Genomic DNA, 144,179 nt, shown 5'->3' on the forward strand with positions numbered 1-144,179 from the left:
CCAGTTTTAAAGGCCTCGGGGATTGTAAGGAGTATTACGACCGCTACGGGCATCCAGACTCACAATTCTTTCGTGTGTCTTTACCAGGTAAATACGACGCCCCAGCTACGGGGTTCGTGCGGTTGACCACGTGGAAGTTAGCAAAGGGCTTACATCCAATAATTTACGCGTGGTATGGGAAACATCTGCAGGAGAAAGAATGGATTCCCATACCCCTGCTGAAGTTTCTCGAAGAGCGCGAGCTTCTCACGTACGCAGCGCATGAAGCCATACTTTGTCACTCCGCATTTACGCAATGGTTACCGGAGCATAACCCCACCGCCAGAATCGTCATAGGAAAGTTCACCCAAGGCGCAAAAGAAGGAGAAAAGCACATGCAGCGGCGTTTGATAACCGATGACGGAGAGTTGAGCTTCCTCGTAAAACGCGCACATGAGCAAGGAACCATGGTGTCCGTAGAGAAGTGGAATTATTTCATAGAAGGCCAAGGGGAACGGCAATGGAATGCGTTGTGTTATTACCAAGATCATCGCCCGCAATATTACCATTTACGCGCCAGCATGCTCGCATATGCGCATATTAATCTATTGTCAATGCTGTTGCGGTTTGACAAAGAGGACGTTCCACGCGTGGCCACGGATTCTTTGTATGTGAAGCCTGAAGTGTTAGAAAAAATGCAAGAGTTTTACACGGAGGACGAACTCGCGGAAAGTGGTCAATGGCGTATAAAAGATGAAGAGATAAAAGCCTGGAGAGAACGTGTGGAATACCACGGGGAACACGTAAAAGGTGCCACCGTCCCCACCGTGAAGCCATTGCCATCCGTTGACGACCCCATTTCTTACCAACGCTTTTCGTACCTGTACGGGCCGGGAGGCAGCGGTAAGACCACCAGGGTTTTGGAATTATTTCCTCGCGTGAAGGTGTTAACGCCGACACACCGCCTTGAAAGAGAATTGACGGAGATGGGTTACGACGCGCAAACGTACCACAGCTTCTTTCGCTGGAACGGTCAAAAGTGGGTGCCGGAAGCAATACGCGACATACCCCCGGTGATATTATGGGATGAGATTTGCACCGTGCCATTAGAAATCCTGCAGGAATTTGTAGACTTCCTCCGCGGAAAGTGTCAAGTTATATTTGCCGGAGATCCATGCCAACCTCCTCCCATTTGCGGAGAAATGCCCCATAAATGGTTAAAAGGAATGGTAGACCATGCAGAGGAAATCAACGCCGACTACCGCAGCAAGGATCAAGTAAGAAACTTAAAGGCGGAACTTCGGGGCCTCAGTGATGCCGAGCAAAACAAGACGCTGCGTAAACGCATCCGAGCGAAGTCTTACGAGGACTTCCTTTGCGCGTGGCATCCAGAGGATTTGGTGTTGAGCAGTAAGCGCGCAGCACAATCGCGAATACAGAAAGATTTGTTAAGCGTACACCGCGAAAGATTCCCTGGCCATTTGGTGCCCGTTTGCTACAAGCCCCACGATACCCGCATGCAGAAGAGAGACGTGTGGGTGCCGGGCACCGACGTCCAACTGCGAAACGCGGTAACTCATGATAAAGTCTGGGTGCCTATGGGAAAGGTTGAAAAAATAACCTCCCATCCAGATTGGCGTTTGGGATATTGTATGACAGTCCACAGCGCGCAAGGGCTTACCATAAAAGAAACCTTATGGATCATAGACCAGCGGTTATGTTGGAGTAATTTGATATATACCGCTGTGAGCCGTGTGGAGCATGCCAAACAGTTGCGGAGGGCTTGGGGTCCGCAATTGCGTTACGATAAAACGCCAGAAGATATAGCAAAGGGGAATATTGCCAAGAAACTCCTTCGCTACAAAAGACACGACGAAGAAAAAAATATGACGTTCGACCTATGCGTGGACGACGTCTATAAGAAAGGGGCACGGTGTGCCAAGTGTAACATACCCCTACTATGGAGGTTTGACCCAAATGACGATCAGCAGTTCTCCGTGGATCGCATAAATAATAAACGCGGGCATTGCAGAGGCAACGTAAGACTGACATGCCTAGAGTGTAATCGGGCGCGTGGAGCAGCACTACTCTGAGTCTTTGGGGACTATGAGCAGCTCTTCCTTGACAAATCCGCGACTTGGGCCATCTAGGTAATACAACACAGGTTGCCCTTCCTTGGTGACGGACTTTGAAATCTCATACGTTTCCAGGGACCAGTTAGGATCCGTGGCTCTCTTACTGCCACCTTCGAGTTCCCCCGGCTGATAGAGGTATCTGACCACTATGTTGCGGGGTAGCTTTTTTTCCTTCAGTCCGACCGCCCTCGAACTTCTGACGTAGGACTTGTGTTCCACGTGTTTCGTTTTTATGGCATCCTTGGGTTTCATTCCCGTAGCCCTGGCCGCCTCGTTGTTCAAAGCCGCGACGACCTGGGGGAGCCGCTGTGTCCATTCCCTGTTGCGTTTGGAGGGATCTTCCAGCTCTTTCCAATACTGGTACCCAAAGAGACGCTCAGCCAGGGTCTTATTGAATCTTTCGACGATGCTCTGACCCCTGTGGTACTCTGCTTCGGCTCTCCTAATCTTAGTGTCGTGGTCTTTCATGATTTTGGTAACCACGCCCATGAACTCTGTCCCCGCATCCACTTGCAGCAGCTTAGGCCATTTCAAGACGCGCTTATAAATCCTACCTAGGGCTTCTGCGACTTCCCCAGAATCCTTGCTGGTTATGGGTTCGGCGTCCTTGTATCTGCTTGCGATATCAACTACGGTCAAAGCGTATCTATAGGTCTTTTTTCTCACCTTGTCGTGCGGTAAGAAAAGCAAATCCGCCTGATGAACTTCATTAGGGGTATTTACGGTAAAGCTGGGCCTGGGAATGTACTTCGGCACGGGAAGATAAACCTGCCAGAGGGTTTGTTTTCTTAACCAATTCTTAGCCGTTTCTTCTGATACCCTGGCCGCGGTCGCGAGTTTCTTGATGGCCGACGCTCCTTTCCAATAGCCTTCGGGTCCATAGTAAATCCTTTTGAGTTTGTCCTCTACGCGGCCCATTATATGAATTCCAAAACAAGATTGATCTTGCGTCCGTTGAAATCCACCGTCTTTCCGTCCACCTTAATGGTGATGTTTATGCTTTCTACCAAATTAGACAAATCATAGCTCAAAGAAATGGGAGTGTATTCTACCAGGTCAAATGGATTACCTTTGGGTAGGAATTTGGACATAAGAGCAGACTTTTCTCCATTGTTGTAACTATTGACCAAGTCGCAATAAACTTCGTAAGAGGATGCGACTTTCCATTTTACATCATATGTACTGCCGCTATTTATCGTGGTACTAGTAAGGCCCAGGAGTTCAACCAATGAATTGTCCTTTAAATTAGCGCTTCCACTATTTTTCTTGAATTTCATTTCATGGGGTAATCCTGTGGTAAGAGTATATCCATGCTTTGCTAGCTCCTTAGCCAGCGTTATGGGGGTGTAATGGGAATCTGGTAACTTTGGCTTGGTGCCGGAAGTTCCGACGACAAAGCCATTAATTAAATTATACCAAGAATTGTACAAAGAGCAACTAACCAACCGAACCCTTTCCGCGCGGATGGGGGGATTCAGATAAGTAGTAAAGTTATTCTTGTCGCTTTCCAAAAAGACGATCATTATATTAGGGGCATTTTACAATGCCCACGCCAAGGCCACGCCTCCCGCCAGCCCTGCGATGCCAACAAATACCAGCTCATTGTCTTTTTGTTTCTTAGAAGGCTGGTAGTAATTCTTGAACTGAGGCTTTCTCATTCTAAGGGGCACCGACCCCGTCGATGCCGCGGGGTGTGCTTGCGCATAAAGTTTAAAGGCGTAGTCCGTGTTTTCGAAGTTCTTATCCGCCTGCATCTTGTCTTGGTAGTTCTTATCCAACCAATCCCTGTAAGCTTGTCTTTTTTCATTCCAAGCTGCCACGTCCCGCTGATATTTCTCCAGCGCTAAGTCGTGCCTCTTCCTTTCGGCGGCTAAATCTCCGCTTTTGTCGCCTCTGACTAATCTATCCAAATACTGACCACCATAATTAGCTCCAGTGAATGCTAAAGCTGCAATAACTCCACCTGCGACTAAGCTAACCATTATATGTTAGGCAGGTACTTTTCCTTCTGTAGGTAATTTCTTAGCATGATAGCCCCGCATACGGCAGCGGTCATCTTAGCAAAGTTACTCAGATTTTTACTTGGGTCCTCAGTAAGGTCCTCCTTTAGGACTTTCTTACCTACCCAACCAATACCGGCGATGATGGAGGTTGTGATAGCAGCTTCTTGGACGGCGTCAATTAATTTGGTTGACATTATATTACAAAGCGAGAAGGTTACTCCATTTCAGGGATCTTACTTTTTCTAACCTCCACGGGCGCGTGATATGTTGCGGCCTCCCACTTTACTTTTGGCTTCGTAGCCCGCCATTGTAAGTAGAGGCTGCCTGCTGCTATAGCAACTCCTAACGCGCCAATGACGTAGCCGGGATTCCAAAAGGATTCCTCTTCTTTCTCTTCCACCTTTTCCTCTTTCTTTGCTTTGTTCTTCCTGTTCATCTCCGCGAGCTTCTTTCCGGCAGCGACTCTGCCTGGAGATTTAGCCTTGGTAATCTTTTGCTCGGGCTGCTCTGCCTTCGACTCTGGTTCACTCATTTATATCTAAGGACTTGAAGGACTTGATAAGTACTTGACGACGACTTGACAATGACTTGACTAAGTACTTGACAATGACTTAAGGACGACTTGACTAAGTACTTGACAATGACTTAAGGACGACTTGACTAAGTACTTGACAATGACTTAAGGACGACTTGACTAAGTACTTGACAATGACTTAAGGACGACTTGACAATGACTTGACTAAGTACTTGAGGTGACTTGACTAAGTACTTACGAATGACTTGACTAAGTACTTGAGGCGACTTGATCAGGTACCTCAGTAAGTGCTGCCTGGAAGGCTTCTCTGTCCTTCTTGAAGTCCTTCCAAGATGTTCCGAAGGAACCTAGTACCTCCTTCAAGTCGACATGCTGAGCCACGTGCAAAGCCACAGAGGCGACTGCCATTAACTTACCGCACTTCAAAGACAACCAGCCGCAGGTTATCTTAAGTTCTTGGGCGATGACATAGTCCTCGCTAATGTCCTTCTGTAGTTGCTCCACGTCGTCTATGGGCAGCGCAAGTCCAAGCAATTTGGTGGCAAGTCGGATAGCGGAGTCTGCTACGGCTTCCGTGGTCTTACTTGCAAGGGCGGCCTCGTACCTCTTATGGAACTTCTTAACCTCCTCTTCTGACAACTTATTAACCTGCTCATGGGTAAGTTCCTTGCCTATCATTTCTTTGCACTTTCCCGAAGACACAAGGACGTTAAGTTGTTCCTTAAGGTTACTTTCATCTAGCTGCGTGGGGACTTCATCTAAGAGCTGCTCAATGTCCATATACATTAGGAATCATAGATTCCAACCGTGTAGGGAAACCTCAAAGAGAAGATCATCTTGGAATGTTGGTGCGTCTTTAAATGCCGCATGTATTCGTGTAACTGTTCCTTGGATATCTCACCCCCATAGTCGCTTAAGATGGTTTCCAGGTCACTCCGGCTCGGAGTATAAAATACGACAAGTGAACCTATGTTTTCCCTAAAAGGCTTAGAGACGCTGGTAAGCTGCTGCGAGAGCAACCAAACGCTGATATTGTCGTGTCTGCCGCTAAAGGCGAGCTTCACCAACTCCGAAGTGCGTCTTTTTACGTCATCCCCGCAGGCAATGTCGTCCAATATGAGTAATGTCTGCGTGTCCTTGGGGAATTGCTTATGCCAGAACTTCAAATGGCTGGATAACTCATTAGGGTCTAAGATATCTACGAAGAAGTCGTCATCTTTCACTCCTATGCCTTCCCAGGTGCGGTTATTCACGTAGGTGGGGCAGAGCAGCACAATATAGTCGAAACGGTATCTAAAGGGTCTTAATAGCTGCTCTACCACGAATTGGGTCTTTCCGCAGCCGGTGGGTCCTACGATCAGAGCGTTACAAGGAATATGGTTCGGATCCATTATATATACGATGGAGCCAGTGGAAGCAGTGCAAAGAATTGTCGCCGACGCAAAAGATAAAAGAGACACCATAGAAATGCAAAGGGAGGAGATAGACCGGTTAAAAGAGCGCGTGCAGGAGTTGTACGATGAAATGTGCGGCCTGAAGCGCGCGGAGAGGTTTGGTGCGCTTTTGACGATGGCCGGTTGGGCAAAAGAAAGCGTGCAGGACTTTATTAAGTATCCCTTATAAGGCTTAATAAATTCTTATTATATAATGAAGTGTAAGGATTGCGATAGGGAGTTCAGTAGCAAACAGGCTTTGCAATATCACCAAAAAAAGAAGGTATGTTTTAAAGAGGTGGATAACGTCACCACCTGTGGCACTTGCAGCCGGCAGTTTAGCAGTAAACAGGCGCTGCGATATCACGTGGAAGGAAGGGTGTGTTTGAAGTCTAAAGAAAGACGCTGTGCTGATTGCAATCGGCTCTTTAGCACGCCCCAAATGTTGCAATACCACCAAGAAAATAGGGTGTGTTTAAAGGATGTGTGTGCGCGCTGCGATGAAGGTCTCACGGACGCATGGCATCAACATAGATGTCGTGGTAATTATGATTTGGATGTCGTATGCGAGGAGCATGGTGATATCGCTGCGAGATGTTGCCCAGTGGAAACCATAAGGAAGTTAACTCTTCGTAAGAAAGAAATAGACCAACGCTTTACGGAGTTCGACCGCGCCGAAGGTACGCGCTGGGAGAACGCAGAGTATTGGAGTGCGCCCTGTGACGCGTGTGGCGGCTTAAGGAAAGGAGATGATCATATCTGGCAGTGCTTGTGCCCGCAACATCATCCCCGCGGTTTTAAGGAGTACTTGGATCGCTTTGATGATTGGCATGCCCAAAACATGGAGGTAAGGAAAGCCCGTAAGTAAAGTAGGTTTGCGCAAAGAGTCTCAAAATGCACTCTTATATTTATTAATATTCTTTGATTGTTTATTAAGAATAAAAGAAGAAACATTAATAAATATAAGGACCCCTTTTGTAGAAGGTATGCAGAACTCAATAAGAAAAGAAGAAACATTAATAAATATAAGGACCCCTTTTAAAGGTATATGCTAGCCTACGCAGCCGCCTTCTTAGGAGGATTCCTGATCGCCCTTTCAATATATGGACTGTATTACTTGCGAACCACCTGCCGACTGCATTACGCCCCCAAAACCGCGTAAAAAATACGCCTGCCTTCATTGCGACAGGGTATTCTCCGAAGGATCCTTTGTGGGGCATTGGTGCTCCGCGGATCCTAAAGCGCAGCGGACTTTAGCAGACGCGCTTAACTACAAAGAGGAGATGGAGTGACTCTTCTTTCAATGTCAAACTTCCATCGGCCATTTACCTTACCATAGCTGCGTAAGTGGGTGAATTCCTCGCCCTGAATTACGTACCGCACGCAATCCGGCGCCCAAAGGGAATATTCCTTACCTTCTAAGTCTTTGAGGACTAACCGTAAACGGTCGATGTCTTCGAAGACGACGTAATTTTTTATTTCGTATGCTTTACCGTGGACAAGATCACGCCAGTGAGTCAAGCTGAGCTTCATTATACCTATGGAATATCTTTAGGTGCGTTTTCAAAGTGGCGTAGGACTTAAACCGCTTTACACAGCCCTTACAGGGAATACGAATACCATCCGCGTAATCCATCAGGGCACGGCAGATAATGTCGTAATCGTTGCTAACCATCGTTAGGTAACCATTTACGTCAAGCTGTGAGATTTTCTTAGATTGCTTCGCGGATAAGACGCCGTTTCCTTTTGGGGTTTTCAACTCAATACACAACCCGCGGTATTTCTTATGCGCATTTAGGATCAAAAGGTCGGGTTGACCGGCTTGGTAGCCTTTTCGCCAGCAGGTTATTCGCTTGCTGTCTGAATCTTGAAGCTCGCCAAGACCCGGCGCTATGATGAAATCGGGGTAAAACCTACGTATGTAGTCGACTACCTTCGCGTGTAGGTCGGCTTCATTTTCGATCTTAAATACTAACTTGTTTGGGCCGCCAAACCGCCTTTCTATTGCATATTTACCCGTCTTACGCAGCGCGGGTAGGACTTCCTCAAAGACCCAATCACGAAACTCCACAGCTTTGGGTAGTTTGGAGCTAAATGTCAGTTCGTACAGGCCAGGTTCGGATATAAACACGGCATTTGGTTGCGTAGTAAAGGAGCGGGGATTCGCAGCCCCTTGTAGATCAGCCCATTTTTTCTGGTATTTCTCAGATACGTGTGCTCTAATTGCATCTCTAGGGCGCTCATAGCCCAACGCCAAAGCCACCTCCTTTGCTTTGAAGTACAAAGTTTCGCCTTGCACTATGCATTGCAGTTTGGTTTCGTTGTTTTCAAATACGCGAAGCATATTATACGTAAGGAATATTTTATTTTTAGAATGGCTGAGGTAACGAAGTCATTAATAGGCAACGCTCTTTAGTTGATTCGTTTCTACGCTCAGTTGTGCGTCAGACACAACGAAGACGTAGCAGTTTATTTTATCACCGTCGCCCGCGGAGGCATTCTTGGTGCGTTTGATCTCCAATGTTATACCATCCTGCGTATTTACTAGACGTAAACCCTGACCATGTAGGTCTTCGTCGTTAATGGTGCGCATGTCAATCCACAGCGCATACTTATCCTTAAAGAATTCCTTGGGGCTAATTTGGTTGCCAAACTTGCGCATGGCCTCTCTGTACACGTCTGCGGGCTTTATCCCCTGGGAGTAGACCTTGTTTGGAACGCCGTTGATATTCACGCCGACGTTAGTAATGTTGGGGTTGTGAAAGGCCTCGGAGTCGCGCTTACCAGCCTCATAGGGTTTGGCAAACACCAGCATCAACCCCGTGAGACTTCTTCGGGGGAGGTTAATGCTTTGGTTGATAACCTCATCCGTCTTATCCAGGAAGCTGAACGTCTTATACATCACTACGTGGTCGTAAAGGAATGCTTTTCCGGAGCTGTATTCCATGCCAGCGCTACGGGCCAGCTCTTCGCTGTACACCGTTTCGTACTGTAGTTCTAAGTTGGTGATAGAATAGGGATCCACGGCTCCGCTAATTGCGCTGTCCATTCCTCCTATGACGTTCGTAGTGTCCGCCAAGGTTACTTCAAACTGTAACTCGGATAACTGCCTGGGGTAGTACACACCATGACTCGTAATTACTTCGAAATCCAAAGGGATAACGTACTTGCTACCGTACGCAGTTACTACCCTTGTTGCGTCTGCTACTGCGGTTGCTCCACTGGAGTCCGTAGGCGCGGGGTTAGTATCGCTGCGAAGCTTACGAAGGATAACGCTTCCAATTCCCTGCTCTATCTTTTGTGCACGGTCAAAGGCCGTCAACCATAAATCTTTGTACGTGGTGTACAGATCGTACCTATTTAAGTCTAAGAGAGATTCCCCGGCAAACTTGATTCTCATCTTAGAGACGAGGTTCCTACCCACATTATTGACGGTATAGCGCTTGTCCTTGGTGCTTGGTTGTATTGCTAGGTCAAACCTTAACGCCAGGGTGCCAGGAACCAATACTAGGTTATCCGTTAGGCGGGGCACGCCTACGTACAGCGTCTCCCCTGGCTTTGCGCTAGAAGGTGTGAATGTGACCCGGTGAAAGGTGCGTTCCGCTTTCAGCCCGCCAACCTGCTTAGGTAATACGTTGGGATTTAACTTTGAGCTTATCATATATAATGGAAGTAGAAGGAACAGACCCCGACTTCGATCCCACCACTGAGGAAGGTCAGGCTGACATTAACGACGGTGATGAAGAACCGCTGCTTCCCACCCAACAAGTCGACGATTCCCTAAGGGATAGGATTGCAAAGGCCCTAAGACATCCCAAAGCACGCGAGTACATGTTTCCGCGTGAGCACATAGAGCTTCAAAACATGGGCGAGCCGGAAGCAGCCGCACGGGAAACCATAGAGTGGGCAAAGCAGGAGCTAACGCAGCGCTATTCCCACTTTGACGTTGACGACGTAAGGCTCACAGAACGCGAAAACAAAGTCCTCATAAGCGTTCAAGACCTAAGATTTCCTGACAAAGACCGCTGGACGAAACCACAACCCCTCTTTGATGAGAATGGCGACGTTAGGGGTGACGTGGCGAGATTAAAAGGCTTCCAGCGTGCCACTAGAAGCATGTTAGAAAGGTTGGAAACCCTGAATGAAAAGGTTGCGCTAGAAAAGCGCGTCGAGGAACTACAAGAAACGTTGGAAGAAAGGGAAGCAGATTATATGCGACAAAACCGACTACTCCTCGATGCTCAAAAGAGAGAACTTAACGATAAAAACCAAAGAATAATAGAACTTAGAGAACAAACAGACAAAGCCCTACGCGATAGGGACCAAGCCCAAAAGGCCTTCGAACTTGCCCTGCAAGACCTAGACATAAGTAAGGAAGAAGCTAAGAACTTACGTACCACCATAGCTGGCTCTTTGGTGGAACGGCGGCAGTTGGTTGCCGAAATTAATACCATGGCGGAACAAATCCGGCAAAGAGATCAGGCCATCGAAGACCTAGAGGGGCAAATAGAGCGGCAGCAGAAAATAATCAATGACCAAACTCGTCCCGAAGAGGAAAGGGAAGCAGCTCAAAGGGAAGTGGAGGCCCTTCAGGAAAGAGTCGCGGAATTACAAGCGCAAAAGGAAAACCTGGAAAGGGAGTTGGGGCTTACCACCAAGGAAAAGGTAAAAAGAGCCCTTTTGAAGTATGGTATTCCGCTGGCATTTGCGGTTGCTATTTCGAGCGTAGTAGGAGTCATCCTATCCACGCTTAAGGCTACGGGCGCGGGCGTAAAGAAATTAGGCAGTGGGCTGACGGACTTGGGAAAAAAGATGGCAGCCGGCCTTCCTGGGCTGCTGGGTTCGGTTGTTTCCTTAGCACTTAGGGCCGGCGGAGAACTGCTAAAGTTTGTGGGCAACAACATTTGGATATTAGTCGTAGCTATTGGGGTGGTACTCCTGAAGAAGCTAGGTCGATGAAGGGACCTTGGATTTCCTGTCCTTAGAATTGCTGCGCTCTTTCCGCGTCCTTGATTGAGGATGATGAAAGATAGTATTTGCGCCGCCCTGATAATTTGGGGCTAGCGGCAGCACGCTCATAGTGGAAATGGGTTTATGACTCCAAACCGCATCGATAATATTGCTACCCACGCCAATGCTGTTTATCCTTGCGCTGCCCGGCGTCGACCCATCGTTGCTCCCGTCATCAGGAAATATTTGTAACTTAGCATATTTACAATTAATTACCATATGAAACGTGACCGGCGTCAGATCTTCTCCGCTAAATTTGTTTGGCTCCATCGAAAAGTGGGCCGCTCTTCTGCTGTTCGGGGAAGTTCGATAGGGGGGCAAAGGCTCGTCATTCTCATCGACAAGCCTAAACCCCACATTCGCGCTCACTCCCGTGTTAATGCTAATGGTGCAAATGACTAACGCAGGACCTCCAACTTCAACCCACATTCCCATATCAAACCACTCATGCCTTGCGTACTCCTTTACGTCTAAGTAGTGAACGTAATGCGTTTCACTTAAATGCGGATTCATATAATTTAAGAATCACAGATTCTCACAGGCTTAACACTGTAAGAGTGCTGATGGTCGCGTGATTATAAGGTCGATCTCTTTGATCTTCTATGCTATTTATGCACGCCGACGCCGTGTCATCTACGCGTATTTGCAACTTTACCTTCCCATGGCAATCAGCAACCATGTGAAAAGTCCAAACCGAGAGATTTTCGGTGCTGGTGTCGGGCGGCTCTACCGAGAAATGTGTAGGCTCTCTGTTGTTTGTCTTCGCGCGCATGGGCTGTAATACTCCATTGTCGTCACAGAAACGAAATCCTACGTTTGCATCACTCGCCGTACCAATGCAAATACTGCATATTATCAACTTCTTTCCTGAGTAGTTCAAATTCACGGACATGCCCGTGACATCAACCCAAGATGCCTGGTTGTATTTTTTCTCGCCTGTGTAAGTCGTATAAACACAATCTACTCCAGCTACGTAGGGGTTGTTCATCGCCATATATAATAGCTCAGACCAATGCTTGCAGCTGCTAAGCCGGCTTTTAGTAAGTCATGGTCATATTCCTCGGTAACCTTCTTTACTGGTTTCTTTGGTTCGGGTTTTCCTACATGCGCCTTCTTCGATGGTTTTTCTACCTCTTTTTTTGGTTTCTCTACGAAGTGAGTAATGCCCTTGGTCATGTCAGAGTTCACGTCATTCACCCCAAACTTCATATCCTTAGTAGCTCGCTGCAGCTTGTTGTTATAACCCACAACGGAATTGGTGTTAATAACCAAATTACTTGGCATTAACCAACAACCAGGCGACAAAGCGTAATCCAGTCGCACTTTAGACTGCTGCACCGCTAATTGATATCTCTGCACCGACTTGGATATGTCATTTTCTGTTATTGCAGACTCAAATAAAGTTAGGAATTCTTCTTGTGTTTCCCGCGAAGCACCTTGGAATCCAACGATGGGGCTGCGGGTATTTACCTGCGCTCCTAAGATGCAGTACACGAATGCTTCAATGCTGCGGTTAATCCTGGCTAGGTTTCTTAGACCTTTTCCTTTCATCAACACGAATGGATCCCAAGTGCCGAGGTAGTTCGATTGGATTCTGGTAATTAATGAATTATTACTCTTATCACCACCCATATCACCGAACTCTAACTCATTACTTGGGTATTCCTGATGTCCGTAGTCAGCCGGCTTCTCACCATTGGCACCCCAAACGTAAACTATACCCAGCCCATGCGTCTTACCCTCCTTATAACGAAAGTCTCTTTGCTGTGGTTTGAACTCATTAATTAGCCTTTCTAGGGCTGCGGCGTCATATCGATTATTCATTGGATTAAATGCCTTATCTCCCGGTAAAGGTACGTTAAGCTCCTTCAACAACCTCCTTACCGTAAAGGCAACGTGAAACCGCATAAATGAAATGTGAAACATGTTCGTGGCAACACCACAACCTTTAGTGGCGGCCCAGACAGCAAAGTTTAACTGCTGCGGCCAATATCGCATATTGGGTCCTGCTAACCATTCCCTGGCCTCTTTACCCGACGTATGCTTTAACATCGTATCCCCATAGATATTCCTTACTACTATGTCAAATGATTGCTTACCCACTGAAATCTTCAGGAACGTTACCATCGTTTCAAAGTCGTTTACACCACCTTCAGCGTCGTAAAATGGATAATCTTCCTTGGTCATTAATAGATTCCTTGGAAAATTAGGTGGAGCTTCCTGATGCACCGGTGTAGGCTTGGGTTTTGGTGGCCTTTCTTCATGAACGGGGCGTACAATCGTCAATCGCTGCACCTGATTACCTACTTGCTCCAGCTTCGAATGTTCCAAGTCTGCATTGCTGTACATTCTGGAGCCGTTAAAGTAAATCCCATCGGATCTTCTTTCGAACATACTAGGGTCTGCATGCGGAAATATCTTCCTAAATGCTCTCCAGTTGGCATAATCCCGGTTGTCGTGATGTGGCTGCTCCTCTATGTTATTCCCAAAAGCGTCGTACATTAGTATATAATGGATGTTATACCATCAGCACCTCCACTTTATCCTGATTTACCTAAGGAGGAACCTAACGAATTAAACGCCGAGAACTTTCGTCTGAATAAAGCGAACTTAATCCTGGCTTACTTGGAAGGGCAAGCGAAACACTACGAAGAGGTTAGGAAAAAGTACGCCAGAGCCCGAAGCATACTACATAAAATCGCGATAACTTCCGGCTCCATGTCCGTGGCGTTAACAGGCACTGGCGTTGCTACTTCGCTTACCGGGCCTGGAATAGTCGTTGGCGTTCCTTTAGCCAGCGTTGGAGCCGTCTGCGGCATCGTTTCCGCTGTTACGACAGGCATTATGAAGCAATTGTCCGGTAAGATATCCAAGCACGACACACACATAGCCCTAGCAAGAGCAAAGGCTAACACCATCGCCGACTTAGTCTCCCAAGCTCTGCGGGACCGTAAAATCGACAACGTGGAGTTTTCTTTGATCCTCGCGGAGGAAAAGAAATACGGCGAATTAAAGTCGGGCAATAAAAAAACCATCGTGAAAGATCTGTCCGAGGAATCTCGCAAACAGATCTACCAGAAGGCAAAGGAAGATCTACAAAGAAAACTCGCTCAGTAGACATTTGCTTTGAAAAAAGCGTAGGTGGATTTCGGCTGCACATTTCATCTTCTCGGAATCCATTCTAACAGCGGGTGGTTGGGGTCCATTTGCTGGAATATTTCATAGATTACATCAGGGTAATAGGGAATATCCTTATCCAGCCGACAGAATAACCACTCAGCCCTTTGCATATCTGGGACATGAGGAATACGCCTACCGGTAATTTCAGACAAAAGATAGGGAATAGCTTTGTAATATTTCCCTAGCTTTAATATTTTCAATGTCTTTCGTAGACTTTGTGGGGTTGGCTCTTCTAAGTGGTCTATGATTTTCTGCGTGTCTAAATATACCGGATGTAAACCTTGGATATGACTCATCCAGTCTCGGAAGTATTTTAATCTCTTATATGGCGTTTTCTTACGACCTCCATTGGCGTAATACTGCTCTTTGGTAGCATTTGGTACGGCATTACGAATATTTTTACCACACTCGTAACACTGTGCTGACGTGTCGTCTTCTATCTGCATTTTTTTACCACAACACCAAAAGGGTTCTGGCTTAGGTACGATAACTTTAGGTCTTAGACAAATCACACAGAAGTCATTGGTGAACTTCTTACATTCATGCATCGTATATCCGACAAATATTTTAACCTCCGTTTGCAGTACCCAACAGAGCAGCAGTTAGGGACATTTCGCGCTGCCGGCGGATCGCGCAAGACCCCCTGTTCCGCGGGTTACCGACCTCCAAAACCCCACCCCCCCTGGTGTTTTTCGACTTGTGATTTTTAGTAATGCCGGCAATTCGCGAGTCCACCTAACTGCTGCTAAGTGCTTTGCAAAAATGATAATTTAGATAATACGCGTACTCTTTTATATTCCATGTTTTGACGATATTTTTATTTTTTTGGTCAAAAGTTTTAAATGTTTTACATGAAGGAAGATTTGTCAGGAACATTGGCAGTCATGGCAACCCATTACGTGATAATCATTGAGGAACAAATTAGCCCTAGTCAAATATTAATGCCTTCTAAATACTTTGAAAATTACCCACTCAAAAAGACATGAATACTTTAAAACTAGATTTGCATATAAAGTAGTGTATTTGAAAATGCGTTTGTACCATAAAAAGTTCTACAAAGAGAAAAAGGTAATTTAGTTTAGAGGTGATATTACAGTGTTTGTGTACTGGTCGGCGGGCAGCCAATAGCAAGACAGTACTCGTCTTTAATTTCAAGCATGTGTGAACAGAATTGGACCGGTTGCTAGTGGTATGATCAATTTACGGGGATTTAGCAAAACACAATATGATTTAGACCTCTCTTTCTCGATAAAAACATTAGGATGCCGATCAAAAAAGGTCTTGTTGCGCCCCAGAATACCTTCATACAGACCATTATCAAGAAATACGACGGATCTCGTAAGTACAGATGACTCAAAGACAAAGATGCCATGTGTGAAGTTAACGCGAAAATCCTGTTTTATTCTATTATTTAGCGGATAGGAACTTTGTCCTTGGAAATGCTCAAGCTTCAAACTTACCGATTATATACTGTAATGAGGGCTTCTGTGAATTGACAGGGTATAGTCGAGCAGAGCTCGTTCAAAGGCATTGTAGCTGTGACTTCTTGTGCGGGCAAGGCACTAGTGAAACGGCAAGAAGAGAAGTTCAAAATGCCCTCAAAGGCACTGAAGAAAAACATATTGAAATCCTCTACTACAGGAAAGACGGTATGTTAATTATACGGTGGTTTTTATTATTGATGTTCAAGTTCAGCTTTTTTGTTATTATTTTGACAATGTGTTTGCATTCATGTGCTCATTGATGTATTGTTGTACCCAACTTCAACCACACATTATAACCATACAATGTTATCCTTTACATTTTCAACGTGTTCGCCCTCATTTATACCGATACTTGTTCATCTGATAATCCTTGTGCAGATTTTAAGCAGTTACAGTATAAAGGATTTAGTGTATCATGGAGTATTATCACGCAACTGAAGTGATCCTATACGGCCTCACCGCATCACACACGGCATGTACATGCAGACACCAACATATAACAACAATAACTACATGTTCTACCTCAAGAGTTTTAAATTAGCCGTGACTAAACTATCTTTCCTTGCTGATTCCTAAATAAAAAACCTCCTCGAAGCGAAAATTTATGTTCTCGGCTCTAGCCTGCCATCGTTTGACATTAAGATATTGACTTTTTTGTGTTGTTTGTGATCGATCGTTCATTTAGTAATCTCATAAATAACCACTTAGTCATGAGACAAGCCTTTTACGCGGCGTGCTGTTTTCCTTTTACCCGGCTATACAACTGCAAATGGTGTTCGCATTTGGCATTCTTACCACACCAGTATGTCCTAATACACTTTACTATTTATATTTCTTGCTTTTAACTCTGTTTGAGGACATAATGACTGTTGACCGCACGAATCTAGTAATGTTTGCATGTGATTTGTCAGCCAAAGGTCGAAAAATTCGAACCCTTACTTATTCTCGATTGGTAGTTCGATTTGGAAGTAGTTCTAACAAGAAATGCTTTTTCTTTATTGTTTCATAAGTTTCTTAAATGTACTCCTTAATACTCCTTATCTTTTCCTTTCTATTTGTATTTCCTGCCTGTTGAGACCAGAGCGTCGTTTGCAATTTATATGCAAAAGTGTTTGTATACGTTTGGCTAATTTTAATACAGCGCGCTTGTCATCGATCATCGTCCAGCTTGTATTTCAGCAATTAACTTTGTGGTATCATTTCTCTTCTATAAAATTTCCAATGAAAGATCTGTTTACTTTTAACACATCTCTTATTTTTCACGTCAAAACCTAGTCAATGAAAATATGATGTTACCAATATATACAAGATGGTCTCACGATTTTCACTTTCAAAAAAAAGAGGTGAAAAATTTTTTTTTTCGTAATCGTTAGTAATAAACAATCTTGTCACCTAAAAGACACCGAAATGTCATAAAAAACAAACAAACAAACAAAAAAAAAACAAAAACAAAAACAAATATTATATATATTAATTTTTATTTTATTTCCAAGGAGATTCTTTTTAAGACAAAAGAAAGTTTTTTCATTTTAAAATTAAAAAATAAATAGATAAGAATTGTGAAATCTCGATGTAATGAAATCTAATTGGAATTTGGGGTGGTGTTGATCTTGAGAACGTGGCTTTATATGGATCATTCAGACTTTTGAAAATAAGAATCTAGCCCTAACTACACTTATTTTTATGTGCATGGAAGTAGAATTTCTTAAAACGTTGATTTTTGCTAATAGGTAAGTAAAAGACACCAAGGGTGAAAATCAGCTGTTTATAAAGCGTTATTACCAATACACCAACTCCTATATATATATATATATATATTACCACCAGCTATGCTTCTAGCTAGCTAGCAATCTAACATTTCATACTTAGGGCAAACACTGGTGTCATAATGGTGGTCCCAGACTGTGAGTAGAGTTTTTAGTTGGTTCTCTCCTGTGCTTCAACGGTTTTTATCAGGGTTCTCTGGTGTAACAAGGGTTACAGATTCGTTAGTAACTGGCTATTAAGTGCTATTCTTATAAAACAAGGACAATTTTGTTTACTTAGATGAACAGCGCTAAAGCTCTCCAACGTACATGTAAATATATATATTCATTTTAGCTTGATGGTCAATATTGGATCCAGTATGATTTCTAGGGGGTGGCTTAAAAATGGAAATAACAAAAGAATTGGACAACTAAAAAGGAACAATGAGCTTGGAAGCAAAAATAATATGTCGACAATGAGATGACTTTCATTGTATATACCTGTCATTATCAAATTTTCATCTTCATTTTTGCTCTTTCTACTTCTAACTCACTAATACTGATATATATATATTAGACTGATTTAATAAGTTGAATTTTTTTGCAGAAACTGGAACCAACTTATCGAATCAGTCAGAACCAAAATATGAGCTTTGCTCAAATTTTTACGTTTTGTAAAGTAGTAGTAAAATGTTTGTCAAAACAAGCTTTTTTAAAAAAATGAAAATATAGTTTAAATTTTTCTAATAATGAAAATATGAAAGAAAGTTATGGTAATACACTGTATAGAAACAGTTTTGTAATAAAGGTTCACAACAACCTTAAATGATTTGTTTGCATAGAATAAATTAATTTGAAAATTTAATTTAAATTGAGTTAAGTAAACAAAGGAATATATGTTGAACATGGAATATATCAAGGAATGTATTTTGTATTTTGTTGATTAAATTTGTATCAAAACCATCGTAAAGTTTTTGAATTGACAACTAGATAAATATGATAAGAAAATATGAGTGTCCTTTGTTGCAAAGTCAAGGAAGTTCCATCTTTTTATAAACAAGCTTAGCTTATATTATTAACAGCTGATATGTTTTGGAAGATTATTTTTATTAATTCTATATACAGTCGATCCCAAAAACGTTGTCCAAGTGAAAAGAGGTTTATAGGACAATAAATGTCACGTGTCTCATTAAATATTCAGTTTTACGCGCGTGTGGAAATAGGAATCTGAACGTGCTGCATCACATGCGTGGCAGAAAATGTCAACGGCGGGTAATTCAAAACAAGTTCTTTCGACTTTAGAAGTTCGGGTTTTGGACTCCAAGAAGAAGTCTAGCTACGTTGTAAGAAGTTTACCCAATTTTCCAGTGTTAGAGACCGTTTCAGAGCTAAGTTCTGAGCTAGTGAAAGCCTTACCAGACTTAGAGGACGTTCTGCAAGACTGAGTAATGAGTAATGAGCAAACCAATCTGCACGTACCATACCTTCTTACCATACGTCCGTTTGACCGTTTCAGGACTTACAAACAGATTAGCGGCTATCTCCTGGTATGTTTTTGCATAAAACAAATGTTGGTATACCATTCTCCACCTTAAATCATCCGAGAAAGCCCGCGGCATCTTTCAGATTCAGTTTTCAATACTGTAATTTACTTTTGCATCAGTATGCTAATTTAAAAAATCCACGCGCGTAAAACTGAATATTTAATGAGACACGTGACATCTATTGTCCTATAAACCTCTTTTCACTTGGACAACGTTTTTGGGATCGACTGTATTACACCAATATTACCCTTGGCAATACAGTAATTTTTTCAGTATAAAAAGGACTGTCCCTTTGATCAAAAATTGTTTTTTTCTTGTTTCTCATATGCATTAGTTTTCAGGGACATATCATACAGTATATTAAAAAGTATATTACTGTTATGACAATTCATTACAACAAAAAGTTAAAAATAGTATTTAATATGAAAGTTATGAATTTTAATGAAACTTATGAGACAGCTTAAATTGAAGAATGTGTTTTATCTTCTGACATAGAAGTTCTGTATTGTATATTGACTTTATTTAAGAAATAATTATAGTGTGTTTATAGGTCCAGCTATGATGAAAAACATTTTATGCTTAACCACAATGGGAAAGAAATTTAATAGTGAGCCACTCTTTAATCTGCTGAATATTTTAAATATTTGAATATGAATGTTATTTTGGGCTGTAAGAAAGGTTCTTAAAGATACCTCTAACTTAAGTGAAGAACTCTGTTAATAATTCATAGTGAAAGACATTAAATACAAGGACATAAAACTCTAAGATCAAAACATTTCTTTATATAAGCTAAATGTTTCTTTGACTGTTAAGCCAGCTTATTCCCAAGCTTTCAGGGTATTAGCACCAATCTTCAGGGATTACTATGGTATTCTTTGTCATAACAGATTTTATGTTTGAAATCATGCTGCACTTGTGGTAAACTCCTACCACTGTCTCTATTCGTAAAAGGACATTGATTGCATTTCTTTTGTGACATTTTTGGCATTCTAACATTTTTGATCAAACTAGGGTAGTATGACATGTTTATGTATATGAATCATTAATGGCTATGCCTAGTTATTTTTATACTTTTCTATCAATTTTAATAACAATGTTCTAGTATATATATATATCATTGTATCTATATGTAGTGTGACATCTTTACTTGTGTGTGGGTCAACAGCTGTCTAATTTCCACTAGTTGTCAGATGAAAAAGCACCAATAGTATCATTTATCTATCTATTTGTGCATTTCTTGATAATGACAATATAGTAAGGAATCCTTAATCTTGATTATCAACAGCTTAGTAATAGGAGTCCAAGCTTCTTAGGTTTAATTGAAAAGATGTTGAGGAGTCACACTGAAATATATTATACATGAATATATATGATTATAAATATAATAATTATAATAATATTTAATATTTTTTTTATTGTTGTAATTATACAGCTTCTCATTAATCCCATATAGGTAACTGTCCAATTATTTTCTTAATTGGACAGGTCTTGTTGATATGGGATTAATTAAGCAGATATAATTAATAGGTTATGGGATTTCGTGCTCCCCAATCAAGAAATAATTAGACTCGAAAAATTCCTCTGACTGCCAAATTGGACTCGGCCTACGGCCTCATCCAATTTTGTCAGTGCTTGGAATTATCCTAGTCCAATTATTTCTTAATTGGACAGCATGAAGTCCTATTACATATACTTATTAGCATTACTGTTACTATTATTAGGCTGTGTTCATAATGTATGGCAGAGGGGGGAGGGCAGGTGAAATTTAGGTGGGATTGAGAAAAATGTTTACCAGTAAAATGGAGGGGGGGGGGTTTGAATATTTTTTAAAGAGAATTGGGGGGGATGCAAAATTTTTAGGAGAAGCTACGAGAGGTTGCCCAGGGGGGATAGTTATTTTTGGGGGGGACTTCAAGGGGGGATGTCATTTAAAGATTTCATCTGTCCCCCCCTCTGCCAACATTATGAACACAGCCTTACTATTATATACCTTTAAGTGCTACATGCCTAGTAATTGTTTTACAGGGCCCGGTTGTACAAAGCCAAGATAGCACTATCCAACTGATAAATCTTATCCAGTGGATAAATTTATTGGATAACAGCATCAAATTATCCACTGGATAAGGATTTATCTGCCAGATAGTGCTATCCACGCTTTGTACAACCAGACCCAGATGTATGGCCTGTACTCTGTCTTGGTATATCATTTCAGTTTATTTCTGGCCTAAGAGATGTATTTGACGGTAAAAGTTGAACTACTACGGCGAACTGAGGCAACACGTCAAAAATGTGTCTCGCTACCACACCCTAATTTGTCTACTGACACGCCTACCTTTGATACAGCAGTGCGTGTATTACAGCGATATTACCTTACTGGCAATGTGCTAGATCCGAGACAGTGACAATAGTAGGCGTGTCAGTAGACAACTTTGGGAGTGGAAGCGAGACAAATTTTTGACGTGTCGCCACAGCTCGGTGAAATCCGTAGTAGCCCCTTTTGGCTGCCTACTTTTGAACTTTCGATTTGAGCCCACGATGTGCGCGCACTCAAAAAACGCTGAAAAATCTACAAGATTTTATTGAAGAACCATACGCGTTTTGAGCTTCAACAGGGCAAAACCCTCAAATTTTGCATGGGACTCTATTTTATTATTAGCCCATTTGAAAAAAACTCCTAAAAATCTAGGTTATGTCAACATTTTAGAAAAAGTTTATATCAGGTACATATGAAAAATATATTTTTGTAGGGATTTTTGTTCGAGATTTTTTAAGAGCACCAAAAATACAAAATATGACAAAACAATGTATCTCTTTGTCTTTTTGTCGAAAATATCCATGTATTATTGTAGAATGATTGACTAGCCTTCATTCGTGCAATCATAGAGTCTGCAAATAACTATTATCTTATGAATCATTATTTAGCTTGTCTGATTTTTTGAAGCACTGGCGCTGTATTGGGCTTGCATTTTTGTTACTTGTGAACCAGATTTTCTTGAGAATAGTGAGGTAGAATCAGGGTTGGATCCAGCCTCAATTATAACGGGGGCTTGACCGGGGGCGAATGACACTACAGTGACACTCCCTGACACACCCTGGCGGTTCTTTTCCAGCTTGCTTAAAACTTTAATGATAAAGGTTCTTTTTTATTGGCTGATTGAAAGGTTTGTCAAGATGCATCAATATTTCACTACTTGAACAAAAGACAAAATTCTTTTAACATTTGTAAACATCTTCGACAATGTTGGAAAGTAGGTGCTTTAGATTTATCAAAACACTTGGAAGACGAAATTCAAGTTTCACCCAAGAAGTGCTGCTTGCTAGCAATGTTTTTAAATCTGAAATGATTTTCGTAATTAAAGAAAAGTAATGGGCAAAAAAGGGAAAAAAAGAAAACGAGGAAAGAAATTTTCGTATAATTCAAAGATGTATTTCCATTTAGTTAGAAAATTCAATAAATAGAATATGATATGAATATAAGAAAAGAAGATGAATAAGATTGTCATAATTATGGGTCAAATACATTGTGTTTATATGAGGCTTAAGGCGCGATTACACGAAGCAATTTTCTTTGTTCTTGTCTTGCAACGCGACACAAGCTGCAAGAGTGTCTACACGGTGCAACGGAGACGCAATTGTTGCCAAAAGTAGAAACGAATTCTACTTTTCGAAACGATTGCTGCTATTTGTCTTGCAATATTTTAAAAATTGCGCTGTAGGTTACCCGCTGCAATGCTCAATGCAACTGACTTGTGTCACAACGCCGTTGCGAGATATGTTGCCGGCAGAGAACATTACTCCGTGTAATCGCGCCTTAAGAGTCTTTCGGCCCTGGTACGTGACGGTTTGAACTTGATTGATTGGTATTGCTGAAGTTTGTTATATTTCTGCATATAGTTTTGAAGTACATTTATATTGCATCCATGTTCAATTTGCATTCAGAGGGCTTATCTATTCTGTAGATCATTTCACTGTTCTTTTATCATCATTACTTAATACTATAGACTGGTTTCTGCAATTCTCAGAGCCGTACAACTCAGAGGACAAAACAATAAATTTCAGTTCTCATGAGAGTAAGATTCTATTGTTTTGTCCTCTGAAGTTGGCTGTATTGGGAATATCCTGCAAGGTTTCTATTGAGAAGATTTTGTATTCTCCCAGGGAGCATGTTACGTCATAGATGCATCTTGGTTGACGATAACAAAGTATTCCTCATAAACTTGTCTTGTTAGATCAACCAACATGGCGGCTGTTTAATTATTTATTTTTAAACGGATTTTCACTGTGATCATGAAGAAGGATACCTATAATATGACGTGACGCGTGACACGATTTAGGATAGACGAACAGAAAGCCAGAAATCCCGTGATCGCGTTTTTTTAAGCCGAGTACTTTCGTTCTTCGCACTGTCTTAATGTAGTACAAAATGTGCTCTAACTTGCTAAGATCTTATATATCATCATCATTATCACTATCACTGGCTTTATTATCATTGAATTTTTAAATTTTAGATTTCGCTTTACCCTACTCCCGTGCGTCATCAACTTGCGCACGCGCGCTCTTTCCGTTTATTGTTTTGAACACTAAAAACCAATATCGTACCCAGAGCCTGCGTTTCTTCTGGCCCGCGGCGAAGAACAAGGGCTCTGGCATAATCCATTTTTTAGACCAGGATTTCTTGGACGTCCGGTATAAGAGCGCATGCGTTCAAAGACTTGCCAAAAATATGTTCCGAATTTCTAATTTTTATTTTGATCGTAAGTAAACACAGAACTCTTCTTGAAAGCATGATTTTCATTGATTATATTTCACTTAGGAAAAAATTTCGCATGCGTCAAAAAATGGATTATGCCAGAGTCCTCGTTCTTCAGGCCAGAAGAACACAGGCTCTGGGTATGAGATTGACTAAAGACGAAACGGAAAGAGCGCCCGTGCGCAAGATGATGACGCACGGGAGTAGGGTAAGGCGAAATTTAAACTGCATCCTGTTACTAAAAATCGACCAACCGGGAATTTAAATGGCGCGCGCGTTATTAAGAGGTTTCCCTCTCTTATTAATGCTTTCTTGGTGTGTCGTACAATATGGAAGTGCAAAGAATAGGCATACTTATTTGTTTGATATCTAGATGCGTCCGCTAATAATCTTTATTTCACGGATTAAATGCCCTCTCTTTATCAACACAATCGTCTATCAAAACCAAGATCAGAGGAAGACCGACTTGAGTATCTAATACATTTGCTATATCCAAGGTTTGATGTGTGCACCGGGCTTATAGGTGCGAGAGGTCGTTTGTTCTGGGGAAATCGTAGACTGCGAGCGAAATCCTCTATTCTATGTGTCAGTCTTCGTTTGGGCGAATCTATTGATCCCAGGTGAAAGTGCGCACCGAACTTGAATTTCAACTGACATTGTCATATTACTTTAAACCAGCGGTTCCGTCTAGGATGTTAGCAGTCCCTCCTTCCTCATTGGTTGAGTCTAGTTTTTCCCCAACTTGGTCGCGCGGGGAGTGGAGACCAAAAAGGAAAAATCCCGACTCGACTCAGTTAAGTAAGAAAACAGGAACTGGTAACAGTCTAGATTACGTCCAAAGTTCGTCGCCAACTTGGGAACTTCAAAAGGAACTTCTGTGGAAAACATTGAGCGTTTGAATTCAGGGGACTTTTGCCTTGAAGCCAACCTTCAATAAAAAGAAAAAAAAAATTCTTCGAAGAGTATTGCCTTGTTTTGTAAGACTGACAAATCATTGTAAACTTATGTGCAAACTTCAACAGCCCCAAAACTCTACCAAGCCGGAAAGCAAGGGCGCCAATAAAGTCTTTTTAACAATAGCAGTAGGTGAATTCTGGAAGCTGGTGGTCCAAATATTCAACGTGCTTGAAACGCACTGTGATAGTTACTTTTTTTACCCACAGGGAGGCTCACTTACAAGCACGTTTTTGTCACACATTAATTTTATTCAGTGTGTTTATATAGTTTATGTTTTATGTTTGTTCTTAACAGGGACTGCTTTCCTGTGCTCTGTTCTTGTCGCCCCGGTCAAAACTGAGTCGGGGACTGTGGTAATGTACATAGTGAATCATGAAGATGTCACGTGGTCGCCTAACAGGGATGACGTCATTCAAAAAAGTGAGTATCACTGTACATTTTAGCTGAATAAAATCTTGAATTGTTTGTCTCGCTTCTTCTTCAGTTAAATTCTTAATTAAATGGGAAAGAGATTTTCTTAAGGGGTTTAAAGTGAAGAGAATAAATGGTCATGTGGTGTACATAAATGGACATGTATTGTTTGTCATGTGATGTAGAATGTGATTGCACTTCCAAGTGTTGGCCAGGTTTTATATTGAAATTATATAATCGCACTGCTAGTTTTTCATGTTTTTCACGTTTTCAATTTCCTTGAAATATCCTTTGACAAACCAAACATACATTGTGAGAGCCTAGTGATGATAGTTTTTTGGAGAAGCGCGAGAGAATGAGCCATTCAGCGTTTTTCCTGCCTAATATTTCTACCAAGAAACCATATTTGCTCAAAAGTAAGCACAAAAAATATAAATGAAAAAGAAAATAATCTTGGTTTCGAGATGACTGTATCCTTGGTGTGCATGTTACGTCATAGCCGTCATGTTTGTTGACGATAACAAAGCAGTCCTCATTAGCTTTACTAGTTAGATATGTGTTAGATTGACCAGCATGGTGGCTGTTTCATTGTTATTTAATTCTATTAATCTCAAGGAATTTTGAGTGACGTGGTTGCACTTCAAGGATAGGTAGTGCGGTAACGTTCAGAATGTCTCATAAGTTATTCCATGCATGGCAATAAATAAAGATATCTCTATCGAATCTGAACAGGTAACCCAAAGTCACTTTAAGTTGGTTTACCGATCAATCTCGTTTTGAATTTCGGCTAACTCACGTGACCATTTGAAGAGCTCCAAAAAAACTTGCCATTGCTTATCACCACCGCAAGTACAGCAGTGGCGCAGCTCAACGGGGTCGAACTGAAAGCATGTGAAGGTGCCTCTGGCAGCCGCTATACTGTCCATGTATGACTCCTGAGCACATCTCTAACCAGTTTGAATTAGTTAGGGTTGATTTGATTAGGGAGGAAAAAACGGTGGACCGGAAAAACCCTCTCGCAGTCAGAAAGAGAACCAACCAACTCAGCTCACATTGGGTAACTGGGATTCGAACCCTGGACCTCAGAGGTGAGAGGCGAGCGTTTTACCACCACGCCATCGTGACATTAGTTTATTACGGTGGCTTATAAGGGACATAGGCTTTTTTTTCAAGTTTAAAAACCATTTTTTTATTGCAAAACCCAGAACCCCAGGAACCAGAATCCCAGAATCCCCCAGAATCCCCCAGAATCCCCCAGAGTCCCCCAGAATCCCCCAGAATCCCCAAGAATCCCACAGAATCCCACAGAATCCCACAGAATCCCACAATCCCACAGAATCCCACAGAATCCCACAGAATCCCACAGAATACCAGAATCCCAGAATCCCAGAATCCCAGAACCCAAGAATCTCATAAACCCAGAATCCCATAAGTAAGATGCCAGATTGCTGCGGTGGTCACCCTGTGTGTTTATGCGTTCAATGATGGCCTACAACGAGATGCCTACAACATGCACAAGCACATTAGGGAATGTATGGAAGTTATGATGAAGACATGACAATAAAATGTTTCACTTAACAATTCAATTTGCTTCAAAACCTCAAGTTGCCGCAGTCGTAGCTTGATCTTGTTTAATCTTCTGGCGAAGTTTCAGCACGATTTTTGAGGTTTTATAGTTTATTTTTCGAAATGCGCTCTTCTCTACCTAAATAATGGTCAGGCTGGAGGCTTAGCACCGAATATCGACCACGTTAAGCTCAAGGAAATCCCCAAAACAACTCACTCTACCTTTTGAACCGCAATAAAAAAGCAACATATCAAAGGAATGACAATATTTTTTATTTATTGTTACATTCATTCAGAATGCGAAAACGGCAAATATTTCCAGAAAGATCCTTGCTTGAAGTCGAACATTTGACTTCTTCCATGTTTTTTTCTTTATTTTGGTATCACGACTACAGCAAGTATTGAAGCAATTTGTTGAGTGAAACATTTTATTGAAATTCCCTTATCACTTGTGCATGTAGACCATCATTGACCGCATAAACACACAGGGAAGCAATCTGGCATCTCGGATTCTGTGGAGGAGTCCGTAACTGTGTAGTCTCCCCCACAGCCGCTTTCAGTGTCGTCACGCAACGAGGGGAGAAAGCGTTGCGTGACGACACTGAAAGCGGCTGTGGGGGAGACTAGTGACTGTGCAGCTTTTAAATATTCTGGATCATGTATCTGTATCTTCGTACGCTCGTTAAATACTCTCGTTATATATGATTTTTACTGTGTAAAAGAGCCTGGTAACAAATCCTTCGACTTGCATGGAATTGTGGGACCGAAATTAGTGATTGAATGCAATATAACTCATAAACTATTCATAAGAAGTTATAGACCTCTTGCACTGAGAATTGAAGAAAACAAAATGGTTTGAAGGGACAAAACAATGGGTTATTTTTCAAGGGGTCAACATATATATAGAATTAAAGGAAATAAAATGGTTTGAAGGGACAAATTGGGAAACTGTCCTCGATGATCGCATATGCTCTCTTATTTTATTGACCTGCTAAAAGGCTAGTAGTTGTCGCCCGAAGGCGGTAGAAGAACCCTAATATAGACCTTTTCTTAAAAAAGCGAATATGGTCATTGTGATATAGCTTCCGGTGCAAATCATATTTTGTCCATTATGCCTTATATAGTGTTGTTTGTACCAAATTTAGACCACAATACACCCTGTTATCAAACTGAGACTGAACTTGGCGGCGGGATTCGGTTTGTTTGTGTGACTTAAATAGAGTACAAACAATATATCCGTGAAATATTAGTAATACTAACTTACACTATTTTAGGCTTAATTCTATTGTTTTCTTTTATTTAACTAGCACTATTTTGAACAATTTAGTAATTAGTGTTTTATGGATATATTGTTTGCACTCTACTGAGAACAGATTAAACGTATACTTGTCTATTTGTCATTTTGTGCTTCTGTGTGTAATATGTTGCAAGTCGGTTCTTGTGATTTTGGTTCCGTAACCGACATATATTTTTGTGTGTGTATTTTTGGTAATTTAGTCCATTTTTTTATATTTTCTTAACTTGTTTTTGTGTAGTATGGACTTCCTCAATTTGATTTGTTTTGATTTTTCCACGCAAAACTCATGATAACGAGTGATTGATTAATTCTTCACCACTCTTGAAAGCATTATATTAAAAAATTCGTTTTCTCAAGCTTAATATTCCTACTAAGAGGAAAATTTTTGCCATTTGAGCTTGAATCTGAATCATTCGACCAGTTAGCCGCTTTATCGCAGACGAAGCTCTGGATTCAAGGCCCTTAATTCCCTTCAAACGGCCGATTTGGGTTCTGTCAGGTCTCAGATAACAGTTTCCAATATTTGTATTGCAAGAATTCCATAAATTACTATTAACATCCGAACATGATAACTCCACATATCCGATGTTTTTGTCAGATATCAGTCGTAATGGATTCTGGCTTGGGGCTGGATTAAATAAGTCGTTACTCTTTTTAATGCAGAAAATAAGACCTTTTTTCGTTGTGGCAATTTCTAAGAGTGAAAAAATATCTTCAAATGGTACGTCAGTGAGTTTTTTAAATGCAGTTATATGCTTTATATAATTCTTTTTCTTAATGAAAAATATTGACGATCGTATTTCGCCTTTCCTCAATTCATAATGCCCCACTCGTGTTTTAATTCATCGTTCAGCGACTTTTTTTGTGGGACCAGCATTTGTGCAGCATTTTAATTATTCGTCCACAAGAAAGCATCGTTATTTCACTTCTGCAGATCCTGTTTTTCATCGAAAATTAGATCTAGACTTGGTCTGTTTGGCTTGCAGCTGTGTTTGCTTCAGCTTGGCTGTCTCGCTTGCTCACTTTGTACGTACAAACAGTATTTTTTTGTTTTTGATACAGGTTATGATTTATGAGACAAAATTGCTTTAAGATTTCTTCAAGATATAGAAGTTCTATTCCACAAAATTAAATGGGGTTAGTCCAAATACTTGGTAAGATGGAAAAAAGTTAAATTTAACAAACACGACAACTGAGACATCGAATCCTAAATTTAGAATTTTCTTGTATTTTTTCTTGTCTATTTACCATTATCTCACCTTGCTTATGTCAAAGTTTCCATGTGTATTCAGTATTTGTTATTCAAACTATTAGTAATATTGGACAAAGTTTATCATCGTATTTCTTATTTTTACATTTTATCTGTTTTGTTGTTTTTGTCATATCTACTGTGACAGTTTTAAAATTGTAGTGGAAATTGCTTTCGGACAATTTTTTGGATAATTCATATCTTAAGTTTGCATATTTAGGGCTATTTAGCCAAATTTCTATCATCTTTTTACTTGATTTAAATTTATTACACTAGCGGTTTCTATGTAGTAAGAATATTTATTTATATTGTCGTGACTTTATTTGCCTTTATCTGATAAACTCCTTTGCAATCTAAACCGTGGGCGATAGTTTTTACTTTATCCTTCCGGTAATCCAAACGATCTCACTATCGCTCATCTCTGTATGTCAACTAATCTCGCTTGTCTTATCTAATGCTCTACCTTCAGGCCTCAGTGCATATATATCCATTATCCACTAAGCCTTTTTCATTTTTTACGAGAATTTTCTCCCTTTTTCTGAATATTGTCAAACCCTTTATTAATGTTATGGATTTTGTTTCTAATTTTTTGATCCTTGTTTTTTATTTTTTATTTATTTCATTCCCCCCCTCCCCCCTCAGATCTGTTATTTGTACGACCATTTTGTCTCCTTTGAGAGTGAGATCCCCTCCCTCTGTGATTTCTGGGGCATGTTTCCCCATGCATCTATTCTCTTAGAATATTGCCCCCTTTCTTAGCCCCCATTCTCGAACACAGCAGTTCTTGTTTCCTTGTTGTTTTTTTCTCTTTGCTCTCTTTCCTATGTCATTACTATACCAAACAATCGATTTAACTTGAATCTTTATACTTTATTTCAGAACCATGTTTCCCATTTCATTCGCGAGCGAATTATAGAATCAATTTCAAACGACGATCTTCTCAGAAAGACAACGACGAGAAAAACAAACATAGAAAAACATCGAAACATAAACACAGAAAGCTGGAAGAACGACCAAGTTCTCTTCCGACATCTAGTGCTACAAGTACAGTCCAGTCCCCAGAGTTTATACCACTGATGAGCATACACCCCGCCACCCCCCCGGAATGCTCTAATGAAGAAGAACCTGAGACAAGCTCATTGCTCCACCCTGGTGGGTCGCGTGGCTGTACGAAGGCGTCGTCAATGAGTAATTTGTCTACCGGTACAGGAACCAATCACAAACCGGAGTTTTTTAACAAAGACACTAAACTTCCTCCTCATTCGTTGATAGCCGCCATGCGGCCTGACATGGACAATCTTTTTCTACCAATCAAACCGCAGATATCTAGCTCAACTTCTGATACGGCTCTTTGGAAATTTAAGAGCCGAAGCTCTGGATTAGAACAGAATGACGAGCTGGGCTCGAAGCTCAAGTTGTCTCCAGGGCTACAACCAACTGTAAGCCATCCAGGGAAGACGGAAAAAGTGGCCCAGGTCAGATCTATAGTCAAGTTAAGTTACTTTACGCTATGCCATATGATAGGTTTTGTGTGACGGTCACCTAAAAATGGCTTTAGCTCTTGGCTGTTTGGATGGGGAAGCCATTTGAGGGTCGCCGCTTACTCACCGTGCATTTCTTTCTAAAATAACTGACTAAAATAACGAAAATTAAAGCAAAGGTAGAAAACATTCAAGGAAACATTGATACTTGGGAAGTAAAATTGGTTTTCCCGGATAATCTCCAGACCACTCGAAACCTGTTCGCAAAGTGGTAAACGTCTGTAAAGTCAGACGTTTTCGGTATAATAAGTTAGATCACTAAATAGGCGCGTGTAATTTGGCACGGCTTGGAGAAATCCCGGCTCAGTTCAATATTTCAGCTCAATCGTGATAATGTCTATCGACTCGGCAGATGCTTTCTCTTACATGAGTTTCATTAAGATCGGCAAACACTAGGCGAAAAGTCGCGATAACATGACGCGACACGGGGTCTTAGCCACACTTCATGTGGTATGATCATCTTTATGAGAAATTCTTGTCGCCGCGACGGTTTGAATTCGAGCGTCAGGTCGTGGGATGATTGAAGTTGCATATGTGTACTCTCTAAAGCGAACTCTTCCTGTGAAAACAAAAAAAGAACCATTATTATTAACCTTTTTGAAATAGCCCTTTTTACCGGTATTGAGGCCATCTTGAATTCTATTGTATAAATAATTATGGGATGCCGAGGGGGCAATCATTGTAAATTTTATACAATGCACAGCTGTTAGGGTGTCGCTTTTTTTAAGATCGCTTTTTAATGAGGAGCAGAATGTAAAAAGAAATTGAATTTTGCTGGTATGTGGAACAATATACAAAACACCAAGCCTCCAAACTACCCCACCACTCTATGTTTTATAAATTTTCTACGTTTGCCCCCTCGGCATCCCATAATACAAGATGACCGCCGTATTACACCAATTAATGTGAGTGCTTTTGTTTGGTGTTTAGGTCATGTCCCTAGGAGCAGATGTATTGCCCGAGTATAAACTCCAGGCACCCAACATCCATCCCTGGACCATCCTACACTATTCACCCTTCAAAGCATTCTGGGACTGGTTGATCTTGTTCCTCGTCATCTACACAGCAATCGTAACACCATATATGGCATCTTTCATCCTAACACGTGACGAGCGTCGGGACCGACTCAACAAGGACCCGGAGACCCGACGGGATTACGGCCCTCGGGAAGTCTATAGTGATCCCATTGTTATACTAGATTACATCGTGGACGTTATGTTTATTATCGATATTTTCATCAATTTTCGGACAACGTTTGTAGACAACAATGATGAGGTGGTGTCTAACCCTTGTAGGATAGCAGTACATTACCTCAAGACCTGGTTTGTTATTGATCTTGTGGCTGCGATCCCCTTTGAACTGCTCATTATGATCGGCAACACTGATCAGGTACCTACTGTATTTCCAGGAATGAGTATCGTATTTTCTCTTGTTACTCACATTTTTCCTTCTATTTCTTGTTTTCAAAAACTTTTTGATTTCTCATTCTTTAATTTGAAATGTCCAGAATAATATCCCTATTTCACTATAACGTCACTGCTTGTTTATGTTTATAACCAAATTTGCTCCTAGCGAAACAGTTTAATCTAAAATGGCCTGGTTTTCAGATATAATATGCGTTAATATGTACTAAAAATATTCTGAGCGTTTGCTGGCTATTCTACTTCTCTTCGTGGATTGATACGGGTTTTAGAACAATTGTCGGCGAATTTGCGTTGATTTGACCCCCTCCGACGACTATGATCCTTTGCGTTTAAACAATAGATTGTTTTGACGTGACGTCATAGTGAAATAGAGCAATTCTTAACACCCCCTTAAAGTCATGCAAAAAATATGATCCCCCCTAAGCAAGGCTTGTAGCTTCTTCCAAAAATTGTGCATCCCCCCATTTTTGTGATAAAAATTTGCCCATCCCCCCTTTTTCCTACCAAAATTTTCCCGATCCCCCCTCAATTTCACCTGCCCCCCCCCCCCCCCCCCCTGCCATACATAATCACGCAGCCTAAAGGAAAGCTGTGTAGGATGAAATAGAATTTGGCAATACGAAGAACGGGGATCATGCATGTCCCATGTAGAGCGTTTTCACTCACATGAAAAGGCAGCCATATTGGTGTACCAAACAATGGAAGCTTTCTGCACAGTATTTGCATAAAAATAGAGTTCAATTCCCGGAGGATAGAAAATGTATTGTTTTAATACACCAACATGGCCGCTGTGACGTCACGTGAAAACGCTCTATACATTATATTCTTTTTGTGATTGAAGACATAGCAGCGAAGCTAACAGGTCAATACAATCGAATATGACCGAACTACTGACAACCATCATATCTCCTACACTATTTCACACATTTTTTTTCTATTTTTTTTCTACTTTGAAAATAGGTATTGCCATCAACCTACGTTGATCGTTATTTATTTATACCTGGGTGTGGGGGGAGGAACACTGCAGGGGAACAATGAATAGACCTATTCAAATGTCATGGTTTTTTTTTCATTCTCATTTTATTAGACAACAACGCTGATTGGACTGTTGAAAACCGCCCGTCTTCTACGTCTCGTGCGCGTGGCTCGTAAACTGGACCATTATTCTGAATATGGCACGGCTGTCCTCTGCCTGTTGATGTGTTCTTTTGCTTTACTAGCCCACTGGTTAGCGTGTATATGGTATGCTATAGGTAATCTAGAGAGAAGCAAGAAAAATAATACGATAGGCTGGCTGGATATTCTTGCTGGTAAGTTTACACTTTTACCGTCGTCATGACAGTCATCACCAGCACATTTGGGCCATTTATACGGGGGACTGAATATAAGACAAGTTATGTAAGGCGGGCGCCTTTTTACATAAGAAATGAACGTATAAACAGTACAAAATTCCTGTTCGTGTCTTATTCTATTTTGAATACTGATTCTCTAGGGATACGTGATCGTAAAAGAATTACACTCAAGCTAAAAGGGTCTATGCTGAAACAAAAAATAAAAGCATCTTTTTTTATGATCCTCTTTTACTAAATGTTGATCGGGTAATCCCCGCCTAAATCCCCCATCACTACTTTTGGTGTGCACGCCCTCCTCCCAGTGGTATAATGTTTTTCAATGATGGCTGTGTTGTTCAGTACAATCATCCTCGATATACAGTCAATGTCATTAACGTTGTCCACCGATAAAAGACATTTGGACATTTACACATTTACACATTTAGACTTTTACACATTTAGACATTTAGACTAAAAGAAATATCACGTTCACGTGTTTCCTCGAAGGTTCTGTCATAAAACAAACGCTGAAGTACAATTCTCCATCTTAAATGCTCACTAAATGGTCGGGGCATCCTGGATTTTCGATTCACGAGTTGAATTTTACATTTAAAGTTCAGGCTCACTTTAGTCTAAATGTCTAAATGTCTAAATGTGTAAATGTGTAAATGTTTTTTTTCGGTGGACAACGTTAATGACATTGACTGTATAACTCATCCTCGATCATTCAAACTTTGTCGATCTTTTATGTTTTTATTTTAGATCAAATTCAAACACCGTACAATGATATGATCCCGGAGAGTGGCCCAGATTTAGAGTCTAAGTACATCACAGCTTTATACTTTACTCTGAGCAGCCTGACTAGTGTAGGGTTTGGTAATGTCTCTCCTAACACTAACACTGAGAAGATATTTTCTATTTGCGTCATGTTGATAGGATGTAAGTATACAACACATCTTGTAACAATCACTTGGTTTGGCGTTTTGGGGGCCAAACAAAGTGGCGGATTTAAATTCCCCCCCCCCCCCCCCCCCCGGAAAATTCTGGGTACGCCTTTGGACCACAACATTACAACCTTATTACGACTTTCATATAACGCTTCTTTATCACGAAGACCTACCCATAATCATTCGCGATGAGCCCATCTTTATGTGTCAGTGAACAATTACCTCTATAAGTCGACCACCCGGCACCTTATTAGGACCTCCTCCTAAAGTGCTGGACTTTGGATGAAACCATGTTCTCAGGACAAGGTGCAAAGAGATGTGCATGCTAGTAAGACATGCCTTATACTGATTTTTGAAGAAGGGCTCAAGTATCTAAACCCTTCATTCATAACTTGGGTTGTCTCATTAAGGTCATTTATTTGCTCATATTGGGTAAACACTTCTTTTCTGGTGGGACAGGTGATTGAAATACTTTGTACCAACACCTCTTCCCATCCTTAGTCATTACTTCCGACTTCAAAAAATATTTTCCTTTTTTTGACGTTCCAGCTTTGTTTTACGCCGCCATTTTTGGCAACGTGGCAGCAATTATCGCACGTTTATATTCCAATACCGCACGTTATCACGCGCAGATGCAGCGGGTTCGTGAGTTCATTCGCTTCCATCAGATTCCATTTCCCCTACGACAACGAGTTGAAGACTATGCACACCATGTTTGGTCATATACTAATGGCATTGATATGGAACAGGTATGTAACCAATGTAAATACCAACGTGTCATTTCATCTTTGAACAACCTTTGAGGTTCTCAGGAACAGGAGAAGATTATCAAAAGTAAAAGCATTTTTTTAATTTTTAAGGGTGGTGTAGTGGTAGTGCATTCGCCTCTCACCTCTGGGGTCTCCGGTTTCATTCCTTGACTCGGTATCATACGTGAGTAGAGGTTGTCAGGTCTCTTCCTTGATTCAGTGTTCCTTCCTCCGCAAAACCTAACACGCTAAAATTCAAGTCGATCCGTGAGTTAGTCGCGTCCTTACTTTGATCCTCCTAGAGGTGGTTTCGATTAAATTTGTTGTTTTTTTTTTTCCAGTCGAAAATGCAAATTATACTCGGATTAACTTAACTGATGATAAACTATAATTTTTTTGCCCGTTTTACAGGTTCTCGTTCAATTCCCAGAATGCTTACAAGCGGATATTTGTCTGCACCTGAACACCGAACTTTTAAGTATGTACAAAGTGTTTAAATCTGCTAGTGAAGGATGTCTTAGAGCACTGGCACTACGGCTCAGGACAACACACCTTCCCCCTGGGGATTATATAGTTTATCAAGGTGACGAGGTATGTCAGCTGTATTTCATTATGAGAGGAACTGTAGAAATACTACAAGATGACGTCATCATGGCAATATTAGGTAATTATTGATTTTTATGACTTCAGAATCACGGTCCAAATGTCAAAAGACATGAACACCTGACGTTTGAAGCTTAGTTTTACCTCATCTCAGACCTAGCAATTCCCTTGAGTATTGTATTTGTTTAATGGTAACAACATGTTCTAGAGAAAGAGAAAGATAGAGAGAGAGAATGTAAGAGAACATTTTACCTACTGATTTGGAAATACGCGTTGTTGCTGTTTGTAGAGCCAAAAAATGGCAAGTCGAGTGGTTGACCTGACCAGATGCTTGTTTGTGATTTTGTATTTATTCTGTTGACGAGATTTGACTGATTAATATTAATCATTTTTCTCAGGCAGGGGAGATAGCTTTGGCGAAAGCTTCAATTCTTATCCTGCCCGTCCATCAGGAAAATCCAAAGCAAGCGTACGAGCTCTGACCTACTGTGACCTGCGCACTATAGCGCGTGAAGATATCATTCACATCCAAAAGCTTTATCCCGGATTTAAACACAGTTTTGAAAGTGATTTAGAATTGACTTTTAATCTGAGAGATGAAGATCCCAGCAGCAGCGACCACGAAACTGACGAGGTAACTAAGTAACCCATTTATTACGAGGGAAAGTGTGGTTTTTATTGGGACGGGGGTAGTTTGTAGTTTGGGTTTTTAATCTTTTGGATCTTGATCTAATGCCGGTCAGCGGGATGTCACCATTTCAATTAAATATTTCTTTTAATGTTTTGTGTGCGCGTGTGGGGGGGAGAAGGTGGTTCCTCTTGGTCTTGCGTAGAAACAACATTTCAAGTTTTCATCATGCGTATACGATATTGTTTACCCAAGCTAGACCAGAATGGAACTTAGACAAAGTCTTTTCTTAATTTGATGCATTCATTTCTAGCTTGGATAAACTTGATTGGGGAAGGTTGCGTAATATCTCGGGTTGAAGTGGATTTTGGAGTATTGAAGTGGTTTTGGAGTATTTGGAGACACATGGAGTATGATACTTTAAAGCCATTCTACAATAAAGGTTTTGCACCATCACGTGATGGCAGCCATGTTAGATGGCAGGAACAAAACAATCGTTTTACACGAGAAAGAGTTTAATTGCCAAGAGCAAAGGGATTTCAGTGTTCTGCCATCTAACCACAGGCAGCCCAAACTGCATTATGGGCGTGGGCACGTGATGCTGCAAAACCTCTATACACCGTGTTGCATGAGGTGTTGACGGGGAGGGCGCTATCTTTTTAAAGATGGCCTTCACTGAGTCATGACTTTCTTTTTGGAATTCTAATTAATTCATTTTCTATTTGCTCTAGCACTTTGAATGTTCTTGTGACGTGACTTCTAAAGACAACGAACACTCTACGTCATCCACCTCATCCTTACACAACAACAAGCCAAATGACAACATTTTTGACAAACAGGAAGACTTTCTCCCTCCCCCCTCCAATGTTGCAAATGATATCCATGGCAACAGTAGGAACATGCTCAACCCAAACGTTATTATTGATAATGCAAAGCTGAAAGCCGGCAAAAGACCTTTGTCTGATACAAAAACTGCTATGCCTGGCTACGACAGAAGTGTTTCTCAAGATGTTCCACCAAAATATGAAGACTTATCAGTAGAACAACAGGGATCGAATAAACTAGAATCTTGTAATGGCTGTTTACCAATTCTGAGGAATATCGAGACCAGAATGGAGGCTCTAGAATCGCGATTGACTCACTTAGAAACAAAACTGTCTTCAGATGTTGAGTCAATGTTTTCTTTATTGAAGTCATTCGAACCTATACTGAGCGAGAAAACCAAGACGGGATCCAAACACACCCCTGTTTGATGTTAATTCGTAAGAGAAGAACCAGAATGCGTGGCAGTGCTCACAGGATAAGATGGGCCTGCCACCATGTACATCAAACGACTGGTCAAAATTCGTCCAATCAAACAGCTGGATACGGTTTTCACAAAATGAAGTGAAGCTACCAATCGCAACAAAAGTTGAAACTTGAAACTTATGTACCTTTTTTTATGAAATCTTTATTTTTTGAAACGTTTAAGTGGTTGATTTGTAATGGAATCCAGAAACTTTGGAATATATGGACAATTTTTATATAATTCAAAGAAAATATGTCAATATTTTATCTCATTTTACATGAAGCTTACAGCAAAATTAATCCTGGCATTGCGGTTTTTGTCAAGCAGGCTCATTCCAGGAAACGCTTTCTCATGGGCACATGATTATGGTATATTTCAGTATTGCCCCATAATGCCATGCGGGACCGCATCGCTCGTTACCCAGTCTTTAATTGAACTTGACTACAAAAGGTAAAGATAGTTGTATTTCTTTCTGGTAAAATGATTGAATACTGATGAGAATGCTGCTTTACGGAGACTTATTTGTTGCCAGACAGCTCTTTAAACGATAATTAACAAACTTAAAAACGACAATTTTACAATTATTTAAAAAATTTTAATCAAAAACTAATGTATATAAAACATGTTAGGTCCATTTTTTACAATAAACTTGTTGTTTTCTTAAATAAGAGTATACGAAATATGAAAAATGAAGATAAAATGCGTTAGTCGTATTATTGAATTATCCTATTGGTTTTCTTGTTGCATCACTCGGTTTCGGGTAACATTTTGGGAGTGGAATCCCTGGTCTTACGCGTTACTATGAACGAAAAGCCAACGGTCGAAGGTATGACGAATTTTGAAATGACATATATTACGTTTTTGAAATAGCCACAGCGAACAACATGTATGAATATTGATGGTTACTGGGTTTTGGACGAAGCCAGATGTCATAGTTGGTCATAGTAATAAGGAGTATATAAATAACGCGCGTGTGCTAACGCGTGGGCGGGAGCATCCTGGCAACATCCTATACCAACCCAGATCCCCTGAAATGGTGTCGGCTTATTTAGAATAGTGCTTTAAAAAAACAAAATGGATAAAAATTTATTTTCAGCGAAGAGAGCGAGGATTACAAGCCAGCCAGAGAGCTAAAATATACTCACTTCGTTCCAGTGCAAGCGAGGAAAACAAATGCGGTGAAAGTTGGTGAAAGTTAAAATGTCATACTGATAGTATCATTCTGCTCAGTTTTCAATAAACTATATAGTTTTTCCATGTCCCTAAGTATGTACGAGTTTTTTCGCTCCAAAAAGAGTATAAACCTTTGGCCTCATGCACGACTGGAAGCAGTAGTATTACATTTCGAAGTTTTATTATTTTTAGTGCAAAGGTTTAAAGCTAAACTGCCTTTTTCTTCGCCCCTTTTCTCGCTTTTGTCATATTTCGGATGGCAAAATCTTCTTGAATATACTTTTAAACTAATCTTTTAGTCTCATAAAGTACCGGACCTGAATGAGAACCCAAGCATTTAGACAGTTCTCAGACAAAAATATCGTTTATATACATAAACCCGCCTTCGTGTACTGAGTATTAGCTGTCCTCTTACATCGCGACCGAGCAATCCTTATCAGTAAAACCATTAAGTCAATTCTTTTTTAAAATATCATTTAAAAGTTGGTAATTTTGTTTCACGGTAAGGTTAAATTTGTAATATAAAACACTGAGAACATTATGCTGACAGCATAATGACATTTATGTCGAAACATACTGTTGTTAGATCCGGTAATCCAACTAGATGAATCCGCATATCTCAAGTCGACCAATAGGATATGATTACTGTTATTACGTAGCAGTACTTAAGGCGCGTCTTACTACCACGAGGCCTCTTTCCTATTATTCTCGCAGTCGAGCAAGTTCACTGTAAAGTTATCAGGCAAGTTATTTTACTTTTACACCCTAACTGCGTTATGGCTGACAAGCGCATTCTTATTCTGGGACATTCCTTTATTGGTCGTCTCCACGACTTCATCGAACGTAATTCCGATCTTAGCCTATATTTTCACTGCGAGAATAATGTAATTGTAAGGTGGCACGGGGTTGGGGGGCAGAACTCTCAAACTAAACTTGTCCATTATGACCTACATGTTGTAGAGTCTTTTCGTCCCCACATTGTTATCTTACAAATTGGAACAAACGACCTAACCCGTGCCAATCTTACCCCTGTTCTGGTGGGTTCTGGTATTGAGGACCTAGTTCGTTTATTGCATGACCAATATGGGGTTGAGCGTGTTTGTGTTTGCCAAACACTCTATAGGGAGGCGTTAGCAGCTTTCAACCAAAAAGTCGTTATCACTACGCGTAGTTTTGGAGCCAATTCCTTATGCAATTTATTGGGGTCATAGAGGTTTCTGGCATACAAAGACTAATTTCTACGCCTACGATGGTGTTCATCTGTTCATCTGTTACGCTTTGAGTGCAGTTTTGTTGACTAGCCAGAAATGTTAGACCGGGAGCACACCCCTCCTTATCTTGACAGTGGTGTTGCATGTCAAGATTAGCATTACATGCGGTGTGGCATGTGAGGTTGCACAATACGTGCTTTGTTTTCTATGCTTGGCCTAACAGTGGGTGTTCAGAAACCATTTTGAGTGTACAATCCCTTGATCGCCGTCTTACGGTGTGTCCATTACACTCGGTTTTCTGTTCATTCCCCTTTTTCTAATTTATGCTGTCACTCTGCGTACAGATGCTTTTAATATCGTACTACATACACTACGGCTTTGTCTGTTTTTTTATAGATAATTCTGGACGGCGTTTGGCTCGATTTATGTACTCGCTTTTACGCGTTGCCCTTCTTTTTTGTATGTTTTACTTTTCGCAAAAGCACAAGCGCTTATTTTATCTCGTTCGTATTTTTTGCGAGATAAAACGTTATGTATTTACGCCTTTATCGTGCACTTTGTTAAGTTATGCCTCCCACCAAGCGAGAAACTCGACGCACGAGGTCATCGAGAGCTGATGTCAGAGAAGTCTCAGCGCGTGATGTTCCTAGTAACCGGCCTGCAGGGCCCCTCACCTTGGTCTTGGCTGCCCTGACTGCCTCTCTATTAACAGAGGTCACCAACGCTGTGCAGGCAGCTATGTCGCAACCGCGAGTTGGACAGGAACAGGGTCTCGTCCCCCCAATTGTAGAGGACGAGGTCGCTGATATTCGCTCGAATAATGAGACACCAGATATATCAACGAGTTCTGATCCGCGGCCATCCCAAGTCTTTACTAGTGCTGCAGTGACTCTGGGCTCGAGCGTGTCTTCTAAGATTAAATCCAAAATTTGGGCTAACGAATATGTCGATTTTGGCGCCCTTCTTAATAACTCCCCTACACCCGACAAATACTCGCTTTCAGTGGGGAAACCCTCCGAAAATTCACGCGACCCAAAAATTATGCTGGAGCCCAGTTGCCAGCCCAAGAAAGTTACTAGTATTGACTTATGGCTGACGGCTTTCCACGCTTTTGTAGCCAGTTTCTGTGAAAAATTCTCGGATCAAACCGCGCCATTAATGAAATACTGTGAGACTATTAGAGATATAGCTCACAAGTCGGGTGATTGGTCTTTTTACGACGAGCAGTTTCGCTATCTCCGACAGTCTGCCCCCGACTCCTTTCCTTGGGACCAAATCCATTGGGAGCTATGGCTTGGGGCGGTCACAAATTTTCGGAAACCCCAACAAGGCGCTGAGAAAGGGCCGGCTCAGCGAAATCGCTTTCGCAATACCACCACCCCCCCCCCCCCCCCTTTCCCCAAGGTAACGTGTTGGGCATTTCAGAGCGGAAAATTTTGTAAAGGGTGTCAGTATAAGCACGTTTGTTGCAGATGCGGTGGAAAACACTCCGCCAGCAATTGTACCAAAGACAAACGTTCTCCTTCACGCCCAGCAGTAGCACCAATAAGTCAATTCTTTTTTAAAATATAATTTAAAAGTTGGTAATTTTGTTTCACGGTAAGGTTAAATTCGTGATATAAAAATTATTTGCATTTGAAAATGTACCAGATGTTTTTTATAATAGCTCAGAAATTAGTTAAGATTTCCTAAACTGAAACTTTACGATAATTAATCTTTCACTTTTAGCAAACCAAAAATATGCAAAAATATTTTGTTTATGATTAATTTAGTTTTTCCATAGCAACAAGAAGCCGCATGGCCTTCTTTTTAACAAAAACGACCATGACGTCACGTCAACAGTGATGGCGGCTATTTCACAGATCATTTACACGATAAAGCGATTTTAAGAAAGATCAAGCTTTACAGCTATAAGGATTCACTGAATATGTATGCTGCAATGTTTGGTTAAGATTTGAGTCCTCAAGAGCGAAGGTAGGAAAAAGTAGGCTGTAATACAAAACTGATACGGGTGTGATGCGATGGATACACCTGAGCTTACACGATCCATATCATTGAAAGCAAAAACACTGTTAAAATAAGTTGAGGGCTCGAATCGCTGAGCTGTTTTATTCTATTTTCAAATCAATGTCAATAAGTTATAGTATTCCATCGTAAGTTTATATACATGTATTCACGTAATAAGTTCATGTATATCAAATTTGACAGTCACTCTGCTTGGTCACTGTTGTTTATCATTTCGACCTTCAGATTCAACTCGTAACGTAACGCTGATTTTCATTTTGAATATAAGTACTTATTTTCTAAAGTATATATTTTACAAAGCATCTTGCTTTACTCTAGCATCTCTTTGTATTTTGTAGCTCGATTAACGTAATTCTTTACTGTAATCGTGTTTGTAAAATATAACAAGTACGGATTCTACCATCGTTCGATAGAAAGAAAGCGAAGGCGATAACGAAACGAATCATTTCATCTTTAAGTCATAAATTTATTATGTTAGCACTAGAGATGAATATAAACGCTTCATCACTCGTTTTCTTGTTCAATATTTTGACTTTTCATATGAAAAGAAGAAATATTTTGATGTTAGTCTGACTGACAGTAGTTCGAGCCAAACCAACCAAGCATGAACAGGTGAAATAATCATGACAAGTCTATACACTGTAGAAAGGAAAACATATTGGATTAGTCAAAAAATAATTTAATGATTGAAGCACTTCAAACTTAAAAAATTGAGAAAATGAAATTGAGGAAAAAAGTACAAAAAAAACAAAACAACAACAACAACAACAAAAAACGACAACAACAACAACAACAAAAAAAACAAAAAACAAACAAACAAAAAACAATCTGAACGAGGGCAGGGGAGGGGGGATAGGCTGGAATGGCAGTAATGCACCATTTAATTATTTCTCACATATAAAAAATATCTCAACATTGCCAGAAAGTTTTGAATATAATAATAACAAATCATTCACATTCTTCTAGGACTTCTGGTGCCAAGCTGCTGTGATCTGTGGTTTGCTAGTTGGGATCACAGCCAACAGTATGGGGCGCCGTTTGTGTCAATAATACTTACGTGTTTTATATATACTAATGTCGTATTATATAAAACTTTCAACACCAAATATAATATATCATGTGTTTTATAAAACTTCCGAACTGAAACATATAACTTCTTCAGCAAAATATATAACTTCCTATCCTTTATAAAACTTCGCTACTCATGTAAAACTTCCAAAGGAAAATATAAAACTTCACGTTTTTTATAAAACTTCTTGTTGACGACAACTCTATTGGCCAGCGGTTGTTGCTGGGGCGCCACGTGAACGCGTAATTCGATACTAGCACTCCCTTATAATTCTGGTTGTAAGTAGTCATGGCGGATGAAAAACAGGTCGTTACTTCATGTATGACCACACGAATTGGCACTATCTTGGGGTTGTGTGTTGTGGTAGTGTTGCATCGTTCGGTGTCACCTTTAGTGATCCGTGTAGGTGCAGCACATGTAGTTGGTGTAATACCCGTAGTACCCGTGGTAGGTGTAGTACCTGTAGTACCAGTAATACCTGTAGTATCTGTAGTAGGTGTAGTAGATGTAGTACCTGTAGTATCCATAGTACCTGTAGTACCTGTAGTACCTGTAGTACCTGTAGTACCTGTAGTATCTGTAGTACCTGTAGTACCTGTAGTATCCGTGTAGTACCTGTAGTACCTGTAGTACCTGTAGTAGGTGTAGTAGATGTAGTATCCGTAGTACCTGTAGTAGGTGTAGTATCCGTAGTACCTGTAGTACCTGTAGTACCTGCAGTATCCGTAGTACCTGTAGTATCCGTAGTAGGTGTAGTACCTGTAGTATCTGTAGTACCCGTAGTAGGTGTAGTACCTGTAGTACCAGTAATACCTGTAGTACCCGTAGTAGGTGTAGTATCCGTAGTACCTGTAGTACCCATAGTACCCGTAGTAGGTGTAGTATCTGTAGTACCTGTAGTACCTGTAGTAGGTGTAGTATCCGTAGTGCCTGTAGTATCTGTAGTATCCGTAGTACCTGTAGTATCTGTAGTACCTGTAGTAGGTGTAGTACCTGTAGTACCTGTAGTATCTGTAGTACCTGTAGTATCTGTAGTATCCGTAGTACCTGTAGTACCTGTAGTACCTGTAGTACCTGTAGTACCTGTAGTATCTGTAGTATCCGTAGTAGTTGTAGTACCTGTAGTATCTGTAGTACCTGTAGTAGGTGTAGTACCTGTAGTACCTGTAGTATCTGTAGTATCCGTAGTAGGTGTAGTACCTGTAGTATCTATAGTACCCGTAGTAGGTGTAGAACCTGTAGTACCAGTAATACCTGTAGTATCTGTAGTAGGTGTAGTAGATGTAGTATCCGTAGTACCTGTAGTATCTGTAGTACCTGTAGTAGGTGTAGTATCCGTAGTACCTGTAGTACCTGTAGTACCTGTAGTATCTGTAGTATCCGTAGTACCTGTAGTATCTGTAGTATCCGTAGTACCTGTAGTATCTGTAGTACCCGTAGTAGGTGTAGTACCTGTAGTACCTGTAGTACCTGTAGTAGGTGTAGTACCTGTAGTATTTGTAGTATCTGTAGTACGTGTAGAACCTGTAGTAGCTATAGTAGGTGTAGTACCAGTAGTACCTGTCGTATCTGTAGTACCTGTGAGTTGGATGAGATTACGAAGAATAAAGAGGAAATGAGAAAGGTCTTCACCTTTGACAACTTCGAAGAGCTAACAAATGCATCCTTGCGGGCCCTTTGGTCTATTAATTTTTCTCTCCCTCAGAAGTTGAAGGAAGATGAAATTATTACCTACAAGGCGTTTGCAGACTTTATTTGTATGGTAGAGTATGAAGGTGAGAAACAAAAACTTGGCACTTCAATAAATAGATATTTCAATATTCACTTTGTGAAAAAATAAGCTGGGGTGCATAATTCTTAATACCAAAATGGGCTACAATTTGTCATGAAATAAAAAATGGATTTAAAAATACATTTTTATGGAAAATGGTTTGGATCAAATATGTGAATCTTATTGGGCAGAAAAATCAATGAGCTATATGAGCTTAGTAGTTATAAGTCAAGAGATTTAGGAATATATATTTTCAGGTGGGATTTAATAATAATAAAATGTCTTAAGGATAATAAATGTCTTTATTCTTAATAAGATAAAACATACATATCTTATGTAACAAATTCAATGTAGATCGCTTACATAATAATATATTTAAACTAATTATATACAATATACAAGTAACTGTAAAAAAATTGCTTATGATTAATGCATTTCTATTGCATGGAAAGAATAGTACATATTTCTCTATAGCAATATCTTCATTCAGTTGTATTCTTGGAATTTCAATTTAATGCCAAGCTTATAGCCATATTGGCCATCTTGGAGATACCTGTAATTTTTTTTTTTGTTATTGTTGTTTGAAGTAGAGCCATGCTAGCCTATATCTGATATTTATATTAACCAACACGAATTTCTAATAATCTTTATCTTGTTACCAACAGGCATGTCAAAATATGAGATATCTCTTGCAGATGTTCTAAAATTCATCACTGGCTGTACACAAGTACCTCCCCTAGGGTTTTCAAAGAAAATTGCCATCACTTTTGTTCATGGATGTGAGTCAGGATGTAAATGTCGCCCAACAGCCTCAACATGTGCACTGGAACTCAGGCTTCCAATACACATAAAATCATTTGATGATATGGTATCATGTGGGGTATCCATGCTCAAAGAATGTTTTGGATTTGGAAATGTCTGAGTTTGTGTCTTCAACTAACACAGTGGAGTATAGTTTAAGGTTTTGATGATTCTTTCTCTCAGATTTTAACAATTGGCTGAATACATGATGCATAGATATGATGCTGTGTTTGAGTACACCAGTAATTCTGTTGCTTAGTTTTCAATTCCATGCATTTCAACAAAAGTGAGTGCAAGTCTTTGTATTGTTGACGTTGTGACTTTTTTTACATTAGCATAGGTGATTACGAACATTCTGACACCAAGCTAAGACTAAGCCTGAGTTAATAGTCTGTAATCAGGGAACACAGTGGTTTTTGACTTATAATTTGAAACTGGTTCATTGTTTTCATTATTTAGAACACTTAATCTATCAAAAAAGTAATGAATTATTAAACTGTTGCTGTTTAGTGGCTTAGCTGGTAGGAATAAAAAATGAAGTGCACTGGTCTGTGCACTTGTTTGACTTTTAGATTTACAGAGTATAAAATAATTTACATATCAATGTTATGGTACCACGTTATGTAATAAGTAAGAAATAAATATTGAGGTACCAGCTAAACTTAATGTGTTATCAGCATTTGGTTCTGAAATATTTAAATTTATTCTTCATATGTTTTTATAGGTACGAATATAGTCAATACACTACCTATTATCTTTAGATCATAGACTCTTACTCTCATACCAGGAAATTACTACATTGTGCAGCATAGGATACATGCCAAATGGATAAATTACGATTTGTATCATCATGCTGTAGCCACTCTCTGAATGACTCTGGCTTTAAATGCATTCAATAGCTGCAAGCATACTGATATGAATGTCAAAACTGAAAACAAGGATAATATACACTTTAAATAGTTTTAAATTGCTTAAATGCACATTAAGAATTGCCAATAAATTGCCTTAGCAAAGTCATGGTTTGATTATAATGTTCAATACCATGATTACCATCATCACTTAGAGGGTTAATAAGTAGCTGCAAAATTGCCTCATCACCTTCTTCTAGGCTCACTGAAGACTGTGGGATTTCAACAGTGTTGCTTGTTTGAATCTGTGGTAAGGGTGCATCATAATCAATTCCATAGCTTTGAATAACATCCTGAGTAGAGTTGCACATGTGATGAACCCCATTCATCCACAATTGCAAAGGGGTGTTTGAGTGCACTGAAGACAAAGGATGATTGTTCCATTGCATAATAAATTCATCAATAGATCTGTTTAATCGTGGAAGGAAAACATAATGAATTCCAAACAAATGTAGCTCATTTGAGGGATCAAGCATGTTTTCTGATTCCATATAATAGAAGAGATCCCTGTAATAGCCTATAACACACTGCCTGAGATCTCGCCAAAGCCGTTCAATGCGTTGATTATGTACAGACCTCCCTGTGATAAAAGGGTTGCACGATGGGCCCTTTTCTTCTAGCATAAATCGAGCAACACCAATGTTCTCTGTTCCATAATCACTGCGTATTCGCTCAGGACAACCGAACTTTTCTATCGATTCAATAAACAGTCGTAGGACTGTCATTGCCTCATTGTTGGAAGAGCATCTTAAAAATGTTATTGCTCTGGAATAGCCATCTATTGCTCCATGAATGACTAATCGCCATCTAATCAACTTATGATTTCCATCTATGTGCCTAGAGACAACAGACATAAGTTAAGACAGAGAATAGTACTTTCATGGGAGAAAAGGGTTTTTTACTCACCATAATGCATTAGGAGCAGGAACATTGTAAACCCGTCTCTTAATTGTGTAGCGCCGTCTCATCTCTCTTCCTATTGGATCAACTTTAGTAAGTGACTCCCTTAAGCGTCGTCTCTGTACTTTTACACCCCTTCCAAGTAAGGCTCCTCGGACCATTACCTCACCTGAATTTGGGCAAACATTTAGAATTGAATCTACCATAGCATCCAGCTCTTGATCAGTCATATCACTGAATGCAGGGGTTTCATCCAACCCAAACTCCCTCCTCCGTCTAATGATAGTACTCCTCGATACTCCTAATAAAGAACTAATTTTTGTCCATGAAAATCCCATTTCTCTCAATCCTTGGAGGTGATCTATATCCACAATAAATCTTGGCCTTCCACTAGTAGCTTTCTCACTAGAGGCAACTGCAGACATCGACACTGTTGTACTCTCACATTTTAAAAGGTCAAAGTACTTGTCGGAGAAACACTGATATATTTCCATCAATTGTGAAAGGGCATTTCCAATTTCACATGCTTGTGAGGTCGGTTCTTGGTTAATTTCGATAAGCCATAAATACCAAAAAAGAATAACAACCTGTTCTTCTGCGAGTCTCAACATCGTTTGAAATTTGCCCTTCTCGTTACAATCTAAGTTTCCTTGAAGTTCACAGTATATAGCAGGCAGGCCATTCAAAAAAATCTGGAGATCGGTCAAAACGTCCACAAGAGCAGCCGCCATTTCATCGTGTTTGAAAGAGCATAACCTGGGAACGAAATAAGGAAACCGCTGGCCAATAGAGTTGTCGTCAACAAGAAGTTTTATAAAAAACGTGAAGTTTTATATTTTCCTTTGGAAGTTTTACATGAGTAGCGAAGTTTTATAAAGGATAGGAAGTTATATATTTTGCTGAAGAAGTTATATGTTTCAGTTCGGAAGTTTTATAAAACACATGATATATTATATTTGGTGTTGAAAGTTTTATATAATACGACATTAGTATATATAAAACACGTAAGTATTATTGACACAAACGGCGCCCCATACAACAGGAACTCAGCCCATCACCCTTTCAAGGGTGCTTAGCTTTGATCACTGTTATCTGTGTATTATTAGCAAAATGTTTTTGTCTTTTACACATGTAGTCATGCGATGTGGGAAAAGTGTAACTATATGACTGTAAGACTAAACTGTATTTACAGTCCCTAATTTACATTAGTGGACTCTAGCAAACAGCTCGTATAAAATAAATTCTGTTAGACTACAATCCACACCAAAACTGTTGAGACTCCCCTCATTATTAAAACTACACTTCTATTGACATGGCATACCTGTCAATAAATGGATACCCACTTACTCTTACTATCCTCTTCCCCCTACTTCAATGTTGTTTCCATCACGTCTGTACAACTAGGTACACCCCTCACTAGAATCAGAAGCTGATCATCTCAACATTGGGAAGGGGGATGGGGGGAGGGTGGAAGGGGTGGTATAGTTTGTTTTGTGCTTGGATGGGAAAGGGAAGTTAAGTATGGGTTTCGACTAGTTTTGGCACGGATTGTAGTAAATTATTATGCATGAGGCAAGGGTTGATATTTTGACTGTAGCTTAAGTATATATCTACATACTTTGTTTTGACGATAGCTTTAATTTGATGATTATTCTGTTCTAACTAAAGTAATTTATCTGTTCTGACCACTGTTAGATATATCTATGCTCCGTCATTACCTGCTCACTCCTTTTCTACTATGTCATTGAGCTCTGGAACTACGTCACTTATGAAGAAAAGGACCAACAGGATCCAGATAGTAACGAGGGTGAATGGAACAGTAACACCATTAGGTGCACAACACACAAAGAAAAGAAGTGGATCCATTGGTTCCTTGCAGGGATCTGTAGCAGCATTTGAAATACTTGAGGTAAGCATTGTCCATCAATTATTAGAATACAACAAAAATTAATCAGGAAAAAGGTAATTTTGAAACAGAAAAAAAATTTAAGGGGGAAACTAGATAAAAGGTATAGTCTGAAATAAAAGAAAAATAGAGTGATTCATAGAAACTTGCAATTGAAAGTATTAAACCGAACTTTGAATGGAACTTTTCATACTCAATAATAATCCATGAGTAAACCAGCCAATCAATGGGCTATTTTTGGGTCACATGATGTTACTTGAAACCTGGTAAAGTCCTGTGAAAGGACTGAATTAATTTCGTTCCAGTTACTCCAAGTCAAATAATTAATGATCATGAGAAATCATTTCAAAGCCTCTAATATCGGACTGGATGGGATTTCAAGTCCACGACTTGAAATGCTGTCCAGTACTCATTTATATTGTCGGCTTTGAAATATTACTTAAACAATGATTTATTAAACCAGGTTTTTGCAAGCTCTTTCAGGAGCAGATAAGATTTTTAAAAGGCAGGGCAGCAAATTTTTTGGGGGGGGGGGGGGGGTGCAAAGGGGGGCTGAAGACCCCCTTCAGCAAAAAAACAAAACAAAACTGAAGAATTAGATGCTTTTTTTATTGTTTTCTGTTGTGTTGAGGGGAGAAACTCAATTAGTCCCCCTAAACTCAATTAGCCCCCCCCCCCCCCTCTAAAATTTTGGCTAGATCCACCCTTGGAAGGGGGAAGGTTTGGGGAGTTGACAATACATCCCCCTCACCACCAGTCTGCATCCACCCCAGCTACATACCAAGTACATTCAGATGCCAAAGCTCACTGCTTTCACTTTCATATTCTTTGATTGCAAGCTAATTAGCATCCATTGTTAAGGGCACCACAATGGCCGCCATGCTTTTGTCTTTTAACTCTCTTGGGAATGCTTGCAATCCATCGATAAGTTATTATGATTAATGTAAATAAGAACTTTGTAAGATAGATGCCTTATTCTGAAATATTACTCGGTGGTTTGAGATATTTTTAAAGACGAACCCCTAAGTTGTCAGCAGCTTATAATGTAATAACATTCTGGTGTTTTGAGACTGACACATGGGGGAAAATCTATGTACTGTAGCTTGATGTTGTACACAGACAGCTTGGTCTCTAATTCAGGAAATGAAATTGTTATTTAAATATAGGATAATTTACTAGGGAGTTGATTGGTAATTTTGTTATTGGAAAAAGGAATTTGATGGATTGGGAATGAGATTAGGGTCTTTAGGATTAAAAATGGAATTGCTAAAGAGAAAATTGGATGGCATTTTATTGAATTTTGATACACAGGCTAGAAACCTAAACCAAATAAATATTTAAATCGATTATCAATGACCGACACGACAAGTCAAACCAGTATCCGTTTTACCAGACTACATTCCATACTCTAATGAAAATTAATAATTAAGTTATATAAGATAATAATATCTACTAGCCATAACTGCTAGCTGCACTTCTATTGATTCTAGCAAGACGCCATAATATGGTCTGTTGATCTTTAGTAAGCATGTCAGAAGCATGACCTTAAGTCCATAAGGCTTGGATTTCTCAGAAACTCATTACCAGGAATAAACTGTAGGCCTGTGTGGTCAATCTAGTTATTGCCAGAATTTATCAGAGAAAGTGAAAATACCACCTTCATGCATTTCAAAAGGTACAATAACTAACCAATTCAAGAGAGAAACACGATGATTACGGTAAATACGTCAAAAGAAGTAAGTAAAAAGAACACAGTCACATCACAGGCCCGATCACAGGCAGCTCCTGAGCTAGCCGCACTAGTAGTTTCAGTTTCAGGTTTTAAAAAATGAAAGTAGCTTTGCGGCAATTCTTGTTGGCGGCAATTCTTGTTGGTCAATTAATATTAAATAAACTAGAAACCCGGGGCCCTTTCAATGATGATATTTGTTGTTTTAAGATGTTTTTTTTGAATTCATTTATTTATTCATACCAATGTAGTTGAGCCAGGCAGTGTTTGTAAGCAATCTGTTCGATACGAAGGACCACGCTTGCTTCACCTTACGCTTTCGCATTTTTAAAATGTATATATATATATATATATATATATGTACATATCACTGAAAAATCACAATAGAATATAAACCTCACGTACTCTATTTGGTGTTAAAAGCATTTTTTTCCTAACTATATGACAGATTTCTGGCGTTACACGCAAAAATTCTCGAAAGAAAATTTAAATATTACTATCTTTTGCGATATGGAAATCAGTCGAGTTTATTTCCTATCTTAATGAATCAATTAATCCCTAAAAAACAATTACAAAATTGCTATTTATTTGCAGAAAAAATAACTATTTGTAATCATTTTCACTTGCCTCAAGCTCAGTACGGCTGGTTCGGCGTGATGAGTAAAAACGTGATTAAAATCTTTTTTTTTTTTTAAATTTAAATATCTTCTTTCTTTCATTTCCCCTACCTTTTGCTTTTTTACGTCTTCTGTAGCATTTTCTTTTTCTTGTTTTTTTTCTCGGTTGCTTTTTCTTTTATTTACATTATTTATTCAGTCAGTCAGTCAGTCAGTCATTCATTCATTTTTTCTTACTTTTTCTTTCTCATTTTTCGATTATTTTTCTTCCTTTCTTTTTGTTTTCTTTCTTTCTTTCTGTCTCAGATTTACTTTCAGTTGTGGGCGTTGTCCCCCCTCCCCCCCCCCCCACCACCCCCCACAGATTGAAGGTTTTTTATAACAGTGTGTAATTCATGTTCACTTGATTTTAACTTGCCCCGGTTAACTCAAGTCCAATAAATAAAGTAGTAAACAACCCATTCAATAAACGCTGCGTTCTTTTAAGGGTTATTTTTACTTTTATCAAATCATTTCAGCGTAAATAATTAATCAATTCCTTTCAATTTTGATGTTTGGACGCCTCACGACTATTCTTTGATTGGCATGACTAGATATCATGAAAACTTTGAAAAGATTCTCACTTACTAAATTAACGGATCAAATGCATATTTTGCCATGCGAGTTCGAGGTCTATGTTGGTTGGTGTGTCAATTGTTGTTCCGTTCTTTCTTGGAAATCGTTGAAATGTGAAACGACAAAAGATTGACTCAGGGGGTTTGAGTGCGTGTCACACTGCCAAGAATCCCTAGAATGTCGAGAGAAGCCCTCATGCATTGAAAATGAATGTTAGAGTCCTGTGAGAATATAATCACAAGCAAGGCGAGTCAAAATTCCAAAGCTAGTCGTCGATAGCGTTCCTAATAAACTCTTCTTTTTCAAGAGAGGAGGTTTATTTAACCTTCGCTATTCTGGCGACAGCCATGCATGATAACTATAGTTTTAGCGGGTCAACTCTGTATGACGGCGAGGGACAGAGTGCTAAAGACCTACGGCATTACAGAGGGGTAAGTCCAAGTCACCAATAAACCGAATACTAAATCCTTGCTTTCAAGCTAATATTCGAATTAGATAACAACACCAATTGGATAAATAAAATAAAATATATATATATATATATATAAAGTACCGTAGCAATGTCGCATATTGACATGCAAGAGAATTGAACGAAGAAGGTTGCTGCTAAACAGCTGTTTTAAGATTGGTTCGCCATAAAAATGCTTTTTGTGCTAACATCGTAGTTTAGTTGTAGATACATGTGACCAATAGTTCTTGTACGACAGTTTATTTGTCTCGTGTTTTTAAAATTATTGTGTACATCATTTTTACCGAGTTGATAAACTTGATGAAGCGTACACCTGTAATGAATGACCCTGAGAACTTCAAAATCTAATTTACTGTTATAACAGAACAGATATGAAACAAATCCCATAACTAAACTGAGTCAATTTTTTTCTCACTTATACTCATGGGCATGGGCGAAAAAATATTCAGCTTCTTGACTAAAAGTAATTTTTATTTTCAATGTTATGGAGTTTATACGGTTGTTGTCACGAACATTTCCTTAGAAATTTATTTTTTCTTACAAAATAATGCCCAATTTTCATTGGGTAGGCATTTTTTAGTCTTTGGGATAGAAAATAACCATGTGTGTTTTTTTTTTCAGAAAAAAAAAAGAATTGAAATTTTTTTCTCATGAACGATAGTGAAATCACGCTTGAAAAATAACTCGTTTGACGTCATCAATATTTGTTAATTACGCAAACTAGTCAAGCACAATTCAAGTAATCTATCAGTCAGTATTACAGCTCTAAAACCAAAAAAAAAAACTTCAAAAATTGTGTATTATTATTGTAACGTTATTCCCATAACATGTTGCGTGACAGAAGCCTAAAACTATTATGGATTTTAATCAAATTTAAAAAAACGATAAATTATTTAAAATGTGATTATCATTTTTGCATGAAGAGTTTGGGGAATGATGGTTATGTTATGTTAAATGTTGTCCAAGTCTCCGACTATTGAATCTTGATTTTTATGTAAGAAGAAGGATCTTGATATGCTGTTTATATAGAAAGAAATGCAAATGAACACAATTTTGTATCAGATTTACAACACTCTTCACGGTCCTGATTTCTGTTCTGTTTTCCTCATGAATTATTAATGAGTTTGATAACAAATTATGACTTCAAAAGCTCATCGAGCACTGAAGACTCTTGTTACAGTATGGAAAAGGGGTTTTTATATATCGTACTATGATGAGGGGAGCTACCTTTTTTGGAATAGGGATCTTTTTTTAAGATAAAAAAACACTTAGGCCCCGTCCACACTATGCCGGATAAATTTGAATCTGAATTTTTATTTCTTCGGTTCCATTTCGAAAATTCGTTTTCGGTGAAGAATTGTTCCGGATTCGCCCGGACTAGTGTGGACGGTAGGCCTAACCGAATTAGTAAGAATTCGGATTCAAACTTATCCGGCATAGTGTAGACGGGGCCTTAGCAGTACCTAGCATGCTGACATTGACCATGCCTATTGATGGGTTGCAAGCATTCCCAAGAGCCGAGTCAAAAGACAAGGACATGGCGGCCATTGTGGTGCCGTTAACAATGGATGTTAATGAGAAATCGTTTGTTAGATGGCACCAACATGGCCGCGATGACGTAACGCGCAATCAAAGAATCATAGGTCGTAGATATTGCTAATCATTCCAATTTAATTTAATCATATTTTACTTTGAAATATGTCATGTTACGCCGGGCTGTCATATAAGTAAACTATTGAGGGGTGACTGGGAACAAAATCAAAAATGTCCAAAGCATGCGTAAATTAGAGACTGCTATTTTCAAGCTTCATTTTCATCAGGTTACCACCCAATTCCTGATTATACTTTTCAGAAGAGCAAAAAGACGTGGATTGCGTCTCACTTCGCCAGGAGAGAATGTATTCGCTTTGTTGAGAAGCCGAATAAAGATGGGGCAGATAAAAGCGGGTAAGAATATCTGATTCCATCAGTAATGATGGTTGGACGGACGGACGGAGGGGTGGGTGGGTGGGAGAATGGATGGATGGAGAAATAATGAATGAATGAATATAAATGGACATACATATCATTTTGGTATCAGGGATCCCGAATGTTGCTGTGGTCGTAAGAAATCAAGACACAAGCAATCATCTTTGAATGCAGACCCGACATTGACTGAATGGACACCAGAGCGATGCACCAAACGACTTCCTACTAACGCATATGGCGAGATAGACTTCCAGGGAACTGGTTCACAGAAGAGAGCACCGGTCAGTCCTTTTATTGCTTGAGAAATTCCGATAAACCTTAGTTTAGGGTGGAGGGGTGGGGGGGAATCAGAGTGCTGGGGCACGGCTACGTCACGATCACGGTGCGGCACGCATTGTGCATCCGACGCATTAAGGCGCAATAACACGGAGCAATTTGGTCTGCAACTTGTCTCGCAACAGCGTTGTGAAACAAGGTGTATGAAGCATTGTAGCGTCGTGTAACCTACAGCGCAATTTGAAAAATGTTGTGAGACAAGTTGCATCAGCAACCGTAAAATTCGTTTCTACTTTAGGCAACGATTGCGTTTCCGTTGCACTGTTTAAACACTCTTGCAACTTGTGTCGTAACGCTGAGACAAGTTGCAGAGAAAATTGCTCCGTGTATGTTCATATAATAAGTAATTATTGTTTTTAGCATGGGGCTGTAATTTTAGGGATGGGTTACTTATTTTACGAGCTGGGTTGGGTGTGTTACCTCGTAGGGAACATAGTGTTCTGTTGTCAATAAAAATGAAAATAGATACATAAATGATTGTAGGTAAAACACAAAAGTGGAAATCAAAAAAGACAGCTAAAGAGGGAATAATTCGTCTCTCAGCTCTGGGTTTGCATAATAAAAATATTTAAATTAATACACTTTTCTTCCAGTATATTCGAGTGTCACACGACACAGACGCCAATCAGCTGCTCGATCTGATGCTTAAACGATGGGACCTCGAGATACCTAATTTGGTCATCTCTGTTACGGGTGGCGCCAAAAGTTTTGTGCTCAAACCTCGTCTGAAGGAGGTGTTTAGGAGAGGTTTGGTGAAAGCCGCAAAGACTACCGGTGCATGGATTATAACAGGCAAGTTAACCATTGGTGAAATGTAAAAAAGCTAGTGGTTTTAGGTATATGCAGAGAGAGTGTGAGCTCAGCTGGCGAATATGAGGATCAATGCGGAATTTCATTGTGGAAAGGGTTGAACATCTTGAAGAATCTCTCAAAGTGAGCTAATTAAGTGTGAGCATTGAAACTATTGGTGAGGTTAGAGGTGAGAGAGCTACCCGTGCAGTGTTGTGTAGTGTGCAAATGAAACCAATTTAACAAAATTTCATAAAGAAGGTTGAACTTCACCGTCGTCACCTGTTCAGACCGGACATGCAGTTAGTTACAGGGTCATTCAAGCCACGTGTTTTTCACGAGCTATCATTGTTGTAACAGAGTATGGTTAACTGTGTCTATGTGTATATCAGGTGGTACTAATGCAGGAGTAATGAAACATGTTGGTGAGGCCGTCAGAGAACAACAACTAATGCTTGGCGTTGACTCAGAAGTAAACGTCATTGGCATTGCTTCCTGGGGTATCGTGGATAAACAGAAAGCTCTCATTCAAGCCAAGGTACAACAATCTGTTTTCAAGCCACATTTTCCTGTCTTCCCTCCACACTTTTCTACCTCCTTTTTTTTGATGTTCCCCATTTTTCCCCGTCTCTCCCCTCCTACTCAGTCGTTCAGTATGCATCAGCACAATTGCTTTCTCCCTAAAAACTCTTAACACTAGCGTAGGGAGGGGGTACGTACCCCCCCCCCCCAAAGACCCCCCCCCAAAAGTTTTCTTTTGGCACTAAGATATAATTAATTCATGCGGGATTTCTGTGAATTTGGCGAAGGAAATGGTAAAATTGGCTGATCGTTTGTCTTGTTGACTAACTTGCAGGGAGAGAATGGTCGATATCCTGCCGTTTACAACATGGAGCCGACAGAAGGATGGAAAGGTGCAATGCTGGATTCTAATCACTCGCACTTTATCCTTGTCGACAATGGAACTTATTGCGAATATGGTGTTGAGATAAGTCTGCGGTCAGTTTTTGAAGAAGCCATCATGAAGTTGCAGACGGACTCACGGTCCAAATCCGGTAATAACGTCTTTATTGGTTATATATTATATCACTCACTGATTCCTTATCTGTTAATCAGTATGTTTGGGGTTCCTGTGGTACTCATTGCGATATAGGAGTTTCTGTAGTATATACTCACTGGTAACAGGGTTGAAAAATGAGAGCGGTGGTGTACAGACGTTATTGAGAGTTAAAAGAAGTTCGATATCAACCAATGCCTGAGGTTTTCTTTTATTGTATGTAGAACTTTTGTACTGAAATGTTTTCCCTCGAAAAACCTCGACCAGTTTTCGTGTTAGAAGGGAAGTTTTCAAGCGGCCATGTTTGTTTTCTTTGAAAATTAAATGCATTAAATGCTCACTGGTTCTTTATGTTTTATGCAGGATCAATTGGGGTTCCTGTGGTACTGCTAGTTTTGGAAGGAGGGCCAAACACGATACAAACAATGTACGAACTAATCAAGAAGAAGGTCCCAGCAGTAGTGATTGATGGCAGTGGTAGAGCAGCAAATGTAGTCGCGTTCGCTTACGGTCACACCATCAAGAAATGGTTAGTAATCTGAACTGAGCCACATTGTTCCCGTACTCTTCTACCTCCCTCTCTTCCACTCCTGTAAAATATGGAAATGTAATTTGTTTTACGTCATGAACGTGCAAGGAGTGATCGATTGCTCAGTCTTCCGAGGCAGAGGCTTATGACTAAAGCGCTCGACGCCAGATGCGGGAATTGAAATTTAGAATTCAGTTGATTTGGTATTGGTGAGAGGCGGTGCATTAGCAGCGCAGGCCACTCTGGCAAATGTAGGGTGAATCCCAATACATTAAAACTTATAACGATTTTGCACAGCGTTGATGGGCAGACGATCTGCGTGATTGACCCAGCCTACGAAGACCAAGTCAAGGAAAAAGTCACAGAAGTCTTCTCGTTCCTTGGTGAGAGTGGTGTGAACAGATTGTTTGAACAGATCAAGGCGGTACTTGAAGACGAAAAAATGGTAAGAACTGAGAACAATAGATAAACTGCGCCGCTACAAAACTCAAAATATGTCACATGACTTTGTATTCGGAACCGCAGAGGGGTAGGCTGCGCGGCCTTTTGCTCCCCATTCCGGCCTATGATCCGATATTTGCAACAAGAGTTATTAATGCATTACTAAAAGTCATAAAACTATTTGTAAATTCTTAAATATATCCTACGATCAAACCACTCGTCCCTTGACTATATCAGTCCCGGGTAAGTGTCGAGTATCAAAAAAGGGCCGGTATCTCTCTCTAAAGGAAGAACATTATTGTTCATGCATTCAAATATTTAACTCATATTTTCATTTAAAATTCCAGGTATCAGTTTATCGGCTTGACGATGGTGCTATATCACAAGAAATTGACTTGGCGATCCTTAAGGCTTTGCTCAAAGGTAATCGGTTTTGAATTCTTCCACGTAAATGTTGGGGGGAGGGGGGGGGGGGGTGGCGGAGCTCTGACTAATAGTCATTATTTGTTTCTCCTATAGATTCTAAACTACACTTTTGGAATTAGTATTTTGGATTTTTTTCTTATGTTACTTAGGATTATCTCTGGCCTTGCAAAGCCGGAAGGATCCCTCCTTACCAACCCTTCGTATGAGTTACCATTTCATTTAGTATTTCACTTACTTCACTATCAAGAGAATATGAACTAAGAGAAGGAATCCTACCTATATAGCCTTGTAACCATCATGTGCACAGTTTGATGCTATTTTTAGCTTGGAGATATTTTGAGCGAAGAACCTGATTGGTGGATTTCTTGAGGGTAGGCGGCTTCCAGTCTTTTCAGTAAACAAAAGCCTGTGTTTTTGTCGTGGACGAAACGAAATATGGCGCTTTTCGTGTCCTAAAACGAGGCATTTAAGGGAAGCAGGATTATCGCGCGGGTATGGTAACGAGTTAAAAATAGCATCAATGATTAAAAATAGCATCAAACTGTGCACATGATGGGGCACAGGGATTCCTTCTCTTAGTTCATATTCTCTTGTCATTATCCTTTGCCGATCATTTTTTCTTCTTTGTTCTTCAGCCAATCGGTCAAGTCCATTGGCTCAGCTGAACCTGGCCCTTGCATGGAACAGAATTGACTTGGCGAAGAGTGATATTTTTACTGAAGACCGAATATGGACGGTCAGCTAATGTTTAGTTTTTATCTTCTTTTTTTTTTACTTCTATATTCCATTTCTCTTTTTATTTCCAGTCTTGTATTTGCATTATCGCGTTTTAATTTTATTTTCCATTCGAGTGCCACACTCTCTACGTGTACCAAACCCTTTCCCTTTTCCAATCAGTTACTCTATTTTATTTATATCAGTCGAATATTTTAAAAATTTTATTCTTAATATTCTCAGTTTTCATTTTCCTGTATCCTGTATCACTTAGTTTGACTCTAGTGTAACGTGTTTGTTTTTGCTATCGATCAGACTGAGCAGTTATCAGGACCAATGCTAACAGCACTGCTTGATGACAAAGCAGACTTCGCCGAGCTGTTCCTCAGCAGTGGTCTTAGCATGAGCGAGTTTCTTAGTACAGAAATCCTCTGTCAACTGTATGCGGGGGTAAGTCACTGCATAACTCACTGTGTCACTTTCCAAATTCATCACCCCAATCTTTCCAATAGCCCAGAAGGGAGATCGAGAGGGAGGGACGGACGGAGGAGGAATCACCGCTGTGTTTCCTATGAAAGCCTTCTGACTCCAAGGATATTAGCGTACGTGGGCGAAACTAAGTGCTTAGTGAACCAATTACTTATTTTATCTATCTATTTGAAATGCTTTTAAAAAGAAAAACATGAATCTTGTTGTAAGTCGCTGGATACTAAGATATAAGTAACGAGGTATTGTTGCCTAACTGTCATTCTCGTTTACTCAGGTACCACCCAACAGTACCATCAAGCCCATACTTCAAGATGAAATGGTATGCATATAACACAACCATTATCTCGTGTAAAAGGAATATCGTGGTATAGTTTTGGAGGGTAGGAGGAACTACTTAAACCTAGAAATAGATTCCCTGACTAGGACCATTCTTTTAACTACCCATTTCTTAATAAATCATTCGGAAGTCGTTCTAATTCTAATAAGTTGTTATTATCTTCAGCAAAACCGTCAAGTGAGCTCCATCGATATGCAGGTTGTAGGCGAGGTCATAGAAAAACTCATGGGCGATATGTACCGAAGTCATTACCTCAGAGACCCTTGTTACTTTAGTGATCCGGACCCAGGCCCGCAGAACAATGGTGGGGGCATGACTCTTAAAAGAATGATGAGCAAATCTTCTATACCAGGTACAGTCTAAGCAAAGATATAACGCACCTTCTGATTGGTTATGCTTTTGCTTCATGACGTCATATTCTCTTGCTTACGTTGTGCAGTCATATCAAGATATAACGCACCTTCTGATTGGTTATGCTTTTGCTTCATGACGTCATATTCTCTTGCTTACGTTGTGCAGTCATATCAAGATATAACGCACCTTCTGATTGGTTATGCTTTTGCTTCATGACGTCATATTCTCTTGCTTACGTTGTGCAGTCATATCAAGATATAACGCACCTTCTGATTGGTTATGCTTTTGCTTCATGACGTCATATTCTCTTGCTTACGTTGTGCAGTCATATCAAGATATAACGCACCTTCTGATTGGTTATGCTTTTGCTTCATGACGTCATATTCTCTTGCTTACGTTGTGCAGTCATATCAAGATATAACGCACCTTCTGATTGGTTATGCTTTTACGTCATGACGTAATATTCATTATGTTGACTTGCGTTATACAGTCATAGCAAAGATATAAAACGGACCTTCTGATTGGTTATGCTTTGCATTAGGACGTAATATTCATTTTGGCTTACGTTTTACAGTCATAGCAGATTTAGCGCACCTCTTCTGATTGGTTATGCTTTTGCGTCATGACATCATGTTAATATTGACGTACGTTGTGCAGTCATAGCAAATATATATGATGCACCTTCTGATTGGTTATTCTTTTACGTCATGACGTAATATTTTTCATATTGGATGATTTTCAAAAGCTTGAATATCTTTCTAGATTTGTTGTATCCTGCTTTTAGGAAGTCTTTTCCTGGCCTCCGTTGTGCTGTGGCAGCCCGTCATTCAGCCCAACGGAGGGGACTAAGAAAATAGCTTACTCGCAGGGTAGATTGTTTGATTACATAGGGGATTTGTGTCATTTATTTTATTTATTATATATTTTCCCTCCCCATCTTGGTCATGTAGTTCCAGCAAACATAAGTGGAATTGATCTCATCCCCACCCCCTATCGGGATGTATTTCTGTGGGCCGTGTTGTGCAACAGAAGGGAGCTTGCTAGAGTTTTGTGGGAAGCTGGTCGTGAACCTGTTGCTGCAGCCTTGATGGCGTCCAAACTGTTAAGATCCATGGCTGAGAAGTCTCACACAGATGACACAATCACTGATATCAGTAAAGATCTCAAAGAACACGCCAAGTAGGTATCTGCCTTCAAACTATTTCAGTCTATGCAGAAATATCTATTACATAGTACTTATTTCTTTCAGTATTTTTGAAGAAAGAGCGACCGGGGTTCTGAATGAATGCTTTGAAGAAAACGAGACACTATCACAAACGCTGTTGGTCCGTGAGCTCGATAACTATGGGTACCTGACTTGCCTTGATCTAGCTGTATCAGGAGAAAGCCAAGACTTTATTGCTCACACAGCCTGTCAGTTGTTACTCACACGACTTTGGATGGGAGCCATGGCAATGAACACCACTTCTTTGAAGGTAATTAAGATTACCCGGCACCAAAAGTCCCAATTCATCTTGGCTGGAATTAGCCCTGCGGTGGGACACACCCGAGCCAAGTGTTGATTAATTAACATCTCGGGAGTAAAAATAAGGATTGGGAAATAAATCTATTCAAAAGAATAGACGTCTAATATTGACCCTAATTTTCCCACGTCTTATTTCATGGAGAATATTTAGCAATTATTCGCCGAATATTATCCATATTCACTGAGCCCGAGGCGAATAATTGTTTTAGCATATACCAACTTGTGTACAGAGTAACTTATTTTTATACACAATAATTCAATAAAAAAACAAACAGAAACTCATAGTTTGCGTGACAAATTCACGCAAAACTTTTAGCAAAACTTTTAGGCCATACCTCGTTGCCTTTTTAGTATTGATAGGAATGGCATTTACTTTCATTTTTTCATTTTCCTCATCGTAAATTGTAGCAAAACGATTGCCGGCAGATGCCATTTTGTTGCCGACTCAATATTCCGAGATTCATAGGTCAATATCGTACATTATTCACCTCCAATTAACCAATGAGCGCGCGCGTTCTTAGGAAGTACACAAATTGGTATATGCTAAAATAAGATATATAAGCTGATTCTCTCCTCGATTTGTTATATCTCAGTAACAGTTTGTATCCTTGCTTCCTAAGCGTTACTATGCAAAGAAGAAGGAAATACTAAATATGTAGTTTGGTAGACACGTCCGAAACTGAATAGACAGTTTAAGATTCCCGTTTTTCTTTTCTGCAAACACGACCACGTTTTCATCGTTTTCTGTATTTCACTTTACCTTTTGCAAGCCTTCTTATATTCTTGTTTTTATTTACTACTTGGAGATTTTTGCGATTCCTTTTCACTAATTTTTTTTGATGTTTCACGTTTGTCGTAAACGAGATCCTAAAACTCTCTCATAATGCAGCGCCAAAAACATCCAGTATTAAGACAATAAAATTGGACTGGCTCCCACTGATGTAACCATGGACTCAATAAAGTACATATTTGCCATATTTTATTTCGCTCTTCAGGTCATTCTGTGTATGTTTGTGCCATTTATGATTTTCCCCATCATTTACTTCGTTCCTGACGTGCATCAGGAGCGTGAAGTAGCTGCCCAAGAGCACGAAAAATCCCTGGACAACAAAGAACCTACTCCTTTGGTTCCGACCTACAAATCCAAGAAAGAGGATCTGGAGAACTTTGATGAGGAGTCGTTAGTTGGAGTTGACGAAGAAGAAGAGGCGTTTTCTTTAGAAGAGTATATTCCAGGTAGGAATATATTCCAGGTATGGTTTTCTGATCCCTGTGTAAAAGATGCCAACGTAACTATACTATAGCGACTGCTATCTAAAGAAGCGGACGGTGCTTTTATACCTGATAAAACACGATCTGCGAGTTTTTTGAACTGCTTAAAACACTCATGAACAATTTATAAGATTTTGGTTCAACTAGAGCCACTATACACGTCACGAACATGGATTTTTATACTTCGATAGAGATTTGACGTCACGGGCATGCGCAACCAGATTCAATAGAAGCTCCCACACGTTGGATATTGCGTGTCAAGGCAAAGACAGGCACGTTAGTCAAAGATTTTTAGGGTTGACTATGACCTTGATGAGGCTCTAAGTCTTCATCTAAACTTGGATGCAGTCATCCTCATAGTATTCGAGTGGTCTTTATATAAAGACACATGTGTCTTTATATAAAATCACTTGTATACTAATGAAGAGGACTTTATCGGGTATAAAGGTTCATGCACGTGACGTGTATGGTGGCTCCAATTGGACCATAAGCTTATGAATTATTAATGAGCGTTTTAAGTTTTCTTATTTTTCCATCTCAAAAATTTTTATTTTTAAGTAGTAACTGCCTTGTGAATATTATATTTTGGTGCAGTTCTGTAATTGGATATCCTATGCTTTCCAGCTGATCTAAATAAAGTGACACCTCAGTTTTGACTGATATTTTCTCGATTCTGATTGGCTAACACTTTTTTTCTCCAATCAAATGGATACTTGCCAAATTTGTCTCATCATTTAAAGTGTGCACTGTTTTTGTTGTTGTGTTACAGATCTAAGACAAGACAACTCAGTAGAAGTTATGATGAGATCCAAGAAGCTTGGTTATTGTCAACGAATATACGCTTTCTATTCTGCCCCATTCACGAAATTTGTAGGCAATGTGGTGAGCAGCTTCTCTGTCTCTTTACTGAATCCTCACTTCCGGGGCTCGAATCAAGGCCTCCTATGTATAAAATCTTTATAGAGGGTGCCAAGGGGGGTACCCAAATGTCGTTTAACTAATTTTTCGGGCGAATATCAGTTAACTATTGTTATAATTTTGCGAGCTCTATTAAACCAAAACAATGAAATATTAATAGCTCTAATTTAAGGTTATTTGTCAGTTAACTACCCCACTACCCCCTACTGGTGCCTTTTTATGATTATTATTAATAAAAACTATGGAAAATATCCAACAAAAATTGAAAAAATTCAATATTGTTTGAAGAAGTTCTCTTCCTTCAATCTATTAATCATGCAATGCCTAAGGTTTTTTTTATTGTATGTAGAACTTTTCTAATATTTGCACAACTTGTACAACGCAGTGGCAGATCTTGTATTTTGGAAAAGGCGGGAGCTTCATCAACCACTATTAAAGGCATTTTCATCCTTCTTGAATACAACTTCATGTCCACCCTACACCCCACTAGATCTGCCACTAATAAGCTTTAAGTTTCTTGTCTTTCCTATCTTTCCAAAAATGGTTGGCGGCTAACAAATATATATTTTCTGCTTAGGTTTCCTATGTGGCTTTTATCTGTCTGTATGCCTACGTCATCATGGTGAATTTTCCGAGATTTGAACCGAAAAAGTCCCTTGGCGGGATAAGCGCTGCAGAGATCTTGCTCTACTTCTGGGTTTTCTCTTTACTCATCGAAGAAATTCGCCAGGTTAGTATTGCTTGATTTCATGTCAAATTACGTCTTTACGTCTTACAAGCCTGGCTGCCTGATTACAAACAACCTATGGTGTATCAATCTTTTACATGGTGAATCATTTGGTCGGTGGTCGGTCGGTCGGTCGGTCAGCCCTTTGGCTAATATTTTTCAATTACATTTTTCAGTTGGCTTCCAAGGCACCCAAACATTTCTTAGACAAGGTGAGCATTTACTTCAGCGACCCGTGGAACTCAATAGACATTTTATCCATATTGGCTTTTGTGGTGGCTATCATTCTTCGCTTCTTTCCTTACGATAACACATTCAGCGCAGCCAGGATCATCCTATCCCTTGATATCATCATTTTTATCGCTCGTTCTTTGCAAATATTTTCGGTGAACCGTCATCTTGGTCCCAGGCTTGTCATGATTAGAAAAATGGTGAGTAATCAATCGTTTTATCTTGCCTGGTTATGATAGCAAAGTCTACAGTCAATTCAAAAAACGTTGTCGTCGACCGGCTCAAGCCTACGCGACTGGACCGAAAGGAATATGGGTAAAAATCACTGAAGCGGTTAAATATTCGTTCTGAATTAATTGTTCCCGCTAGTAATAAAGATAATATTGGCGAGAAACAATCCATCAAATGCATGTCTTTGGGTTTAGGGAAAGAAAAACAAAGTAGTTATGATTCAGTTCACAATTTTGAAAATATGAAGGCATTAAAAAAAAGTCTCCTTCAACACTTCCCGCTCGCCTACGAAGGTTCGTGCTGTAAACAAGGCATAACTAGTCGGATAAAATTATGGAGTCAACTCAGCTTCAATGATTGCTACCCAGAGTTCCTTTCGGTCCAGTCGCGTAGGCTTGAGTTGGTCGACGACAGCGTTTTTTGAATTGACTGTATATCAACAACTACACCTATTTTTAAAAAAAACTTTGGTCGAAGTTCAGTGAAACCTGAAATTTCAGAGCGAGTAGCACGCTGCAAACACGCTGCAATACGTGTTATATTCACAGACGAATAACTGAGCTTTTTTTTAGATTGGAATAGTATGAAGCATGTACGAGTTAAAAATGTGATTTTTCTTATTTTAGCAAGAAAACATTAAAGCGCAGATATTCCGTTTAGTCTCAGATCGCTCATCTCCGACCGACAACGTTTTTTGAAATAGATGTATACATTTAAAAATTGTATGGTATTCGAATTTTTTGTCGATATTCACTAAAACAACCTCTGGACTGATCAAAGTCAGAGTACGGCAGACTCACGAATTAAAATGGAATTTAACATGGAGGGAGGAAAATCAGAGAACCTGGATAAAAACCTTCGAATCAAGGGAGAGCCCCAACAAACTCTACTCAAATGTGATGCCGCGTGTTCAGGAATATAACCTGAGATCCTAGAGGCGGGACACGTGTACACTACCACTACCATTTTCACCAGACTACACGTCTAATATATTACTTGATCTTTCAGATGGATGATTTGAAGCAGTTTGTCATAATATTACTAGTGTTCCTCGTATCGTACGGGATATCCCTCGAAGCAGTCATGTTCCCGGGACCTGGCCCGTATGCTCGAAACGACACATGGAAGTCCATCTGGGGAGTGTTGGAGCTGCCCTATTGGCAGATGTATGGAGAATTGTTCCTTGATGAGATCAAAGGTAAGTCAATCAATTATGTCAAGATTGTTGAACTTTATGTAGAATCATCATTGTTTGCAGATAAGTCACTGCCGACTACTGCGGCAGTCAATAAAGTTGATTGTGCAAACAAGTCTACCTCGTTTCTTAAATTTTTGTGGCCTGATGCTCCTAAAGCCAATCAGAAACCACGATCTTAATTTTTGGCCTACTATCCTGATTTTGAGTGTTCTTTTTAGGAAACGCCTAACTAAGCTGCATGCTTATATTTAACTAAGCTGCTTATATTCCAGGTGAAAGGCCGGATGATTTTGGCGTCGTTGAACCGATAGGTCAAAAATTATCTCCTCTTCTCCTCGCTGCATACATGTTGTTTGCTAACGTGCTGCTTCTTAACCTTCTCATTGCCATATTCAGGTAAGAAACATGGTCTGCGACACTAGAATAGGGACAGCGGAAGGGAGGGGGAGGGGGGAGGGGGAGGAAAAGGAGGACTTCCAGATTAGCCACTCAAAGATATGCTTCGCGTCCCTGAAGTAAAGATTTGATGCCTTGATATAACTAATCCTTTCCTTCTGTTTAAAGTTACACATTCGAACTCATCCAAGAAGACTCGGATAAAGTGTGGAAGTTCCAACGATATGATTTAGTTCTGGAGTACCATAACCGGCCGATGTTCTCGCCTCCTCTCATCCTTATCGGTCATTTATTTGTCTTTATTCGTTGGGTCTGGCAGCTTTGTGGATGTGCAAATCCACCTCCCGGAGGGAGTTCTATGAGTAAGTTTACCCGTCAAAGCCTGGTTTTCACCAGCCACGCATGCGCTAACACAAACAAAAGGAAAAATTTGACCCTCACTCTTCAATGTATTGTTACTATGAAATAAAGACGCTTATGCTTGTGTCGCTGGTGCAACACCAGGCTCAGTAAAAGTATGAGTAATTGTCTGTGGTAAATACAATTCTGTAAAACGATAATTACTTTGTCGCATGCACAACGTCCGCATTCTTGCGGCTTTTTCGCAAGTTTTTTTTTCACTTTTACTAAAAAAGTTTGCGAATATATCTTTTTACCGCCACCTGTGGACGGTAAATCTACAAACTATTTAGTGATGCACGAGCAGGGATGAATGTTAATAGGTCACACGAAGAAAAAAACAACAATAAAAACTCGACTTTTTGCTAATTAGAAGTGTGCGAATAAGTATTGATTGAATTGTTTAATGTTCCGGGCAATACTAGACTTTCACAAAGTTCTTTAACATTTTTCGTGGTTTGGTTGGAAGAAAGGTGAAATTGGAGCAAGCCCAGGGCACTACCCATGTTGCTAACCAGCATTGCAGCAATAAATCGAATGTTATATTATTTATTATGGTTTATGTTGTTCTTTCTGTCAACAGAATTAAAATTGACTGAAATTGAGATGGAACAGATTGACAACTGGGAATTCCAGGCTGCAGAAACCTTCTCATTCCAAAGATTGGCGGAGAATAATGACCAACTGCAAGTACGAGTCAAATCACTAGGAGATAGGTAAATACTGTTATTTCTCATTGACACTGTTTTCATTGTTATTCACAAGGCTTTATTTTTGTTATAACCCTCATGATAAATGCGAGGTCAATATATAGTTATTAACCCGGTTAATAGAGAGTTTTAGATTTACGTCAGTTGACCAGTGAAAAAGTATTTTACATTACTGAAAAGAACTTGCAAAAGAATCCAAGTAGTAGGAAAACAAAAGAATATTTGCGCCTGGTGAGAAAGTTTGTAAAAGGTAAAGTAAAATACAGGAAAGCGATGAAAACGTGGTCACGTTTGCCGCTTGCGGGGAGAAAAAAAGTCTATCTAAAACTCGCTAATAACTATATCTACACTTCGCATTTATAGTGAGCAACATTTGATAGAAATCCTTCTCAATTGATAACTAAAATACTTAATTACCTCGAACGTCGGCAATAAGCCTATACATCACTCGGTATGTATATGGCTTATTGCCTCCGTTCTCCGTAATTAACTCTTACATATAAATCGTAATGGACAATTGATGTGAATACCGGGGCCTATATATAGAGAGAGGGTAAATACTGACCGGAGAATGGCTGCACAAGAAACAAGTCTACATTCACAGTATGAAGAAAAACAAAGGGATAGGCCTGTCTGTCAGGGGGGGGGGGGGGGGGGGTTGTAACCCTGTAAGGATCATTGTTGAACGTATAAAATGGTGAAGACAGAGGAAGCTTATTGACAATGTTTTGTCTTTTTTGTTTCAGAGTTGTGACCATGTCCAATGCGCTTGATCGCCTCGTGGATAAATCAATTGATGACCCTAACAAACAGATCACCAATGAAACCACAAAAACCATTGACCACGTTACCGATAGTCGACTGGGCCGAATGGAAGTGAACATTGAGGCCAACGCGCAAATGTTGAATAAGATCTTGGAACTGCTGAAATCGGTGAGGCAATAGACCAAATTCAAAACTCGCACCGATGTGAGGCTTAAGTTGTGAACAAAGGGATCTGGCGTGACTCAAAGTAATCTGGCGTGATTCAAAAGTCACGAATCACGCCAGGTTCCTTTGTTCACAACTTAAGCCTCACATCGGTGCGAGTTTTGAACTTGGTCTATATATCGACAAGACTTTCATCTATTTGTTAAGATGTTAATATTGGTGTGATAATCAACATTATTTATGATCTAATTTTAGGGTCACACTCTTTCCCCTGCCAGAATAGCAGGTAGGTGGTCTTTTCACATTTATAATGACGTATGACATGTACTGATATGAATGAGCGGGTATTACTGTCTACTTCATGGTAAACCGCAGTGCTAGAGAAAGAAATTACACTTAAGAGAATGAGATATGAAAAAAAGTCAGTAATTGTCTAATGAATAGGCTATTGCTTACTATCAATCACGTGACTTTTTGGAGTTGACTGGGGGGCAAACAAGCGGTTGACCGGGGGTCAACTAGCGGATGCTAAGTCAAAACATATCAAAATAAGTCCTCAAACTATTGTATTTCACGACATCAAACCAGAAAACAAGAGATCAAAACAACCTCCAGGATTCTACAAGCCATCAAGAAAGAGCTATTACCGGAAGTGACGTCTATTGATAGCAACCTATTTTTATCTTCAATAACTAAGATGAGAGACAAATAAGCTGATTGCAACGAAATTCGCCACAGACCGGTTTTTATATCCACATTTTTATATTCACAGAATCCGTTTCTCCAGCTATCACCTTCCTACACCATAAAGCCCGTTCTTCACCATATCCACAGTCAACTATCAGAAGAGCTGAAGTACCTGACGATAAAGTGTCTTGGGACGTAAGTAGAACATGCAATTATCGATGGGACTCTAGGAGATCTAAAATCTTTCGTTTGTAATAATCAGGTTTTGAGCATGAGCTGCATGATCTGTTTGGCGTGTCGCAGTTTTCAATATTATGCGCACTACAACGTTCTACATTTTGACTGTGAGGATATTTAATTCACGAGTGACCATTTTGGCAAAAGTATATACATGAAAGATCCTGAATTGTAGTAGCCTCAGCCGCAGGCATCTCTCTGAATCTCCCTATCTCTCTATATGGGAGTCTGGGAACGAAGAAACATAAACGAAAACTTCGCGGTTCTAAAATACCAAAGGAAGCCCGCCCTTTAGCCCGCCCCGCCAAAGGAAGCCCAAGGAGCCCAAGGAGTTGCCTGCGGAGGAGTTGTCGTACCCTTGACAGTGACGACAACTCTCGTAAACTGTGATAAGTGTGAGTGCACTCAAACTAGGTGCCACTTGACTGTTGCTCAGGATTAGCCTCGATTTTGTGCATAATACTTATATGTTCCAGTGAAGGTCCGTGTATGTAAGTGTATGTATTGTTGAAGTTGTGCGTTCTCTACTCTACCGTTGGTATTTGTAAAAAATTAAACACTGATACGAGGCCTTGAGTAAATGAGTCTGAATCCTGATGAACACTGTGATAATATGGAACTCTAAAAATATTTAAAGTACTACTCGGTAATGAACTATCAACGAACAAGAATCTTGGAAGAGACAGAAGGAGATTGAGACTAAATAATGATATAAATCATAAATTGCTGATATGTATTTTTGTAGTATTATTTGGATCGATGCCTCTAATATTAGAGACTTGATATTTTGTTTTCCTAGGTAAGCTTTCCTGACTATTCTCCTGTAGAATACACAGCACCTGTGGTCCTCAGTAAGCCTCCATGGGCTGACCCTGACCTCATGTCCATGTGAGTATATTGACATTAATGTTACACATCTCATCATTCAATTAGATGTGTACATGTGTGGAAGGGAATATGTCGACCAAAACTCAATACTGGCCTCACGCAAGATATCTAAGATAGATTTCGTTTTCACGGCGAACCCCACACTCATTAGTGAAGTGAACTTACACTTCTTGTAATCAATGTTTTAGGTCAGTCCATGCTCGACCAGAGCTAAAGTACAACCAAATTGATCAAGTGCACAACGTCGACAGAACAAGCTACACTGGAGAGTACAAAGTCAAAGATGGACTTCCTCTGTAAGTTTGGATATGGTCTAGATGCATGATATCCTGGCCTTGAGAAGGGGTCACCAAATATTCCTCTTCGCCCTGCGCCATCTTGAAAGGTTGTCATGCATGTGAAGAAAGACGGCCTTGCGATAATAGAGACCTTCTTTTAACAATTATTTACATGTCTCTCTCATTGTAAGGTCCGTCTTTGCTTTACAGGCACAGTTACCCGGCTTTCAAGATGGCGCAGGGAACCGTGAAGGGGACTTTTATCTTGAGAAATGAAAACGTTTTGTAAAGTTTGTTTATTGATCCCAGGAATCAAATGCAAGGGTTTATCTCGCTCATATGATCACTTGATATTTTCACATTTAGTTTATGGACGCAAACATTATTACACCATCTAATGACTCTCCAAATTTTCTATCATGTCTCTGTCTTCTTGTTTTCACAGAAACCCAATGGGAAGAACAGGAATGAAAGGTCGAGGTCTTCTTGGACGTTTTGGCCCTAACCATGCCGCTGACCCCATAGTTACACGGTATGTAGTTTTATCTAGCACTAAACGACACTAGTAATCGTCAGTAAATATACTCCATGGAGTATGTTATCTAATACCGGGCCGTGTGCGTTTTCGTGCCGGAAGGTGCACGCCGACCTGAGATTTCATTGCTTTTGGTAATTTTTCGAATTCATAATTTCTTAGCCCTGTTTGGGCCTTTGTGTTTGACTAAAAATTAAAATATATCAAGATAGCGGTCATGACGTCACATTAATATTAGACAAACTGAATAATGTAAGTCTCCAAAGACGAGAGTTTAGCAGCCGTGTTGGTGTGTACGACAAAGCTAGCAGTGTTCTGACCAGGAATTTCTTTCAGGGGGTCAAAGAGCCCACCAATCCAAAATTTAGGGGCCATTTAGAAAACTGGATGGATGCATTTCCAAAATCTTAAAACAAAGAATAATGTTTTTTTGCCGGTTACTTTGTTGCAAATCTAAAACAATTTAAGACAGTTTTTCATTAGTAGTGATGAGACAATAAACTTGCGCTGGGCAGCCATACTTGAGCCTCCAATAAACAAGGCCAGTTAACATAGACTAATCCCAGACCTCTTAGCGAGTTAAATACAAGATGGCGGCTATGTTCGATTCGTGTCGTTTCATGTGGACTTTCACCTTGTTTATTGACAATATAATGCGACTTTAATTATTTCAAAAGTACTCTAAATCTTTTAAAATTCCCAGGAAGTATTCTTTGGATAATATATAGAGTTGAAATTTGTGCGCCATTTGTGTTTTTTTATGCGCGATTCCCGCAATGGCGCGGCCTGGTAAGAACACTGAAGCTAGTGAAAAGCTTAACGATCAATGCGGATGTATTTTTAGTTTAATATTTGTATATTGTTTCAGTTGGAAGCGAACAAATGCTGGTGTGGTCCTGGAAAACGGCAAGAAAGTGCTGGAATTTGTCGCCATTCTGCGTAAGGACAACAACCAATGGGCCATTCCTGGGGTAAGGATACTCTAATGACTTTGTAACTTGAGTAAAGTTCAACAGAACATTAACATTGTCTTTTACTTCATCAATAGGGTATGGTAGAACCAGGTCAAGTTGTTACCCAGGCTCTCAAGGCCGAGTTTGGAGAGGAGGCCTTGGCCAAGTTGAACACGAGTCCTGAAGAAAAAGATAAGATTGCAAAACAGATTGAACGTCTGTTCCAACATGGAGAAGAGGTAGGTATTGGTCAATGGTCACTAGATAATGTGGTTGTAAGTAGGAGAAGGTAGATCAACTACTACCTTTAGCAAGCCTAAAGATTTCCTACAAGCCGGGCCACCTCTCATACCAGACAACACTTATACTAGATCAGTTTACCTCAAAATTCGTTAACTTCTGATTCATTCATTGATTCATTTGGTTATATTCCATTTTCCTGTTGTCGCCGTCAGGTATACAAGGGTTACGTGGATGATCCAAGGAACACAGATAACTCTTGGATGGAAACCCTGGCTGTCAATTTCCACGATGACAAGGGAGACCTGTTCAATGAATTTAAGCTGCAGGTACTATCTAGTAACATATTACATTTAATTGACCTCAGTTACCTTGGGCGTAATGTTTTCACCATTTCAGACCACATGTCATTCCCTAGAGTATTATTTCTTTGTGTAACGGTTGCACAAGAGGCATATGGATATGGATACAACTCAAATAGAGAATCTTATTCTCAAGAGAATGACACGTGGTTTATAATGGGAAAACATTCAACTTCATTGTGTATTATAATATAGCCAAGACATAACGCGCTACTCCAGCGGCTACGCGTCGTGCTACTCTTACGCTTCCTTTGTGCTGAGGCAACTTCATGCGTGCATTCAAAACTTAATATAAGTCGCACACTAAGCATTGAACATCCCGTAATCAATTTGCTGTCACGTGTTATTTATATATACCTAAAACCACAAAACTCTTTATTTGATAGTCCATGCCAGTTTTTCTAACGTTTTTTAAAATAATTTTATAAAGGCTGGAGATGATGCGGCAGCAGTACGATGGCAGCGAGTCAGCGGTAACATCCCTCTTTATGCCAGTCACGTGGCTATCCTAGAGAGAGTGGCCAAAATGAGAGATGCAACTTTTTAGACGTAAAAGCAATTCAAATATGAATTCACTTTAAAAATGGCTAGAATATTTCAAAAAATGTCTGTTCTATTCAAAAGACAGAAATTCGCACTTGAAGCACGTTCCGTTGACACACGACGAAATTGCCATGATTACCCCCTCGTACCCAGACCCTACTCATTACTGAGCCAAATCGTAGGCTCTGGGATATCCTAACGTAGCGTCCTCCGCATGGCATGTTACACGGCATCAATTTTTTGCTCAATGGAGTACCGCGAAAAATCGTCGTTGCTAATCGTCCTGTGTAACAATGAGAAAAACAGTTTTGAAAAATTCTTCAAAATTCTTCTTGAAAATTTGTTAGATTTCTTGTAATTTTTATTCTAACCAACGTAAATGGTAAGTCCCGATATCTAAAATATCTCTAGATATTGCTTTATGTTTGAGTAGTTTGATCATTTGGTCACTGTGTTTCCAGACTTTGCTTTTCTTAGCTTCTTCGCAAGAGATATTCTCAATTTAGTGATGCAGCATTCAAATTTAATTTTTTCTCTCTCTAAAGAGTCTAGGTCTCATGAAAATTTAGGTTTCACATAATTAGTCGCTACCGCCTCATTTTCCATAAATGCCAACCTAAAAATAGCACCTTTGTAATCCCAGTCAGCCAATCAGATCACTTGAAATTGTAGTGTTTTCCAGAGCCTACGATTTGGCTAATGAGTAATTTTTGGGTACGAAACTGGCTCGCCTACTTCACAGATAGACGAGGAAATGTACGAGTCAGCTGTACCAATGCTGTTCCCTCGTCTGTCGGTTCGCACAAAGGCTTGTAATGAAGCCATCGCGAATGAGAAGGTCAGTTTAGTGTCCGAGTACATTGAGAAATGATCCGCTACACAAGAAGTAGTCATTATTTATAGTTATCAATATGGATCTACGAGGAAAATATTCCATTCCATCATTAGTTAGGTAAACGTCAGATATTATTTTTGTATTGTTCTCTAATAGTCGTTATTAGCAGAATTTATCTCGGGGTAATTTCTACAAAATATATGGACCATCCAACAAATGTCCAATTTGATTTATTTTTGTGTTTGCCTGTAATATTTCTTTTCTTTCTTTTCCTTGGGTAATGAATTTGCTGTGGTATCAGTAATGGAGTACTTGCACAGTAGTTTTTGGTATACCGGGGAAAACAGTTCTATCCCAAAGAATTTTTTCCCCACTATTATTCCCAAAATGCAATACCACAAGACTCGGCCGCCATTTTGGATTTTCGAAAAGCAAAAGAACCAATGACACACCTCGTAGGTTCATCCAATTTGGCGGCTTTGTTTAGACATCAGTAGTTGAATCTCCGTTGACGTGAGGATTAATGTTTAACCATGCACGTTGGAGAAGTCTAATCTAAGTTGGTGATTAATATACTCTTATCTAGTGAGGCACTATTTTTATCACGTTAATATTTAATACGAAAATAACTAGGACTAAAAGAATAAAGAATATCCAAATTTAAGAGATTTGTTTGTATTTGATTTGTTTGGATTTGTTTTGTGCTTATAGAGTGACGGGGAGGGGATGGGACTCTGCAAGATACAGGGGTCCCCCACCGTCTGTAACGAGCTTCATGATTGGTTTAAAAAACAATACATGTGATGCAGGTTTCAAACAGTTAGGGTCATCCTTCACGAATTTGCAAGATGTGATCCTATTGGAGGGCACACGTGTAGAACAATAGGAAACAATTACCTTTTCCCAACCCCGCCCCTAAACCTAACCAATCACAGGGGACGTTGGCAATTCGTGAAGCCTAACCCAACAGTTAAGCCTGGCAATTAACATCGCAAAATCCTAATAGAGTGCTCACACTAAATCCGTGAAAGAAATACTAATTTTTAGCTCTAAATAGTGATAATTAAACAATAGAAAACAAAGGATTCTGTATGAAATAGTACTAATTAGTACTATTTAATGTTCATGGTTTTAGTGCGTGCACTCTAACGGATAGATCAAAAGTTGGGATATCGAGTGCTTTGTGCATGCGTGATCTGCGATCCAATTTATGGAAATTAAGTCGTGAATATGTCTTAAACCCGTGGTGTACGGGTTGAAGGTAATCTATGGGTATGATGGCAAGCATCTTCTCCTCAGTTATTACAAGACCCCGAGTGTTGGTCCCGCCGGGACTCGAACCACGACCTCCGGCACGAACGTCCGATGCTCAACCGAGCTAGCCAATCGGTTGGCGGTTCACTCATTGAACAAGTAGAGGTAGAATCATACTGATATAATATGAAGCTAAATGAAGTTCGTCTTTAGCTCATTCAGGTAGTTCTAGGCTGGGCGGACTTGGACTGTAACCGTTCCTCTATTCCCTTCAGACTCATTTGAGTCGGTTTTTCTCATCTTAAATGAACACATGCGGGAGGTGTGGCGAATTGTTTGTAACAGTTTCCTCTCCATGTCTCCCAATTGATGCTTGCCCCACCCAACCCCTACGCGGTATTATAAAACTGACATATATAGCTAATGTTCATCCGCGCCTTCGTTCAGCCAACCTTTAGTGATGCATGCGTTCCCGTAGAACATTAGCTTGCATTCCAAGAAACTAAATCTGCTCCAGTTAGTTATAGCATCTGTAGTGACATCAATAACAAGAATATATCGTGGACGAAATGATATCTGACAAATCATAACGAAAGCGATGCGTTTAATAAATGTATATATTCGTTTACATATTAAGTATTATTCACTTTTACATTGCTTCAGTGTGGATGTACGCTTTTTATGGATTCGTTTGATAATAAATGCAGGCACCACAGCAATTAGCGCCATAGTTGCTAACTTCACCATTATCGAAAAGGAAAAAATATCACTTATGGAGCTGAGCTGTGATAACAGGCATCCAGTTTGACAGCACAGGAAATTGTAGGGCATTAATCCTGGAAGAAAATAGGAAAATATATAATAAGCATACTTCCAGCAATCATGAAAGAAACAATCGGAAAAACAGAGACAAAAGACTACCAACAGATGAGCGTCAAAGCAGAACATCCACAAATGTAAGGAAATATGTTGTAATTCAAATGTTTGATGGTATAAGAACAGAGCGCGCAATTATCAACAATCACTAACCAAATGTGTTCTAATTCCATTGTTGAATGGTATTAAGAACAGAGCGCGCAATCATCACAATCACTAACCAAATGCGTTCTAATTCGATTGTTGGATGGTATTAAGAACAGAGTGCACAATCATCACAATCACTAACCAAATGTGTTCTAATTCGATTGTTGAATGGTATTAAGAACAGAGCGCGCAATCATCACAATCACTAACCAAATGCGTTCTAATTCGATTGTTGGATGGTATTAAGAACAGAGTGCACAATCATCACAATCACTAACCAAATGTGTTCTAATTCGATTGTTGAATGGTATTAAGAACAGAGCACGCAATCATCAACAATCACTAACCAAATGTGTTCTAATTCGATTGTTGGATGGTATTAAGAACAGAGCGCGCAATCATCACAATCACTAACCAAATGTGTTCTAATTCGATTGTTGGATGGTATTAAGAACAGAGCGCGCAATCATCACAATCACTAACCAAATGTGTTCTAATTCCATTGTTGAATGGTATTAAGAACAGAGCGCGCAATGGTCAACAATCACCCCAACAATATTATTCAATAAAATCACGGGCATGGGTCACGAAGTCGTCGGCTATTTTATATTGATTGCTTAAGCTTATACTCCACCTTCACTGTTTTAGATATGATGATTTAAAGTTCTTAAGCCTAAGAATTACTTACCTAATAAAACAGAAAAAAAGAATTGTACCAGTGGAATGTCTAATATTGGAGAAGCCATGTTCAGAAACCAATTGGGAGACATTGGAAATAAGCGCAGGAAAAGAAGAAAGAAAAACAATCCATCTGAGTTTTGATGTACCTGAAAAATGTAAAATACAGTCATAATATATGTGACAGAAAAACAGAAGACAAGGAGTAAATATTTAAAAATACACAGCTATTTCAATAAAGGTTGGTGAAGGTGTGTTGCATGTTGCATGTTGCATTTTGCATGTTTCTTGAAATGTATCATATTCATATGGAGATAATATCAGCACTGACAAAAATGCTTATAAATCATGCAGATAAGGTTTAGGAAAATTCATATCACTGCAACATTTCACATGCAACAAAAACCTTCACCTACCTTTTTTAAAAAAAATAGCTGTATATAGAAAAAAGCGGTTTTTTAATCTTTTCCATCTATCACACAGTTATTAAGAGAAGGTAAATTAGCCATCAGACATACACAATGGCATTAGATTAATTATCAATTAGTTAAAAGGTGCCAGGCTAATTTAACTCAGTAGTTAAAAGCTGTATGTTAATCAAAGTATCATGATCATCCGGGTGGATGTAGTCCTGAGAAGGACTGTTTGATGTGACTGATGTTTCGACAACCTGAAAGGAAGTCATCTTCAGAGTCAAGTGAAGAATTAAGTCAGACTGGTCATATACTGCCACGATAACAATAGCCTAATTAACATTCATTCACCTGGGTTCAGACAGTTCTATACAATGAAAGCTGTATGCCGATTTTTTTTTGTTTTGCTGCCAAAGATCAAAATTATTCAGTTGGTACCTTGTATATCATTGACTGGCAGCAGTGAATAACAACAGTTTCACAACAAGCCGCTGTGAGTTTGAGTTCCTGGCATATATATATCGTGAATCGCAGTAACATATATTAATTTTATAATTATTTACCAAAGGCGAATAATTGTTTTAGTATCATTACACAGATGATTAAAAGAGAATTGACAACATAATTTTATTTCTTAAATAATATATATTTATTTCATACTTTGAAAGTGGCACACATCAACAGTGTATGCACAATCCTTTATTTACCTGTACATGATTATCAAAAAATAGTCCAAAGTTCTCGTCTAATCGGCAATTTACTGTAATTATCTGGGTAATTAAATTATACTAAAACATATTGGTACCAACTGAAGTAGCAAGCCATTACTAAATCAATAAAATATGAAGGTGTTCAAATATTTCTAACCTTTTCTTGTAAAAGAGCAATCTTTTCTGGAAAATACTGCAAAAGCAAGGTTTTTCCAAACATTTTTGACAGCAAGTAGCAGCAAGTTGCTCCACATGCTGTTAATACACAGGCCAGGGGAAAAGCAATCCACACTCCAAACAAGGCTCCTGCTAGAAGGTTCTAGAAATATAATCAATCAATTAACTTTGTTAAAGGATGCTCCTCTGTTCTAAACTTGTGGCCCTCTGTAGAACCTCTTAAGTTGAAAGGGCAGCTTGCAACACCTTGTTCACCCAAGGCATGCAGAGGTCTGATCATTTGAAGATGTACTGTGATGACAAAGGGAACGCTTTCTTCTCAGTTTTTTAGAAACCCTGAGTGTTGGTCTGAACCCATAACAAAAACAACTGACGATTGGACAACAACAACAACAATACAAAACACTTTACCATTTCAGACCATATCTATGGGTCTATCTAGTAACTTACCATGAAGACAGATCCAGGTATAGCAAAACTTTGTTTGTAAAGATATGCACTGCAGAAAAGAAGTCCTACATAACCCAGGTGATCCTTTTTGTATTGCTTCAGTACAGCAGTTAAGGTTTTAAGCTCTTCTAGTGAACTTGGAAAATTGAATTCTCCACTGAAAACACTAATTAGTATTAACATAAATTAATACCAGTTAAATCTAGCTCTTTGAATGAATGAATGACCACTCTCTTTTAATCACCATCTGCCATTTTGTGACCACCTTCTCAATTACTTAATTCCCTTTTTGCTAGGATCCCCGGGAGGGGTACTCCCTTTGTTCAGGTGGTAGGGGTGATCGGCGGTCAATTTTTAAAATGGTCCCTAAAAGGTACGCATAAATTAAAAAGGCTCCAACCTGATTTCAAACCCTAAAAGGTACAGCTTTATTTCAGTAATTTACTATTAACCCCGGCTATCAACGCCGGTTTAACGAATGACAGGACAGCGTATAATAAGATTATAACGATGATCATATTAAAGAAATATTTAGTGCATCATTGTAAAGTAAACAGCGGCATAGCATGGATAACACGCATAATAAATGACCCCAAAAGGTATGGAGTTATGTTACATAATTGACTTTTTAGCCGGAACCCCTAAAAGGTCCACACAGGGAACATTTTCAACCCTAAAAGAAGCGCCGATCACCCCTACCACCTGAACAAAGGGAGTACCCCCCCCCCCCCCCCGGGCTTGGACCCTAATATGTTTCATATTTTAATATGCTTCACTTGTCACGTACATAGATAAGAGGAACAGTACGAGTACAGTACGAAGCTACATACTAAATAATTTTTTTCCTGACATGAATCACTGGGCATTAAATACACGAAACCTGACATTGAAACCTTTGTGCATGTGACGAGCCAAGAATGCCTGTATCTCAGAAGTGTGATATTATAAACACTGTTATTAAAATCTCATGTGGAAACCATTGAAGTTTGATGTTATATAGTTCAAAATTTTCCCCTCTATTGTTAAAGCAGCCAACCGACAATGATCTTATGAAAAAACTTATATTTTACAACCACCTCTCCCTGTACAGGGCTCTTCCATGAGGTCCCCTCCAAACGCACTACTTCCACATATTTGCAACATACAACACTCAACTCACTTGGTGATTTTATGAACATGACAATATGATGATTGGATGTTTTCACATAAACCACAATCTATGTATTTAATTACATAATTCATTTGCCAAAGAAAACATAGTGCAAAGGCAGTAATAGACTAGTAAAACCGATTTACTTATGCACAATAGAAGTTTTTATTGAAAAATTACAAGGTATATAAAATTAGGTAGGTTTGGGTTTCCTGTGGTGATGAATGGACTGTTTCCCCCAAAAGAAATAAGAGAGCAAACATCTTGGCATAGCCTCCATACTCAAAAAAAACATGAAGTAATGTTCTTATAACCAATAATATTAAAAATCTCACCTTTGATTCACTAGAGCACTAATCTCTTCACTGATATTTGTATCACTATTCTCTGCCTGAAGTCTGACAACGGGAAGCCATCTTGACAACAGAAACAAATACAATGAAGACAAACAAAAGATCATGAGAACACTTAAAACACACAATAAACTCTTGACTGTTGTGCTAGTTCCCATGTGGAATAAAAATCGTTTAGGTCTCTTAATTTTCCTTTTTCTTTTAAAAAAATAATACTTTGGTGAAGTGGATTCCTGCGTCGTTTTAGAGGATGCCGCTGACCTATATGACTGTAGACACAGCGTATTTTTGTCTACTTTAATCAATTAAACTATATATTTCATACAGAAGCTATATTTTCATATTTCAATATATCTAACCAATCAATAGTTTCTATTCTAGATTTTTACCATTCTGTATAAACTTTCGAAATTTTGGTGGAAATTGAAAGGTTATTGGGTTTCCTGTGGTATGCAGATATACGATACTTTACTGTCAGCGTGCAACCACAAAAAGACAACAAAGATCAAGATGGCGGACGAGAAGCATCGAATATGGTACGAAGAGTTTAAACTCCATCCAATGGTCTAAGTTTAGATTGGTTGCAAATAATTCATAATCGTCATGTCCTTTATATGTTTATGTTTTCAGTATGGTGTCAGATTTCTTCTACCCGAACATGGGAGGAGTTGAGAGTCATATTTATCAACTTGCACAGTGTCTAATACAGCGAAAACACAAGGTCAGTCTACACTTACCACAGCTGGATAGCTAAAAATATGGTTGCAATGCTTAAACATTAAATATTGAATAAAGATATTTTGTTTATATTATTATTTTATTACTAATTTCTACTTGTTTGCCGTGCATATTTAGGTCATAATAGTAACCCATGGCTATGGAGGGAGAAAGGGAGTTAGATATTTAACTAACTATCTTAAGGTATCTATTCGACATATATATACAATATCTGTCCAAACGGTACAAAATCTATTTGGGCAATATATTGAATGAAATGGGAAGTATAAGTGATGAATCTGTCTCTTTTGAATATTATAGTTAATGCCATTACAATAGAGATACAATGAATGCTTATTATGTTAGATCTTATGTTCCAGAGTGTCTTTTTAGCTGATGGCCATTAATGAGTTTTGCATTCAATAATTCAATTTGTATTTGTGTTGGCTCACAAGAGAAGTAAGACAACATTGACACTCATAACTTGAACGATCAAAAGTGGGCACTTGAGGGATTCTGGTATTGGTAGTACATGATGCTTGTTTATTATTCTGTTTCATGCCAGGTTTATTACATCCCAATGGGAATATTCCATAACCAGTGTGTCCTACCAACACTATACACAGACATGCCAATCCTTAGATACATCTTCATCAGAGAACGTATAACATTGGTTCATGGCCACTCTGTAAGTTAAAATGCTTGTCTTCTGTATTAGCTACCACTTTTGCATTGTTAGTTATATTTTTTTGTAGTACATATACACCTAATTGAAAAAAACATTGTCAGATTCAAAAAAAGGTTATATCATCAAAGCTAAGACCGAAGGGGAGCATGGGAAGGCAAACAATTATGCTAATTTGATGCATATTGCAGTTTTCCCTTCCTGTGCAAATTTTATACATTATGGCTTTGGCATGTTGTTAATCTAGGTTGACAGACTTTGCTCTACTGTGCATTTTTACATTTCTATATGCAAATATAATACACATTTCAGAGTACCCTAAATCCTTTTCAGTCTTAGCTTCGATGATATGACCTTCTCGAACCTGACTACGTTTTTTCGATTCAGTATATGTGAGTGCATGATTCATGAGCTAACACTTTGTCAATGGGTGGTACATTGCTAGTTATCTTAGTATCATTAGTTGCATTGGTGTAGCAGTAAATCCTTCCAGTTTCCACTTACTGTTCAGAAACTGTGGTGTATACCACAGGCCGTTGATATGCTGTTTAAATTGCACCTATATAGCATTTGATATGTGGTTTTTTCCCCTTGCCATGAAAAATGTTTTCTCAACAAATAACAAAGATTTATTGATATTTGTTATTCATTATCAACATAAATGTTGAATTATTTAACTGTTCCTCTCTTACGTGCAGGCTTTTTCAACACTGTGCCATGATGCTCTATTGCATGCTCGTACAATGGGAATAAAGTGTGTTTTTACTGACCATTCCCTCTTTGGTTTTGCTGATGCAAGTTCCATTATAACCAATAAATTTCTTCAGTTTTCCTTGGCTGACATTGATCATGTAATATGTGTTTCACACACAAGGTAAAACAGCTTGTACCTGTTTGTCTCTTATTGCTATTAGTGATTACAACAACAACAATTGCAGCTATTTTACGGAACACTGATTTGGTTTTTGCTACTTCTACGTAGTTGAAAGTTACTCTGTTATCATATTTTGATTTGCAGCAGTAAAAAAGGGAAACTTGGGTAAAAACCTTCTGAATTTTTTCAATAGATTCAGTATTCATCAACTGAATGTGTATTTTGGAGAATAAGAAGTGAACAATTTAAAAAATTGATTATGAATGAATGAACGAATGATTAAATGAATAATAAGAAAATAGTGTTTCCTTCACCTCTCATATATGCATGTATCTTTGAATTATTTATCTCGTGGAAAGAGCTCAGTATGACATTTGTTTTATTTTTGCAGTAAGGAAAACACAGTGCTGCGTGCATCTACTCAGTCCTGCATGAATCCATACATCGTTTCTGTCATTCCTAATGCTGTTAATGCGTCAGTATTCACCCCTGACCCTTCTAGAAGAAGCAACAATCAAAGTAAGTCAGTAGAGCGCTTGATTTGCTGCCATGTTGGATGTTAGTCCGTCCAAAAGCCTTTCGAAAGTAAAGAGGTGTTGACTGATGGGTAATGATTACTTTTGATTATATTTGTGATGATTTGATATGATTCCAGTTATCATAGTAGTGGTGAGTCGGCTGGTGTACAGAAAAGGGATGGACTTGTTAGCAAGTTTAATACCATTAATCTGCAGCAAGTACAATGATGTCAACTTTATTATAGGTAAATCACCGTTGATTCTAAACTTAACCAATAAATTCAGAACGTGTGTTTTAGTGGCTTTGACGGTCAATGAAAAGCGTGCATCACTTTCAAATGTATAGCGAATAAACGTGTTTTTGATTGACCTCCACAGTTTAATTTCCACGTGCTTGATACGCTATGCATGAGTCATCAGCGGAAAATGAAAAAGTAAACGAACATATGAAATGAAATAAAGATTAATACCTTAACAAGCCGGGACAGACACGTGGCCATTGACCGCCAGCAACGCATTTATATGACAACAGATCTTGCGCGGCAAATATCATCGTAGGAGCAAAAGAGGCTGTGAAATAAATGATGGTTTCATGTATGTATTCAACATGTTTTGTAGGTGGAGATGGACCAAAGAGAGTGCTTCTTGAAGAGACAAGGGAACAGTATCAATTAGACAACAGAGTCGAGTTACTGGGCACATTAGAACACGACAAAGTTAGAGATGTAAGTTACTTTGGTAGTGAGATCAGTGTATCTTTCTCCAACAGAACCGCACTGCGTGAAGTAGCGGCCAGTCAAAATGTAGGATTTAATACTATCCATGAAAGTGAAGCAGGAAAAGTTACTTATTTTCTAATATAGTGTGTGGCCTGTTTATGTTAAAAATGCAAACAAACATTTAACTTTATGTTTGAAATGACTCATTTTCCCCATTTCTTTCCAATCCAAGTAACCAGTAATGTTAAACGTTATTCTTTCCTGTCCGGTATCCTAAAAATCGTGCGTTCTGCTGATTGGCTGTTTTTCTCAGCATCTGCCCGCGGACGTCACGAGTGAAAAACGTCTGCGCATGCTCTGAATCTGTATGCAAATTAGTCAAGGCATAAGTAAATTTGACTTTCAAACGTGCCTTATAAATTGGACTTCACAAAATGTCAAAACTTAGTGTCCATGCTTGAAACTTAAGACTAATTATTTCATATTGTGTTTGTTAATACAGTATCTTGGTCTGACAAAAGTATACTCTCGAACTTTTTTGTAAACTTGGAGAAAACAAACATTTATTTTTACACTCAAACTCTTCAAAATTCTTAGAAAACGTGCTGAAGTGCACGCATGCGCAAACGTTTTCCCCTGGTGTCCCCGCGGTCCGGTATCCTGACATCCTACGCATGTGCGCGTGGGATAACGGATTGCTAAACAGGTCGAAAAGTAAGGGGGGATAAGTTATTTACCGCCCTGATAGTAAAAAACTGTGCCCTCGGTCTTGAAAATATTCAAGACCTCGGACACAGCTTTTCCCTATTGGGATATCTCCTGGTCGGTAAATAAAATATTTTATAAAATAACTGTTATGAATGTCGCGTTCTGATTGGTTTGGAGCGCATGCTTTATGAGAGAACATTGCACGCGCGCGCACTTTCCGTTGCGTCATTCCTATCTACTATTGTAATTTGTATTTTATAAAAGAAATAAAAAACTTGCTTGCTGTGCTGTGTGCAGTCATAAAGCACTTGGGGATTGGCAGAACACTCGAGAAGTGTCCAGAAGCACTCCGCTACGCGTCGTGCTTCTCCTAACACTTCTCTCGTGTTATGCCAACCCCCGCGTGCTTTATGACAGCACACAGCACGCGCGCGCGTTTTCTATTTCTTCAATATAGCTTAACTAGAACGTAATGCTTTGTTTTGCCATCCAAACATTTTGTTTGTTCAGGTTCTGGTGCAGGGACATATCTTTCTTAACACCTCATTGACAGAGGCCTTTTGTATGGCCATCGTCGAGGCTGCTTGCTGTGGGTAAGTCTATCTTATCTTGGTTTTTCATCTTGATAAGAGTAATAGTATATCTTCCCTTGCTTTTGTTCAGTCGCATTAATCAGGGATCGCTCGACAGACAGTAAGCTTTAACTAAAAGAAGTGTATTAAGTATCAGAATGCCTCAAAGGTTTTGGCACGCAGTGTTATTGATGCGTAACTACAATACTTTGAATCAAGAAAGCCCAAAATTATTGGCAGTGGTAGAAAAAAAGTCATGACGCCATTGCTGTCAGCAACTTGTCGAGGCTGCGTTCACATGAAGAGACATGTAAATTTCTATTCTAGTTTTGTTTCGTCATGTGATCCTGGCCTTAACAGAATTTGTTTTGATGTTTTTGATCATATTCTACTACTAGCCTTCTAGTTGTAAGTACACAAGTTGGTGGTGTTCCAGAAGTCTTGCCATCTGATATGATTAGACTTGCACAACCTAGTGTTAAAGGTCAGTGGAACAGAAACTCAAAAACTTTTAACAAGACTCCTTTTTGTTGCTCACTAACATTAACTAGTCTTTGTTGCATTTTATTAGCACTAGAAGAAGCATTAGACGACGCTATCTTAGCTGTTAGGACAGGAAAAGTGCTGAATGCAGAGGTCTTGCATGAAAGAATCAAATCTATGTACACTTGGATGAACGTCTGCAAAAGAACTGAAACAGTAATTATTACAGACTTCTTTTTGTTTGTTGTTTGTTAATTCGTTTATTTGTTTGTTTGTTTGTTTGCTCATTTGCTTGTTTGCTTGTTTGTTTATTTGCTCGCTTTTTGTGTATTTGCTTGATTGTTTGTTTGTTGTCTGTTTGTTTGTTTGCTTGTTAGTTGTTTATTTGCTTGTTTATTTGCTCCTCGTTTGTTTACCTGCCTTGTTTAGTTTAGTCGTTCCTTTGACTGTTTGTCTGTCGTTCGTTCATCTGATACAGTCCATATGCTAATATTTCCAGGTGTATGATACAGTATCCAAGTTACCAAGTGTGCCCTTTAACGTTAGACTTCAAAGGTGAGGATTGGTTTGGTTTAGTTAAATATATATCCACATCCATGTCATGTTTATGTCCTGAACAAATCGGGTATGATTGCAAATGATACGCTGGTGTTCTTTATAACTTTGATTGATACTGGCACAATAGGGGCTTTGCATCATCACATGATGGCAGCCATGACAGGAGGTACGACGACAAAGGCTGCCATCGCTTGATAGTTCAAAGCCTGCGGGATGGTCTTTAATGACATTGGTAAGACACTTGTGCTGTCGCTCTGAAAACTGCCTTATATGTTTGCTTGAAGTGAATAAATACAATTAGTCAAATCCAACAAGTGGTCTATCATCAATCCTGCATTCTGATTGGATGAGCATACTAGTAGGCTATATTACAGCCTATACTAGGTAGAAGCGAAAAGTGCCGGCTTTGAAAGCAAAACAATTTAATTAAACTTTAATTCAAGACTAGTTTGCTTCTAAATATCTGACCGACTAGTTGGATTTAACTAAAGCAATTAGTCCTCTCACCCTCATGGCCTATGAGTCAATAGTCCATTTGTGCTCAAGGACTTATTGCTAAATACTGTCAATACTAAATTGGTTTAATATTATCATGTTCAAAATAATAAAAACATGGAAGGTAAAGCTGAAGAGAAGCTTCTAGATTTTCTTGAACACTTTGAATTTCACATTCAGTGGCCGGCTGTTATCTCTCTGTTATTTGTCTTGTCTTATAAGTTCTTATTTTAGCGCGAAGTTTGTGCGATTTGCTTAACACAGTCTTGTCTTTCATTTTAGGTTGTACGAGTGTGGAAGTGTTGCAGGCAAGATTTTCTGCGTCCTTGCTGTTATTGATTTGATTCTTCTCCTTATCGTTGAATATTTAGTCCCCAAAGAAGTAAGTACTCGTAGTTATCGCAGTAAACCTTAAAACAAACATAACAAACGACATTCATTACTTGCATTTTTGTAATATTCAAAAAACGTCGGTTGGATATCTGGATTCAGAAATCTGAGACTGATTGCAATTGTGGGGGACTGAGTGTTTTCTCGTTAAAAATTCAATATACACTTACCCAGATAGTTTGCCAGCGCAGGTCATCGCTCAAAGTTAGTATACCAAGATATTAACTGTTTGCGAACTACTAATTAAAACCACAAACAATTTACAGCTTACAACCCACAATTCCTTTCGGTCTCAGATTTCAGATCTGCGACCGACAACGTTATTTGAAATAGGTGTATAACTATATATTCTTGGGTTGCAAGCACATTATTCAAAATCCCTTGAGATATAAATAACAGTGAAACAGCCGCCATGTTGCTAACAAGAGAAACTAATGAGGAATGCTTTGTTATCATCAACCAACATGGCGGTTATGACGTAACATGGACCCCAAGAATAAGTCATTAGGAAGTAGATATCCCAGTCCAATTGGTTTAATTTTGTCGTGAGTCACCTGACAATCTTACTGGCCCCATCATTCCTGCTTTTGTCACTTTTCAGAATATAGATATTTCGCCGGAATACAGTTTATCAACGCGTCTCACAAGAAGAGCTTTGAGACATGACAAAAACAAGATATCGACAAATAAAAGAATAAAAAAATAATCAAATGAATGGGTATGTATTTTTAACAACTATTCACAGAAGGCGAACTGAATGTCGGTGCAATATTTACTGAGACTCGAGTCTTCGAGTGTATCGCTTCGAGACAATTCTACGAGTGAATATGTACTCACGAGGCGTAGCCGACATGATTTCTTCTCGGTCCTGACATTATTTATGAGTACATAATATTTTAAAGCTGACAATGAGAACTGGACGGGATTTCAAAGTAGCAGTTCGAGAGTAGCATTTTATATTATATAAGTAGAATTGAATGAATAAAATAATAATACGTGCTCTTTAATGGCAAAAGAAACAACAACGAAAAAACGACGAAAAACAAGAAGGGAAAAGCAAAAACAAAACGACGTGTGCGTTCAATTTGACGATGTTCATCATAGCTTTGAAAAGAAACTAGGGCTTTAGGTACTTATTTGTGCGCGGGGACTTGGAAATGCTGGCCCCTTTTGGGAGACATAAGGTAGTCACATGCAGTACCATATATAGAAAACGAGAATTTTAAAGTGCATATCAGGGTTCGCTGTTTTTTGTTTAATATGATAGTTTTAACCCTTAAGATCATATAATCACTAAAAATTATTTGATTGTGTTGCGATTTTATTATTATTTTTTCGATCAAAGTTCCCAAAAAACAGCAAAATGCCGAGCGACGTGGAGGCCTGGGACTAGTCGGCCGTGGCGTCATTTACGGGACTCGTGTGTTGAAAGCACTTGAGAAGGATAAGAAAACAAATTGCATCGCTTGAATACTGTAGTTGTATAAACCTTTTATTCCACGTCAATTCTTTCTGATTATAGTAGTGAATACTCTGAAAGTTGCAACTATTCTGATTTTAATGAAGAAAGTAGATATTTGCTAGAAACCGACTACGAAACAAACCCAAGATGGCGATTACATCCAGGCTTTAGACCTGTTTAGAACTATGGTCTTTGCGACTGCCTGCTGGAAAAAAAAGAGGGGCAGAAAATAAGAAAAAAGCATCCAAGAAACGGTAAGCAAAAATTCGTCGCCGAGTTTTATTGACATCACCCGAAAAATCTGTCTTGTTATGTTTTCGGTACCCATGAAAATACATTCTAACTTTGGTCTCTTTGTACTTTTCAACAGATTTCTAAGAAGCGTAGAAAGTTTACCCATTTGGTACATGGTTATCTAGATAGAAAAATAATTCCTTTGCTAGCATGTCCCTATTATATTATTCCCCAAACATTCAGAGAAGAGGAAGAAGAATATTTGACATAGGTAATTATAATATTAAATAGTGTATACGAATATTAGAGTGTGCAGTATAGATGCACATTTTAAGAATTGCAGATTCCAAGATTCGTACTAGCTGTATTGAAATTATTTACATGGTAATGCACTAATTTGAAGGGCTGTTTTTGGGGCAATCCAAGACATTTTTGTGCCCCTTCATTGGTTTCTTGCAAGCTGAGCAGCAAGGATTGCGTCTCGCCCCTGTTTGACGTGGTTCTGCTACAGGTGTTGTTTCTGAAAAGAAAGGGAGCAGAACCTTCGTTTTAGACATTGGGTTTGTCTGAATATGTCGATTTACTGTACTTTCCTACCTGAGACTTCTTCTATCTCTTAGTTGAAATGAGTGGTTATAAATAAAATAGACCTCTCAGATCATATTGTTGTTAGTGTCACTATTATCATTAAATAACATGCTTTTCATAATTTTCATGTGTGAGATATTTCAATTATTAGAAAGAGAGAAATATATATATTATATTTATATACACCTGGTGTGGTAGATGGCACATCATCAACAGTCATGGTCTTTCTTCTTTGGTGTTTCTCAATAGCATCTTTTTTGCTCTCTTTCTGTAACATCGTGTTCATTGGAGAGGGTGTCATGTTCTTAAGTTCTTGAATTGTGTCTTTTAGCTTGTCACTATTTATGTTACTGACCATTGTCTGGTATACATCTTCTACATAATCTAAGTACAAAAATAATTTTTGTATAATTATTATACATTTCCATCAATTTTTATTAATAACATTAATATATTTTTTTATTAATGAATTTAATTTTTTTTTTATTAATGAATTTAATATATATTTTTATTAATGAATTTAATACTCAACACCAGTGTGTATTGACTAAGAAATAACCCTGGTCATTGTGATGGACACAAACTAAAACTTACAAATTGTTTTGTGCAATCCTAGAGATGTGCCGAAACTGTATAAAGACTGTTCTGTGCAACAACATTCTTTCTCAAGACTATTCACAAATAGGATTATAGGATTATGCTTATTTTACAGGTTTAGTTTTCATTCTTTGAAATAACTTATTCATGTTTTGGCTGTATTTCAAACTGTGATACCTTTTTGCGACCATTTCCATTGACTCTGTTCACAAATAGGATTACACATAACAATAATTATTTATTAGGAAATACATAGATGTATGGAAATTTTAGAGGTCTTACCAAATGATGGCCTCAGTTTCACATTCCTTACAGTTGCCTCTCCATTCTTAAATTTTGGAAAGACCACCACAACCTGTTCAGAGCCATCTGATATTGTTTTCAAGTCTCTGTGAAGGTTGCTGTTAAAGTGAAGGGCTGCGATGATGTGCCTGAAATCATAAATAATTGAAATGTAGCTAAACAGTTAATTTATTGGAGTGAAATTGGTAAACATCCATAAAAATGCTGTGATGATGGTAATAGTCAAACCTGCATAACATTCCAACATATGAGAATCCAATCATTTTAGGAGCAAAGTGGTTGACCACAGAATGAAAACCTTCTAGGCAGCTAGTTTGGTCTTCAGTTGATGCCTTCTCAATTGCTGCAATCAGCCGTGGTTTTGTAAGAGCTTTCTCAATTTTCTCATAAACTATGGAATCTAGGAATAAAACAGACAAAATATTCAATGCTCCCATGATTCTCCTTGAACAAAATTCTGGAATTTTTTATACTCTTTGTTATTATTATTATTATTATTATTATCATTATTATTATCATTATTATTATTATCATTATTATTATATCTGCATAACTCAGTTTTTTTAAATTATCCATAAACAGTCAGAATTGCAGTATCATTACAGCTTCAGTTTCCATTCTTTGCAATAACTTTGTTTTGGCTGTATTTCAAACTGTGATACCTTTTTGCAACCATTTCCGTTGTGGAATATCTCTCCCATGTGCACACTTATTAAATAATGGGTCATCCAGATTTTCATGCTTGTTAATGATGTGGCTTAGATAGGATCTAAGGATATTATTGCAATTTTATTAATATTTTATTAAGTAATTTTAAGGTACTTTAGCTCTTGATTTAATTTTTCTTTTTTAGGTCTAGTATTTTTTTAGGATAATTTAGTTTTGAATTTATTGTAAAGCGCCACTGGACATTCATGGAAGAGGCGCTATATAAGAAATTTTTTTTTTTTTTTTATTATCTGAACTTAGCCCAGATGACTTTTCCGCTTCCAGTTATAGTCGTAGTGACGCTCCAATAGAAATGGTTAGTGCATGGCTTTATCCAATCAACCACTGCCTCGCACTTGCTCTCCTTTGAGATTTTCAACAAAACCTTGTGAATTTCTGAAGAGAAAAAAAAAACATATATCAAAATATTTCACTATAAAATATTTGTAAATACCAGAACAGCTTACTTTTTTTAATATGCCATAAATCAAAGTAGTGCTTGATATGTCCCAGTTTTTCTCTCATGTGTTTGGTGATTGAGGTGTGCCTGTCAGATATGAATGATGCTATGGCTATTCCACTTCCCAGAATGAAAGTCATGCACTTGTTGAATGCCATGTACTCCATAGTGGTACTACTTCCAGCTTCATTTCTCTGAAACAAAATGAAAAATGGATCAACACATTAGGAATATACAGGAATATAATAATTACCAAACCAAATGTTATCAAATATTTTATCAAACTATTATATTTGTACCTGCACCAATGTGAAATGTAAAATGAAAGGCAACGTACAGCAAAATAGTGTGTAGGCACAGTACTTAGCACTGTGCCCCATACTATCATGCCTTCCGTCACCAGCTATTACAACACCTCTCCCAAGAGCCTTGAGTTTTTCAAATAGGGTTTGCTGATACTTCTTCCAGTGGATATAGACAGAGGGAAATAGAATGCTCTAAGATAGGTAATAAATGAAAGAAAATATAATTACATGACTCAAAATTGGTAAAATCTTCTGAAATTATAGCAATATGAAAAATACCACTGTATTACTCCTTCCTTTTGCTTGATGAAATTGCAAGTATTGATATTTTACTTACTTGTTGATGGTGGAAGAAAGTAGTGAGAGTAATGCAAGAAAGTCCCATGTGTCTAAAGACTTGGAATACTTTACTCGCAGAACCTCCAGCCAAAAGAATACCAAAACACAACAATAGATTTCCAGCAGCAATTCTTGTTCCTGGGAAGTTTGGTTGGCTTTTCCATGTGTAGTCTTTCCGGCATTTTGTATTTGAGCATGTTGTCCTCACTTCTACCATTGTTCCAACTTCCCTTGTCTCAGTTAAAGGATTGCCACTTTTGCAAAAGTGACAAAATTGGAACAATAGCAAAAGTTGAGACAAAAACACAATATGCTTTGGTTCATGCCTCAAGTTGTCATCTTTGATGTAGACTTTTGATCTATAATAATTGTTATAGATTTTAATTAGTATCATTAAGACACTGAGTTTATCATTCATATATTATTTTATATTAACTGTTACATCTTACTATCATTGAAACAGTGAAAAAAACTAAGCAAACCTTTGATCATTTTCACAGTCTGTATCTGTCTCTGTTGTCTCCCCCTCGGTGTCTTCCTCGGTCATTGGCTCTTCTTCAGTAATAGTGCCATCATCATCTGTACTTTCCATGTCATAGTCATAGTCACTGTTACCATCTTCTTCATCATATCTTGGTGCAGAAATCGGAGGAGGTGGATTTGGTGGGCCTGACAAGTGAATTTTCATACATTTAATATCAAAATAGTATACAGTAAAACTTACATAGTATAGGCCATCACATCCCTCAAAATATTAGGCCATAAGCAACGACTCTCTCAAAATGCAGAGTAAAATATTGTATACAGTACCTTCGTGATCAGCTGCAAACTTCTGTTGTTGCTGCTCCTCTCTCCTTAGTTGAGCTCTGCATTTTCTTAATTTTGTCTTCGCAGAAATCCATTGATTTCGCAGCTGACGATTTTTTCTCTGGAGGGAAGTACAACTCGAGCATTCCTGAACTGGAGTTTGAGTAAACTTACACTACGAGAAAGAAAGAACGCGTCCTTACAAAAAAGCCATGATACGTAAATAACATGTTTGTAAAGTTTTTAAACATACCAAATCGTCCAGTTCATTCATTTCTGAGACTTCTTCTAGAACTGTTTGTGGATCTTCTACTGGGCTCTGATCTGTCTCATCTGGGCTTTGATCCTTCGCTTGCTCCATATCCTCGGCTGTATTTTGTTTTTCCTGGATGTTGATTGACCGTAAAACTTCCCTCACGACCTGTTTATCATTAGATAGATGGATAAATAAAAGTTAATCGTCTTATTTTACTTAGTTTAAAAGTGGATGGTATTCTTACCATTCGCCTTGATCGTTTTGCAGCCGACTCAGATGCAGGTTTAGCCTTCTTGTTTGTAGTAATGGATGGTATGGCAACGATACCGATGTCATCTCGAACAAGTATCTGACTGTTAGGCGCTGATTGTCCGTCAATCGCGATAAACTGTCGCGCATAATCTTCCGCTCTAAAATGGTCGGAACAAATCGCAGATATAGAAGTCGCACTCCATTTCTTTCTTGTGAGAAGAACGAAGTCAACCCACTTCTTGCGGCGTCTCACGGCTTCTGGACGATCATCACCAAAAAACGGAATTCTGTGCAACGAGATGCCGTTCTTACGGCTGTTCTCATTACCACAACCTCCGACAACACAACGGTCGGGCATCTTAATAATAAAACTTAAATTTATCTTCGATTTTCAATATTTTCAATCAGCTTCTGTAACACTACGAACGTTTCTACTAGGAAAAACCCTTGAACTGTTGATCAACAAGTCCCGTAAATGACGTCACAAAAACTCGGTACCAATCCCTTTCAACAGCTCCGAAATGTTTCTAAAGGGAGCCCAAATCATGCTTTTTTGCCAACTTTGACCCACAAAAAATTACACACGAAAAATAATTTTTGAAATTTTAATACCTAAAATCCTCTTTATACAACACAAACTTTATTTTAGAATTGAAACCAGCGAACCCTGATATGCACTTTAAATTTATCTCTTAGGGGTTAAAATCATTCAGCCACGCCCTTTTTTAAAGACTTTCGGTATCTTTTAGGGGTCTTTTTGAGAATTTCCGACGAGCATCCCCGGTGCTTTTTTCAGGGAGTTACCCCCCCCCCCGGGTAAACAATAGCCCTACGCGGCATTCCCCAATAGGCCATTGCTTGCATACAATACTGGGATCCCGTGTATATTGTGATCTATTCTCACTGAATAAATTATCACTAAGCAGTATAAATTAAGTCAACACACATGACTCATTGTATAACGTCGTTTGGACCTTCGAAGTACGAATTTTGCTCGCTGTCCCCACCATCGCCACCAGCTAGAGGCCAACATTCTAGTGCTCTATGCATGTTGATGAAACACAGACGGGACTTCATGCGCTTATGCTGACAGCAGGTATTGTGGGACAAAGTTTAGGTTTGTTGTATTCTATTTGTTTCGTTTTGCCGCTGCAAAGAAAATTTCAAAGATATCATTTGTACTGAGAGTTCACGTGGCGCAAGGAGCGGCAGCAGGAGATAGGGTTAAAAACCTTGAATAGCAAGCGCCGGGAGCAGTAGTTCCACCGGCTGGCGAGCAGCAGGTAATTTTGCTGCAGTTCTTTTATCTGGGAGAGTTTGTTATTCCCTTTGTGTTGGCGCTATTTTTTTCCTGCCAGTTTATCTGGATTTCGTGGTTTTGTTAATGCACGCTACTACTATTTTATACGTTATTATATGGTATTTTTGGGCGCAGTTATAGTTTTACTCGAGTAGTTTCCCTTCCGATTTGCATCCAAGGCATGCTACTACTATTTTATACGTTATTATATGGTATTTTTGGGCGCAGGTATAGTTTTACTCGAGTAGTTTCCCTTCAGATTTGCATCCAAGGCATGCTACTACTATTTTATGCGCTATTACATGGTATTTTTGGGCGCAGGTATAGTTTTACTCAAGTAGTTTACCCTTCAGATTTGCATTTATTTCTACCCTCGTCACACTTGGTTGGTTTGGTTCTTTGTTCACGGCTTGTTCTTTAGCGCCCTTGGGTTTATCGATTTTAGCCTGTTATGTAGGTTACACTTTTTTGCCCTGGGGAGTCTTTTGGTGTACGGATCTGCTTCAGCGTTTTTATTTCACGCGGTCCTAGTGCTTTTGTGTGATATTTATCTTCGTGGTTTGTGCAGTTTCTTGGGGCTATTATTCCGGTTACTTATTTCTTAAAGTAAGTTTTATATCGGCCTAAAGAACCGCGAATATGCCGCGTAATTAATTTGAGTTAGTTTGGCCTGGAGAGCCAATATTAGTAGGGCTAGCGGCCTGGAGAGCCGCGAGTTTGTCGCGTAATAATTTGAGTTAGATTGGTCGCACTAAGGAGACACCTTAATAGGCCGGCGTCGCTATTTGACCGTTACGAAGCTGTTAAGCTGTTGGAAACCCTGGTTTCCCGGTTCCCTGAAACCCTGTCATTCATGGGAAAAATTTCTTTCTCCCCTTTCTCGCTGTTCATCATCTGGGATTATCTTGTCGCGTCCTTCGTTGGCCCTGGGGGGGGGGGGGGGGGGGGGCCTTCTCAGTGCTCTAATTCCGGACCTAGTTCAGAGCCTATAGGGCCAACAGGGGGTCGGGTTTCCGGGGTTGCCTAGTCGCGCTCACCCCTGTTTGGTTTTGGTTGCGTTCTAGGTAAATGGTTCCCCATTTGCTTCGAGACTTCACGTTGCTCAAAGGCTAATCCCTGAAGGGGCGATCCCCTTGAGGTGCATTACCGAGGAAACCCCACCCTTTGTTGGTCCAGCGCGGAGGCATTGGCAGACGTCCCGGTCTCTCACCCTGATAATTTACTGAGTGCTGTATAAACTTGTTTTTTGGTATTTTGTTCTGTTTCGGTCCTGCATTTTACTGCTTTGGACTTCGTTGGGCTTTGTTCCTTTGGTCACACGTCCTAGCGCCGATTTCACACCGATTATACATGCAGGATATTTGAGTAGTGGATAGTGGAATTATTAGCCGGCATTATGCTTTAAGTTTTGAGTATTGGATGTGGGTTTTTGGGTTTGGATGTGGGTTTTTGAGTATTGGATGTGGGTTTTTGAGTATTGGATGTGGGTTTTTGAGTATTGGATGTGGGTTTTGAGTATTGGATGTGGGTTTTTGAGTATTGGGTATATGGGGTTGAGCATAGTAAGAATAAAGGTTGGCATATTACTACTGGATTAGTTATTATGCACTATTACGACTGGAGTTTGGCTATATACCATCTCGTTGTATTGTCGGGGACAAGGAGCGGATCTCGCCCCATAACTTAATCATACTGCGACGTGATAATGGCTTCAGTGAGGATATATTACTATTGCCTTGTGATAGAGTGTCAACATGTTGTCAAACAATGTCACTAAATTACCAAACTGATTGATTGGAGGTGGGGATGGCTATCATGTGTCTACGTGTATATCATCTTTTTCGTTAGCTGCTGAAATTCAAGGCTCAGTAAATAAAGCTCAACTAAATGAATCGATCAATGGAACCTTTTATTTATTTAAGTCAGGATAACCCCTTCAACGCTAAAATCAGCACCCATCAATTGCTAATGTCAAAAGATATACTATTAAATCCTACGATAACATTAAAAAATATCTTACGAAATCAAACAATTAATAATATGACTTCATACGATTCCTTTTATGCAAAATATATCAACATATTTTGGTTATCAGTTTAGAGTTCTCAATTAGGCTTTTTTCCCCGGTTTGCAGCTGACTTGGTCGTTGTTTACTCTTAATTATTTTTAAAAGCATATATATATGTACATAAAGCGCGCAATACTAAATCCACTTGTACTACATTTACCGTATACTATACCTAAATATGAAACTGTTTTCAAAACCCCTTACCGCTGAGATTTCTGCTAATTATCGATTCTTTCTTGTTAATATATAAAGGCTTTTTTCCGGAGACATCGAAAAAGTAATGTGCATGACGTTATTGTCAGTTAATCACGGCGTTCATTCGTATAACAGCAACAACAAAAACCCTTTTTAAAGTGCCTATCACCCTTCTGACAATATTCTCAGTATTGATTCTACATGGGGTAAGATGTTGAATAACCCGAAAAAATTGTATAGTTTAAGTGCAGCTTCTTGAAATTTTTAAAGGTTTTTCCATGCCATATGCTGATGCTGTGACGTAGAAGGCATTTATGGTTGTACCTGGTTATTCGAAACACCGACTTCTATGTGAAAACTAACTTGCAATCATTTCTATAAGAGCAATGGGAAAACAATGACGAATTTTAAATTTAATTTATCTGTGCCAGTAATGTTTTGTATATTAAATGATTACTCCTCATACGTCACAGCATTAGCAAATGGCATGGAAAAACCTTTAAAACTTCAAGAAGCTGCACTTAAACTATACAATCTTTTTAGTGCTATTCAACATCTTATTCCATGTAGAATTAATACTGTGAATATTGTCAGAAGGGTGATAGGCACTTTAAGGGGCTGACTACTTTGGCGTAAATGATAAACCGAAAATTGCAAATATGCAAAGAAAAATGGGGTGTCCCGAGCTTGTTTTTGAGATAATCACTCCGGAATGACATGCGTTTGTACAATTTTGGAAGAAAAATAGCGAACATCAAGCTCTAGGTACACTAAAAAAAAAAGAAAAGAAAAAGAAATCATAAAACTCCAAACACGTAACTTACACTATATTTATAAAATACCGTTAAAAGTTGTTTTAATAAACTATTGTAGACATTGGAAAAACTTTTATTGTTCAAGTTCTACGGTGTGCAAGTTATCGTAAAAATTGAGCACAAAACAAACAGAACGATTCTTTACATTGTTCTGATAAAAAGAATTGTCTTAAACTTTGGAAAAAAATGGGATATCACCAGTTATTCTGGGAAATAACAAAAAAATATAGAATCCCGTGCACAATTTGAGGGTTTTGCCCTCTTGAAGCTCAAAACGTGTATAGTTCTTCAATAAAATCGTCAAGAGTATTCAGCGGTTTTTGAGCGCACTACGCACATCGTGAGTTCAAATCGAATATCGAAAAGCAGTCAGCCACCTTAAGTGCTAATTATCAAAACTTCACCATACCAATTATGAGAATAAGTATTTTGAACATACGCTCACCGCTCCTAATCATTAAGTAATGGCTAAATCTCCTTGACCCATAATGCACCTGCTATGGTTGATTAAGTAACTAATGAGTCAATAATTTATTATGCAGGAAAAGAAGTTTCCTTGTTTTTATTGTGTTATTTAATATACGTAGAGCAGTTGTATGGGAAAAACATTAACAAAATATAGATCCAACCCAACTTTGTCAGCAAATTCATCGTTGGCATAGTTGGTAACGCTCTAGACTCTTACGCCAAGGGTGTCAGGTTCGAAACATGATAAGTCCAAGGTAAAAAGAAGAGAAAAAGGTAATTACGTAAGTAGATAGTAGATAGAAGTATGAAAAGTAAGCAATAGAGGGGAGAGAGATATTGAAACACTAGCGATGAAAATATTTCAAACATTTCATTAGGTATCAAAACCCATTCACGTGACCCGAAAAGTGCTCATGCATTGGTTGCTAAGATTATGAATTATTTATTATTCATTGGTCAATGACCAATGGCGACTTTGTATTGTAGTCACGTGCACGCAGCTTCAGACACTTGATCAAAAACAGAAAAAGACACTGATCAAAAAACTGACCCCTTTTTTTAGTCTCAGTAGATTCAAGAACAAATATAAATTACGATGAGACTGAGAAGTAAGTTTGAAAACTCGTTCTTCTTGTTTGATCAGCGCATCCAAACACCGAGAAACAGATGAAAGCACGAGGCCGTTTGGCCGACCAAACACTCGCACTCGTTTTTGATCTATTACTTCAAAGCGGCATCTTATGTACATATATTCTTTTAGATTGCTAGACCATGAACAGTTAGTTAAAACAGTTGTCCGTACCAAGTCAACAGTGTATATTCTTTTGTGAAACAAACTAAACAAAATGGCTTTCATGAATCCGACGAAAACAACTGAAAATAATCCGAGGCTATCGAACTAATCACTGATCAAGAAATTAATAAAAGCAAGAGGAAAGCATTATTGACATTTTCTTTTTAATAAAACCCTACACGGGGAGAGGTCTTTCAACAAACAAACAAGTGTAATATTAAATGTGACGATGGGCCTCAATGGCATGATCTTAGTCTATGGCTAACGGCTAGAATTTTGGCTTTTTTATACGGTTTACGGTAAATTTTCGCGCATTACGATCAATGGCAATCGCAATAGCCCTTATTCGTCTTGGTGCAATGTTTTCCCATTACATACCACTTGTCATACCCTAGAATATTTGGTTTTTTTTAACGGTTGTCAGTATTTGAAGACACATGAATATGAATCGAACCCGAAATGAGAATCGTATTCTCAAGAGAATAGCATCTGGTCTGAAATGTGAAAACATTGCACTACACGGATAAGGTCTTTTTTGAGTTAATCAAAACTAACTTCAAGCACTATGATAAGTCGGCAATTAAGGACCGATAACTATGTTGTTTTTACACAAAAAACCGGCTGTTTTAAAAGAAAAATCTACGAGGTAAAAGAGTGGCCAAATTATGCATATAAATGGGCCATAGGGTGGACAGCGTGGACAGGTTGTCAAAACAATCGATGAAAAACTATAGCTACTTTGTACACTTTTATAAGAGACTGGTTTCAAACCAAAAAAAAAATTATCATGGTTAACTTTTTTTCAAAATAGCCCTGTCAATAGCAGTTTTACTGTCATGCTAATGACGTTTGCTAATATTATAATGGGCTGCGTAGTTTTATCCTGAGAAAACTGTCTGAGTAATCATTTTTAAACATAGTAGAGATACCTGCTAGCAAAATAAGTATTTTGAGAGGATAACTAAGCTGTTGTACTATGCGTAATGTGAATAAAATCGCTCGAATTCCCTTGTGTTAATTTAACAGTTGTGTCGGTTTTCCATTAGTTTTTGCGAGTGAGTTATTGAGCTATTTTTTCAAAATTAATTTCCTTGTTTTAATTGTTTTCGCAAGTTCTTAACTGGTTTTCACAGTATTTCTATTTAGTCTGCTCTACACAGCTTATTAGGAATATTAATAGACCTCATTACCATGTCAAATGGTGATATACGAATTGACTCTAATAATGAATATTAGTACGAATTCAGTGGCGGTTCCAGGACTTTAAGAGGGGGGAGGGGGGTTCATTTTTGCAAGTCTCGGCACAACAATAACGTTCTCTTGCATCATCATTTTACCCATGAGGCACATCAATGGCCTAGGGGCGCTCCTGATAATGATAACCTATCCACCAGTCCAGGCCCGATTATTGTGGGCGAAGGTGCTAATTTTCAAAAAGCAGACTTACCATACTTTTATTTATTTATTTTTTTTAAATATAAAAAATCCAAGGTACCAGCCGGTGAAGGGGTGGGGGGTTCATTTGCACCCAATGAACCCCCCTAAATCCGCCACAGGAATTTTATACATGAATATAGAGTTTCTCGCTCTGTGATTGGTCGAGCGACCGGTAATTCTGAGACGATAATCATCGCTGGAGCAGTGATTATGAGGTTTGCCAAAGTTTTCCAGATCGGAAGTAATACTAAAACCTTTATTTTATCCTGAATTTCAAATTTTCTCTGATATTCAAGTCTAAGATTATTCTACAGTTATTGCACTCAGGCTCAGTGATAATTATAATGATATTTACCTCCTGGCTCGGTAAATACTCGGCGAATAATTATGGACCGAGTGTTTCATAAGACGGTTTGCTGATTCGGAATAAATCATTCTTTGTATTCCAAACTGGAATTAAAACTTGGTTACTATGAAACAGTATTTGTCTTTCAAGTTTTAAACTCGTAATATCTGGCACTTGAGAAGGATACGATTAACCGGCAGTTCCGCCATAAAGAATGTCAGGAATATACTATATTTTAGATTGTATGCCGATAACCAAAGGTCTTTCTTCTTCTCTTTGTTTGCTCATCCTTCTCTTCCCGCTTCCCATCATCATCATATTCATTATTATGACTACACATATATCGGGTGCATCAGAGTAATCTATGAAACAGTGGCTAATAATAATAAATTTAAAATGTTTTAACTTCCCTGCCGTCAAAATATTCATATGCCTTCATAATTACACACTATTTCTGCTAATATATATAGAGAGTTCTCCGTCTCTAGCCTAATGTATTAATGATTCGTATATTTACTTTAATACTAATGTAGATATTATTTCTGACATCTCTCAAGACAACAATTACATGTTTGTTTTAAAGGGTTTAGGCCCCGTCACTCGTATCCGGATATTAGCTTTTGAAAACGGAACTTTTTTTTGCGGAATGGACATCCGTCCACACGTATCCGTTGAAAATGTCACTTGAAAACGCAACTCAGTTTTGAAAAAACGGATACTTGTGGAAAGCCGAAAACGATTTGAATTATAATACTGGACGCAAAGTGTGGACAAGAATTTGAAAAAAATAGTTCAAATCCATTTTCAAAAGCATTCGGGTACGTGTGAGGGGTTTAATTAGGTTGTAATTATAGAGTGGTAGCTTTTTTTAATTCATGATAATCCAAACTTATTTGACAGTATTGTGTATTTTTGTCATTGATGTTTTCAGTGCACATTATAAAGCCCAACTCTTTGTATATTTTTGTCATTGGTGTTTTCAGTGTACGTAAATTATAAAGCCCAACTCTCCCAGCTGTTAGTACAGGTGATATTGCACGCATGCCTGATACGTTCTACTGCAGTGGTACATTGCGGATACGTCGGATGGAAGGAATAAAGGTATTCTAAGATGATAACATTATATATCACAAGTAACATAATCCGCCTAGATCCTCTGATGGTATGGTGCTTTAATACGGTTTCAGTTGTAGGTATTTGTTTTTGAAAAAAAAAATGCTAGTCTCCTCGGTGATTCTGGATGTTGCATCTTAAGTTTTCCATGGTCGAAGTGCTAATTTTCGACAACAACAAAAAAAAAAAAAAAATTAATAGTATATATATTTTTATCCGTTAGTTATTATCAACTAAATTTCAAACATAACTGTACTAATATTTTTTATGATGATGGTAATATAGCATTAACAACAACAATATGATACTGAATAGTGGTGGTGATGACATTGATAATGATAATGGTGATAATGGTGATGAGCGAGCGGATTAATTAAGGGGACAACAAGGAACCTCTGGGCGCGGTTGTTCAAACCCCCGATTAAACTAACCTCGAATTAGGTCTAAGCCGGGTTTAAATTCTCTAATCGCGGTTTAGTTAATCTGTGGTTTAAATATCGTTGTTCAAAGCTAGATTAGAGGGTCGATTAACTAACCCCCGCCGATTACTCGACTTAATCTACGATTAACATCCCAAAATGCACTAGTGTTTATGTTATTTTCAAGATGGCGGCTTTACCCGATGAAGTTAAAATAAAAACGAAGTAAACGTTGTAATGAAAAAAGGACGCAAAAATTGATTTTATTGCATTGGGCTGCTGTCTTAGCCAAAAAAGTTGAGGAGAGTTCAGAGGTTTTGCAAAGTAAGTTTACGAAATTTTTAAGCATCGTCTTGTCTTTCGCTCCAGATACTCGTAAATCAGATTTTTCATGTGAAAAGATGGCTTCTCTTCCGAATCTGTATTGCACAGAAGTTCGCTGTCAGTGTATTCCTCGATACAAGAGCTTTTAATTCTATATCTACGAGCTTTTCTTTGCTGTGCGGAAAAATTGAACAACAGATCCGCCATTTTGTTTTCATAATCTTTATTTTAATCCTAGTTTAGCGATTTAAACCACCTCGCGAGTTGGTTTAAATTTAACCCACTCTTTAACCTTAGGTTAGCACTAATCGTGCTTTGAACGACGCAATCTAATCCTAGATTAAAATTTAAACCTCGATTAGGCGACTTAATCCAGGTTTAGCGTTAATCGGGGTTTTGAACAACCGGGCCCTGGCACCCAGGGTTTTAAGCCTCATGAATAAATTTCATTTAAAAACTGAAGTGTCCTTGTTAGGTATATTTTGACAAATTGATCTGAGTTATACACTTTGATCATAATTTTTACTTCTATGGGATCAAGCAAAGGGCATTAATTTATTTGTTATTATTTTGTTGGTAAAAAAAACATATTAGCGTTGATAATTTTGCAATTAAAGTTGATTGGTTTTACTAATTACGTTATTTTATGCAGAAAGCATTCAGTACCCCTACTGGTGGTTATTCCCCTCAGGAAACAAACGACACAGTGTTTTCAACAGTTGCTAACCGGTTATCGCTAGCTACTTATTCTGCTGGAAAGCTACTTGAGTTGGTCAGTCGACGCGTATTTATTCTGTGAGAAAGTTTTCCAGGTCGTTTGATCCCGTTGAGTTCCTGTTGATCTGTTGTTGCTAGCTCAAAAAGAAATAACAGGAAACTTAAGGTAAGGCCTTGCACACTTTAATTTATCGATATACATTTAGTTCTTTGTTATAGTAAGACTTTGACTTAACGGCACGTGTCCTATTTTAGAACAAGCCTTCTCAAATGATCTCGACTACTTTTAGTTAGTATGTATATATATATATATATTGAATCTTTAAATCAGTCAAGATGCATGCTTAACTACTCGTAAATACGTCTTGGTAACCATGTAAACAGAAGGCCTTTTTATCTTATGCGGTAATACCGATTATCCACTGCTTATAAGGACAGCAGCAGATTAGAACATTTACGCAAATATTCTGTAAGTTAAACGACACAAATAGAAAAAAAAAAATCAAAAGCTAAGGTAATTTTGCAACAATTTTGACGAGAAAGAATTGAATGGAAAGAACAAAGCGATTTAGATAAATATTCATGAGCATTTGTATATTTTGGATTTCATGATTTCAAAATCTAATAGGAAATTGTTTTATGAAATTCTTTGAAGCCACATCGATTTGCCTGCCAAAAGGAAACAAAAGTTTGGTGATAAATTAATTATTGTCGTAAAATTTCTGATGATCATGCGGCTGTATGAGAACTGGCCAAAACAAATAAGAAATGGCATTATATGAGAAATTACATTTTTAATACGTTATACTCACCTGTGTTTGCTTGGGATACTTGGGATATATATATATCCTTGTTGAAGCTATACTTGCAAATTAGAATCAGACTAGTACCATATGATATGCAAATTGGCGTCAATCTTGCAGAATGACTCCCTACCGTCACCGCTCCTCAAGTTTATTTTATTAATATTTTTAGCACGTTTTTTCTCGTGCTGGTACTTTTGCAAATTGAAAAACTAAAATTCAGTCATGAAAGAGTATGTAGCTTTAGTACTTTTGTTACAAGCAAAAAATTGCTAAAAATTAAAGTTACTAAAGAAAAAGAATTAAACGAAAAAGAACTATCATTCGTGCATGTGGTAGGAAACGATGTTCTGTTGACTGCCTGAATCATCCTATATAACATATCTGATTCCATAAATATGATTAGTATACTTAACTGGCGAATGAGAACTAACTTGCCAAGACCGAGAACGCAAGGGGGCCTAGATATCAAGAATCGACGCCCCTTTTCATTTCAGGCGCCTGGGATAACTTAGCTTCCATCTTGTCGCATAATTTGAGCAAAAACTGCATCAATGAGTTCTCTAGTTATATATAACATTTGACATGGTAACTATACTTACTTAAATATGATTATGTATGCTTTAGTCGACAATATTGTTGACTACGAACTTCGAGTGTCGTCACTGTAACAGTCACATGTGAGACCTATGACAAACTTTTAGTGAATCATGCTGGTGAACTGTTGTAAGCGTTGTATTGATCGCTCATCACTTTTACTCTTAGTTTAACATGGAATACATCTACACATGAGATCCCAAACAAACTGCATGCTGTCATTACAATACTGACTGATGGATCATGCGCTGATTATGGGATATTCAAAATTGCTAAAGAACACCGGTTTCAAATCTAACATGTTCAATGAGTTTAATCTATTTCGTTATATAATTTTGATAAACGTTCTACGAAACGCATATTTATAGCTTATTTTTCTTGAAATTCAAAGAAAGCGGCTTTGCCACAAACCCCAATATTTCGGCTATCATCAAACTCAATCGATACTGAATATACATATCGGTGTTCGTAATGTTGATCATATGATTTTGTTTGAAAAGGTTTTTCGTTTATTGTTATTCATAAACCTGTATATTAACATTGAAGACAGGTGTATTGAACCGCCCTTATATCGATGATATCCGCGGTAACATTGCTCTTCCTCTTCACTTACAATATTCAACTGCCGTGAGATATTCGTTTGAGAAGTCTTCTAATCTGCCCAACACTTCTAATTGTGCAGTGGTAGTTCCTAAAGAAAACAGAATTTCAATATCAAAAAAAAAAGGATAGCCGGTAAAGTCTAATGTGCAGTTAAAGAATACTGAACTAAATCCTGCATGTAAGTCATAACAACTGTTAAAATATTACATTGTTATCTATTCTTGTATCATCTCATCATCACTTGGAATTTAGAATTGTTTTTTATGGAAAAAGTTATTCTACACGATATATCATCACATACATCGTATACGTACGAGAATACTAGTTTGTTTTCAGTTTTGCACTGACTAGGGCTTGACATTTGATTTGGTATTTTTAAAACAAAATCTATTTTTGATTAAAAACATATCGAATATAAATTTTTACTATAGAAAAGATCGTGGAATGATTTACGTGACATGTTAATATATTTATTTTCACACAAAGAAACAGGTTGTTTTGTTGCTGCTTTACTTAGTAAGAATACGCGTCAACTAACACATATCAGCTGCTTGACGGCAAGTGCTGGAGATTGAATTTCTCTACCCCCCCTCCCCCCTTCCTCCCGGCTCTCTCCCTCTGTCTTTCAACACGCACAATAGTTGCCTCGCATGACGGTACATTCTACACTACACGACATACCCCGCATCTCCAGTGCAAAACGTATCATTTACGACATCCGTATACTCAAAGGGTTTAAGAGTTAAGTTCTAGCTTTTATTTTTGAAGGCTGCGCAATTCACATGCTGGGTATTCGTATTATACCCATTAACCGTGTTTGCTTAGTCAAGAAAGAAATCGAGTCAGTCACATTAGGAAAATGCAAATCATAGATCGCTTCGTTCTAAAATGTTGGTTAAGTACGATTCTCACCTAAGATAGATGCATCAACTCCATGCATGAACAATACTAAAATTACCGCCCGTGAGCTGACTAATATCTTCAGTAGCTGAAAAACGATCCCAAAAGCTGAATATGTAAGATTTTACTGTGCACAATTCACTATTCGAATAATAAAAAATTATATAAGGGTAAGCGACGTTAGTTTAAGCCTGGTTTTAAGTCAATTTATTGTTATTAATGACTAGTCGCCAGGGATAAGATATAGGACTTCAAATATATCCATATAAATAAAATTTGTGTATCTATAGAAAAATAAATCAAATATTCAAATTGCTTTTTTGCCCTTGCGATTTTATGTTTTATCCTACTATATAGCTTGTCCAGTTTGTTTTGCTCTGTTTGAATAAATCGGTTTTTTATCTTTTTTCCTGTTTTAAAGTGGGTTTGGCTTTTGTTTGTAAACGTTTTGTAGTTCTTTTGTAGCCAGGTGATCGCGCAATATAGATGTATTGATGGATGGATGGAGTATGAGCTTGGGTTTGGCGGTGGATATATCCCCTGATGAGTTCGGGTCATTATGATCCATTATGCTGCCAGATATCTATAGAATACCATATCAAAGAGTCTTGATTGCCTGTCAGATCTCATGATGAAGATTGTACCTTGCTTTAGCTCACTCGGTCTTGGAATTATTCAGTATGAGGGCAATAATTTGGATTTTATTCATAAGAAATTTGATTTTCGTTTTCTAAATTTACCTTGACTGTTTCTTTAAAAAATAAAATTTGGCCATGTGTCCCGGCCCACGGCAGATGAATGCGAAATAATCCATACAAAACGCGATGTTAAATAAATTAAAGAAAACCTTATATACTGTATGACAGCCAAAGGCAGTTTTCATGCCATTATTGATGGGTACTTTATATGATAGTTGTAAAAAGTAATCCCAGTTGATATTGGAGCTATCTATGTTATAGAACACAATAGCTGAGGCCACACTGAGAGGTTCAATTATAAGTAATGACATGGTATTACTTTGCAATACCATGATCACCGAGGAAATAAGAAAAAAATTGCGGTTTTATAGATGTTCAGGTTTCTAGGTCACGGAAGCGTAAACAACGAAAGCATCCACAAACTCTCATTAGCATGCATGAAATGAAAATATGGTTTAAAAGTAATACCATGGCACGAGGGGAATTAGTGATTAAATTTCCCCGAATAGCGAGGGAAAATTTGTGGAATAAAACAAAAATAAAATCTAAAAACAAGTTGTCATTTTCAATTTATCTTATGACTGAGCATGCGCAGATTTGAGAACGCGTCCCACATGGAAACTGTGCAGTAATATCATAAGTAGGATACGTAATCGATTCAGTTGCAGGGGCATTGAGTTTTCCCTAAGGAGACGAGGCATATAGAACGTGAGGGAAATTTAGAAGACAATGAAATCCTTTGTCTTTTTACTAAATTTCCCTACATTTAATATATGCAGTAATATAAATATAAGAGTAATTTAAGAAATCCCAATCTCTACTAAAAATTTAGATTCAATCAAACTTTAAACAAAAAATCTTAAAATACATTTAATACTTGTCCAAATGGATTGATTGTCTAAGAGTTTTACCAAGCTCACTTTGTTCTTCCCTGCTAGCAGAGCCTATTTTCCTTTTGTTTTGGTTGTGAGAAAAACAGACTCTGCCAATGTAGGAAGTTATACTTGTCGCGCTTGCGTGGCGTAACTTAGCAACGCTGTCATGATTTTGACAGCCGCTCTCGTCAAACAACGTTTGGCGCGACGGTGTGTTACATTTGCTCATGCGCACAACATGTATTCGGTTAAAAGCCAGTTTTAAAACTGGTTTCGTTTGTCCGAGATCGTGGACGGCGGTGTATCAAAGGAAACGCTCTACATCGGCAGTCTCCTTCCTCCCCGCCTGAAAGAAGGGAGAGAAAGAGAAGAGAGACTCTGCTAGCAGGGAAACTTAATCTGCAAGTTTAAAGTAATGCAATAACAGTAAGCTTTCACTTGTTATTGCATATCAAATATAAACAATATTCATTAACATATCCCATTATATTTATATCTATGTTTATTGTTCAAAACAATTTAGTTTAAAGCTTGTGTAAATAGTTTGCTATATTCTTGGTCATAAAAAGTTAACCTTACAATGGGTGGTTGTCGACTCGAAAGTTTTAACTATTTCGACAACCACACACCATAAATTAGCTCTTTCTCTTACAATTAATTTAGTTTCAACTTTCTTTTCATTATTCATTAATATTACTCCTGTGAATACTTGAATAAATGTTATGCGACAGGGAGATTTAGTAGAAAAGACAAAAAAATTCTTTGTCTTGAACTGACTCATGCTCTATCCATGCGGGAAATTCGGGTTTGTAAAGGCCTTGGAAGACAAAAGAATCCGAGATGATCATGGTATTACTACAATTAAACTTTAGTTTAGTGACGTAATTGCAACTGACTTTTTACTTTAGTTTTGGTAATTAAATACACAGATGGTCACATTTACGGTATTAACTGTAGTTGTCATGACTTTGAAAGGAATGCCTGCTGTTTTTACAAGTCGTAGTGCTCGATATGGCGACTGATAGAAAACTCGTATTTGTACTGCTTTTGACATATAATAAAAAACCACTACATGCACCCATCGACACTAATCGCACGTGACAAGGAGTGTTCAAATAGAGCTGCGCACATAACGACACAACTGAAACTGAAACACTGATCGGTGCATGCATTAAGTCTGTATGCAGATTAACGTCTTTGTTCACTGGAAAGATATCCATATTTGCGTTTCAATGACTTTCCTGGGGGGAAAAATGAAATAGATATACAAAAAAATATATTTATAATTGAGATTTTGGTGTATATATACACACACTCGGGTGTAGGTTGTCGTATACACTTATACATATATAGAAATACCTAATTACATGCAAACTGAAACATTAAAAATATTAATGGATATGTGCCGATGTATATTTGAGAAATATAAAACGCGCGCATGTCTCTGTACTGTGATATAAACCCGGCGTTGGGCTGTATATAAACAAAAAATGACATGAATAAAGAAGTTGTCATTCAACAAACTCAGTTTTGGTTTCAGTTATAGAATTGGTTCAATTTCTTCAATGACCTTGCTTTAAGCCAGTTCCGTTGTGTATTCTAACTGACTCCCTCGGGCAACATTAGCTAATGGTTTTTGAAGAAGAAAAAACAATAGACATTTTCATTCCCACTTCCTGATGGAGTATGTCTTCATTACATTACCAAATTACCATTAGCTTTTAATAAAAACGATTGGACGTGATGATCCAGAAGATTCTTTTTGCAAAGTCACTTATTACAGAGACTACGAGTCCTCTATTCATAGCAGCATTTTGATTGTATACAGGCTGGTTGCTACTGATATTAAAATCATGTAGTCAGTTCAAGATAATATATTCCATATAGAATCTCATAGCAAATCTTAAATGCGTGCGCTGATTGGCTAGAGATGACGTATACAAGCGGGTATTGGCACGTGGAATCGCATGAAAAATCAGCAAACCCACTTTAGATTTTGCTTTAAATCGTTAATGTTTGGCCATTATATTCCATCAAAACACCAAATTCGTGCAATATCGGTTTTCTCGTGAAAGTTCGTGGAATCCCCTAGACAGATAATACATTTTACTATGAATGATATACTCTGAACGCAGGTATACTTATAAATATGCTTACAAAATGTCATGGCAACACATGCACTAACTGGTGTTTAATATGTTCAAGAAATTTCTAGTATTTCTTTAATTTTGTATTTCATTACAATATGTCTGCAAAATGTGTAATATACACTCAATTGAAGAATCGTTGTCGGGTTCAGAAACATAGAACATAAAAGCTGAGACCGAAATGGCACATGGAAAATGACATGATTATATTATAATTTATTAATTTGTGCCATCCATGCAGTCGGTTCAGAATGCCAAACGCGTGGATGATGCCACGGGTCGCCGGTCACAGCATGCATCTAATCAACGTACTTCCCATGTGCCATTTCGGTCTCAGCTTCTATGTTCTCTGTTTCTGAACCCGACAACGATTCTTCAATTGAGTGTATAAGAAACTCGCCACTTAATATATAGGATAGCATATTCGCCGATATTGTTTTTAAAGAAGATAGTATAACTGAGAAAAAATATTATGCTGTTAACTTGACTTATTTTATCAATACTTATTTCCGTATGAACCAGCCGGAGGCAAATCACTTCTTGTTTGAAATTAATTATTTCAGTGTCTAAGTATCCTAAGTAGCTTTGTAGTTAATAGAAAACTGAAGTTCTGATTGTGTTGTTATGTTTTATCATTTAGGTCAGCGGTTACTGAATACAGCCCAGAAGAGTGAAGGGACCAATTTCTGTTTCAGACATGTCGTCTGATGCTACTTCATTTTGAATGCCACATCAGATAACTGAAGCTTACAAATACAAATAGACCGCTCTTTTTTCCGTCTCGAAGATATCTTCTCCTAGTTGAAATCATGGGTTGTGGTTCATCTGCGCACTCAAATCTTCACAAAGACCCTATATCCATCCCGCTGTCAACTGCACAAAAATACCTTGTACGAGAGACTTGGGAAACCATCGATGCTCAAAAAAAATCCGTTGGGAAAAAGACGTTTCTAAGGTAAGTTTTTTTCAAAACTAATTTATACAACACACATTTATTTAAGCAATTCTTCGTAAAAAAAAGCCCACAGCAAACCTCTTATTTGATCTATCTTTTGACTGTAAAACTCGATTTAACAAATAAATTAACCAACACGCAACCAAGTTCAAATTAAAGAAACAAAAGATCGGAAAACAGATCGGCGCATGACCGAGCCGAGAACTGGTTTTGCGATATTGGTAGGCTTTACTAAAAGGAGAGTTTCGTTCTACCAAACACTAATCTCGACTACTCAAACGAGATGGAATTCAAAAGTACTTTTTTAATATCGAGCATACTTTCAGCAATATTTCTGATCTTCTTTTTTACATATTAGACAAAACCGCTGAATAAATCTAAAAATAAACCATCCATATAAAAATAGCGTTGAGTGATAATAAATTGAAACGAAAAGTCATAAGTAGAACCTTCAATCAGCGTTGTTACTGTCGTTTAGATTCAAATGATCATTTTATTATTTTATATATTTACCTGCGAGGGTTTTTCTCGTCATGATGAATAACTGGATGGGAATAAAGTTGCTCTTAGTGTTTTACCGAACTTTGACAGCAATTTATATAGTACTCATCATTCATTTCCTGGGACGAAGAGCATCTCTTACCCGGCATAAACCGCTGAGTGACGGCCTTGAAACCATTCGACTGAAACTAAACATCATTATGCGAGTGAATGCGAATATCTGATCAATGTAGTAAAACAGACTTATTCAAGGAAGGGTAAAAATTGACAAGTTCAAGTCTTTTGAATTTGAATGTGAAGATAGGGGAAAGATAGGGTCTATTGACGTTTTTCACGATCTCGTCATGCTATCGAACTTTGTTTTTGTTTTATCAGAAAAAAGAGTTTGCAGTCCAATTTCATATAGTTCAATTACTAAAGCTGCAAAATTTCGTGAAGATTGTAATCCATCCAGAGAATGAACGAATCTTTGAACCTTACAACTCACACAAAGAAGAAATGCCCACGCGAAATTTGCCTTCATGTTTAAAAAATCATATCTATGATCGATAGTATGCTTGCGATCTGTGTTCGCAAAACTTCAAAGTTATAATAACATCTCCATGACAGTCTTGAATATCAACACCGTTTTCAGCTTTAAAAAATCTTGCTATTTTCATACGTCACATGAAAAACGTTTCTATGATTATTCTTAACATCAGTATTTTTAATTTCTCCTCCTTTTTAGTATATTTTTTTGGTCGCTAGTCATGGCATATTCAATGCTTTTAAATTGACAAAACCTTCGAGAAACAGTTGTATCAGTCGCACGACGAAAACAGCTCTGAGGAATAAGTATCTTATAGTTTTTATCACTACAATCATTACAGTTAAAAAACAGTAGAATGGGAATACTAACTAAGCTACAATTATATCCAAAACTTTATTTGAATAAAGTGATGATGTTTTTATCTATTTATTATAACCCTCCATATGGCTTTAATTCTCATTGTTATGTTATTCATTGGTTTCTTAAAGCTCGCAGCGATTCTGCTGTATTCCAAGACTAAACATCTATAGCGGTACCCTCGGCAATGCAAACTTTCCTTTTCTTATTAGTACAAACTTGAGGAGCTTATTAACCGGAGGGTATAACTAGCACCCCTATCTCTAGTTATCATTTTCAGTGGACTGGTCATTTTTAGATTGGTATAATAATAAGACCCCACCAGCCATGAGGATCGAGGGTGATAGGTAACAAGTGCCAAACAACAAAGCATCCCTTATTAGTTCCTCTTGTTCATTCCAACAACATGGCAGCTATATCTTTGTTTTTTTTTTGTGTGTGTATTGTTGGGTTTTTTTGTTGTTGTTGTTGTTGTTGTTGTTGTTTGTTTTTTTTTTGACAAAACTGTTAGGGCAAGTCGTCAGCAGAGGCAAAGAATTGCTTTTGACACTAAAAATCACGATATTTTGTGACGACCTTGTTCAATAATCGTTTAATTATTGAAATTATCCCCCCCCCCCCCCCCCCCGCGTTTTCTTGTCGCATTTTGGCTATTTTTGCTGTCTATCAAACAAGTTAGCCATGTTGACAAGTGCATCATTACTGAGCACGAGCAGAGTTTTGGAGCAAAACCGCACTACATCATAATGCGCATGAGCAGAATATTATTTGCAGGTAGATATTTGCGGTTGTCTCGGCCAATCAAAACGACGGAAAAATTGGAATGATAACAAATAATTATTAGTGATGCTTGATGTTTTCCCTTTAGATTCTTCGATATCAATCCAGACTTTCATTATTATAGATAGATAGATAGACAAATTCAGTACCCTTGGACTGGGAATCAAAGGATCAAAATCCTTTTGGATAAAAATAACAATAAGACAGCCGCCATGTTGGTTGATCTAAGAGAAGATAACTACAATGAAGAGCTAATCATAATGAGGAATGAGAATTATTTTTTAAGTCAATTAACATGGGGGCAATGACATATAACATGCACCGCAAGAATTATTCTCAGAGTTTAGGGACGCTTTCTCTTTTAGATTCTTCGATATCAATCCAGACTTCCAGAAACTGTTTCCTGAGTTTGTGAACCTTAAGCGAGAAGAGCTTGAAAAAGCCAATGCTTTACATGGACACGCTAAACGAGTCATGAAGGCCGTGGAAAATGCTGTTACAGCCATGGATGATGCGGAGAGTTTTGCTGCATACCTGGAGGGACTGGGGCAGAGACATATTGCACGTGCTCTTAAACCATCTTATCTTGATGTAAGTTAGTTTGAGCGATTAACGGACGGGAAGGGAAGAGATGGGGAAAGAGAGGGTCGAACTCATTTATCTTAAATTAACGACTGCATGTTTGAATGAGTTCGATAACTTTAGCCAAGTGTGAAACGAGTACGTTTTTGGCTGATAATTCATAAATGCATACCTTGAAGCACGTGAATGGACATATTCACGAAGCCTAAGGACGTTAAAAAGTCATTGGTATACTTTGCTTACCAAGACTCATATACATGTCTTTTGAAAAAGGGGGAATCAAAAAGCAATTGAAGTCTGAATGGTGTTCAAAGGGAATTGGTTGAGCTATTAAGAAGTACTATTATTTACATAGAACAACCACTAGTACAGACTAATGCGTCCAACTGGTACAAGTACCGATTGGCGCCGGTCTATAATAGAGATGTCTATTTTAAGCGTCTATTAGTCTGTACTATCCTAAGAACTTCTCATGATAGCATTATTAGCAGTCTTAAAAAAAGAGCTAATACCTATATTGAACCAATTAACCAATGAAGGCACGTGAGTAACTGATGTATCACTAATCTATCACCAAATGAGCATGTGGAGTTATATTCTTAGGTCTCAGGTGGTTATTTACTATTGAGGCAGCTGGGCGGGTTACATGACTGCTGCCTTTGCATGGATTGACAGTAATTTTCCTATCTTTGAGTGACACACAAAAGATAACTTGACTGTAAAAAAAGAATAATGATTATTGTTTGTAAACGATGGGATTTGAACTGTCCACCTCCTAATTAGCATCCGCAGAAGCTGAGGCACCGTACTTACTTTGAAAGTGTTCTATGCTGCCCATTTTAGGCCAATCCGCCCTTATAATGAACGGATTACGCGGGATAATGTTTTAGTCCGATGACGTCATTAGGGGATACACTAGCCGGCCCCTATCCAGTCTACAGCTAATCCCTTTCACTATCTGCAATACACTTTCGATTTGAGGTAGAAAATAACTGATCTAGTGCCCCGGTGCATTGTTTTGATGGCCATATATTGTTTTGGTAATTTCTTTGAACTGTGGCCCATTTGTGATAAAACTTGGGCTACCAAGACACTGGTTCAAGTTATGCATGGTTTGAGCCTGGATATGTCATTTGTCACTAGCTTATAACTACTCAAGCTTATATTTTTTGTGGTTTTTTCTCTTTCGTTTTAAGATACTTTGATAGATATAGAACTTTAAAGCTTTTGCTCTCAATTCGCCATATCGTCATAACTCCCGATTAGTACCCAGCTCTCCATTCGTTCCTGTCAAGGGTAATTTAGAATCAAATTTTTCAACTTGCTTAAAACTACTATCTACTTATACACTTTTGCCTGATTAAGTATTTCTGCTACTTCCGACCTAAATCAAGGCAAGGTTCGTCCGTGTTTTCTGTCGTGTGTGGTGATAATTAAGTCGGATGACTAGCTAAATTATTGTATAGTCAATAGACCCTTCTCAAAATTGTCTTGAATGCGAGGCTAACACGGCTACAAAAGAAATGCCACAGATTCCATTTAGTACAGAAGGGTTTCTTTTGTATGTTCATGTTAGCCTCGCATTAAAGACATTTTGGAGAAGGGTCGTCCGCTCCATAGACCTTTTCAGCTTAGGCGTAATGTTTTTCCAATTCAGCGTACGAGTCATTCTCTAGATTATCATTTCTTTTTTTAACGGTTGTGCATCAAAAGACACATGAATATGGATACAACTCAAATAAGAATGATATCAGCCCTAAGAGAATGACAAGTGGTCTAAAATGGAAAAACATTACGTCTAAGCCGAAAATGTTTATTCTCCAGTGACCTCTTATTTATCTTTCTACTCAGTTATCAGTTTATGAGAGAGGGTGTGGATGGGTATTCCCGATTGTTAGTAAACTACTAATTTTTAGGCCAATTGTCTGTTAATTGACATTATTACACATTTTACTAAGTATCTCAATTCTGATTGGTCAAGAGCCCTCAGCCAATCCCTGATATCCTGTGAACTCGACATGATAAATGTATTATCTGTAGGTTTTCCTACCGATAATACATTTATCATGTCCAGTTCATTCGAGGTCACGCTGTGGTAGCTTTGTTTTTATTCATCATGTGTATTTATTTCCAGAATTATGTACAAAAACAACTATTTAAGGAATCCTGAACTTATTTTTATATATTATATGAAGAATTCTCGAAATTTTTCTGAATTGAGAATTTTGCGTTTTTCACCGTGACATCATGGCGTTCATATTTCTTATCTCTACAATTTAATGTTCTTGTTAATTTTTTTCCAGTATACAAAATGTATAATAAAGCAATTATTGAATTCGATTATTGCATGATATCGTAAATTTCAAGACCGAGGCTGTGTTAATATCTGCATCAGCCTTCAGCCTTGGTCTTGATAATTTACGATATCATGCTCAACCTCATCCAATAATTGCTTAATATTTTTACAAGCGCTGACCATAATATTAACCGAAATAATGAAATATCAGTCAACTGTTATCTAATAATATTATGTTATTCACGTAACGCATTCAACTGTGCCTTCCTTTTACAGTAAAAGAATATTGTATATATTGTATTCCAGGCAATGCAAGTGGCTCTGATGGACACTTTACAAGATCTACTGCAGTCACAATGGACTCAAGAAACCTCAGAGGCTTGGAATATTTTGTTTAGGTTTATTGCAGATACAATGAAGAGAGGGCTACAGTCTAACAAATAGTGTTGTGACTCTGAAGAGGGTGTACACTTTGATATAGTCTTCTGTAAAGGTAATTTGACCATTTCTCCAGCTAAGGTACCCATGCAAACATGCCTCACGTAGTCAAACAAATGTTGTTGTTTTTTTTCACAGTTTCTATCGGACATTAACGTAATGCTACCATTTCGATTCACACTCTACCACATTTTTAATTCATGTAATGATACCTTTTCACATTTTCAATATTTCACGAAATTCGGTTTTTATGGAATATCAGAATGCCACTTATAAGAAAACATATATATAGCAGGGCAACTTCCAGACCTATGTGCAATTACCAATTGCAGCAACACGAGAGATAATAGAGAAAAGACAGAATTTATATCATGTTTTGAGAATGAATTCGTACCCAATCATTTCCGCTAAGCACTGTACTGAGGGTTAGCATCGAATAGTCTTGCCTAACGCGGAACAACAAATTAAAAACAGTGTTGTTTGTGTTTTTTACAATAACTTACAAATTTCTCGCGCGCTGATTGGTTATTTTTTATCATCAATAAGAGGACAGACAGATAAAGCTGACATCAACGAGCGCGCGCTCTTTCCGTTGGTTGTTTTGATCGCTAAAAATGAAATGTTTTTATCGTTTTTGTTATTGTAGAAACAAATTGACATCAGTTTTTTATGTGTCTATCCTCTTATTGAATATAAATTCCGTCACCACATTGTCAAAGTAGTATGCGAATCTACTTTGACAATGTGCATGATGAAGCAATTTATCGCCTGCCCGAATTTACATTAAAAGGTAATTTATTGTACGTCATAATTTGTTAGAAGGGTCTCGCAAATGTAAATATAAGCATGTGTATTATTGTGTATATAAATGGAACTGATGTGCATTCCTATAGAACAGTGACTGTCAAAGGATAGCAAATGGACTAAAATGATTTCATATTACTGATACATGTAATGTTAATTATAACATAGCCATTATATAACGCGCGCTCTGATTGGTTATTTAGCGTGCGCGAGCATCCAAAAATGGATGGTGCACGCTGACGTGATTGAGTAGCGCGCACTATGTATAATGAAAATTTCGTTAAAGAATAATATTTGAATTTTTTTGATCAAATAATTCTTTTTTGTACGGTTTTGCTTTATGTTGTAAAAGTAATCGTCAATGCTTAGTTGTGCGTATATCCAGTTCTGGAAGCACTTGGAAGGTTGCTTAAACGCTCAAGAAGCAAGAGTTGCACTCGGATACGCCTCGTACGACACTTACGCTTCTTTAGTTCGTGGTTAGCAACCTCCAGCGTGCATCCAGAACTGGATATACGCACAACTAAGCACCCTAAGCATTGACCATTCTTTAAATATTTGAGTATCATTGTAAAACAAAAAGGAATTGCTAAATATCGTTTGTTGTTGATGGTGGTTTGGGTACTCATTCTTTATGAGGCCTTTTAGGCGTATCACTTCCCAATGACGCGCACGAAATCGTACCTTCACTGCGACGTAGTAAAATTTATTGAACGTTAATCAAGATGTTTTTACTGCATTCAATAGAAACTTGCCGTTTCAATTTTTTTTGTTTTTCGACGATGTTATGGAAACATATTGACTTAAGTCCACTAAAACCCTATTTGTTGCGATGGCAAATGGCAAATGCATGATTTCGCGCGTGTGGTTGGTAAGTAGGCGATAGAAATGCAGGTATTTCTAGGGATGGTCCTCCATTCATTTAATCTTATATGGCTGTTGCTAAACGTGACTTCATTCACGTTTGAATCTCCTTTCCGTTTCGCTACAGTATATACACGATGTTTGTTTAAGTAGATAGGATGTTAAGTGGTCTATACAAAGGGCTTTGATGTATGAGTCCCACGTTTGTTTTCATGAGTTCTGACATGTTTTCTTAAGTTCGAAGTACTATCAACGGTAGTGCTTGCATTACCAGACGGTTACCTTTCGGCTTGTTTGATGCCAATACCTGAGCGATAAGAAACAAAACTAAATTATACTAAAAAGATCCTTTTAGACAAAAAATATTTAATGTAAACAAGGAGAATCCAAGATGGCGGCCGATAAAAACATTTGAAACTTGTCCTTTTACTGATTGTGTCAGTGATCATGACTATGATGTTTCCAATTCCCCAAGAGGATTCAAATTTGAACTATCCCAAAATTAAATAATTTATCCTGCATAATCCAATCAAATGAGAATCCAACAGTCGCTAGATAAGTTAATATTTCGTATCCACTACGTTTATGATAATTTTAAATAAATAAATATACATATATATATATATATATATATATATATATATATATACAGATAAATGGCTTTGCTACAAAGTTGGGCTGTCAGAAGAAGTGACAGCGCCTAGTTATGAACAATCTAAAAAAAATTTGGCAAGCATTATCTCTAATTAGTAACTTTACATTCAATGAACTGTCAGTCATTTTTTTGCCGATATTGCCAAGTTTGAAATACCAATTTAGTAATTGTTCCATAAAATATAACCCCATCACATGAAAGAACAACGAATGATAAGCTGGTTGACCAGGTTTTAGGATGTTTAGCCTTAGAGAAACAATAGAGAGTATTCAAGATTACCAGAAGAGATTTATGGTGTCCAGCCAAACCGCGTCCAGCCAATCATACAATATCTGTATTTTTACAAATTTTTAAAAATATCATTCATCATGTCGTTACAACTTGCCAAAACTAGATTAATTTTTCATTTCTTACTTATGTTTATGTGATCTTTGTTGTGGCGAGGTTTTTGTTTTTGAATTAAATTAAGTTTGAGAAACCTGGTTCCAGTCCCCTGCTCGTTTAGGTAAAGGCTAATCAGTTGTGTCATGTTGTGGAGAAATTAAAATACCTGCAATTTGTTATCATGTTACGCCTTGTATTGCTCTGCCAATACTTGCTTGCTTTGCAATACTTTTAAGATAACGTTTTGCACGGCTAGCTCCGTTTGTTATTTTGCCTTCAAAAGGTTTTAAAAGAACTTGTTCAGTTAACGTGGGAGTCTGTTTATAGCATGGTCATTTCATAAGATGATGAAGAGTCCCTCTTAACCGAGGCCAATTAATAAAAGTGTGCCATCCTGGGTTATTTGCCCAATCAACTACCAGTAACCAATTGGAACACTAAGTAGATTAGTCATCGAAATATTATAATGTTTCTCTTTGGAAAAGATCAAAAGAAGATTTTTTGACTAGAGTTAAATATTTACATATGTATTGTATGTATTTGCGTCTGAATTCTCCCATCAAAGACTAGAAAATTATGTCTGACTGAAAGGTATATTTTGACGCAATGGAGCGACATTGACTTCCGAGTAGTATCTGCAGCTCAGCCAATCGCCTCTTCTTATTTGTGAGAATCTCTTAAGATTAAACCAAAAAATGTAACCACTGACTTTCAACAACATGACTGGCAATTTCTAGAAAACTAAGATTGGTTTCCTAGCAACTGGACAATTTTGTTCTCATTCTCTCTTTATCATCTTAATACACCTGTTGTGTCATATTCGATATCATGCATATTTTGAATTCATAAGGAAGAAGACATGACATGAATCACCAATTCCAAAGTTTGCATCATCTATTCAATAAAGTTTCCTGTCTAAAATAGGGAGGGAGTGATTAACTGAACTATCCTCTGTATTCTTCGATGAGAGTAAGAATAGTCTACGGAGTGTTAGCTGTAAAGTGGAACGACAATTGAAACATGGGTTGTGGTTCATCTACTCACTCAAGACTACATCAGGACTCTATATCCATCCCGTTATCAACTGCGCAAAAATACCTTGTACGAGAGACTTGGGAAACTATTGATGCTCACAAAAACTCGGTGGGGAAAAAGACGTTTCTAAGGTAAGTTGATTTAAAGATATTGCCAAATTGCCTTCCAAGAAGATAATACTGATCTGGGATAGTTTTGTAGCATAAAAAAGATTAAGAATTAAAAAACTTTTAAGTTTTGGTCGATAAAATATTAAGCAAATTTAAGCCAGAGGTTTGGAAGTATTTTTTATTTTTATTCGGTTTTGAACCAAATCAAATATAACTTTATTTTTAAACTTTACGAAGAATAAGTGTAGAGAATTTGATCTTCATGTACTCTGCGTAACACTTTTTTTTTCTTTTCTACTACATAAAGTTTAAGTATATTGAAAGTATATCAGAAATTATGGGATATCCCCCCTTATATTCTGTTTCTTATTCTTTTTCTCTTAACAAATAGAAAATATCATGGATAACATCCCAAAATTTCGGTTTCTGATATACTTCTATTTAAAAGATCAAAGATTTTTGCTTAAGGATTTAAACAATGCAGAACTGAAAATTAAAAAAAACCGTTATATTTTTATTGTTATTTATAAAAATAGGAAAAAAACTTAATCTTCGATCTTGCAATATCTTTTTATCCCGAGAACTTTGTCAAGAATATTAGGAAGCTGCAAAAATAAAGAAATAAAGAAATAAAATAAAAAATAAAGAAATAATATATAAAGAAATGGCATGGAGGCATTGATTAGATGCATGAAGTTGAACAGCAGGCGCACTGTATAATGCTTCAACTACAAGCTAGTTATAAGTTTATTTTAATAAAGTCAGTCAATCATGACCTGAAAAGCTTAAAAGCTGAGACCGGCGGCCAGAATTATAGGGTAGATACATTTTACATGTTTCGTTCGCTTGATAACTATTGATCGACGTGAAGTCTTAGTTTTACCAGTTACATCCCCCTATTGATTATCCTCGATCACGCTGCAGTTCATATCAAAAGCTTGATTTTTGTTTGAAAAGAAATGTATCCCATGATCCTCAACGGTCTCAGCGCGCTTTGTAGCATTTTGGCAACTATAACTCTCTTGAAATAAATATATCATTATACCATCTCGTATCCACCTTTGCTTTCTAATTCGTATATTGATTGATTGGGGTTTTTAATTTGTTTCGACTTTGTCGTAGGTTTTTTCAATAATTTTATATTTATTGCTTTCAGTGTTTTTCTATCTTTTGTTTATCATGAGTAGAATAAAGTGTTTTTATAAGCACAACGCTCTCAACTCACGTGTTAATCTTTATGGAGGGGGGAAAAGCAGAGAATCTGGAGAAAAGGCCTTCTTTGCAAAGGAGAGAACAACGTATACGTCAATAATAAATAGGATATTCTAATATAGACATTAAACTGGCTTGAACCTTGAAAGACATCAAGAAAAAGACAGGAAATATTCTCATCTGATTAGATTAAATGGCTGTTCATAAAATATTCAACATCTGGGTCAGACAAAACTCTTTGAAAATATCTCTTTTGTATTCATTTTTTTCTCTAAGTTTCCGCCGGCATTTCTTGCGCTACTTTCAACTGATAATGTGATCCGGTGATCGATATGGTCAAGGATAATGGAACTAAATATTCAGCCTTTACAGTCTCGCAGACCATCTATCTGATCGTTTCGCTTATGCATTCAGTTGCCTGCTTATTAGCTCTTCCTTCCTTCCTTCTTTCGTACTTTCGCTCTTTCATTTGATTTCTTTATCACAAAAAAATTGCGGAGAATGCACTTTCTATCGTTGAGGACCGGACGCGATCATCGACTGAAGAGTAAATGATACACAGTAGGTCACCCACTCGTGCCTTCTTTAAGTTAACTGTTAACTAACATTATTACCCTGAGGGTTCAAATGGTCTATTACTGCAAAACGTCATCCGTACGTCCTTACCGCACAAATAAGTCTTTTAATCTTTCTTAACCACCAGGCTTATTCTTACTTTTGATTGACGGAAAACATAAATGAGAAACTAAAAATGAACTTTAACGAACATGCATCGATATAACATTTTGATATTCAGTATCATGACTATATATATTTTGTTTATTTGGTATTATCCGAGTATCAAGGAAGACTTGCTAGTAAAAGCCGTTAGGCACCTTTCACAAATTTATTTCTACATGTATAATATATAATTTTAGGTACTGCCTAAAAGCGGAGCTCCCAATGGGCACAGGGAGCCCAATTTAGATAAAACTGAAATGTGAAAATATAATCGAGGAAAAAATCTTCAATTATTATTTTTTATTCGAGATGAATGATGAATGATGTCCTCCAAAATATAACCATGAAGTGAAAAAATGCACTACATCCATTCCTATTATTATTATTATCATTATTATTATTATTATTATTATTATCATCATAATCATCATAATCATCATTATTATATCATTGTTATATCATTGTTATATCATTGTTATTATTATTGTTATTATTATTATTATCATAATCATCATTATTATATTATTATTATTATTATTATTATTATTATTATTATTATCATTACTATTATTATTATAGATAGATGGATAGACAAATTCAGTACCCTCTTGGGCTGAGAATGAAAGGCTCAAAATCCTTTTGGATATAAATAACAATAAAACAGCCGCCATGTTAGTTGATCTAAGAGAAGATAATTGTAACGAGAAACTAATTATAGTGAGAAAGGAGGCATGTTTTGTTATCGCCAACTAACATTGCGGCATTACATACAACATGCACCGCAAGAATTATTCTCAGAGTTTAGGGATGTTTTCTCTTTAGATTCTTCGATGTCAATCCAGACTTCCAGAAACTATTTCCTGAGTTTGTGAACCTTAAGCGAGAAGAGCTTGAAAGAGCAAATGCTTTACATGGACACGCTAAACGAGTTATGAAGGCCGTGGAAAATGCTGTTACAGCCATGGATGATACGGAGAGTTTTGCTGCATACCTGGAGGGACTGGGGCAGAGACATATCGCACGTGCCCTTAAACCATCTTATCTTGATGTAAGTTTGTCTACTAATGCATGTCAGGGTCTGAATGAGTACATCACTACTGCTACATACGTGCTGCCCATGGCTGCTAAACGTTGGTTGGGTAATATTGATTGACAAAGTTGATGAAGCACTATGTATGGAATGATTTCAAAGTATGCGATATTGGATATAATCACATTGTATTATGCAGGAGACTCTATGTATAAAAGTCTGCAGGTTTTCCTTTCATTGAACCTGTGGGAGACAGCCTGCGCTAAGTCGCGGAAAGCCCAGAACTTTTTGAAAAAAGCATTGTTTAACAAATATCCAATAATGCTATTTTGGCATAATTCTGAAAGCCAACCTATAGTTAAAGGGCAAGTACATGTGTGTAAGATTAGAGACCCATGCAAGGTGTGTTAAATCGTTTGATTTTTAGACCGTTTCTTAGGTCTATCGATAACCCAGTCTCAGTGTACTGAGCTTGACTGAGACGATTCGCTGGGCACTATAAGATTAGAAATTGTAGTTTGGCCATGAGAGGTCCATTTATGTTATTCCAAGAACAATTCCGATAGCAACTAACATAACAGCTCTCATTGGATCCATATTGGCACCGATGGTGAGCTAAAGGTCTAATTTTACTAGTAATTGAAAAAGAAATTCCTGAAAGGCACAATGTAAAAAAAAATTGATGAACAATCAAATCTGTCTCAAAAAACTTGAAATACAACCACTAATTTTATGTACTATAACTCAAATGACTGAGAATTATATTCATGACAATCAAAGTTAAGGACTAGTACCAGCTATAAACCTCCTTAACTATGTTACTGGATTGATGCAAATCCTTTGAACAGCAGGTATGAGTGAATGAAAAACGTACTTCCAACTTGTCCAAACTCTTGGAGCTAGTGTAGGCTGATTTATTCCGCATTACTCTGTTCTGAATATACAAGCTTAGTTCACTGGAAACTGCAGATATATATATACATGGAGTGTTGAAAAGGTGCAAAATATTTGACTTCAAAATCTCGAAAAAATGCCATTTTTAATGCATGACAATGTTTTAACGACCTCAGGCTCAAAAAGTAATGGTCCCCCAGAGCGCATTTCAAAAACTTGTAGCCCCTCCCCCCTAAACGGCACTCAAAAAATAATGGCCCTCCCCCACAAAATAGTGGCTTTCCGGCCCCCGTTAAATAATTTTAACTTTAATAATTAAAAAGTCAGGTGTTCTTTTTAAATAAAATGCAATTAATCCAAATCTGTGGAGAAACCAAATTTAAGATCATGCCATGTTTATTCGACTAAGTCACAGGTCGAATTGGAATTTAGTTTGTTAGGTTTCGCGAGGGGAAAACCAAAGCGAATTAACTACTCCATCAAATAGTTTCTAAAAAAAATAATTTTTCAGATTTAATTTTTTTTGCGGTGCGTAGGTGCAGTGTCTTCGCTGCTATTGCTTTTCTCCCGCGTCCTTCGATTAATAGTTTGTCTTTACTAGTGTTAATGTTTTTGTATTTCAGGCAATGCAGTTGGCATTGATTGAGACCCTTCAAGACCTCTTGGAATCACAATGGACTGAGGAAACCGCAGATGCTTGGAATATATTATTTCGATTTATTGCTGACACGATGAAGAGAGGACTACAAAAGAAATGATACTGAATGTCGGGATTAATAGACTAAATAATTTCATTGAAATGGAAGTTCAAGGTCCTACAAATTTAAGCTTTTTTCTAACATAAATATTCTACATTATTTGTATTTTTCTGTTGCGTTTTTCTTTTGCGTTCTTGCGAAATAGCGTGTCACACTGCAGTGATACATAAATCAGCGTGAATTCCATGTCAAGGAAAATCTAAGTCAAGAAAAAGGAAATCCAAGGCAATTTGTCAAGGCGTGCGCATGCGCAACTGACTTGTTCGTGTACTGTGGAGAACCGAAGGAACACTTATAAAGGAACATATGAGTGCGTTCACTCCTATTACTTTTGCGGACATAAAAATGGGATTAACAGTGGATTTCACAGTGTGGCTGTTCTTCCACTTGATTCCAATTGGAATTTAGAAGTTGATTTTACGGAGGGAGGAAAGTCGGAGAACCCGCAAAACCCTCGAAGCACAGGAGAGAACCAACAAACAACTTTACTCACATACAACACCGAACTAGTCGGAACTCGAACCCGGGTCGCATTGATGAGAGGCGAGCGCTCTCACCGCTACGCCACCCATGCTTCCCATAAATTCAAAAATGGCGGCGAACGTAACTTCCTAACTTCACCTTGAAGCAAGGAAAGTTTATGGAACAAAAAATCTGATGCATACAAGAATATAAATATAAATATATATTTAAATAAATATTATTGTTATATACCAACTGTCCAAGTCGAACATTTTTCTCTTACTCTGATTGGGCAAAAGGGTATTACTTGAACGTGAACAAGTTTCGATGTTTCTCCGACAACGGCTCTCAGCGGGCAACAATATGTTTTTTTTGTAAAATTTTCAATATCAAATATTCAAAAAATCAAATAATAATTGCTTTCTGTCCTTTGACACTTAGTATATAACAAAACACTTCTCGGAAAACGGCAGTTTGTTTCGTGGTCCCTAGACGGAGATTTCGGGACCAAAACTCACTGTTTCCCTCGGTCCCAGTCAATAAGTGTTAAATATTGACTCGCGGCTCGGTAAATATTCACCGATAAAAACTTTGCAAATACTTGTTTTAGTATAATTTTGGACATATCAGTAAAGAAAGAAAAATAATGGGGTTCCCATATAGAGCATTATAACATTATCTCACTTTACGGGCTGCATATTAGGCGCTATTAGCAGCCGTGCAGCTTACAATCATGAGTGATTTAAATATCAGTAAAGGAATATTAGAGAAAAGACGAAATTCAGGATAAAAAGTGTTTTAGTATTACTTCCGCTCTGGCGAACGTCGGGAAACTTGATAATGATCACCACCTGAGCAGTGATTATCGATCGTCTCAAAATCATTGGTTGCTCGATCAATCGCAGCGCGTGAAACTCTATATTCAAGTCTAAAATTGTACTAAATAATATCACACGGAGAACTACTAGTCCGCAGGCAATTAATCGAACTTTTCTTCTTTAGTTTGACTAGCGGCCATTTTATTGGACTTGACCGGGGACTAGGGTCTTTTTCTCGGTATTCTGCTGTACATAACACTTTGCAGCCACAATTAAGGCTTGTCAAGAAAAAAATTTCATAACTACACAAGCAAGAAACACTTGTCAAATGAAAATTGTCAAGGAAAATTTGCTCGTATAGGTGCAGCTTAACTGCTTAAAGAACCTTGGTATCAGTAAACTTTATCCTCTTCACGGAACAAAAACGAAAAAATTAAAATAGCTATGTTGCTAGGTATCTTCATGCAGTTAAGAAAATTACGTTATCACCAGCAAAAATATTATTATAATATTCTCACTGAACAAATTATTACCAGGCAGTATAAATTAAGTCAACACACATGACTCATTGCATAACGTCGTTTGGACCTTCGAAGTACGAATTTTGCTCGCTGTCCCCACCACCGCCACCAGCCAGAGGCCAACATTCTAGTGCTCTATGCATGCTGATGAAACACAGACGGGACTTGAGGCGCTTATGCTGACGGCAGGTATTGTGGAGCAAAGTTTGGGTTTGTTGTATTCTATTTGTTTCGTTTTGCCGGTGCAAAGAAAATTTCAAAGATATCATTTGTACTGAGAGTTCACGTGGCGGCAGGAGGAGATGGGGTTCAAAACCCTGAACAACAAGCGCCGGGAGCATTAGTTCCACCGGCTGGCGAGCAGCAGGTAATTTTGCTGCAGTTCTTTTACCTGGGAGAGTTTGTTATTCCCTTTGTGTTGGCGCTATTTTTTTCCTGCCAGTTTATCTGGATCTCGTGGTTTTGTTAATGCACGCTACTACTATTTTATACGTTATTATATGGTATTTTTGGGCGCAGTTATAGTTTTACTCGAGTAGTTTCCCTTCAGATTTGCATCCAAGGCATGCTACTACTAATTTATGCGTTATTACATGGTATTTTTGGGCGCAGTTATAGTTTTACTCAAGTAGTTTACCCTTCAGATTTGCATTTATTTCTACCCTCGTCACACTTGGTTGGTTTGGCTCTTTGTTCACGGCTTGTTCTTTAGCGCCCTTGGGTTTATCGGTTTTAGCCTTTTATGTAGGTTACACTTTTTTGCCCTGGTGTACGGATCTGCTTCAGCGTTTTTATTTCACGCGGTCCTAGTGCTTTTGTGTGATATTTATCTTCGTAGTTTGTGCAGTTTCTTGGGGCTATTATTCCGGTTACTTATTTCTTAAAGTAAGCTTTATATCGGCCTAAAGAACCGCGAATATGCCACGTAATTAATTTGAGTTAGTTTGGCCTGGAGAGCCAATATTAGTAGGGCTAGCGGCCTGGAGAGACACGAGTTTGTCGCGTAATAATTTGAGTTAGATTGGCCTGGGGAGCCAATACGAGTAGGGCTAGCGGCCTGGAGAGCCACGAGTTTGTCGCGTAATAATTTGAGTTATCTAGATTGGCCTGGAGAGCCAATGTCAGTAGAGCTAACGTCCTGGAGAGCCGCGAGTATGTCGCGTAATATTTTGAGTTAGATTGGCCTGGAGAACCAATGCTGCCTGGAGAGCCGCGAGCAGGATGTTTTGTATCCAATACTTGTGTTGTACTGTAGTACGTTAAAGGGCTCGGAGAGCCACGGGAGCGTAACCCCCTTTTCGGCACGCGTGGTTGGGCAGCCATGGTTGTACACTGCGTTTTTTAGAACTAGGCCGGAAGTTGGTCTCGTTGTTTCAGAGTACTGACTTAATCCCTCTCTGCGTATTCTTACAGCCTGCGGATCGCTTAGAGTTGTTAGAACAGAAGGTTAAGGCTCTGGAAAGAGAAAAAGTCGTCGAGTCCTGCGAGAACGCCTTGGTCGCACTAAGGATCAACAGAGTGTCGGGTTTCCGGGGTTACCTAGTCGCGCTCACCCTTGTTTGGTTTTGGTTGCGTTCTAGGTAAATGGTTCCCCATTTGCTTCGAGACTTCACGTTGCTCAAAGGCTAATCCCTGAAGGGGCGATCCCCTTGAGGTGCATTACCGAGGAAACCCCACCCTTTGTTGGTCCAGGGCGGAGGCATTGGCAGACGTCCCGGTCTCTCACCCTGATAATTTACTGAGTGCTGTATAAACTTGTTTTTTGGTATTTTGTTCTGTTTCGGTCCTGCTTTTTACTGCTTTGGACTTCGTTGGGCTTTGTTCCTTTGGTCACACGTCCTAGCGCCGATTTCACACCGATTATACAGGATATTTGAGTAGTGGATAGTGGACATAATTAGCCGGCATTATGCTTTAAGTTTTGAGTACTGGATGTGGGTTTTTGGGTTTGGATGTGGGTTTTGAGTATTGGATGTGGGTTTTGAGTATTGGATGTGGGTTTTTGAGTATTGGGTATATGGTGTTGAGCATGGTAAGAATAAAGGTTGGCATATTACTACTGGTTTAGTTATTATGCACTATTACGACTGGAGTTTGGCTATATACCATCTCGTTGTATTGTCGGGGACAAGGAGCGGATCTCGTGTGCACATGATGGGGCACGGGGATTCCTTCTCTTAGTTCATTTTCTCTTGAAGTAAGTCTATAGAAAAAGGCCAGTGTCGAGTTTACAAAGTGCAGTGGGCACCGAGTGCCGTGAATCTTCATTCATGAAAAGTTCTAGTCCCTCGTCGGAGAAAAAGGTATGTGAATGGTTGTGAAGAATGATAGTAGGACGTTTGCGTTTGGACGACGCATCTGAACATCCCCACTATGCCAATTTTGCTTCCTATAAATGGATTTTGTTATTATTTAATTTATTTTGCAATACTTCGATACAGTGTAACAATATGTATATACCAACTTTACTCACGTTGGAGCTGTAATCAGTCCCGTCAAACATCAGCTTCGCAGCCCTTTGTGTTCCATCGTAATTTTCTTTTCCTGTTTGGATTCAACTTCCATCAAAATTAAGATTAAAAAATATTCGAGAAAATATTTAATGGCCTTGAAATTCCAGCATTTCGTTACTTTTCCTGCATACTAGGTTATCTGATTTAACCCAAAGTAGTGATCAGTCGAGATTACCAGCTAACGGCTACAGCAAACCATATCACGAAATTCACCATTACATGATGCACTCATCACTGACAAACGTCGACTTGTTTTTTCCTTTTTTGTTATGTTTAGTTTCGCTTCATATTTCATTCGTTTTCTGTTGGCTTTGCTTGTAGTTTCCCTATGGAGAATAAAGTTCTCCGAAAACCGAAATCGGGCTTTTGGTGTTAGACTTCAAAGAAACACATCTTGGTGAAACCCAAAATATTTTATTATTAAACCTTAACTTGCCAGCCTTGCACCATCACGTGATGGCAGCCATGACAGGAGGCAGGGGCAATTGAATCTGGTCTAATCTGATTTACATGAGAAAGAATTCAGTTTCCCACGGAAAAAGGACTCTGTTGTTGTGCCTTCTGTCATGGCTGCAATCACGTGATGGTGTTATATCTCGGGTGTTATATTTTTTTGCAAACATAAAGGAAAGGCTTCAACGATCGAATTGCATGGGTTCTTCAAAATTCAAAGGTATACAAGAAAAATGCGTTAGATAGGCGTTCTGAAGTTATAAGCCATAAACACTACGGTGATGGGGTGTTAAAGCTTAGCCACCTGCGTGATGGACATTCAGATCTGATGACATTAACACTTAGGGTGGTGGTCATAAAAGTACTAGGTGTATACTAGGCAACTCAAGTCACTACTGCCGTGGTAGCTAGATGATCTTTCCCTTCAACATCCAAGCGATGAATAAACTCTATTGTAAGTACTAATAAAAAAGTCAATTATTCTGTATTTTGATGCTTCAAACAAAAAACAAGCAAATAGGTACCAGGAGCCGATTTTGAACCGAAACTGTACATGACTTTTTAAATACGCTACTATTGAGGTAAAAATCAGTACACAAACTTTGGTTGAGGTAGAAAATTATTAAAACAAACAAGTTGGGGAAACCTTAAAGAAGTAAGTCGATGCTCAGTCTGGAATCAATTTTTTCTAAACTATCACAGTCCGACTCTTGTGATGAAACATGTAATTGAAATGAATCCTGACAAACACTCTAGCTTAACGGGTGTTGTATTTTTTCGCAAAGACAGATAACAAAAAACATACTTTATAGGGGCTGGTATCTTAAGACCTTCCTTACTACACTAAAACCTTCTAATAACTGTAATAGTTACTAGCCTTGAGTAATTCATTGTTTGCAACAGAGAACGTGGATTCGCATACACCACTGGTCGACCGTTTTTAATATTAGAAAACTCATCCTTAAAAATGCAGAATATACAGTAATAAAAATACTAAGAATGCGGGACTGGAATAAATTTAGTGTCAGTAATTCCATTACTTTCTGAAGACTGTAATATCTTTATTCCTTACAAAGAATTAGGTTTCAATACACGAGAAGTTGCCCACTAATTAATTTGTTCACGTTTTAAATATTTTGATATATTAACTGAAGTCATAGTGAGTTTACGATAACGGTACCAGGCAAACTAGCTGCATCAGTATTGTATTTCTCCAAAAAAAAAAAAAAAAAAAGGAAACAAGACCAAAATTATCGAGCGCTGCTTGTCTGTGCCCGATAATCCGGCTTTACATCAAAGGCACTTTTTTTCTGACAAGTTAAGTGGTCCATACAAACACACGACAAAATGGCAACTTCTTCCTATAAGCCAGTTCATTTCTTAAAGGTCTAACGATGATTACTTGTTGTCCGGTCTGTTATTTCCAATGTCTTCCGGTCTTTTTTTAACTGATTTTTTTTTTTCGTTTATTCCTTTATTCTCATCTCTCAGCCTAAAAGTTATGCGGCTCCGGCTGAAGATTTATTATGGCAGCTTGCTTTTTTCCGTTTAACCGATTTCTTTTAAACGGATATTCAGGTAAAACTTGCCTAGAGGCCGGAAGAGGGGATCCGAACGTGAAAAGAAATGATATATCAAAAGTCAAATTCAATTAATTTTCAGTAAAAAAGTGACCCAGAGGCTATAAATTTGAATGAAAATTAAGACTTAGGCCGCTTTGAAGCTTGGTTCAAGAAAAAAAACGACTGGGAATTATCAACACAGCTGCAAGATCCATTCGATGCTTTCAATATGGAAAATGGAAGCTAGATGTAATATCAAGATAATAACTCATACTGACTGAATAATTGGCGACTTGTGATCATATTAGCAGAGAACAAATTTTAAAACTTGCTTATTCTTGTCAGGGTTCTATTGTTTGAGCCGATTAAATGTCTTTTTAGCAAATCGTATTCATGGTAACGTCGTTAGTATAAAAAACCAAATCCGTTTTATCCATTCTTTCTCATAGCGGACTTGGGGTGAACCCAGTGATACGCAAACGCATTTTCGGCATTATCCTTAACAAATCCTGGCCAGCAGCCCGACAAACAAGAAGATGATGCAATGTTTCTTTGTACGTGGGTATCATAATATTAATGCATATATGGATCAATGCTTCGTCTACCTATATTTTAATATGACTTCCACTCAGGTTGTCGAAACGTCAATCACCACCAACAACAGTCTTTCTCAAGACTACACTCACCCGGACGATCGTATTTCACAACAAACTATATTTGATTTAATATTCAAGCTTTCGGCTCATCGAGCCACCACCAGGGAATGGTTAGCTCGCTCTGTTTGTTTCATCGTTATGGTAACATCTCATTTGCAAATAGCCGTCCATCATACTAGTTTGCAACCATTCCCTGATGATGGCTCAGTAGTATAGGGAATGGGGGTTCCAGCGCAATCTCAACACGGGCAAGACCCGTGTCAAAAATCCACCTACGGACAATCCCCACTCCAAGTGTGGTTGGGGGCAACAGCGCAAATATGTTAGTCTATATATGGAGTGCGAAGAATGTAAAGAGTTTGTTTATGATTTCTGTGTAAAGTGCTTGAAACCCAAGTTTGTACCTACTAAGCCAAATAAGTATATTTGTTGTGGTAAGAAAATGCAAATAGAAGACGACACGTCAGCACAGTGTTACGAGTGCGGTAAGAATATTCGTAATGCCGTGCCTTGTGCTACCAAAGAGCAATATTATTCCAACGGAGGTCGTAAGAAGACGCCATACAAAAGAATAAAATACTTCAGGGACTGGATGAGTCATATCCAAGGTCATCGGCCGGTATATTTAGACGACGAAGTAATGGAAAGAATTATAAACCACTTAGAAGAGCCAACGCCACAAAGCCTACGGAAAACGCTGAAAAAATTAAAGCTAGGGAAATATTACAAAGCTATTCCCTATCTTTTGTCTGAAATTACCGGTAACTCTATTCCTGAGGTTTCTGATATGAGCAGAGCCGAGTGGATGTTTTGTCGGTTGGATAAGGATATTCCTTATTACCCTGACGTAATCTACGAAATATTTTACAAAATAGACCCCAACCACCCACTGTTAGGATGGATTCCAAGAAGATAGTGGATCTTATGCCATAAGATGAGAAATTAGCATAAATCTTATGGCATAAGATTACGCGTAATTTCCAGACTGTCGTTCGATATGTAAACGAAATCCTGTCACGCTCTTTTCAAAACTGATGTCTAAGCAAGCTTTCTTTGAAGCTCTTCTTTTGCCTCCTGGTAGATCTTTTTGCGAGATTCCTCGGAAAGATCTTTTACGACTGTTTTTTTGTTCCTTATGTCCGACTTTAATTTCTCGTACTTTTCCTCTTCGGCCAGAATAAGCGAGAATTCTACGTCGTCTATCTTTCTGTCACGCAAAGCCTTTGAGACAAGGTCGGTAATTGTATTTACTTTAGCCCTTGACAGAGCTATTGTCGTGTCATGCTTGGATATTTTGCTTGACAACTGTTTCATAACGCCTGTTGTAACAGCCGAAATAATACCACAGGCTGCCCCAACGCCGGCCAAAGGAACTCCAACAATTATTCCCGGTCCAGTAAGCGAAGCAGCAACGCCAGAGCCTGTTAACGCCACGGACATGGAGCCGGAAGTTATCGCGATTTTATGTAATATGCTTCGGGCTCTAGCATACTTTTTCCTGACCTCCTCATAGTGCTTCGTTTGACCCTCTAAGTAAGCGAGGATTAGATTTGCCTTATTCAAGCGGAAGTTCTCGGCATTCAATTCATTGGGTTTTGTAGGTAAATCAGGATAGAGTGGAGGTGCTGATGGTATAACATCCATTATATATACTAATGTACGACGCTTTTGGGAATGATATACAGGAGCAGCCACATCACGACAACAGGGATTACTGGAATTGGAGGGCCTTCAGGAAGATGTTTCCGCACGCGGATGCTAGTAAGTTCGAAAGAAGGCCCGATGGTATTTACTATAACGGCTCCAGAATGTACAGTAATGAGGATTTGAAACCTACGCTGGTTAATCAGATAGACGATCAACTGAAGAATTCTGGTTATGTTGAACATAAGCCTAAGCCAACATATGTTGAACATAAGCCCGTGCAAGGTTGGTCAAAGGAATTATTGCTGGGTACCAGTACTTATCCGATACCCGCAGTTTCATTTGATAAACACCCAAGCTTGGACCTAACGCTGAACATGCGGATTTCTAACAAGCATTCCTTTCCGTTAAAGGTGCGGGATATCTTCAAAGACGTACCCATTATTCATACCACCGCTAAGGAATCTCATGAATGGTTAAGTGGTCCTAACATGCGTTATTGGCCGCAGCAACTAAACTTTGCAGTTTGGTGTGCCACTAGCGGCTGTGGTGTAAGCGCAAGCTTGATGAAGAATTCAATATTTATGTTTCATTTTCACTTCACGGTTAGAAGAATACTGCATGAAATGGGTGTTATTGCGCTGCCGGGAGATGCCACGTTTTATCCAAGAGATAATAAATACAGCGTGCCGGCTTATGACAGACTTTGTAAGGAGTTTGACGTTGTAGGGAAGGATTTCCGATGCACTGCCGGCGCTAACAATGGTCTGGGGCATATTTGGGCTTATTGGGGGATTGGTGGACACGAGCTAAGTGATAAGGAAGTTCATGCGTTGAATCTACGATGGAACGCTGGGTATCATAAGGAAACTCACGACAGTAGCACCTTCTTTGAACCAAATGCCAAAACCACTAAGGAAGTCAGAGACGGACCTCTGTTCAAAGACGAGGGCGGTAAGTATGCAGGGGCCAATCCACTGATTATTAAGATTACCAACGACGAGCAAACAAAGCAATATCTTAATTTCATACCCCCAGAAGGTAAAGGACTAACCAAAGCCGGCCTTGCCCGTTTAAACCGCAGTATAGAAGCTTACGTGTATTCTATCCTTGGAGCTCAGGTAAACACCCGATCCAGCATAATCGGAAATACTGGCGCCGCAGAAGAAACGCGAGCCGAAGCCTTGATCTTATTCGAAAGTTCGATTTTGGAGGGCGACATTAGCAAGGGCGTACAGCGTTACCAACTAGCCATACAAAATTCTAAGGCGAGGTTGGACTATGCAGTAGCCCCGGGTTGTTGGTTAATGCCTAGTAATTTATCTATAAATACTGGTTCTGTAGTAGGATACAACAACAAACTTCAACGAGCTACTAAGGATATGAAGTTTGGGGTGAATGACGTGAACTCTGACACTCTTAGGAACATTCCTCACTTCGTAGAGAAGCCAAAAAAGTCACACGAAACGAAGCTACCCGTAGTTAAGAAACCATCAAAGAAGGTCCTGCCTGCGATACCTGAGGAATATGACCATAACTTACTAAAGGCCGGCCTAGCAGCTGCAAGCATTGGTCTGAGTTATTATATATGGCGATGAACAACCCCTACGTAACTGGAGTAGATTGCGTTTATACGACTTACACAGGCGAGAAAAAATACACCCAGGCATCTTGGGTTGATGTCACGGGTATGTCCGTGAATTTGAATTACTCAGGAAAGAAATTGATATTATGCAGCATTTCTTTGGGGGCCGTTAGCAGTGCGAATGTAGGATTTCGTTTCTGTGACGACAATGGAGTATTACAGCCCATGCGCGCGAAGACGAACAACAGAGAGCCCACGCATTTCTCAGTAGAGCCGCCAACGAATAGCTCTGAGAATCTTTCCGTTTGGACTTTCCACATGGTTGCTGATTGCCACGGGAAGGTAAAGCTGCAGATAAGAGTAGATGACACCGGGAGTGTTTGCATAAATAGCATAGAAAATCAAAGGGATACTGTTTATAACCACATGACCATCAGCACTTTGACGGTAATGAGTCTCTAGAAGGGAACTTGTTCCCTGTAATATATGAATCCATACGTGAGGGAAACGCGTTATACCCACCGCTTAGATGAAGAGGGATATGACAACGGCGCTTGGCATGACGTTGGACTGTGGGTTGAGGTTGGGGGCACTGCATTGGTCATTTGCACTATTAGCATTAATGCAAATACGCATGCGAATGTGGGGTTTAGGCTTATCGATGAGAATAATAAGCCCCTGCTTCCTTATCGAACTTCAACGAACACCAGGAAAGTTACCCATTTTTCGATGGAGCCCTACACTAGGTCCTCTGAAGACCTAACGCCAGTGACTTTTCATATGCTAGCCAATTGTAAATATGCTAAGTTGCAAGTCACTTCTGATGACGGCAAGTTTGGGATAAATCGCATAGGTCGCAGGCCCGCTAATGCAGCCTGGAGTCATAAGCCCATTTCTACCATGAGTGTGTTGCCGCTGGTTCCAAATTACCAGGGCGGTGCTAATACCGTCTTTCATTATCCTCAAAGCAGGACACCGTCCGATGAGAAGATTAAGCCTTCATCTTCTTCAGGAGGACCACCCCAATAGCGACGACTAATATCCAAATGTTATTCCCCACGAACTTTAACAATTCTCCGCCGGTCCTAAGTGCCAAGGAAACAACCGAACCCAGCAGCCCAGGCAAGCCGGCTGCCATCTTTTTTCCCAAGTCCGTTAGTCCATTACCTAATTTCTTTACGCCCGCGCCTGTGACCTTAAGCGCGTTAAGGATTACCCCTACTACGCTTGAAATGGCGGCCGCAAATGCCAGCGGAATACCATACTTCAAAAGAGCTCTTTTTATTTTTTCCTTGGTAGTAAGTCCCAACTCCCTTTCCAGGTTGTCCTTTTGCGCCTGTAATTCCGCGACTCTTTCCTGAAGGGCCTCTAATTCCCTTTGTGCTGCCGCCCTTTCCTCTTCGGGACGAGTTTGGTCATTATTTATTTCCTGCTGCTGCTTTACTTGCCCCTTCAGGTCTTCGATGGTCTGTATCAATTGCTGGATATGCTCTTTTTTAATATTGATTTCAGCAACTAACTGCCGCCGCTCCACCAAAGAACCCCCTATGGTGGTTTGTAATTTCCTAACTTCCTCCTGACTCATGTTTAGGTCCTGCAGAGCAAGGCGAAAAGCCTGTCGAGCTGTATCCCTTTCATCTAAAGTCTTTTCGGCCTCTCGTTTAATTTGCAGTATGCTTTCGTCTTTAGTTTGACCCAGCCGCAACAATTGTTTTTTATAGCTTGACTCCCTTTCCTTTAGCGTTTTTTCTAACGCCGCCGTTGGGGCATGTGATTTCTTAGCCTCCTCCAACTCCCTTTCTGCTTTATACCGATCACGTAAAGCCTGATCTAAGTGTTTCGTCATTTCTTCCATTCCTACGTTTTGTTGACTAAACTTCTTCTCAGCATTAGCAAGTAGTCGACTTTGCTTTTCGTACGCCGCCTCTTTTTCTTCCAGCGCCCTTTGCAGTTCGATAGCGCGCCTTTCTAGCGCAACCTTTTCATTTATGTTTTCCAATCTTTCTAACATGCTTCTAGTGGCACGCTGGAAGCCTTTTAATCTTGCTACGTCACCCCTAACTTCACCATCTTCATCAAAAAGGGGTTGCGGTTTCGTCCAGCGGTCTTTATCAGGAAATCTCAGGTCTTGAACGCTTATGAGGACTTTGTTTCCGCGTTCTGTGAGCCTTACGTCGTCAGCATCGAAGTGGGAATAGCGCTGCGTTAGCTCTTGCGTTGCCCACTCTACGGTTTCCCGCGCGGTTGCCCCCTGCTCACCCATGTTTCGAAGTTCTATGTACTCGGGGGCGGACTTACCCGGGTTCTTTTCGTGCCACATGCGATTCAAGGAGGTCTTGAAGCTTTTCCACCTACTGCCGTACGTGTTTTCTAGGGCCATGTCGTAGATTAGGGGGTCGGTTTCCGCGCCTTTAGTCCATGCGTCGTATTCTTCGTCGTTAATGTCGACTTGACCTTCTTCGGTAAGGGGATCGAAATCACCTTCTGCTTCCATTATATATGATAAGCTCAAAGTTAAACCCCAACGTATTACCTAAGCAGGTTGGCGGACTGAAAGCAGAACGCACCTTTCACCGGGTTACATTCACGCCTTCTAGCGCAAAGCCAGGGGAAACGCTGTATGTGGGCGTTCCCCGCCTAACGGATAACCTAGTATTGGTTCCTGGTACCCTGGCGCTAAGGTTTGACCTAGCAATACAACCAAGCACTGCGGACGCGCGTCACGTTGTCAACGACCTTGGCCGCAACATTGTCTCAAAGATGCGCATAAAGTTCGCCGGGGAATCCTTGCTGGACTTAAACAGGTATGATTTGTATACCACGTACAAAGACTTATGGTTGACTGCATTTGACCGCGCGCAAAGGATAGAGCAGGGAATCGCCAGCGAAGCCATACGCAAGGTAAGAAGCGCAACCGACAGCGCCTCGGGAGAAGACGAAATAAAGACGGCTTATGGTACTAAATATGTCGTTCCTTTGGACTTTGAAGTTATTACGAACCACGGTGCATACTACCCAAGGCAGCTAAGCGAGCTGCAGTTCGAAGTGACCCTAGCAGATACTACGAACATCCTGCAAGGAAAAGATGTAAGTTCCTCAGCCGTCCACCCATACTCCGTTACTAACTTAGAGCTGCAGTACGAAACGGTATACAGCGAAGACTTAGCACGTAGCGCCGGTATGGAATACAGCTCCGGGAAGGCTTTCCTTTACGATCACGTCGTGATGTACAAGACGTTCAGCTTTACAAATAACGTCGAAGAGGTCATCAACCAAAGCATTAACCTTCCCAGGCGCAGCCTTACAGGGATAATGTTGCTGTTCGCAAAGACATACACGGCAGGATTGCGTGACTCTGAGGCGTTCTTTAATCCTAACATCACTAACGTAGGCGTTAGCATTAACGGAGTGCCTAATAAGGTTTACTCACAAGGGATAAAGCCCGAGGACATGTACCGGGAAGTCGCGCGTAAGTTTGGTGACCAAATTAGCCCAAAGGAATTCTTTAAGGATAAGTACGCGCTGTGGATCGACATGCGTACAACGAACGACGAAGACCTACATGGACAGGGTTTACGCCTGATAAATACCCAGGACGGCATTACGTTGGAGATCAAGCGCACCAAAGACGCCAGCGACGCTACTAAGATCAACGCATATATCTTCGTAGTCTCAGACGCGCAACTGAGTGTAGAAATGAATCAGCTAAAAAGCGTTGCGTATTGATTCGCGTTCCTTGAGCCAAGCGAAAGGATAAAAAAAAATTATTCCTTAGGTATAATATGCTTCGCGTATTCGAAAACAACGAAACCAAACTGCAATGCATAGTGCAAGGCGATAAACTTTACTTCAAAGCGAAGGAGGTGGCGGCGGCGTTGGGCTACGTAAATTCCAGAAAAGCGGCGTCTGATCACGTATCAGAGGAAAACAGGGTAACTTTGAAGTCTTTAAAGGGTGTAACTCAGCGTGACACCCTTAACGCACAACCCAATGCCGTGTATTTGACGGAGGAAGGTCTTTACGAATTGATATTCGGATCTGAAAAGGCTGAAGCAAAAAAGTTCAGGAAATGGGTGTTGGGTGACGTTCTACCCACGCTAAGGAAGACAGGTAAATACGATATGGAGAAGCGATTCAATGGTTCAAATCCAATGGCATTTAAGATAGAAACGGAGGCAGACATACACGATAGAACCGTACACAGGGTGCGTAGGTTCTACTCGCACGTAATCATAGTTCCAGGTCTTGGAGAACTGCAGGACACCGCAAGTAAGCGCATTAAAAGCTGGCGGAAAGGCTACCAGGCAGGTCAACCTGATCTGCTGATCCTTAACAACCATAATAAATACAATGGATTATGCATAGAATTGAAGACACCCAAAGGCACCGGCGTATTGTCCGAGAAACAAAAGGTAATGTTGGAACGATATGAAGAAAATGGATATTTAACCATCGTAAGCAATGATTATGATCTACTTTGCAGGGAAATAGACGAATATGTTGCCGGTATTCGCATTCCTTGCCCTTGGTGCATTAAGGCATTCAAAGGTCAAGACACTTTAAGCACGCACCTTAAAATATTTCATAGGTATAATGATTCTTGAACAAACACACTGGCGAGATCTGTCGCAAGGCGTTTCATATCGAATAAAAAACTACGTCGCATTCGAAGACATCGACCGTTTGAGGTTGGTCTTGGAACGCGAGGGTCAGGAATACAGCCTTTGGGCGCCTGACTGCGTTAGATACATACTACAAGGTGAAGAATATACACACCTACGCAGTCATGGTAAGGTAAACGGCCGATGGAAGTTTGACATCGAACGTCGAGCGGAGGATAATCCGTTGTGCGACTAATCCTCTTCATGGGCGGATAAGTAGTCATCTGCTGTGTCTGCCCTCATTTTTTCCGCCATTTCATACGCTGATAAGGTAATAGTCACACCTCCTAGGAACGCTGCGATGTAAGGTAACATTATACCTTAAGTAGATTCCACTCTTTTCTTACCAACAGATAATGATCTAAGGGCTTAGGGCCATCGTAAAGGCAGCACCAAATATGTTGGCCGCTGCGTTGACAGCCACATCGGTCGCAGCTGCCATCCCCGTGTTCCCTATTCTCCCACCTTACACCTTCGTAGTCGTCGCAGCATACGAAGTCTTCGTCGATCTCCTTCTTACGTCGCGTGAGCACCCGGCCGGTTTCAAGGGGGGCAACATCGCTCTGCTAAATCGCCGTGGGTCTCGCAGACCACATCTGTGAGGTCATAGCGACGGCAGCGGTACTTATGCCAGTTTTCTTCGAAGAGGGGTTCATCGCATCGGCGGCAATGACCTTTAAGGCAGACTCTATGCTCGCGGTGATATCGTAGGGCCTGTACTGTGGACAGTTCCTTACCGCAGTCACCGCAAACAGTGCTGATGGTCTTCTGACAGACTTTCTTGGAAAGATGGTATTGCAGTCGCTGCTTGCTACTAAAAGCTCTATCACATTGCACGCACTTCATTATATATACCTTATTTTTTATTGTTATTTTGTTAAACCCTGTAAGAGGGTTTTAGGATAGGGTCTATTATTTCTTATTATTTTGTTAAGCCTCCATTAAAAGATGAGGCATCATTCTTTCTCATCGTCGAAACCAGCAAAAAGATAATCATGTTAACCATTCTTCGATTACGATGATTTAACAAAATAACAATAAAAAATAGGTCCTTACTTGAGACCTCTTTGCAGCATTTAACAATTTAACAATAAAAAATAGGTCCTTACTTGAGACCTCTTTGCAGCATTTAACAATTTAACAATAAAAAAGAAAGACCTATGCTAATTCCCCCTGCCGGGGGCTTAGTAAGATCTTCTTTGCGACCTCTTACTCTTCTCGAGCGTCGTCTAAAGTCCTTTGTGCTTTAGTATCCGCGGGACACCAATGTCCAACGAAGTCTTCTTCAGAGAATACCTTATTACAGTGACGGCAGGTGTATTTTTTACACGGTTTGGGTATCGGTGTTTTGGGAGGGATTATGCAGTCAGCAGGTAGTTCGCACGTAATGCAGTCCATATATCTATGGGGGATATCGAATGAAGTCCTTAATGGACTCCTTAGCCCAGCCCGCCATTGTCAAAAGCGCGCCAAACCGTTCTGCACGCTTCAGACCACACATTTCATCGTACAATTCCTGTACGCGCTCTTTTAACCGGTCTATCTCTTCCCTTTGCATTTCTATGGTGTCTCTTTTATCTTTTGCGTCGGCGACAATTCTTTGCACTGCTTCCACTGGCTCCATCGTATATATAATGGATCCGAACCATATTCCTTGTAACGCTCTGATAGTAGGACCCACCGGCTGCGGAAAGACCCAGTTCGTGGTAGAGCAGCTATTAGGACCCTTTAGATACCGCTTTGACTACATAGTGCTATTATGCCCCACCTACGTGAATAACCACACCTGGACGGGCATAGGAGTGAAAGATGACGACTTCTTTGTAGATATTTTAGACCCTAACGAGTTATCCAGCCATTTGAAGTTCTGGCATAAGCAATTCCCTAAAGATACACAGACTTTACTCATACTGGATGACATTGCCTGCGGGGACGACGTAAAAAAGCGCACCTCCGAATTAGTGAAGCTCGCCTTTAGCGGCAGACATGACAACATTAGCGTTTGGTTGCTTTCCCAGCAGCTTACCAGCGTCTCTAAGCCCTTTAGGGAAAACATAGGCTCTCTCGTAGTATTTTATACTCCGAGCAAGTCTGACCTGGAAACCATTTTAAGCGACTACGGCGGTGAGATAAGCAAGGAACAGCTGCACGAATACATGCGGCATTTAAAAACGCACCAACATTCCAAGATGATCTTCTCTTTGAGGTTTCCGTATTCCATTAACATATATGGACATTGAGCAGCTCATAGATGAAGTCCCCACACAGTTAGATGAAAGTAACCTCAAGGAACAACTTAACATTCTTGTGTCTTCTGGGAAGTGCAAAGAAATGATAGGCAAGGAACTTACCCATGAGCAGGTTAATAAGCTGTCGGAAGAGGAAGTCAAAAAGTTCCATAAGAGGTACGAGGCTGCCCTTGCAAGTAAGACCACGGACGCCGTAGCAGACTCCGCTATCCGACTTGCAACTAAATTGCTTGGACTTGCACTGCCTATAGACGACGTGGAGCAACTGCGGAAGGACATAAGAGATGACTATGTCATATCCCAAGAACTTAAGATAACCTGCGGCTGGTTGTCTTTGAAGTGCGGTAAGTTAATGGCAGTCGCCTCTGCGGCTTTGCACGTAGCTCAGCACGTCGACTTGAAGGAGGTACTAGGTTCCTTCGGAACATCTTGGAAGGACTTCAAGAAGGATAGAGAAGTCGAAAAGGTCTTCCAGGCAGCACTTACTGAGGTACCTGATCAAGTCGCCTCAAGTACCTAGTTAAGTCATTCGTAAGTACTTAGTCAAGTCACCTCAAGTACTTAGTCAAGTCGTTGTCAAGTCATTGTCAAGTCGTTGTCAAGTCGTTGTCAAGTCATTGCCAAGTCATTGTCAAGTCGTCATCAAGTTACTTGTCAAGTCCTTCAAGTCCCTTAATATAAGATGAGTGGCACCGAAGAACAACCACCCGTAGAAGATACCAAGATTACCAAGGTTAAATCTCCAGGCAGAGTCGCTGCCGGTAAGAAGCTCGCGGAGATGAATAAAAAGAACAAAGCCAAAAAAGAAGAAAAGGCGGAAGAAAAAGAAGAGGAATCCTTTATTAATCCTGGGTACGTCATTGGCGCGTTAGGAGTTGCTATAGCAGCAGGCAGCCTCTACTTACAATGGCGGGCTACGAAGCCAAAAGTAAAGTGGGAGGCCGTGCATGTGCCGCCAACATATCACGCACCTGTGGAACCGGCTGTTAGAAAAAGTAAGATCCCTGAAATGGAGTAGATTTATCACCCGCGGCGACCTAGATTTTCCTTCTCGCTTTGTAATATAATGTCGACCGCGTTGTTGAAAACTGTTGAAGAAGCAGCTATCATTACTTCCATCGTTGCGGGTATTGGTTGGGTAGGTAAGAAAGTGCTCAAAGAAGACTTTACTGAAGACCCAAGCAAGAGCTTCGCTAATTTTGCTAAGATGACCGCTGCCGTTGGCGGGGCTATCATGCTAAAGGATTACCTACGAAAGGAAAAGTACCTGCCTACGACGTAAGCTTTGCTTGCGTCTAATATAAATGGTTAGCTTAGTCGCAGGTGGAGTTATTGCAGCTTTAGCATTCACTGGAGCTAATTATGGTGGTCAATATTTGGATAGATTAGTTAGAGGCGACAAAAGTGGTGCCGCCGAAAGAAAGAGACACGACTTAGCGCTGGAGAAATATCAAAGGGACGTTGCAGCTTGGAATGAAAAAAGACAAGCTTACAGGGATTGGTTGAACAAGAACTACCAAGACAAAATGCAGGCAGACAAGAACTTCGAAAACACAGACTACGCCTTCAAACTTTATGCGCAAGCACACCCCGACTTTAGAATGAAAAAGCCTCAGTTCAAGAATTACTACCAGCCTTCTAAGAAACAAAAAGACAATGAATTGGTCTTTGTAGGAGTCGCAGGGCTGGCCGGAGGCGTGGCTTTGGCGTATCTAATATAATGATCGTCTTTTTGGAAAGCGATAAAAATAACTTTACCACTTATCTGAATCCCCCA

The 144,179-nt window shown here is 38.9% G+C and overlaps 9 protein-coding genes across 11 annotated transcripts; 6 read left to right on the forward strand and 3 right to left on the reverse strand.

The window, feature by feature from the left end:
- The first annotated feature begins 15,365 nt into the window (after positions 1-15,365).
- On the forward strand, positions 15,366-38,437 carry LOC116299408 (voltage-gated inwardly rectifying potassium channel KCNH6). Its single transcript, XM_031708074.2, has 11 exons — positions 15,366-15,613; positions 15,691-15,924; positions 25,050-25,175; positions 30,158-30,753; positions 31,750-32,208; positions 33,331-33,553; positions 34,337-34,513; positions 35,071-35,270; positions 35,682-35,934; positions 36,272-36,507; positions 37,233-38,437. Exons 1-11 carry the CDS (start codon positions 15,538-15,540, stop codon positions 37,752-37,754), a joined length of 3,102 nt encoding a protein of 1,033 aa, XP_031563934.2. The 5' UTR covers positions 15,366-15,537; the 3' UTR covers positions 37,755-38,437.
- Positions 38,438-42,002: 3,565 nt separating this feature from the next.
- Positions 42,003-75,182, forward strand: LOC116299155 (transient receptor potential cation channel subfamily M member-like 2). 3 transcript variants are annotated; one of them, XM_089036168.1, is made up of 34 exons: positions 42,003-42,147; positions 49,343-49,556; positions 54,836-54,930; positions 55,064-55,232; positions 55,881-56,079; positions 56,469-56,614; positions 56,933-57,131; positions 57,497-57,662; positions 57,960-58,107; positions 58,451-58,526; positions 59,165-59,265; positions 59,559-59,693; positions 60,007-60,051; positions 60,235-60,421; positions 61,374-61,602; positions 61,673-61,898; positions 62,944-63,184; positions 63,990-64,102; positions 64,716-64,868; positions 65,042-65,296; positions 66,336-66,525; positions 66,798-66,921; positions 67,090-67,283; positions 67,904-68,036; positions 68,777-68,963; positions 69,216-69,246; positions 69,733-69,842; positions 70,684-70,772; positions 70,961-71,068; positions 71,496-71,582; positions 72,454-72,556; positions 72,634-72,777; positions 72,994-73,107; positions 73,571-75,182. In XM_089036168.1, exons 2-34 carry the CDS (start codon positions 49,386-49,388, stop codon positions 73,685-73,687), a joined length of 4,785 nt encoding a protein of 1,594 aa, XP_088892294.1. In that variant the 5' UTR covers positions 42,003-42,147; positions 49,343-49,385; the 3' UTR covers positions 73,688-75,182. The 3 variants fall into 3 exon arrangements, with proteins under 3 accessions (XP_088892294.1, XP_088892296.1, XP_088892295.1); XM_089036170.1 differs by lacking the exons at positions 42,003-42,147; positions 49,343-49,556 and adding an exon at positions 51,106-51,289; XM_089036169.1 differs by lacking the exons at positions 42,003-42,147; positions 49,343-49,556 and adding an exon at positions 52,548-52,945.
- LOC148906850 (uncharacterized) lies at positions 44,734-46,500 on the forward strand. The gene is made up of 2 exons (XM_089037192.1): positions 44,734-45,042; positions 45,704-46,500. Exons 1-2 carry the CDS (start codon positions 44,883-44,885, stop codon positions 45,958-45,960), a joined length of 417 nt encoding a protein of 138 aa, XP_088893318.1. The 5' UTR covers positions 44,734-44,882; the 3' UTR covers positions 45,961-46,500.
- Positions 46,553-48,375, reverse strand: LOC148906851 (uncharacterized). Its single transcript, XM_089037191.1, has 2 exons — positions 47,654-48,375; positions 46,553-47,584 (listed from the first exon to the last, which is right to left on the reverse strand). Exons 1-2 carry the CDS (start codon positions 48,256-48,258, stop codon positions 46,822-46,824), a joined length of 1,368 nt encoding a protein of 455 aa, XP_088893317.1. The 5' UTR covers positions 48,259-48,375; the 3' UTR covers positions 46,553-46,821.
- Positions 75,183-76,358: 1,176 nt separating the features above from the next.
- On the reverse strand, positions 76,359-80,956 carry LOC116299118 (transmembrane protein 41A). Its single transcript, XM_031707757.1, has 5 exons — positions 80,709-80,956; positions 79,224-79,389; positions 78,754-78,915; positions 77,484-77,622; positions 76,359-76,608 (listed from the first exon to the last, which is right to left on the reverse strand). Exons 1-5 carry the CDS (start codon positions 80,882-80,884, stop codon positions 76,412-76,414), a joined length of 840 nt encoding a protein of 279 aa, XP_031563617.1. The 5' UTR covers positions 80,885-80,956; the 3' UTR covers positions 76,359-76,411.
- A 273-nt stretch (positions 80,957-81,229) lies between these two features.
- On the forward strand, positions 81,230-89,850 carry LOC116299232 (phosphatidylinositol N-acetylglucosaminyltransferase subunit A). Its single transcript, XM_089036532.1, has 15 exons — positions 81,230-81,262; positions 81,357-81,447; positions 81,582-81,647; positions 82,009-82,131; positions 82,827-83,002; positions 83,394-83,521; positions 83,658-83,765; positions 84,139-84,245; positions 85,458-85,540; positions 85,918-86,003; positions 86,091-86,218; positions 86,502-86,557; positions 87,338-87,437; positions 88,047-89,161; positions 89,278-89,850. The coding sequence occupies exons 1-14, from the start codon at positions 81,237-81,239 to the stop codon at positions 88,149-88,151; spliced, it is 1,383 nt and encodes a 460-aa protein (XP_088892658.1). The 5' UTR covers positions 81,230-81,236; the 3' UTR covers positions 88,152-89,161; positions 89,278-89,850.
- On the reverse strand, positions 89,173-94,236 carry LOC116299222 (uncharacterized). The gene is made up of 13 exons (XM_089036533.1): positions 93,749-94,236; positions 93,502-93,669; positions 93,252-93,423; positions 92,924-93,110; positions 92,440-92,800; positions 92,097-92,294; positions 91,805-91,991; positions 91,595-91,733; positions 91,292-91,398; positions 90,858-91,029; positions 90,609-90,757; positions 89,916-90,113; positions 89,173-89,661 (listed from the first exon to the last, which is right to left on the reverse strand). Exons 1-13 carry the CDS (start codon positions 94,112-94,114, stop codon positions 89,534-89,536), a joined length of 2,532 nt encoding a protein of 843 aa, XP_088892659.1. The 5' UTR covers positions 94,115-94,236; the 3' UTR covers positions 89,173-89,533.
- A 16,947-nt stretch (positions 94,237-111,183) lies between these two features.
- On the forward strand, positions 111,184-118,210 carry LOC116295796 (globin-1). The gene is made up of 3 exons (XM_031703729.2): positions 111,184-111,329; positions 113,862-114,087; positions 116,681-118,210. The coding sequence occupies exons 1-3, from the start codon at positions 111,184-111,186 to the stop codon at positions 116,816-116,818; spliced, it is 510 nt and encodes a 169-aa protein (XP_031559589.1). The 3' UTR covers positions 116,819-118,210.
- A 959-nt stretch (positions 118,211-119,169) lies between these two features.
- LOC116295795 (globin-1-like) lies at positions 119,170-125,337 on the forward strand. The gene is made up of 3 exons (XM_089036932.1): positions 119,170-120,685; positions 123,419-123,644; positions 125,144-125,337. Exons 1-3 carry the CDS (start codon positions 120,540-120,542, stop codon positions 125,276-125,278), a joined length of 507 nt encoding a protein of 168 aa, XP_088893058.1. The 5' UTR covers positions 119,170-120,539; the 3' UTR covers positions 125,279-125,337.
- The last annotated feature ends 18,842 nt before the right edge of the window (positions 125,338-144,179 follow it).

Source organism: Actinia tenebrosa, unplaced genomic scaffold (genome assembly GCF_029948245.1).
Source record: "Actinia tenebrosa isolate PJP-AT-01 unplaced genomic scaffold, QUT_ActTen_1.0 PGA_scaffold4__44_contigs__length_22323623, whole genome shotgun sequence".
NCBI lineage: Eukaryota > Metazoa > Cnidaria > Anthozoa > Actiniaria > Actiniidae > Actinia > Actinia tenebrosa.

Bases quoted from the DNA above. Each gene is read 5' to 3' on its own strand.
- LOC116299408 (XM_031708074.2), top strand. From the start codon at position 15,538: ATGCCGATCAAAAAAGGTCTTGTTGCGCCCCAGAATACCTTCATACAG. The intron at 32,209-33,330 runs GTACCTACTGTA...TCATTTTATTAG, and splicing joins TGATCGGCAACACTGATCAG to ACAACAACGCTGATTGGACT. The intron at 34,514-35,070 runs GTAAGTATACAA...TTGACGTTCCAG, and splicing joins TTGCGTCATGTTGATAGGAT to CTTTGTTTTACGCCGCCATT.
- LOC148906850 (XM_089037192.1), top strand. From the start codon at position 44,883: ATGAGAAAGGTCTTCACCTTTGACAACTTCGAAGAGCTAACAAATGCA. The intron at 45,043-45,703 runs GTGAGAAACAAA...TGTTACCAACAG, and splicing joins TTGTATGGTAGAGTATGAAG to GCATGTCAAAATATGAGATA.
- LOC148906851 (XM_089037191.1), bottom strand. From the start codon at position 48,258: ATGTTGAGACTCGCAGAAGAACAGGTTGTTATTCTTTTTTGGTATTTA. The intron at 47,585-47,653 runs GTGAGTAAAAAA...TGTTGTCTCTAG, and splicing joins CCTGCTCCTAATGCATTATG to GCACATAGATGGAAATCATA.
- LOC116299155 (XM_089036168.1), top strand. From the start codon at position 49,386: ATGTCATTGAGCTCTGGAACTACGTCACTTATGAAGAAAAGGACCAAC. The intron at 61,899-62,943 runs GTAATTAAGATT...TTCGCTCTTCAG, and splicing joins TGAACACCACTTCTTTGAAG to GTCATTCTGTGTATGTTTGT. The intron at 66,526-66,797 runs GTAAGTCAATCA...CTTATATTCCAG, and splicing joins GTTCCTTGATGAGATCAAAG to GTGAAAGGCCGGATGATTTT.
- LOC116299118 (XM_031707757.1), bottom strand. From the start codon at position 80,884: ATGGGAACTAGCACAACAGTCAAGAGTTTATTGTGTGTTTTAAGTGTT. The intron at 78,916-79,223 runs GTAAGTTACTAG...TTATATTTCTAG, and splicing joins TACCTGGATCTGTCTTCATG to AACCTTCTAGCAGGAGCCTT. The intron at 76,609-77,483 runs GTAAGTAATTCT...ATTTTCTTCCAG, and splicing joins CTTTTTTTCTGTTTTATTAG to GATTAATGCCCTACAATTTC.
- LOC116299232 (XM_089036532.1), top strand. From the start codon at position 81,237: ATGGCGGACGAGAAGCATCGAATATG. The intron at 83,003-83,393 runs GTAAAACAGCTT...TTATTTTTGCAG, and splicing joins ATATGTGTTTCACACACAAG to TAAGGAAAACACAGTGCTGC. The intron at 83,766-84,138 runs GTAAATCACCGT...CATGTTTTGTAG, and splicing joins TGATGTCAACTTTATTATAG to GTGGAGATGGACCAAAGAGA.
- LOC116299222 (XM_089036533.1), bottom strand. From the start codon at position 94,114: ATGCCCGACCGTTGTGTTGTCGGAGGTTGTGGTAATGAGAACAGCCGT. The intron at 91,734-91,804 runs GTAAGCTGTTCT...TTTTCTCTTCAG, and splicing joins TTTATGGCATATTAAAAAAA to AAATTCACAAGGTTTTGTTG. The intron at 91,399-91,594 runs GTTCAGATAATA...TAATATCCTTAG, and splicing joins GGAAAAGTCATCTGGGCTAA to ATCCTATCTAAGCCACATCA.
- LOC116295796 (XM_031703729.2), top strand. From the start codon at position 111,184: ATGGGTTGTGGTTCATCTGCGCACTCAAATCTTCACAAAGACCCTATA. The intron at 111,330-113,861 runs GTAAGTTTTTTT...TTTCTCTTTTAG, and splicing joins GGGAAAAAGACGTTTCTAAG to ATTCTTCGATATCAATCCAG. The intron at 114,088-116,680 runs GTAAGTTAGTTT...ATTGTATTCCAG, and splicing joins TTAAACCATCTTATCTTGAT to GCAATGCAAGTGGCTCTGAT.
- LOC116295795 (XM_089036932.1), top strand. From the start codon at position 120,540: ATGGGTTGTGGTTCATCTACTCACTCAAGACTACATCAGGACTCTATA. The intron at 120,686-123,418 runs GTAAGTTGATTT...TTTTCTCTTTAG, and splicing joins GGGAAAAAGACGTTTCTAAG to ATTCTTCGATGTCAATCCAG. The intron at 123,645-125,143 runs GTAAGTTTGTCT...TTTGTATTTCAG, and splicing joins TTAAACCATCTTATCTTGAT to GCAATGCAGTTGGCATTGAT.